The sequence below is a fragment of the Dermacentor albipictus genome, chromosome 2 (assembly GCF_038994185.2).
Source record: "Dermacentor albipictus isolate Rhodes 1998 colony chromosome 2, USDA_Dalb.pri_finalv2, whole genome shotgun sequence".
NCBI lineage: Eukaryota > Metazoa > Arthropoda > Arachnida > Ixodida > Ixodidae > Dermacentor > Dermacentor albipictus.
In genome coordinates this window covers 24,910,524-25,033,127 of record NC_091822.1, presented here as the reverse complement: position 1 = coordinate 25,033,127, position 122,604 = coordinate 24,910,524, and the positions used below count along the sequence as shown (strand labels likewise).

The window sequence follows — 122,604 nt, the reverse complement described above, 5'->3', positions numbered from 1 at the left end:
GACAAGCGCCTGACATATCCACGCTCAGAAGGGTTGTCAAATTTGAAGGTGCGGTCAGTGGTGTAGTCACCAGTCCTGGAAGGAGAAGACACACGATGAGTGGACCAAGCACCTGCATTACGAAGACGAAAGGATTAGTGGCCTGCGCAGTTGCAAAGCTGCCAAGCCCACCTGAGGTGGGGAGGAGGCTCACAGACCAAGTTGAGGTCTGATGCTGGGGCCGGCGCACGCCGACGATCAGCACGAGTGGACGCAGTCGATGTGGGACAAGACGCAGAATGACGCGACGGTTCAAATGGCGAGAGCCGTTGTGACTAAGCACTCAAGGTGACCTTGTGAGCTAGGATGGCTGCCCGCAAGCCCTCGCAGAAGTCAGGGCAGAGGGATGGCAACTGGAGCCTGGAAAGCAGCTGGTGCCTGGAACCTTGTTGAGAAGGAAGTGGCTGTCCAACTGGATGAACCAGATGTCCTGCATGTCGATGTAGAATTCCCGGACACCCTACAATCATGGGACCTCTGCCAGACCACATGACGCCACATCACTCGCCTTGGTTTGCCTTGGTAGAGTTGATGCATCGGCGCTGGCATGGCTGGGTTCAGATGTGCGGGTCCCCAATTCGTGGTTTGATATCAATCAGGTGGGTAGTGTGGTTGGAAAGATTTAAGTGGTAATTAAGGATGGAAGTGGCCAAGGGAGTTTTAGAGCATGATAGGTAAGACTCAATGTGAGTGAAAAAAAAGACAAATGAAGAAAAGATGTTCTCTAGTTGATTTTGCAGAACACTATTAGGTTACGCCTAATCAGTTCTGCAGAAGCATGCAAGTTTATTAAAGGAAAAAAATTTCAGACACTCGTCAAAGGAGACCCATATTCATTCCACGGAAACGACTACTAGATTACATACCGGACATGCCAACTAAATGTCACCAATAAAAAAATATAACTAAGGGATTTACGCAAACAGTACTACTCTTGGTAGGCTTTTGTTGCTGTTAGTCAGGAGGTTATTTGATCATTGTGTACAAGCAAAAAATATTTTTTAATTGCCTAAGAATAATTACCTCACTTATTGGATAATGCAAATCCTAGGTTGCTTTAAATCCAGTGATCTCATTTTCAGCATCCTCCATAACTTTTTCATGGACAATTGTTGATTAGTTAGGTAGAAGTATTCGTGCACAATGAACAAGAAATACCGGCTGTGACAACCATGAACACCCATCAACATGCAGTGAACACCGTTAGCGTAAAGCCCTTAGTTATTTTTTAAATTCTTGGTTACATTCAGTTGGCATAGCAGAGTACCACAGAATAAATGCGAAGTTATTTAGTACGTCATTTTGTTTGCCAGTATTTCACACAACTTGACAAGAAAACTTATATTTACGAAAAGAATATAGGAGGAAAAAGTGTCCAGTGCCTTTCTGACCAGTGTTGCCGACCAATATTTTGCAAAAGCTGCATTATTAGGGCTGCCTCATTAAGCCTATGTAATATTACGACCAACATATTCTGAATGCCAAACGATGATTTCTGAAATTTTTTGGGCTCGTATCCGCACAAGTCGTGTCGTGAATATTATTGCCGCGAACGCAATTTTTGTTACTCACGTATTCTCTGGCTCCATTCAGTTGCTGCAGTAGACTAAAACCAAAACTTTACATCCTCGGTGTATCATACTTGGCCACCACAGAACGACGAGCTGATATCAGCGCATCCTTCTTTCCCCCTAACCACTTCTGCGCATGCGGCACCCTCTCACACGAAGATATATAAACAACCACAATAAAGATACAGCCAGTTTTTCGATGCCCAACCACTGTGTGTGTCGACTTGCTCCGAGGCGCACGATACATGGTGTCAGAAGTGCCCACAGCCGCGCGGCAGGAAGCAAGCCATGGACGCCTTAAAACTGCCCTGCCCACTACAGTTGACCGGTAACGTCAGAAGGAACTGGGAACTCTTCAAGCAAAGACTGGACCTATTCCTGACGGCTACCTCGACAGACCATCCCAAGACAGAAGCGGTCAAGGCGGCCATCCTCCTGAGCGCCGCGGGTGACGAAGCGCTTGAGGTCTATAACAACTTCACATTCGCCGAAGGTGAGCTCAAGGATGACTACGAGACACTAGAGCGGAAGTTTGACGCATACTTTATTGAGCAAGGAAACGAGGTTTACGAACGCCATTTGTTCCGTATGCGAGTCCAAGATGAAGGAGAGCGATTCGAGCGGTTTGTACGTGACCTGAGGACACAAGCCAAACTTTGTAATTTCGGGACCCTTGAAGAGTCTATGATTTGGGACCAGATTGTATTCGGGACTAATGACAAGACTGTCCGAGAGAAAATGTTGCCTGACAAAACCTTGACACTACAGAAAGCCGAGAACATATGCAAAGCAGCTGAAGCGGCGGCACAACAAAATGCTGCATGGGTCAACGAGCGCGTGCAAGTAGACTTCACTCGCCGATATGAACGCGGCAAAGAACAAAAAGGCCGGTGCAAGCAGTGTGGTCGAGCGCACGCGCCACGGCAATGTCCAGCCTACGGAAAAACTTGCTCGTCGCATGTAAAAAGCAGAATCACTTTTCATCGTGCTGCAAGAACCCGCAAGTTCACGGCATTCAGGAAGATCGTGAAGACAGCTTTGATGTCCTTGACGTCAGCATCTGTGGCGTAAGCACAAAACCAGGGAAAGACTGGACAGTGCGTGGCAAGGTCTCTGGTCACGAGATAGAATTGAAAGTCGATACTGGTTCCCAAGCCAACTTGATTCCGCTTAGCATCTTTCAGCGCATCTCGAAAGTGAACACGTTGAGCAAGAGCGCAGCAGTGCTGACTGCCTACAACGGCTCCGAGATCAAGCATCTCGGTATCGCAACTAAAGCACTAGAGATGAACGGTACCACGAGAGATACTGCCTTCTTTATCGTCAAGAAAGGACGCCAAGCGATCATTGGCTTGAGCACATGCATCGAGTTCGGCATTGTCCCAGCAAACATCGACTCAGTCAGGAGAAGTGGAAAAGCAGGGCCAGAAACAGAATTTGCGCATCTTTTTCGTGGAATGGGCTGCGTACAAAGAACGTACAAAATGGTTCTACGACCAGACGCGGTTCCAGTCGTACAACCTGCTCGGCAAGTACCTTTGGCACTGAAGCAACCATTGCGTGACGAGCTGGCACGCATGGAGAAGGCGTCCATCATCGTCAAAGTAGAAGAACCCACCGAATGGGTAAGTCCTCTGGTTGTGGTAAAAAAAAAGAACGGCGCTCTCCGAGTATGCATGGACCCTAGAGAAGTAAACAAAAATATATTACGTGAGCACTACCCGATGCCTACCCGCGAAGATATAGAAAGTGAGCTTTCAGGTGCTCGATTTTTTTCGCGACTGGATGCCAACTCTGGTTTTCATCAGATACCCCTCGATGAAGCTACATCACGCGTCTGCACGTTCGCGACTCCCTTCGGGCGCTATCGGTTAAGGCTACCATTCGGCATTTCGTCTGCCAGTGAGGTCTTTCAAAAGGCACTGACTGAGATCTTTGAAAGTATCCCAGGAGTACGCGTTTACGTCGACGACGTCCTCATTTGGGGTGCCGACAAAACCCAGCATGACCAACGTTTGCGTGCCACGCTAGAAAAGGCAGAAAAAGCAGGGCTCACGTTTAATCCTGAAAAATGTGCGTTTGGTATGAAGGAGATAACATTTCTAGGTGACATAATCAATGAAGGCGGCGTGCGCCCAAGCCCCGAGTTGATTGAAGGCATCCGAGCCATGCCCGCGCCGGAAGACAAAAATGCCGTGAGAAGAATGATGGGTGTCGTCAACTATTTCCGAAAGTATGTACCCAGCTTAAGCGATAAAACGGCGTTGCTGCGAAGCCTCGTCAAGGACGATACGGTTTTTGAGTGGACTACCGCCCACCGGCGCGTGTGGCAAAGACGTCTGCGAGGCCTTAACATCGCCGCCGCTCCTGGCATTTTTTGATGAAACTAAAGAAACAAAGATCTCGGCAGACGCATCTGCCATCGGAATTGGCGCGTCGCTATTGCAAAAACACCAGAATGAATGGCGCCCAGTGATGTACGCCTCGCGAACGCTGATAGCGAAACGCGATACTCGCAAATCGAGAAAGAAACGCTTGGCATAGTGTTCGCCTGCGAAAAATTTCACCAGTTTACTTATGGCCGCAAGATCCTCATAGAGACGGACCACCGACCGTTGTTGGCCATCGCAAAAAAATACATCGGAGAAATGCCACCCCGGCTACAGCGTTTCTTTGTTCGCCTTCTAAAATACAATTATGACTTGCAGTTCGTTCCTGGAAAGGACCTGCTCCTGGCTGACATGCTTTCCCGTGCGCCCTCGCTTTCACCAAACCCGGAAGCAATGCAGGACATCGAGATCCATGCAGTTCGTGTAGTCTCGTGCATGGTAACCCCATCGACAAAACGTCGCCTTCAGGACGAGACACTATCGGATCCCTATCTGAGTGCTGTAATGCATCAACTGTCGCGTGGAACAACGGTTCAAGGGGAATTACGTCTGTTTACGGCTGAGCTATCTGTCATTGACGGGATACTACTGAAAGGATGCAAAATTGTCATACCGAAGTCCATGAGGAGCGAAATGCTAACAAAGGTGCACGCAGGTCATCTGGGTATGAATAAGTGCAAGGCAAGAGCGCGCGCTCTTATTTTTTGGCCTGGACTAGACAGCAGCATTGAATTGCAATGATTCGTTCGTGCAATGCATGCCAAAAATATGCATACAAGCAGCAGTCCGAGCCCCTTATTTTGCGCCCGACACCTAGTATGCCGTGGTACAGAGTAGGCATCGACACATTCCATTTCGCCCGGGAAGAGCATCTAGTGGTGTTCGATGCGCACTCCAATTTTCCTGAAGTGGAAAAGTTATCTACAATGACGGCCCATGAGGTGGTACAAAAAACGTCCGCGATATTCGCGCGCTACGGTATCCCTGTGCAAGTACTTACAGATAATGGGCCTCAATTTGCATCCAAAGAGTTTGCAGACTTCGCAAGGCGATATGATTTTGAGCACATTACATCAAGCCCGCGATTTCCGAGATCAAATGGACTTGCTGAAAAGGGAGTACAGATAGTTAAGCGCATTATGAAAAAGACCACTGAATCTTGCAACGATTTTTGGTTAGGACTCTTGTCTTATCGTGTGTCTGTACTAGAGGATGGCCATTCACCTGCCCAACTCTTACAGGGACGGCGCCTGCGCACCAACGTTCCGGAATACAGCACTGAGCTGGGATGCCCAATAGTCAAGCATCAACAGCGGGTCACGGGCAAAGCGCTGAACCCTTTGCAGCAAGGAGACACGGTACGCATACTGGATGACAACTGGTCACGTAAGGCAAGAGTGCTTCAAGAAGCGGCTCCCCGGTCCCACATCGTGGAGACAGAGGATGGAAGGCTTCTAAGGCGGAACGGACAACACCTCCTGCAAACGCGGGAAAAATACCGCATGGTAGACGAAGATGACAACAGCAACGCTTAAAATAGTAGCTTAGAAAACGAAAGACAGGAGCCTCCAGAACAAGGCAAAAGTGCACCCGGGTTAACTGGTCATCCACAAGCCAACATACAGGTCTTCCCCAAAGTGGAGACATCGGAAGCAGAGCCCCACAGGTCAACCCGTCAGCGCAACAAGCCTCAACGGCTGCAATATGAAGCGAATTTCCGTCAAGTCTCCTAGTTTTTTTTTTTTCTTGCCTTGTGGTCATAGTCTTTTTTTTTTCGTTAACTTGGCCACCACGGAACGACGAGCTCATAGCAGCGCATCCTTCTTTCCCCCTAACCACTTCTGCGCATGCGGCACCCTCTCACACGAAGATATAAAAACAACCACAATAAAGATACAGCAGTTTTTCGATGCCCAACCACTGTGTGTGTCGACTTGCTCAGAGGCGCACGATACACTCGGTTTGCATTTTGCGGCCACAAAAGCCTGATTTTGTATGGCATGGTCGTGCAGAATACAGAGAACCTGGATTCAAAACTTGAGTGATGATTACAGTTGCCACTAGATATTTCTGGTCAGGAACTTCAACGAAAGATAGCAGATCGTTTGACAGCATGCTGCACTACCATCACAGTAACGGGACGTAGTGCATGTGCAAAATATACTTTAATGTTGCACGCACGGTATTCACCATTAAATGCTGCCGATTTACCAATGGGGCACGCAAGTGAGCCCAAAAATGTGTAACATGGACCGTACGACTTATTCATTCAGCTGGGAGCGCAGCTTTCTTTCCCAACTGCCTCATAAAAAGAGCGCCAGTTCAAACCACCTTTAGCTCGCCCGCATATTACACAAACGTGCAAGACATATAAAACATTTGCAACGCATTGTATAGCACAAAGAATTTTTTTTTCCCGGTGGCCATGTTTCAATGAGCCACCAAACACACCTCGTGGAGGAAGGAAAAATATAGGAAGGAGCATTACGCCACACAGCCAGCCTTGGCAAGCGAATGCTCCGTGAAGCCACAGCGGTGGCCCAACATGTGTGCTCTTGTGTCGAGATCACAGAGCAAGAATCGAGATTTGCTGAGATGTTTGGTTCCCAGTAGCTATGCCAGTAGTTTTTATTTGGTGCACGCTTGTTCGGTTGTCTTGCCGTGGCTCTGCCTGCAGAGTGGTAACACTAAAACCAACCGCACCCTTTGATGTGCAATCGCGTGTGAGGCCGACACGTTTGGCTTCAATCGCATTACGGTATGCTCCCTCTTTTCCCTTCCTCCATGACACACCCACACTCCAAGAACGCCGACGCTCAAACGGATTGCCGTAACTTGGCTTCTAGGGCTAAATGCTAGCCAACACATGGCTGTGTGGTTGTCACTGAACACGAACATCCCGCCAAATTTAGCTACTTTATTCGAAGTTGGTATTTTGTCGGAAGTGGGCGCAGCTCCATGGTTTGGCGCAAGATGCTGCAGCTGGCATTGCACTTCCATCCCTGGGTAATGCTGGGACAGCTTTCCGTTGTATCAGTTGTAGCAAGCGACCCCTGACTCTGGCCATTATTAAGTATGTTTCTCATCAAAACTTGCAAGAGAAACTGAAATCATTACAATCTTTCTATTCGTCTTTCGCACCATCGTTCAGTGATGTATGTTTGGCATTGACAAGCTATACAGCAAGATATTCTATAAATATTCAATATATTAAAAAGGACTTGAGCATGCATCCCTTTGTTGGGCTGCACATTATTGTCATCATTGGCTTTCAGGAGCAGATATCAAGAGGAAAGTGTATATCTGCCAAGCAAGCACAGTACAAGTGAGCAATGATGCACACGGGTCAAAAAGTGGTCTCAAGAAAAGCAATCAAACACAAAGCTTGACTTTTTTGTGTGTTGTAAGAATTGTTCTAAACCATTCTTAGCAGTTATTCATGCAGGAGGCTGGCAACACTGCATGCATGCCAGTCAGCCCAGCACAGAAGTTGAAGGCCAGACAACATGACACACAGCAACTGTGTCATTGAGATATGGCTGCAAAAAATCCATGTTCCCGTAATATTTAAAATAATATTCTTTACCCCTAAAATCTTGATCCATTCTGCACTTTCTGGCATTCAGCATTGGTAAAGCATGGTCCTCCGCTATTACGTTTCTGAGAACACAAGGGGTCTGTCACACCTTGCATCCTCTATCCTGTTACATTCTCGACAGACACAGCTAGCGGTGGCACAGTAACTGTATTGACGCACGCATCAGTGACATGCAGTATCATGCGACTGCAACTGGATATTCCAGGAATGGAGATAGCCACCTGTTTCAGCTTACAAAGATGCACTGTACTTGACAAGCGTTGTGAAGTGGTCACATTAAAGAGTGATAATTATTTCTTGCACTCTCAAAGGACCCGAGTAATTCATACCATATCAGTCTCTGTATACAGCTATCCATTACAGAAAAAAAAGATAATTTTGTATTGATACTTCTTTAACATTGCATGACCACGAGCAGCAAACAGCAAACCAAAAACAATGAACCAAAAGCAACAACAGGTCAATTTATTGCATCACCTAAGCCACACTCTTCAGCCTCACACCCACATGATGCTACACTGCACAAGCATTTGGACAAATTTAATGACCTGTGCAATTCTGGCTTTCAAAAATTTCCAGAAAGGTGCCGCCACACTCAAAATGATAACGCAAGGTAAGAAAAAAAAAAACATTACGTGTGGCTACTGCCTGCTTCATCCATACTCCAGCTGTAGTAGTTGAGAGGCAAAAGAAATGTCAAACTAACTGGTGAGCATGTGACAACAACTTGATGCTTGAACCACTTGACAGCACAGTTGACTAAGCAAGAGTGGGTGAAGAGCAAACAAGGGCCACTCTCCAGAACATCACAAGGGCGTTGCCTCTGTGGTCTGCATAAAGACATCCTTGTGACACATGACCATGGGGCAGGCGCTTACAAAGTTAACTGGCACAGGCTGTTAAGCCCCTGGTGTAAAACATTAGGGGCAACACACAAGCTACTGGTCTTTTACTCAGTTATGAAGCAGTGACTGGCCTAGATCGAATGGACCCTCCCAGTGAGCCTAAATAAAAACTGCAATGACAGGCAGCAAGAATGTCGTAAGGTGGAAATAAGCAATGAAATGGGAGACACAATTGTGCAACCTTTTGACACATGGAGATAAACATCCAAAACAAGTTGGCAACTACCTCAGTTGTCTGTAGCTCCAATGGAAGGGACTTTCCAGCTCTGGCAGTTGATGGCATATTTCGCAAAGCACCACACGACGACATGCAGCACAACATCCGAGCCATTTAACTATGTGGCCATCACATGTGACAGTTACAGCAGCACATCCGAGTAGGAGGCGACGGAGCATGTGCACACACACGGTGTTTACAACCTTCACAAAACTGATAGAGCCACGCCTATGCATAACTCCTAGCTGTTCATCAAAACGCCATTAAAGCGTGACGCGCGTACATGGATACATCTGTGGTGCTAAAGAATGTGCAGCAAAAGAATGTGTAGCTTGCATTAGTTACCTTCTAGCAGACTGCAGTTTACAAGCGACCTCTCAAGTTTAGCAGCACGAAAAGCATTAAAGCCCTTTAGGCCTTCATGCACCCAAACAACACGAAAGAACAGAGGTAAACAAGGCCTCTTTCTCAAATTCCTCAAAGCAGCACATTTCAAGTGGAGTCTTAACAGTGGAGGCAGTGTGACAAGAAAAACAAAATAAATGAAAATATATGAGGCATCAGAAAACACTACTGCAATCGCAACAAAATTGCATTTATTTACAAGCATTGAAATAGTACCTGCACCCTTTGTCCAAACATGCTCCCACCAACGCCCACACTGCAAGGACCTGGCTGAGTGGCATTAATAAACAATATAATGCTATTCAAAATTTAAATCCTCATCTCCGTCCAAATTTTACACGACTGCACTTGCACAGCAGTTGATCTACCCGGTTAAAAAAATAATAATTATAAACATGTCTGATTGTGTGTAGTAAACATATTTTTCAACAATAAAACAGCTATGATGCACTGTACAGTGAGTGATTAGCCCAACATTTCCAGCAAACAAAAGCAAACTAATCGAAAGCCACTCTTATGCACATGTTCTGTAAGGCACCGAGGCCTCTCGTCACCCAGCTGAGTAAATTTGCAGGCTTTGAGAACAGTCACCATTCTTCTACAAGTCCATGCGAGGAACAGAACCTCACGCCACACTCCTTGACTAGAAGTCACCAGCACTTGTCCACGACTTCCAGCTCAGTCTTCTCAGCACACCACTTCATGCAGCCCAGTGAAAGCACTTTCCACAAACCGAACTTTTTTGCAGTTGGCTCCACACTTCGATTAATAACGGAAGAAAACACTGCTTGAAAATCACGAGATGAAAGTCCATTTTTCCAGAGCAAAAGGATGTGGAAAAAAGTGGTAAATGGAGCCACTGGAGGCTGCCATTCTCTGGATGAAGGCAGCAGGCATCATCTTGACGACCTGCTCACCACTGGAGGAAGGAAGGCCTTCAGATACGGAAGCTCTCGCATTTGCCGTCGATATGGCGCAGGCGCAGGTAAACGTCAGTGCCGATGCCCTGGAGCGTCTCGAAGGACAGCGTACCACCAAGGTACTCGGCATAAGCACGAGACGTGGGAAGCCCGAAGCCAAACCTGGGTGCGGGAAAAAGGGTAAATATTTTGAAGTACTGGTGTGCCAGTAAAAAGAACAAATGTTAAGAGAGGACATGGAACACAGCAAGAAATGCATCTCGGGACAACAAAGCAGCCGGAACAGATTTTTTCTGGACTACCAAAAAATCCCACATATTGTAAAAGTCTGTTCTAGATTTCGCCACATTTCTTTCTCGTATTTTATTTGGGTACTGAAATTTCAGAATGTTTAGAGCACTTTGGTTTTATATGAACTAAATGCCCCCAAACAGTACTTATTTTTAGTCACGTTATACACTGACAAAACTTTCTTTTCTGTATTGCTGCCCCAAAATAGCCCCTAGTATCATACCCGGACTAGTATTATATGTGAGATATTATGGTAACATCTGAAAGCATGAATTGTGGCAGCTCATCAAGCACAAAAAGGGAATAACGCCAGCCCCAGCAAAAATACCAACAGAATTTTCTAGTGGCTTAACAGAAAAGTCATATAGGTTCTATTAGAAATGTATTGGAACTCTATGGGGTTAATTTAGATTCTATTGGTATCAATAGGGTCCAATAGGCAAAATCTATTTGTCGCCTATTGAATGAGTAGAGTTTGTCTTGGTACCGATAAGGTCCGATAGGAGACTAGATATCTATTTGTTGCCTATTGGACTGATAGGTTTGTATTGACACCTAAAGGCCTAATGACATCTATTTGACCAATAAGTTCGTATTGGTAAGCGGGAGCTACTTGACTACATGTTTCCTGTTGGACTGATAGCGACTGGACGCATAAATGATGAAGCTGGAACTACATCCAACAGTGCGAATTTCCCAAATCAGTTCATTGTACAACTAGGAGAAGCATACAATAAAGCTGTGGTGGCACACAGTTACAAATCCATCGGCAATCTCCATTTTCTTCCTGCCCTTTTCGACCTGGGTAATAACTGCAGCCATACCCTGTCGCATAATAAATTTCAGCTTTTTTGCCGGAGGCAGCATCTTAGCAGGCTGACAAAGCAGGCAGTCTGATTGCCGTGCACAAACAGCAGAGGCACCAGCCACACACAGCAACGACGCTGCACGCACACAACCATGTGAGGTGGTACACAGAGTAGTATCGTCATCAGGGTTGTACGAGCCTTCTTATGTGGAGGTCGATCTGGCTAGTCAGTGGGTATTAGTCAGCATGCCAAGCAGGCATTAGCACATGCAGTGATGGCACACAGGATTATAAGATATGCCCACTGTGAGGTCGGCTCTGGTTTGTGTCTTTCTTCTTTTATGCGAAGCATATTACTAAAGCTCAACCCAGCTCCTCAGGCGCGGCGGTGTCGCCTTCAATACCACGTGACACCGTGACGTCACGACAGAGGAGAAACGGGGCTCCAACTCACGCCGTCGCTCGTGGCGTCGCCTTCAAGGCTGACCACGTGACACCGTGACGTCACGACAGAGGAGAAACGGGGCTCCAACTCGCGCCGTCGCTCGCGGCGTCGCGGCGGTATATAAGCAGCTGCGCTTGCCTCTGCTAGACACTCACGAGGTGAGATGCCTCCTGGAGACAGAGCTGCTCGTTGGAATGAGAAGCGAAGGTTGCGGCGTGCTACAGAGACTGTTTCTAGGTGGCTTTGCTACGGCACAGCGACTACGCGCCCCGCATCGGACGCGGTGAGCGTCGAGCAACGCAGCGTTCGGCGCGACAACGAAATGTGCGCCTGAGCAAGCGCCGCACGCCTGAGCCGACGCCGACGACACCAGCTTTTCTGCGACACGAGCTCCTTAACGCTGTCGCGTTAAAATAAAGGCTAGTATGCTTCGCATCCTGGGCTTAACCTTAGCTAAGCCACAGCCATTTTTTGCAATTAGATATGCTAATATTGCATTTTTGGTCCGGACACTAAGAGTCACCTGTTGCGATGGGCAAACCACTGTTGTCACTATCATCATCATCACTGTCACCTGTTGCAAGGTGCTGTGGTGGTAGTTTACGTAATTAAGGAATGCGCTTCATCAGTTTGTGCCCGCCTGCTGTTAACAGCGCAAAATGCAGACAAGAGACAAGACAAGAAGACACTACAAGCGCTGACTTTCAACAATGTTTCCAGCAACAACAGCAGGATGGAAAACCAAGAAGCCGAAGCTGCTATTCTAGCGAAACCAGTTTGTGGACACAGTGTTATGTGAGTAGATAGATTACCTGCGGACTGTCCTTTCAGAAAATTTCATAAATGAGGGATTGTTGGAAAAAAAAAAGTTAAGTTGTTGCGAGACGCGAAATGCATTAAACCGGGAATCCAAAAATATTTTGTTGCAGCAAGCATTTCATTGCCTTGGTTGGGATATCATTATCGTGGGTTTTGACTGTATATGCTAATAGTTTTGTACATGGTGAAGCAGTCTGAATTGACCGTTTTTGTGAGCAAGGAGTGGAAAAGGCCTTAGATAGCGTACTATATGCTACCTGTTTATCCCATTTTAAGCGTGCCCAGGAAGCTCCACCTACTAGATGTGATCATGGCGTGCAGTTCAAATTTGATTTTGTATGCTCACGTAGACACCATTACAGTAAACCCTCGTTAACTCGAAGTTGTAAAATCCGGGAAAAATTTCGAGATAAGCAGAGTTTCGAGTTAAGCAAAATGCCGAAAATTTCAGTGACCGGGTCACTGAAAGAGCCAGTAACAACCAGCACTGCTAACAAACGCTCCACAGCACGAGGGGAGCTTTTGCAATAGACACAGAATTCCCAGGAAAAACTGAATTTTATTGTTTTGGAAAGAACTGGGTGATGCTTGCCTGCTTGGCGTTGGCATTCGGCGCGAGAAAAGCGTCCTCAAGCTGCTGAACGCACCGAATGAGCCGTTGTTCGCCGCCGCTGCATTCAACTTTGTTGCGGAGCAAACGTAGTAAGTTCCTTGTTTCTGCAGTTGTCGGCACTTCTCTAGGTGGTTCTTCGTCAGCGTGATCACCGTTGTTCACTGCCATTTCAACAATGTCGGCGTCGGACAACATTCCGGTAACGGGCACGTCCGACTCGTGGAGCGCGTACTCTTCAAAAGAGATTTCGCCGTCTTCGGCATCGCTGGCGCAGCCGGTAGCTTTGCGGACTTCGTCGCAAAGTTCATCGCAATCACCGAAATCGTCAGTGTCTGGCTCGAGCGATTTCTCGACGCGCGAAAATCCTGCGTGCGCGAAACAGTTGGCAATCGTCAATGGACGTACTTGTCGCCAGGCTTCGGCGATCAGGTGGACTGCACCCAGCAAATCTATTTCGTACTTCTTACCGCTGTCGTAAGAGCACAAAATGCGGTGCAAGAGACTCTTCCTGTAAAACTTGCAAGCAACCTCAATGACTCCTTGGTCCATCGGCTGGAGCACGGACGTCATATTAGCAGGCAGGAACTCCAGCGTGACCGCCTCCAAGTTGTTGATTTTTCCGTGGCCGGGGCAGTTGTCCACGACGAACAACACTTTCCGGCCGTCCCTTGCCATCTTGCGGTCAAGAGCACGTACATACTCTTCAAAGAGCGCTGCAGTCATCCAGGCCGTTTTATTGGCGCAGTAAGTCGCATCTCTAGGGAGCCGTGCATTTCGGAAGCACCTTGGATTGAGCGACTTACCGATAACAAGCAGCGGCAGTTTTTCATCGCCGGTGGAGTTGGCTCCGAAAAGTATCGTCACTCGGTCTTTGCGCTGCTTAGCGCCTGAGCAAGCTTCTCCCTTCGGCGTGTATGTGCGGCTAGGCAGCATCTTATAGAACAGTGCTGCTTCGTCGAGGTTGAAAATGTCCTTGTCCGCATAAGCCTTTTGCAGCTTAGCGAGGCGGTGGTTGCGCCAGGTGTCTGCAGCCCCTTCATCAACAGTGCCGCTTTCGCCGTGGATAGGCTTCGAGGCTACGTTATTTCTTTTTTTAAATCGTTCAAACCAGCCATTGCTGCAACTGAAGTCTGTGTGGCCCATCTGCAACGCCAGAGCGTCTGCCTTCTCCATCATCATTTGGGTTGTCACGGGAAGGTTGGCTGCCCTGACATTCCGGAGCCACAGCATGAGTGCTGCTTCGACGTCCGGGAATTTCGAGGCCCGAATCCGCTTCCGCTTGCTGGAAAAACTTTGCTCGAAGCCATCGAAGATCTTCTGCCGATTTTTTAAAACTGTCGATAGCGTCGACAAAGGGATGCCGAATTCTTTGGCGATGCTCGTTTTGGATCTTCCCGCTTTCTCCACTTCCTTGATTAACGCGACTTTTTTCTCCAGCGTCAGAGACTTGCACTGCTTGGGGCGGGACATCGTCGTCGTCCGTTGACCACACACCACACACACAACAACACAAAAAATCGCAGTCAACGCGTCGTGCGCACAGCGCGACGAAACAAAGAACAGAATCGCACACGCACAATTACATCCGCACGTGCGAAAGGCAGTGGCGCGACTACTCGATAAAACCCATGAGCCCCCGCGCGAAAGCAGCGCACACCACGTGACTGGTTCCAAGGTTACTTGACGTGGTTGACGGAAAACGGCTGCATCCGCGGGAATTTTGTATTCGCCCTTAGAACGCGACCGCGTTCGGCACTTAAGTAGGAACCAAGCGCTCGCTCGGAGCCTGTATGACCTTTTGGTAACGGCCTTTGCCTTCAGCCGTCCCGGTCGAAATTTCGAAATATCCGTGTTACGCCCGAAAAATGCTTCGAGATAAACGGGTGCAAATACATAACACCTATGGGTGGGGAAGGCGCGGCGTGGAAAACTTTCGACTTAACCGATATTTCGAGATATGCGAGTTCGTGTTAACGAGGGTTTACTGTATTTCCAGTTTTGGCAACTACAATGCGCGAAACGCGGTTGTCCTCAGCTAGCCGTAGTGTGCTCAGTGAGTGAGCTCATTATGGCACACCGTGGTGGCTGCAATAGCTACGCTATGTAGCAGACCACAGCGAACTGCAATTGTAGAGCATATGCATAGCATTTGCTTTGTGCACGACAGGACTTGAGTGCATGCCCATGTGCTCCAGCCTGGCCATGCTACATGCTGTGGACTGGCTGCGTCCAGCAGCAGCTTGACTGGCAGACAGACAGCAGGCACATGCAACTTCTGCATCTTGAAGCGCGGTCAATAGCTTACTGCAAAGCGATGTCTGCCAAGGTGCCTAGCCAGGAGTAATAGCATGCTGGCAGCTGTACGTGTGTGCATGGTTCAAGGCTAGTTGAGTGATCAAAACTAATCCAAATTGCCGAGACCCAATTGCTACAACACTGATGGGCTGGATGGCCAAAGTTTAACACATTTATGGCCACGTTTATTCCCATTGATAGCACATTATCGATGGTTACAAATTCAAATTTTGCCGCTCCGAGAGCTTCTGGACAGCTAGCACCATCTAATGGGTTAAAGAGAAACTATTTCATAGCTTTCGTTGTTGTGTTTCTCTTTTCTACCACGTGGGAATCTTTAAAGCACCATCATAGTCTGGGTGATGAGTACTTGTAGTTTTGAAGATGGCATCGACGTTGCGTGCCACTGCTCCACAGAAATGGTGAATTTTGATAGATTCCAATGCATCTGGGCTCAAACTTCTGGATGATGGTAGCAGCACAGACTTGGAAGACTATTTCGATTCGTCAGACTTTAGTACCGATGGCGAAGCTGCGTCAAACCGTGCCGGAACGTCAAGAGGCATGTGTCGGTGATTTTAGCTTTCTTCTCAGACCATTTCATCGCTGCCACGCATTGATCCGAGTATATCCAGCATGTTCTAAAGGTCACAGTTCTTATCTGCAGGGTGTCAACATCGTTCGAACAGGATCGAACAATGGAATTAATGGCCGGCGGCTGCATAGAAAGTGGAGTTTTGTGCACGAAGACGGTCGGCAGTGGACCTTGGCATCGTGCTCTGGAATGCCGTGCAGCGGTTCATGAGGGCGTGGTGGTTTACTAGGGCTAATGTTTTCCTATGTATCTAAATAAATTTTGTGCATACAGAGCTTATATACTTGCAGGATTATTGCATATGGCCCCTATGTTCAAAATGTATATTTTGAATTATTTGTGTTCATTTTGTGCAAAGCAACATTGATGTTTCATGGATATTTTTTGTTTTTGTTGCAATTCTTTTTGTTTAATAACATCTTTCATACTACTTTTAATGTATATGTTGTTTGAAGTTAATAGCATTTGAAAGATCATTCCTTCCTCTACAATTTCATACCATACACTTTAACATCAAGCATTTTCTATGGCATGAAAGAATTTACTTCCTGGACCACCCAACAACTACCAATTTTCGTGTGGTCACGAAAATGAATTTCAATGCCTGTGGTCACGGCTGAGAATAAGCAGACGATAGCCGAGCTCTTCTGGAGGTACGTACTTGTAACGAAATTCAAAAGCAGGATTTCGCTTACTGATCCAAGCACCCCTTTTTATTGATGTCAGTTACTGGTCATATAGCAGTAGGAAAAGAGTGAGGAGCACGCTTTTGTTGAAAAGAGAGTTTTTGATAAAAAGGTGACTTCGTGCTTCGCTTGCAATCTCCATGCACTGTGCACGACTGCAAAACTTGGCCGAGATGTTCACAGCTTCGTATGCTATTTGTGGACTATGTTTTTTTGCCAAGCCTGAGAAGAGGTTCAGGAACCCTTTAGCATAGATTTGCATAATGTGCAAGATCCACATAATTTTTCTTGAATTGTGCCTCGAATAAGCTAGCTGAAGGTTATCGTCGACGTCGTCTGCTGTCGTCATCATTGTATCTTGCTTTCATATTTAATAAACACAATCAACTCCCTTTAATTTGACTTCGGTTAGTTCGAGGTACTGCTTAATTCAAATGCACTGGAAAGTCCCGGTGAGAAACCTTACATTGGGTATATGGAATAAAAAAATTGTTCTGTTCTAAGGTGAAAGCATGCTGCTTCTGTTAATTCAACCCTATCAACCCGCACCAGTGCCCCTTTGCATGCAGCAGTTACTAAAAGCTTGAAACCCAAAAAATTCTGCAGACGGTGCTAGTGCTTCCTTAGGCGTGAAGCAGTTTTACACTACTTTTACTCTAGCTTTCTTTTCAGTCAATGTCGAGGCAGTGTTTAAATATGTCGATGCTCTTTGGTACATGCCGATTAAGTTGCGCTTCGTGAGGAAGAAAAGCAAGTGGACACTACAGATAACTTCAAGCAATAAAACAAATTTTGCTATTTTGCTGCTCAAGTCAACCTTTCAGATAATTCAAGCAAATCTTGCATTTCCACAAGGGCTGAATTAACAGGAGTCAAGTGTACTATGTCGTACTTAAGTGGAAAGTTGGGCGAGTTCGTATGCATTCATAATAGTAACAGCGCGAACAAAACGTCTATGGAGTGAAAGGACACAGGACAGCGCTCGTCCTGTGTCCTTTCACTCAGTCGTCATTTTGTTCACGCTGTAACCATTATGAATGTGCAATGTCTTTAAGCACAAAGGCCATGAGCAAGTTTTTCACGTACCCGTGCATGGGTCCTCCAGCTGGCCCATCAGTGGGGCTGTTCATCATGGTGCCCAGCAGGCCACCGTCATACTGTGCCTCATAGGAGCCAGCCGTCGAGAAGTGGTACTGCATTATCTGGCCCAGGTGCTCGTGAGAAATGCCACCTCCACGGTCCGATATCCTGCGAGCACAGTCCGGCAATTTCAAACTTGGCGAAAAGCAATTTTATACAAAGGCTCACTTTTGGTAGGCCTAGATTGACCGAAGCAAGCATGACACACAAGAAAAATGACTCGTGCATTTTAAGATCCTCCCACAGGAAGTAATTAAACAAAGGTAAACAAGAGACCTATCAGGCGGGAGCCAACGTTTCAAAAAAGAAACTTCTTTTCTTCGGGGCTCCTTGTCCCAAAGTCCCCTTGTTGAAACACTACTTCCAGGAATTTCCATGTTTAGCCACCGTCGCTTAAAGTCTCCACCTCCTCCCTGTCAATCCTTAATTTCATTAGGACTTCCACACAAGTGGCACAATGCTTCACAGGTGTCCTCACCTCTCACCATCCCGGTGAGAGCTGTAATTTGTGCTGTCACGTCTTTGCATCCTTTGACAACAGTAGACATCTACAACTGATTTAACTTTTTCTGACAGCCTTTTTTCTACAGGCGCATAGGCAGCGATGAGAGCCACCTCTGAGCCAAAGAGAGAGGAGAGGCGGGGAGATAAACCAGAGATACACCTCGTTTACTAGCCTGCTATAGGAGAAGGATATTAAGGGTTATGGAAAGAGAATGAAAAGGACAGAAAAAAATACTAACCAAGTTAAAGCATTTTCTTAATCCTTCAAGGAAGAATCATAAGTCATAAAAGCTCAAACAAGTTACTGCTGCAACTACTACTATAAGTCTTACAGAACGATTTCAATAATAACATGACAACATAACAGAAAGCATGCTTTACTGCACGCACATAATTTTTCCATTGTACTTTCTATTTATTTAAACACCAAATTACTCGCAAGATTTTGAACTCAAATGTAGCATGTGGAATAAAAAAACACGACTTTGACGAAGATTATCCGGCAAGTCTCCAGCACATTCCAGCAGTCAGAGCTGTCACCTTTTAAGTACCTAGAGCATCACATAGCACACAGTATCACACTGTGTATTTCCTGCTGTTACATATACGATGCAGTGAGGGCCACTTGCCAGCAAAGCTCAGTTATCTGGTGGATGCACTAGCCATATTATAAGCAATGAAATCCAAAGGCAAATGTCATGTTATGTTTGACGTGTGTTTCCAGGTATGAAGCACAGTGTTTTCTCTTGTACAGTAGAATTCTGTTAATTTAAACTCCGCAGGGACCAAAAATTTGTTCGAATAAAATGCAGTTCTAACCAAGGAGGGCCCCTTTAAACATACCGCCCAATCAATGGCACGGTACAGCAAGCAAAACCAGTTCATCACTGGGCTTGTATTGAAAAAGTTGTCTTTCATCCACCAGCACGCAACCACATGTGCCTGCAGCCTAGGTTTCTGAGGACGGTGGCTTGAGGAGTGGCGCGCCCGCATGCCCGACCCAATGTTGGAAGCCTTGTGATCGAACGGACTACGTGCTATGAAGGAAGGGGAGGGCACGAGGTGCAGTAACGTCATCAAGCACGCTACGGGGCTCCAACTCTCTGTACATAAAAAAGGAGGGTGCACACTCCTCTTCTTGTTCCGGTTCAATATCGGCTCCCTGTGTGACTTTCCTCTGCATTTTTAGTTTGGCACGTGCCTTTAAAGGTGGCTAGCAACGCATGAAACCCTCACCTTTGGCTCGAGTTTGTCAAAAAGGCATTCCATGGAAGGCAGAAATTTTGTTCGAAACACCCATTCTGTGGTTTTTGGATATCAAATTCGTGGGACCTTTTCTCTATTGAAATACACAGGACTTTGTCGGGACCAATAAAGCAGTTGAAATTATCCGTCAATTTGAATTAGGAGATTTCGAATTGTCAACATTTTGCTGTAAATACTCGCACATGCGCACACAAGCTCACATTACGTTCATGCAAATAAGCCAGTAAAAAATAAACTAGCAGCTTTGCTACGCACCTGATGATGAAGTCAATGTCATTGTTTGCAATGGTGACAGTCACTGGAGGGAGGCTTGATTCCGGGCTGTCCATGTGGTTTTCCACTGTAGCTCTGACCAGGTCAGAGAAGAAACAAAAAGGCTCTTTTCACAGTCATATTAAAATAAGCAATGCTTGAATGGAAAACTTTGTTTTTCTGGTGACCACACACCACTGCCAGCAAGTTCTGTAAGAAAGTAAGCAGCTTGCTACAGGAGTTCCTATTCTAGGGCAAGAAAGTGGGACCTGGCTCTTCCTTGAAAACAAAGTCACGACTAGAAATGAAGCACTGGCTATTGACCAAGCTTCATGCCAGTTGTGCAGTCCTGAGACTCGGCCGTCGACTATATTTCTGGTAACAATTATGCCAATCTTATTTTATTGCAATGGCCTTTAAATGACCTTCTTCCAGAATGTTTAGGACGTACTACAGAAACATCTACGGTATAACTTCACTCTGTCTCGCTATGTAGTCTACTAGGACACAAAAGCAGCTGCGACCAAACACCTCAAGTACGCTGGTGAAGGGCTTCACAAAGATTCGGCCACGTGCTGGAGTGATTGATGCTCTGCATCTCGAGAACAGAGGGGACAGCACTGAACACCCACGACAGGTTTTCCTCAACGTGCCCTTACTTTACCGGCAGAAGAAAAGTCCTAGGACTCGTGCTGCAGCCACTGTCAAAGTGCAGTGCACCTGCATCAAGGCACCGAAGAATCTCCACTTGGCCTCAAAACTCACCGCACAGCGTTCTTGAGCAGCTCAGGAATTATGTAATCCAAGGGCATCTGAATGTAGGGGAAGGAGCAGTTGAGGTGCCCGTTGTACTTGAAAGGAGGTGCTTTGCCGTACTTGTGCACCGACACTTGCCTAAAGGAAGCGAGAACACAAAACTGTCAGCTGCTGGCAGCAGCACTTCCAGCATGTCATTTTACCACCACCATTTATCAATTCCTCGAGCGCCCCTTTCAAAGTATTACACAAGGGAGTGTGGCACTGAGAAAGCATACATCGAAACATGGCTGCATGAACATGTAAAACAACTAAAATATTTCACATGACAGAAGAATATTAGAATGCATAAACTTGAGTATACTAGTTTCTAAAATCAACTGTCAATAATTGCTTGACCTACAAAGGTTACGTTGGCAATTTTATCTAGTTACTGCCTGCTCCCAAACAAATTTCTTAATGCTACATAACAAACCTACACCCACTAAGGCCTAAGCTCATGAGCAAAAAGAAAAAAGAGAAGACAACGTCAGACTTGTTCGATGTTTAAGAATTGTAACCTAATTTTCAACTAAGTGTCGAGTGCCTTACAAACCATTCCTCTCCCCAAAAGAGGAATGCAGTCACAGCACCAGTCCATGTCCTTTCCACGTTCCTTTCCTGAGTCTGTTCTCATTGCGCTGCACAAACTTGCACAATTTTCAAAGATCTACCAACTAGCACAGAGCGGATTCTTCTCCCAAAACACTTTGCATACCTAACAATGGCTCGTTCATGAAATTAACAAAGCTCTGATGGTTTGACAATGCATCCAATACTACTCGCACACTTTTAATTTTGCCCAGACTCATCTCATCGCTCCCAACATGCCCTCCAATTTCAGCATATTAGATTTTCAATTCTCATGCAAGTGTTAAAAATTTCTGATGCAGAGCTTTTATTGCTGACACTTTTGGCATTTGCACTGCACAAGTGCCACTGACGTTAATGTTTTCCATCAGTTCTAGTCACAAAACCAACTTCACTGTAAAATGTAAAGAAAAACAAGAGCACCACTTTGTAGCATACTTGTTTGCAAGGTTCACCCAAACCTGGCACTGACATTTTAAAAATTTAAGCAACTATCTTGATGGACAAGTTAAGAACTGAGTACAAAAATGCTTGCCTCCGAAAAAGCCAAAAGGCAGAGTTTCGCTTACAGGAATACATTTAGCACAAGCTTTACATAGGGCTGCGTCATCATTTAAAAACAAAAAAGCACATTAGGTATAAATTTTGCATCGAAGTCTTACACCAACACACAAGTGACTCCTTGCTAGCATCAGCAGAGGATAAAAGATCACTGTAACGAGAGATTTTTTTATTCACAGTCAATAAATAATTGTGATGAGACTCAAAACAAGTGGGAAAGCCAAACATGATAAACCATACAGTTACCAATGATGAAAAATACAAGAAATTTCCAAGTATTAGTTTACATATTGTGATAAGTGGCCACAGAATGTCTACTGTATGAATAATCTTGGTATTTATGGAAGTTTGTAAAATAAGCCTATGAATTTCAAACTGCTTTAACTGAACACTACTTTGACATTACCGGCACAGAATGCATGTTTCAGTTGATATTACACCATGATGCTTGTTCGATTAGCAGTACATTTTATGGAAGTGTGATTTGCTTACTAGACAGCCAGTTTCCAGCAACACTGTGTGGAGATAGCTCTACCTGCTCTGAAGATTTAAAAATTAGCTAATAGTACGTATAAATGCCAGCAAACAAAATCCTATATCTATGGTTTAACATCAAGTACCCGAAAAATTTGCGTTTCCTAACACCATGAAGCACTATAATATCATAGCCCCAACATGCCTTAATATAACTGTGGCAAATACCATCATCCAGCTGAGCTGTATTTTCAGAGGTAAGTATTTTTCATGACTGTATGACGATAATGATATGTGGTGTTTTATGAGGCAAGGGCCAGTCACGGCGGAAGAGTGCCAAGCAATGGTGTTATGTACTCGACGATGCATACAATGGCAAAGAGTAATGTGGCTGACTGTAATCATGTAAAGCGGCTGTATAGGGGCCTAAAACCAGTAGCAAGACATAAACATAATTAAAATAACGGCAACCGCTTGTGAGGCATGCTATAAACCAATAAGATATACTATGAAGGAGTGTAATACTAAGAATGTAAAAATGCCGCCAGCAGTGCTACCTAATCGAGGTCCTTAAGTGCAAGGGCCTGGAGGCACATGCGATTCAATGCACTACTATTGCAGCAGGAGCCTCTGACAAGAGGCCGTGCTACAAAACTTGCGGGCCTATAATTTGTAATGCGCTAACATCCTGCAGAAAGTTAAAAAGTGATTTCCTGTGAAAACACAGGTCAGCACCAAGGAACGTTCCTACATGAAAAGGAATATACTGTCGGTACAGTAGACGGAAATGTTATTTCCTTTCAGATTCCACTTCCCGACACTCCAGCAAGACATGATCGAGAAGAAAGGGGGTTAACCGAGGGGCCCGATTTTTATTAATCATATCATGGGAAGCCAACAAACAAGGACACCAAAGAAAACATACAGGAAATTACTTGCACTTATTAATTGAATCAAAGAAATGATAAATTAATGGCAATGAAAGTGGATGAAAAAACAACTTGCCGCAGGTGGGAAGTGATCTCACGTCTTCACACTACGAGTGCGATGCCCTAACCAATCGAGCTCCTGCGGCGGCGTTTCCCCATCCACTTTATTGGGCATTTATGTTTTTACTACTGGAACTAACTTTGGGAGTGTTAACCAGTGCTACCACTCACAAACCTTGGCGGCGGATGTGGAACATCAGCGGAACACCCGCAGATCAGGGGAAATGGTGCCGTGGTAGCTCAATTGGTTAGAGCATCGCATGCTGTAATGCAAAGACATGGGATTGTTCCCCACTTGCGGCAAGTTGCTATTTAATCCACTTTCATTGCCATTCATTTATAATTTCTGTAATTCAATTAGCAAGTAAGGACAAGTAATTTCCCCTATGTTGTCTTTGTTGGCTTTGTTTGCTGGTATCTTTGCTTGTTGAATGGCGTCACTGGGACCATCAGGTTTTGCTTGAGAATTTGAACTCCCATTTCCTCAGTAAGTTTTCTTACACACAGAGAAAGTGGTTCTCCAGCTGAAGGTTGATTATCAAACAGTGTTGCAGATGTCACTTCATTTATGGCTAGGTAAGAGGGATGGTCGCAGTTTATGTTAACTTTAAGAAAGTAAACTGGAGTACGACTTCTCAAGATGAAGTGACCACTCGTTAGCTTCAACGTAAGGACTCTCTACAGGACTTGTCCTCAAAGAACCGGTCGCCTAGATGATGGATAGGGTCCAACATCTTTAAGGTGCTTAGAGTGGAAGACTAGAGCCCTGCACGGGCCCAGGCCAACCAGAAAGTGCAGGCCCGGGCTTGAAAGTGTGGGCCCAGGCTGGACTCGGGCCCGCTCATTAAAAGGCCTAAGTCGGGCCTTCGAGCACATGCAAACATTATGCATTGCATGGTCTAAGGTATTAGAGAGCTTTAGTTTAGGGGACGCAAGCGGCTTGCGTATGCAAGAACTAGGGGCGATGGTACTGCGCATGTGCAGACCGCTACGTCTACTTGCGTCCTTGGGTTGTTTGGCCGGCCGAAAACATCGCTGCCCCTAAGTGGTCACGTTACCCACGTGACTCTCGTGGTGTAGGAGAACTTACAAGTAGCTAGCGGGTAGATCATCTAACAAATCTTTTGCCAAGTGTCGACAGACATAGTTTTTATATATACATGTATTAGAGAGGTTTAGCGTGTCCGGTATTCGGATAAACGCAGTTGAGGCAGAGCCATAAACGGGCGCATCCTGCATGGTGCATCCACCTGGTGGCGCAAAGCTCAAACGGACAAAAGCAGCTAATATTGCTCTAATCAAGTCTACTCTACTTCGCTGCTGGTGTAAATTTTCGGCACTGGCGTAATTGTGTTGCTGCCAAAAATTTACGTCAGCAGCGAAGTAGAATAGACTTGGTTACAGCAATATTAGCTGCTTTTGTCCGTTCGAGCTTTGCGCCCTTAGGTGGCTGCACCATGCAGGCCGCTCCCGTTCATGGCTCCGCCCCAACGCCCCAGCCTGTGTTTATCTGAATACCAGACACTCCAAACCTTTCTATCAACTGCTTTTAATAAGAATAGTTTCACGTGCTTTACTTCATATGCTTGATTTCATGTTTTAAAAGATGATAACGCAGAAAAGATCAGACGTTGATGGCACTGCGAGTGCATGCGACCTCACTGCGGCTTGCGTTTGGGGCCGCTAACCTATAACATGTTTCTACTTGCGTATGCAAACGCAAATGCACCCAAGCGCTAGGGAACCCAACGCCTTGCGTCCCCTAAATTAACACTGTTTATTTTGTGCCAAGCTGAAGTGACATGTGCAAAGAGCTTGTAATTTTTTTGCTTTCCCCCCAAAACGAACATTGCTTCCCTGTGAGGAAAAATAACTTATACAAAAAAAAACAATCTTCATACAATTTCCATGTTACTGCTTTTGCGATTACACTGTTACCACTCTCGATACTATTACATTATTATAGAGCTACTGTGAAGGATATCTATTTCTAGTGGTTCATTTTATGCTGTATGCTCATGAATGCGCCTGTGTATATATATATATATATATATATATATATATATATATATATATATATATATATATATATATATATACGCATACTAAATGACCTCATAGGTCAAAATTGTACGATCAAGGTAAATACATGCGCACCAGCAGAAAAATAACAGCACAAGCAATGGGCCAAGATCACGGATGTTTCCACGGGAGGAACAAAGATTTTGGTCTTTTAATGTTTATACACTGCAACTGATCAGACCCCCTGGAGGTGAGGTTGACACATACGGTACAATCTGTAAGTAAAGAAAGATTTTTGATGCTGCGCCTATAGAGGTATAGACCGCATTATACAGGGTGTTTCACTTAACTTGGGCCAAACCTTAAAAATACACAAGTGCTTCGTAGCCCAACAGAACCAAGGTAATTTTGTTTGCCGTCACTTGTACATACGTTTATTTTTTTTTGCCTAATTTGATATTTAGTCTTAATTATTAATCAACTTCTCAATTATTATAATTAGATGAAAAATGTCAATGAGAAAATTGTACAGCACCATAGGGAACTCCCAATACAGCTTTCTGTTGCTCAATACATGCAACAAAAAGATGTTTATTCAAACACGAAAGAAGTCCGGGAATACATGCAAAGTGCCTCGAGTGACCAGTCGTGCGGCAATTTTTCGTGTATTCGCGAGCTTGCTTCTTGATCGGAAAAACACATATGTAGCACATATTGAGCAACAGAAAGTTGTATCGGGAGTTTTTCATGTTGCTCTACAACTTTCTCATTGACACTTTTCATGTAATTATAATAATAGAGAAGTTAATTAATTAAGACAAGTTATTTAATTAGGTAGATTGCAAAAAATAACCTGAGTATCTACAAGCGATGGCAAACAACATTACCTTGGTTCTATCGAGCTATGAAGCACCTGTATATTTTTAAAGTTTGGCCCAGTTAACTGTAGCACCCTGTATATGCTATCCTTCTGGTCGAAGGGCTGATTTTAAGGTGTGTGTAAGCTTTAAATCTCTTTCAAAGCGTCACATAATTTTTTGCTTGGGCAGTGTGGGAATTAAAGGGACATTCCTTGTCACAGACATCGTAAGTCTGGAACTGCCTTGCTCGAGGCGCACACCTGAACCGTCCCAAGGCGCAAGCGCGTCATTCGTACCATCCAGAAAATGAAGGCCTTGCCTCCTTGCAGCGACCACGAGGCGGGCGAAGGAAGAAGTGCCTAAGAGATGGCCTCCATTACTAGGCGACAGCCGGTTAGACAGAGCATGCACAGAGTGCGGCCCACCCATAAAGGCCGATCTACACGATGGACCAAGTCTGCGGGCCGATCGGTCATGTGATGCAGAGATACTCCTAGACCACGTCGGTCGCCTTCTCCCCCGCCAAGTCGGGGCTCCTTCTTTACAGTAAAGAGAAGGGAGGCAGACCCAAACACTGGAAGCCAGTCTCCAAAAGCAGCATCAGGCTTGCACTTGTGATGGGGGGTTGATACCCAGGTTCGACGTTATTCGGGTCCTGGGCAAGTTTGTCGAATTCAAAGGCAGGAACGGAACTGCTCTCCGCAAGACCATCGCAAAGATGGACAACACTTTCTGCCTCGTACACAGAATCGCAAATCGGCATCGAGGCATGAAAGAAAACAATCTTCTCAGGCTGTTCAATGCCTTCGTACTCTGCCACCTCACATACACGATTTCTATGCACAACTGGCTCAGAGCGGAGCGAGACAAGCTCAACATTCTCATTTTCGAAGTAGTCAAGAGGGCTCTCGGGCTGCCCACAGGACCCATACCGAGGATTTCTTGAAGCTGGGGGTACATAACACCGCCAAGGAGATTGCCGAAGCCCAAGAACGCGCGCAACTCAGTACCCATCAGGACAATCTTCTCAGGCTGTTCAATGCCTTCGTACTCTGCCACCTCACATACACGATTTCTATGCACAACTGGCTCAGAGCGGAGTGAGACAAGCTCAACATTCTCATTTGCAAAGTAGTCAAGAGGGCTCTCGGGCTGCCCATCAGGACCCATACCGAGGATCTCTTGAAGCTGGGGGTACATAACACCGCCAAGGAGATTGCCCAAGCCCAAGAACGCGTGCAACTCAGTTGCCTGACCACCACAGCGGCAGGTAAACGCATCCTCGAAGAGCTGGGTTACCACGGTGCGGAATTCCCGATGGTCAGTACGCCGATCCCTAGGTGCATTCGAGACAAGTTCGTAGCGGCCCCTGTGCCCCGAAACGTTCATCCCGTCCACAACTAGGGCAGACGCAAGGCCAGAGCAGCAGCATTTCAAGAAGTCAGCTGGCCAAAACATGGTCATTATATATTAGGGGCTCTTCAAAGCATGTCAATGAGGGACAGCTTGTTATGTATTTGTGTTTTACTTGTACATAGCGTATTGTTTGTACACTACCTCGAGGCTATAAAGCCTCGAGCTAGTGTTACTAGATCCATGGCCAATGTGTTGTCCCGTGTTACGTTTCGCCTCTGACGTGCGGTATAGCCGGCGCGGATGCAACGGACACCGAGCTTCGTTCAAAGTGGCGAACATTTTGGCCCGTTCAGCACTGCCGCAACGCCTCCTGCCAAGCGCGTCCAGGCATGTTTCAATGCCACGTGTCTTCGTGTGTGTGTGTGCATGTTGGTGCCCACGCTTGTCAAAGTGCGGCAGCCGGGGAGAGGAGCTCCCCAACGGTGAAGCGAGGAAGTCTCACCGGCGCCGGCCCAGCGGATAAGTCACTTCTTGTCATAACGTGTCCCTGCACCGCCGTCACGTACGCCTCATCCGAGCCGTTCCTTCTTGCCCTCGACTCCGAGAGTATAAAAGCAGCTGCCCCCGGACACCGAGAGAGAGGCTTCGATTTCTTCCGTCAAGTAACGTGGTCTCCAGTTTCTCCACTTCGGTCGACCTGACCGGCCGCTCTTTTGCGATGCTAGAATAAACAAGTTGTTCTGTTAGTAGTCGACTCATCCTTTACCAGGACCTTCGGATGTTTCCAGCTGTGCCCCAGGCCGCCAGGCCAATGCTACCCTTGGGGCTTGCGACCCAGATGCAACAACTGGTTGCCAGCAGTGAGATCGCGACAACGGAGGCTAGCAGCGAAGATATGCAGTCAACTGGATGCTGAGCAGTCCAACAGCACAACGACCATCCAGGAGCAGTGCAACGAGCCCTGTGTGATGACTGGTTGCCTGCAGCGGAATGACTACGCTGAATTCTTGGCTGCGAGGTTTGGTGAGTGCGGGTGTTAGTGTCAGAAACAGAGCTGGTAATTGTCGTTGTCGTTGCTGCCGGGTTAGTTTGCAGCAAGACAATAGAGGGCAGTAGAGAACGCAGCATTCAGAGCAGCCATGGATTGGAAGTCGTTGTGCAAACTGAAATTGCTGGAGCTTGCAAAAGAGTTGGGTCTGGATGTCTCAGACAAACTCAGAAAACCAGAACTGCTAAGGGCTATTCTTGAGTTAGAAGCTGAGGATGACGAGCTGTCGGAATGCCTTGAGACCATTGAGGAGAGGGAGACGGCAAAAAGACAGGAGCGCGAACGTAAAGAGCAAAAAGAGAAAGACGAGCACAACTGTCAACACGCTTTGGAAATGAAGCGTCTCGAGGTAGAGATGGAACGCGCTCGTAATGGAAGTCAGGCACACGGTGCAGGAGAACGAGTATCGTTCAAAATGACTCACCTGATGCAGCCGTTTAAGCTTGGAGAGGACACTGGTTTGTTCCTGGTTAACTTTGAGCGAACGTGCGAGAAGCAGGGGTTCTCTTGGGAAACGTGGCCACAGCGCTTGCTCACTTTGTTACCCGGCGAGGCGGCCGATGTAGTCGCTCACTTGAAAAGAGAGGAGGCAGAGGATTTCGACCAAGTGAAATCGAGTCTGCTAAAAAATTACAGGCTGTCAGCAGAGGTGTTCTGTTGGAAGTTTCGGGAAAATGAGAAAGGCAGAAGTGAGTCATATACAGAGTTTGCCTACAGGCTTATGTCAAACATGCAGGAGTGGCTCAAAGAAGACAAAGCGTTTAGAGACCACAAGAAAGTTCTGCAGTGTTTCGGGCTGGAACAGTTTTATAATCGGTTACCAGAGAAAGTGCGGTACTGGGTCTTGGATAGGCCAGACGTTAGTACGGTGGCTAAAGCCGCTGAGCTAGCCGAGGAGTCTGTGATGCGTCGGGCTCGCGGAGCTAAGGATGGTCAAAAGGGTGAATTTCGCTCCAAGTTTGGGTGGCCGAAGTTCACGCCCATGAGAGCAAGGGGGGACACACGTAGTGCGGATGCGAGTGAAAGCAGTCCGACCGAACGTAAGGAGACGGTGGCAGCCGAAGCCGAACGCAGAAAGCTGTTCGAGACGAGGCAAGCGCACGTGTGTTATACGTGCCAGAAGCCGGGTCACTTTTCGGCGCAGTGTCCAGAAAGAAAAACAAAAGTCGTGTTTTTGTCATTATGCAGCACTGACGAGAACATGAAGCTTCTCGAGCCTTACATGTGAGACCTCCTCGTGAACGGGAAAGAGTGCCAAGTGCTTCGTGATTCCGCAGCTACAATGAAGTAGTTCACCCCTCTTACGTAGAACCCGATATGTTCACGGGCGAGTGCGCATGGATCAAGCAAGCCGTGGAAGCTCATAGCATGTGTCTGCCCGTAGCAAAAGTGCTTATTGAAGGACCTTTTGGAGCACTTGAGACGGAGGCCGCAGTGTCATCTATGCTGCCCCATCAGTACCCGTACCTATTTTCGAACAGGTCCGATCACCCCCTGCGCGAGAAGAGGCTTTTGTTTGGTGAGGCTAGCATTCAGGCCTTAACCAGATCGAGAGTTCGGGAGCTCGCTGCAAAGGTGGTAGTTGCGGGACCGACGTTGTCGAACAATGAGAAAGGGTTGGAGGCGCAGCAAGCTGATATTCAGAGCACGTTCGAACTGAATAAAATTGAGCCTGTAGCGTTGAAGGCACCAGATACTGGAGAGGAAATGCCCGACACAGGAAAGTCAGAAGAGCTATCTGCAGATTTGCTCATCGTGCCAATGTCAGATGGACTTAATAGGTTGCTAAAAGTCAGCCGGTCGGCTTTGATAGCCGAGCAAAAACAAGGATGGCAGCCTACAAAACATGCGCTGCAATGTCAAGGAAGGTATTGCCAAGAAAAATGCTCGTTTTGTGGAAAGAAGTGGGGTCCTGTACTGGAAGTATCTAGCCCGCAGGGGAGTGGAAATCGATCAGCTGATCGTGCCTCAGTGCTACCATCAGGATCTGTTGCGCTTGTCGCATGGAGGTTCGTGGTCCGCACACCTAGGAGTTAAGAAGACTAAGGACCATCTCTTGCAAGAGTACTATTGGCCAGGGTGCTTTCGTGACGCAGAACACTTTGTGAGGACATGTGAGACCTGTCAGTGGGTGGGCAAACCAGGGGACAAATCGAGGGCGCCGTTGAAATTGGTGCCTATCATTACAGAGCCTTTTAGACGGCTCGTTATTGATACAGTGGGACCTCTGCCGGTAACAACCACGGGGTACAGACACATTTTGACTGTGATCTGCCCTGCGACAAAGTTCCCTGAAGCAGTGCCGCTTAAAGAACTCAGCCCAGTTCAGATGGTCAATGCACTACTGTCCATATTTGCGCAAATTGGTTTTCCTGCGAAAATCCAGTCAGATCAGGGTACAGTGTTTACTAGCGCTTTGACGACAGCCTTTCTCAAAAGGTGTGGGGTAAAGCTGTTACACAGCTCAGTGTACCACCCACAGTCGAATTCCGTTGAGAAGCTCCACTCCATCATGAAGCGCGTGTTGAGAGCATTGTGTTTTGAACAACAAACTGACTGGGAGCTGTGTCTGCCTGGGGTGATGTTTGCATTAAGGACCGCGCCGCATGGGGCTACGGGGTTTTCGCCAGCTGAGCTGGTGTACGGTCGCTCACTGCGGTCTCCGCTTCGCATGCTTCGAGACTCGTGGGAAGGCAGGGGCGACGACCCAGTTGTGGTGGAGTACGTGCTTAGGCTCCTCGAACGCTTAGGAAGGGCACAGGAGTTGTCAGGTGAAGCAATGGCAAAGGCCCAGGAGAGGGCCAAGGTTTATTATGATCGGACAGCCAGGGCCCGTCGTTTTGAGGTGGGCGATGAGGTAATGATATTGCACACATTGCTAAAAAACAAACTCGATGTGCAGGGGGAGGGCCCAGCACGGGTTGTTAAAAAACTGTCGAACGTTAACTACGTGGTGAGTCTGCCAGGAAAACGGAAAGCACAGCAAGTTTACCACTGTAATCTGCTCAAACCCTATAGACAATGGGAAGCAGTGGTGTGTATGACGGTAAACGTTCCCGAAGAGCTTCCGGGACTAGGCTCAGTGACGAACAGGGAAGACACCGATCAAGTCATTAGTGACTTAATCAGTAAAGCACCACTGTCGCCTGAGCAAAAAACCGAACTACACCAGCTCTTACAAGAGTTTCAAGGTCAGTTCTCTGAGAGGCCTGGTAGGATTTCTGTCCTTACTCGTGAAATAGAACTTACCTCCCCAGAGCCAGTACGATGCAAGGCGTACCGGGTGTCACCCCGCCAGCACGATATTATGGAGGCTGAGGTAAAGAAAATGCTACAGCTCGGTGTTATTGAGGCGGGTGAGAGTGATTATACCTCCCCTTTGATTTTAGTTGAGGTACCGGGCAAGGAACCTCGTCCTTGCGTCGACTACCGCAGGCTTAATTCCATCACTAAGGATCAAATTTATCCGATCCCTAACATCGAGGAGCGCCTTGTTAGATATGGAGCTGTTTCCTGCGCCTACTTCGAGTTCCCCCGGACCACATCGAATCGCAGCACATTCCAGAGGAGCGCACGAGCCAACAAGTTCACGTGCCAACAAGTTCGTGCACCGCCGAGGGCTATTCAATGCTTGAGTTTTCCAGAAAATGAAGGGATAGCCCGGCATTGTTGCAAGGAAAGTGGGTCCCGAAACAAGACGGCTGCGATGTACCGGGAAGGCCTGGCAGCATCGCCCCCACCTGGCTTTTGTGACGCCGACTTGCTAGTCAGCAAGGCAAGGGGGATCAGGCGATCAAGCAAGGGGGCCCAAGCGGCGACTCTCTCCGCCTGGTGTGGCACCGCGGCACGGGCGCCGCGGTGCTTGGCCGAAGATGGCGTCATTTGAGCGGACTCTCCCATTGGACGAACATGACGCGACTTCCAGTCCTCGAAGGGTTTAAAAGAAGCACTCCAGAGATACCAGAGGATTCTGGAGCATTCCTTGATTCACCTCTCTCGACCTTCTAGCCGCGGGCCACAGCGTCCGAGTTGCTGCCGGCCCGTAATGACTGTACGACTGTTACTTGATTCTCACCTCTCTGTATATAATGTAAAATAAACCTCCTCCAAGTTTGTTTTCATCCCGAAGTCCGTCCTCCAACCCCTACAGCCTTGAGAAAGTTAGTAGCGCTCAGTTTATTTCCACCCTAGATCTTGTCAGGGGTTATTGGCAGGTTCCACTTACAGAAGAGGCTAGTAGGTATGCGGCGTTCATTTCACCAATGGGAACATTCCGTCCTAGAGTTTTGAGTTTTGGTTTGAAGAACGCGCCATACTGCTTTTCAAGCCTCATGGACAAAGTGTTGCGGGGACAGGAAGAATTCACTTTACCGTATTTAGACGACGTAGCGATATTCTCCGGATCCTGGTCTGAGCATATGGCACACTTGCGGGCAGTGCTAACCCGCCTGCACGAAGCGGGCTTGACAGTCAAGGCTCCCAAGTGGCAGTTAGCACAGGCTGAGGTTGTCTACCTCGGTCACGTGATTGGACGGGGTTGCCGCCACCCCTCTGAAATAAAGGTGGCCGCTGTGCGAGACTTCCCGCAACCGCGCACGAAGACCGATATTCGGTCGTTCTTAGGTGTCGCCGGCTACTATCAGAGGTACATCCCCAGGTACTCTGATATCGCGGCTCCCCTGATGGATGCTCTAAGGAAAACAGAGCCCCAAACAGTCGTCTGGGACGAGACAAGGGAAAGAGTTTTTAGCGCCCTAAAGAGTGCCCTAACAAGCCAGCCTGTGCTACGATCGCCAGACTACACAAAAGGGTTCGTTGTTCAGTGCGATGCTAGTGAGCGAGGCATGGGCGTTGTACTGTGCCAACGGGAAAATGGAGAAGTGGAACACCCTGTCCTGTATGCTAGTCGTAAACTAACCAGTCGTGAGCAGGCGTACAGCGCCACCGGGAAAGAGTGTGCTTGTCTCATGTGAGCCGTTCAGAAATTGTCTTGCTACTTAGCCAGCTGGAGGTTTATCATTGAGACGGATCACTGCCCTCTCCAATGGCTGCAGACCATCTCTTCCAAAAAATGCCCGCCTCCTGCGCTGGAGCCTCGCTTTGCAACAATATTCCTTTGAGGTGCGTTACAAAAAGGGTAGTCTCAACGGTAACACCGATGGCTTAAGTCGAGGCCCCTAGCGTAGAAATCAGCCTCAAAGTTGTTTGTTACTGATGTTTTTCTTCCTGAGGCAGGATTTTTAACATATTGCTTTTCTTTAGTGTTTCAAAGTCATGACGTGCTTTCTAGTGCAATTTTCCAATTTGTGGACGCGTTCTGAGTGCTGCTAAACTACTGTAAGGAACTAGGCAGTAGTATAAAAGGGGAAAGAGCCTGGCATGACTTAGTGAGGGTTGTGTCGTGCTTGCTGACTGGGCGGTTGAGTTTCAGCATATTTCTAACGCTTGCTGGGAACGAGAACAAAAAAAAAAGGCAACTCTCCCGAAGTCACTTTTCAGTGTCCTGTGTGAACCCGAACGTGAGAACGAGGCCTTCTTAGTGCGCTGCGCTCAAGAAACGCCGAGGGACGACTGACTTCGGTTATGAGCATCATTGAGCGACATCCCTCCGGACAGCGGATGCAGTCCCCTGACCATCGGGATCTCTTTCTCCCGGCGGGGCGGACTGTTACGTTTCGCCTCCGACATGCGGTATAGCCGGCGCGGATGCAACGGACGCCGGGGCTTCGTTCAAAGCGGCGGACATTTTGGCCAGTTCAGCGCTGTCGCAACGCCTCCTGCCAAGCGCGTCCAAGCATGTTTCAATGCCACGTGTCTTCGTGTGTGCGTGTGTTTGTGTGTGCATGTTGGCGCCCATGCTTGTGAAAGCGCGGCAGCCGGGGAGAGGAGCTCCCCAACGGTGAAGCGAGGCGGATACGTCCCTTCTTGTCACAACGTGTCCCTGCGCCGCCGTCACGTGCGCCTCATCCGAGCCGTTCCTTCTTGCCCTCGACTCCGAGAGTATAAAAGCAGCTGCCCCCGGACACCAAGAGAGAGGCTTCGATTTCTTCCGTCGAGTAACGTGGTCTCCCGTTTCTCCACTTCGGTCGACCTGACCGGCCGCTCTTTTGCGATGCTAGAATAAACAAGTTGTTCTGTTAGCAGTCGACTCATCCTTTGCAAGGACTTTCGGATGCTTCCAGCTGTGCCCCAGGCCGCCAGGCCAATGCTACCCTTGGGGCTTGCAACGCATTTGCAACACCCGAGATCAAATATTTGAGAAGGTTAATAAATGGCGAATACACCAAAGCAAAAGCCTTGATTCACGAACGCTAGCACCTGCGACCAACATTAAACAAAAAACAAACATTGGGGAAATTATTGCTTGATTTAATGAAATGGACGCTGAGCCAATCATGCAGTCTTCGCAATGATAGCCTGATGAGTACAACTGCTTTTCAGAGATTGCATACTCTTACACATTTTTTGTTTCGGTGTGCCTGCTACCCTCAATGGTTTATTTCAAGCATTAGTCATATTTGGTGATAAAATTGTTGCTCTCATTATAAGGCCCTGCAGCGATTGCCAGCGCCAGCACACAAGTCTTAACTGGGCAGCGGGCCGCTACAAATCCAGTTAGAGGCTAGCCCATGGGCCACATGCAGTATTGTGTAGCCCTGATTTAGGATTACACTATCTCTGCTGAAATTCCACTTCTCAATGAATGCCTTTTACAACTGAAATAATAATCAAAAGGCATTTATAGGTTTTTCTTGTTTTGCTTTGCATGATTATTGCTTGCCCATTGCATCATAACCTTTTATTAAAAAGAAAATAACCCACATTACTATATGATGACTAACATTTTAAGTAAGAAATTCATGTACAAATAGTCGACACTCATTACAACGAATGCTGATAATCCAACAAAAACTGTCCGTTTTATCCGAAGTCTGTAATATTCGAAACACCTCACATAACTTTTGTTGCGATGTATAAGTCTTATTGCAAAGGTATTTAACTTTGTTGCGAAGAGTTAGTGACGAACGTTTAAAGTTAAAAAACAAGAAGTTGCAGTTTCGCCCGAAATGCGAAGCATCGATTGCGATAGCAAATTAAGCAACATAAGCGCAGCAGCAGCAGTGAGCAAATCTGCCTCTTTCATGGCACGACAGCGCATGCGCCTTGCCCTATCGGATTAGTAGCAAAACGTTTTGGAAGGGTTGCGCGCGTGGCCGCATGCCGAAAAGTCTCCCCGAAAAAAAAAAAAAGCGCTCGGACATGCGCTGATGCAAACGCATGTGCCGGTACCGCTTTAAAACGGTGGAAACGTTACTGGTTGCTCGATGTCAGTGCTGTGCTAAAAATGTGCGAAGCGTAAGGCTGCAACTCCACTTTAAAAGAGAAAGCATCCAGGGCATCGTCCGAGTTGTCCGGACTGTGCTGTGAGCCAAGTAGTTGTGCGTGCCTGTCATTGCTGGCTAGCAAATTTAACTAACGAAAAACCCATGTGTTACACTTGGGTGACACTTAAGTACATCATGTTGCTGACGAAGTCTTCTTGCAGCGTTGGCCCTCACTTGCTGGTGGTGGCAGCGCTTGCCTGACTGCATGTACTTGTAAGGCCTGGCAACACTGGGTTGATACGAGACCGACAAGACGCTCACTCCAACGATTGACCGACTATTGTGTGTCACTGAAACGATTTTTATCATACCAGGTCGACAACGTTGCAACCAATGAGCGTGAGTTGTACTGCGACGGGCTTTCTTGTCGACAGCACTGGCAAAATCAGCGTGCCGACCATTGCTCGACCAAACCCGTGTGATCAGCCGTCGAACAGACAACACGATAGCGACAGCATCTTAGCTTGTATATAAATTAATCGTCCTCAAAATGACTCAAACATGCCTACCAAATTGAAATGCACAATCTTCAACCCTCTCAAGCCGTGCCCATGAAGTTTGAGCCAATGTCGATCCTGTTCAGCGAAGGTTAACCTGGTGCTATCGAGTTCGTGTACCCGCTGCCAGTGGACGTGAACTGAAATGTAAGCAGTTAGGTCGAACGAAACTGCTTTTATAGTTCAGTACTGGCCTTAGCGATTTGAAATCAACTACACTTCACTTCGAATGGCGCGTACACAATAAGTGGTAAGCGGCAACACAGTGCTGTGCCAACATCTGTACGACACCATACCTGTAGGCTGTCGGTCGCATTCGCTACATAGGTGGGCGGGTCGGTACGTGTTGCTTTGCCGACACATTTCTCAATCTCAGAGAAGCACTGTTTCCCTCAGCGTCGAGCGGCAAGCAAGAGACTGAGTATTTGGTACACAGCAGCATAAACAACCGCTTCACTCAGTTATACCAACACCGTGTGAGCAATGGCATCCGCAAATTCTCATGAGAGAACAACATGGCCTATAAGTGAGCACTTATGCGAGCATGGTTTTCTATAATAATCCTCTATGTCACGCTAAAACTGTAAGTATGATAGAGTTAAAGAAAAGCGAGAATCAGAAATAAATTAAGAGCCTGTAATATGGTATCTGGAACATACCAGCCATGTTTAAGTGGTTTGGCCGCTGATATTGAGTCGTCTCAGGGTGTAACAACACGACACATATGCGCAGATATGCATGTTTTGCAACGTTTAGACACTATTTGATATCAGCGATGCACCTTTCCCATAATATTTGACGATAAGAATGATCTGCGGCTGTAGATGTCGACCTAAACAAGTGCACCGCTTTGATAAATCTGACGCAGAAGGCTGCGCTCGAAGACTTCTTAAATATGTGAAATGTCAAAATAATGTGTAAAAGGAATACAAAAAGCGATGCCCAAGTGCAGAAATCAGTGACAAATTCCAAGGCAGCCGTGCCGCCAAACGAAACTCAGTGTGCCTTTATCGGCCGCACTGTTTGTAGAACAGCGTACTCAGGCCTGCTCCCTGTTGCGTACTCCAGGGTAGCGTATCATACTGCTGCCGAGAAGTAGCGAAGCCTGCCTATCGAAGCTCGACCAATGTTACTTATTGGGTAGCGTGGCATTGTCGGCGGGCTGCAGGCATCCAGTAAACCATGACGACCAAGCAAGGGCGAGACGATTTCTAGTGCGAAACTTGCACAATTTATTCAAAGGTTGATGAAAGAAAATGAGAAGAGCATAAAGTGTTTTAAAAGTACATTTCGGAGCCCCTTAAATAGGCTCTCTACAATCGTGGCCGGCGATGCCCGCGCCCGCGCTGGCACGCACCTTATCCACATCACAGATCACTTTCAAGATACGACACCCACGCTGGTGCACACTTTGTCCACATCGCAGATCGCTTTCAAGAAACGGCGCCCGCGGTGGCGCGCACTTTGTCCACATCGCAGATCCCTTTCAAGATACCGCGCCCACGCGGTTATTAACAGCAGCCACTGAAGTAGAACCCACCTCTTTTCCTTGCGTCCCCCCATGCCTCACGCGCAAGAGACGGCGCACTTTCGCCCCACTTTCCTCCCTCCCTCATGCACAAGATATTGAGCCGCGATTGTGGGCTGACCTTCGCAAGTCAGTTGCCAGCTCATGTCAACATGGCAAAAGTCTGTTTTATGTGCCCAATTTTAACAAAAATTGCCGTGAATTTCGTCCCTTGTAGCCGATAGTCTGTTGTAGCGTGGTCCGTTAAAAGTGAACTTCGTTGCACTAATAAAATAGATAGAACAAACTAAAGCTGAAATATGGTCTGTTATACCCAAAAGTCTGTTGTACGCAGATCCATTGTAATGAACGTAGACTCTATTTAGGTGTGCTGGTGTCGGGTGAATGTTCTTGGAATGCACATATAGACCATGTGGTTGCTAAGGCTGATGTAGCATTGAATTACCATTCGAAGAAATTTGATATCAGCAACTTCGAACCTTAGAAACATTACGTACCTTATGTGTATTAGACCTATCTTGGAATCTGCTTGTACTCTTTGGGATCTATTTCACTACGCCTAATCAATAAACTGAAGAAAGTTCAAGAAAGAGCAGCCAGGTTCATCTTAGGTAGGTATGGAAGGAGGTACAGTTGCACTGAGATAAGGAAGGAGCTGAATTAGGAACCAGTTCCCTTTCGTTGAAAAAATACAGTTCAAGTTATGTCAAATATTCAATAATAAAATTGTAATTGATAGCAAGAGTTACTTAAAATCACCAAATTATATATCTGCACATACTGATCATGTGTGCGAAATTAGGGAATACCAGGCCAGGATGAACCTGTATGCAAACTCTTTTTTTTTTTTCATAAGCTATAGCTCAGTGGAATCAACTGTCAATTGAGCAAGTGTGCAGTGTAAATGAGGGCTAATTTTTTTCAAGCTTGTAACACCCCTCCTGTAACAGCTGGCAAAGTGGGGAAATTTCTGAATAAATAATGAAGAACCAACCTTTGTATGCATTAAATACTAAGACAGAAAACTTATCCGCAGTACTAATGCTGATACTAATGCAGAATCCTTTCCTCGATAACTTGCCGTTACTTACAATTGACCTTTTCTCTGACACTGTAATGTCAAACACGATTGTTTAGTTGCATGATATATGGATTAAGAACAGACCACTGTAAGCAATAACAGTGTCTCCCTAAAGAACCTGAGGCTGAATTCACAAAGCTTTTCCTTCATAAGCACTGCTTGCAATAGGCTGGCTGATTTCGCTAACCTACATCCAACATCATGAATGGCTGTATGTCTGTTGTCTGCTCTTGTGAACAGCTCTAACATAACCTTTCTTTATGAAAATCACATTTCTTTATGAACAGGGGCCCTTTTAGCATTCTGCAATATCACTCACGAAACTGACAGTAAATATAAAGGCGCTGTCAAAATACTGGTGCAGCAGTTCACAGATGAAAAGGGACGGAGTCAAATACTGGCCTGCATATCATACATAATTGTGCTAAACAATCAGTTCTCAAGCAAACATTTGGCAGTATACCACAAGAAAAAACAGCTTTCCTGAATTTCAAAATCAAAACATCAAGCTAACAAACAAAAGGAAGTCACACACAGGCATTACTATCTCAAGAAAATCAAACTGCCCATTCGTAGTGATGTACGAATTAGCCACACAAGCAATGCTCATGAACTAGTATTGCTGAATAACATGTAGCACCACTGCTCTGTTGCCTGAACAAGTCTTTGCACGGTAAAGCGTGAAGACCATCAGGGTACAAGCACATCAAGGTACAAGCGATTGACTGCTTGGACAGCCCAGTTACCAATATGGCATACAGATCAGGAACATTTTGTTGTTTTCTACCACATCTATACTTGTTCAGCAATGGTACTATTATCAAGTCATACTTATATGCATGTTTCAAGTAATGTTGACTGGAACACAATAAATTTTGTGCTCGTATAATCATGTGAGAGACACAGCTTTCTCAAAGTGTTTAGACAATTATGCAGAACAAAGTAAGCGAATATGGTCAAAGAATATGCTGTGCCATCTGCCACAATGCACTGAAGAAATATACTGTGCCGATCAAATCTATCGGTAATGCAGATAGTGATAAACACAGATTACCATTGTCAAGCTGCAACTGCAACAATTAATGAAAGTTTTATATGGAGATATACTGCAAGGCAACAACCAATAAGTACACTCAATGTTAATGTGGTGCTGTGAGGACATTGACAATGATGACTCTAATTAGTGTGATGAAGATGCTGAATTTTCAGGTTAGACTACCTGTTACTTTTGCAGTTCCACAATCATTTGTAAGTTGTCTGTAAATATATATTCAATTATCTCTCTACCAGTGACATTACGGTTGAGTATATCCTCTAAAAGTTAAGTTAGACAAGTTTCGCTCCGATGTATTCTTCTATCTTTAGGCTATCTAAAGTAGTAGGAAAGTAGTACTTTCATGAAGGCATTTACAGCTAAAGTGGAAAACAAACATGATTTTATTGCTTTGTGTACCAGAAATTTATCTGTGTAATAACCTCATCTAATACTTAATATCAGCACACACATTTTATAGAAAGCATTCCAGTTTCTATAGAAAAGGTAAATGCAAGAAAAAAAGAAGCAATAAACGCTCCTGAGCCATGTCACCTTTTAAAGAAACACAGCTTGGCTAACCTATTACATTATAATTGGTTGCTGAGAGGCTACACTACAATAGTGTCATTTTAGGAGCCAATTCGAATTCAATGTGGTTAAGAGCAGTCATCTAGATATCTGAAAATGAAAGGAACACATGGCAGGAGAGCCATACCGGACAAAGTCAGCCCACTTCTCAATGACATCTTTAGGCCTCATCGCAGTGTTGATGATGCCCACGTGATGCGGCTGTGTGGGAGAGAAACCAAGATTCACATGCATCCACAGCACTGCTACTGCTTTCTCTAGGCACCCCCCCAAGGGACACTGTACACTGCAACCCCTACCACTGGAAGTGCACCATGCTGCAGCCTACTACAACAGCCTGGTAGCTCCCTCTCATGGGAGCATCTGCTCAAAGAGAAGGAACACTAACTGGACTCGGTTTGTTGTAGTTGAAAGAGTGCAAACCACAGGACACAACATGAACGAAACATGACAGCACTGACTCGCAACTCATTTTCATTTTGGAAAGTATTACCACAGATATTTAAACCAGTGCAGCAATAAAATATTTAACAGCAGAAGCAGGGTAAAAGAGAGCAGGCCCAGTTAAACCACTGCAGCAATAAAATATTTAACAGCAGTAGCAGGGTAAAAGAGGGCAGGCCCAGTCATTTGAAACCTTTATAGTTTACAAAGGTATTCTACTTCTCCATCAGAAGTAGCTCTTTTGGTGAAATGTGATCCTACATGCCCTTAAACTCCTTGAAATCATTTTGCTGCATTCGTTTAGGTATACAGTAGACTTTGGTAAAAGAATATCACTTAAACAAAACTACCACTTATACGGAACAGCCTTACATTTGGTTGGTTTTATATTAAAGGGGCCCTGAAACACTTTTTATCGAAGTCGAGAAATTAATTTGAATTTACACTAGACTATTAAAGAAATACTTTGCAGCAAGAAGTACTTCAATGTTTTCAGCAGAAGTGAAATTTTTGACAATCAAAGTTCACCCGTGATCCCTTTCGCAGTGCTCCCACTCCTTCAATGCCTTGCACTGCAAAGGCTACAAGAGGCGGGGCATGTTCACAATGCTCTGCCTACTAAGCGTCACCGTGGCGCACAGTTCAAAATTGATTTTGGATGTTCACATAGACCCCACTACATATGATTTTGGTGCCAATGACGTGCCAAATGTAGTTGTCCTCAGCGAGCCGCAGTGTGCGCAGCGAGCGGGCTCGTCGCGGCACCCACTGTGGATGCGGTATCTACACTACACAGCAGACCACAGCTATGTGCAACTAATGCAAGTGTAGTGCATATGCACACCATTTTCTTTGTGCAAGATAAAGCTGGAGTGTGCACTCGCATTCACGTGTTTCTGTCTGGCCATGCTATAGGTGTTGCGGATCAGCTTTGTCCTGCACAAGCTTGACCGACAGATAGTAGCCACATCCAACTTTCCTATTTTGAAGCGCTGTCAAGAGCTCAATATGAAGCAATGTCTGACAAGGTGTCTAGCCAGGAGCGAGCACGCACTGGCAAGTGTATTAGTTGTCTGACCTTAGGTTTTGCATAGCTCGAGGCTAGTTGAGCATTCAAAACTAACTGAAGTTAGCGAGACCCAATGGCTACGACACCAATAAGCAGGGTGGCTACAGTTAATTTCTATGCGGCAGAGGATGAGCAGATGATAGTCTGCTTCTTCCGCAAATACATAATTCTTATCGAAATGCAACAGCAATCTTTTCTTACTTTACTTCATCAATAAATATACACACTAACAGTAGGAAGAAGTGGACTGATCCGAACATCCTCTTAGTTGATGCCAGCTATAAATGCAGCAGTAAATGGGAACTTTGAACATGATCACATATGAAAGTCACCGGCAGCTTCGAAGTGGGTGATGAGAAGGCCTTGTTTGAAAAGAGCATGTTTGAGAGATGCGTAACTTCGCGCTCTGCTTGCAAGCTCCATGCACGACTGCAAAATTTGGCCAATATGTTCGCGGCAGCGTATGCTATCTGCAGACTGCATTTTTCACCAAGTGTGAGAGATGGTTCAGGACCGCTTTAAGGCAACGAAAAAAGAGAGTTTGTTAAATGGAACCACAATTTTTCCAACGCAGGGTAAACAAAACGGAAAATATTACCAAAAACAAAACTCAGGAGCCAATCTCAGCAGCATTGTGATATGCATGAGCATTTGTACCTTAACTTTTAGGATTTTCTTGCCAGTTCTGCTTATTTTTGCCAGGTGTCCTTTGCTGGCTTTTGTTGGTGCCATGGTCAGTGCAGATGACTGGGATTTATTTGTGTTGGCAATGCTGGTGACCAGTGAGCTTGCCTGGCATTTAAAATGACAGCACAGAAATGCCCGCACAATGCACTCAGAAGGTCACAGTTGCTTCTATAAATCAGCTATTTTTCTTTACTAAATTACACTTTTTTTGTAATTGGGGTCTTTCCTATTCCTAGTGGGCGACTGCTTGCAAGTAGAAAGTTTGTGAGAAAAGCCCTTGTACAGTCACCGACCGTTTATTCGGACCTCACGGGGACTGCAGAAATCTCCGAATGAACAGGCGTCCGAAAAAGCAGATTAAGAAAAAAAAAATCCTTTATTTCCACGCACTTATGTGGGCACGGCAGTAGGCTTGCATAAATCGTGAATGCCCTGTTTCATGCTGTTTCGTTTACGTGCAATCAGATAACTATAGTACGGTCACTATAGGCGGCTGAAAGCACAGTCACTGCTTATACACGCTCCGCATGCGACGGCAGCATAGCACATGGTGCGTCATCTTCCGACTCAGAGTCATCGTCCGGCGGCACAACAGAAACCTGACGAATGATCTCGCCATCGTCGAGTTCTGCGCATGTCAGTACAGCAGTGTCAGCACCTGTGAAACTGTCAAATGAGACGGTGTCCGGAATCGCAATGCAACCACTGCGCAGGTCTCGGCAGAACATTTTCGGCGTCAGTAGGGAGCACATTGGAAGGCAACAAATCCTAGGCCTCCCGGCACGTGCTTGCCAGCATTTCCCAGCACAGTCTGCGCGGGCACTGTCGGCGCCATTAGACACTTGATGCGATGTTTCCATATGCTGCGTTGGATCGCCACAACCTCTACACAGCACACAAAGCAAACACCACCCTGACGACACCAGTCGCACAAACGAAAAACGTGGCCTACTCACAGCACCGTGCATGAAGAAAGAAACATATCAGCTGCTGGATTGTCTTGACATGGTTTACTAAGCTAAGACTGGAACTGCTGTAGCCACTCTATCGAACCAGGCAGAAACGATGATGATGAGCGGGGATTTGCAGTAGCACCACTTCATGTGGCAGCTAGGAGGCTCCGTTTAAACAAAAATGGCGTTTAGCAAGTCGAACCATGCACCGGTCAGAGTCGGTGCATGGTGCTTTCTAGCGAGTTGGCCCAAGGAGTGTCTGAAAAATCAGATGAGAGGTTGGAAGGTGTCCGAACTTTCGGCAGTTGTTATACACTGTGGTCTATGGGGAGAATGGCGGTGCCGTGAAGCAGACCGAATAATCGAGCATGTCCGAATTTTCGGAGTCTGAAAAATCAGTCGGCGACTGTAATTACATATGCTACATCTATTATCTACTACTGGGGGCAATAAAGCACCTGCCCTTTATAAAAGAGCACGTTGTGTACTCTTGAACTCAATTTCTGGGTAAATGGAACTTTTGATAAATTAAACATATTTCCCTGGTCCCTGAGGTTCTCTTAGAGCACACTGTACATATTAAAGGGACAGACAACCGCTCAGAACATGAATCGAGATAACCCCTATGATGGAAAGTTTGGCTATCGCATTGGTTAATATGAGCCATGTCTTTACCATTAAACGTGGATTAATATATCTAATTTTTCAATAAATGTGGCAAAAAAGAAAAGACTTGGCACCACACGCCGCAAAAGCATGAAGATGCATAAGTGGCCCGTCACGTGATCTTTTCTTTAGTGTATGTGCTTCCTGGCCTTTTTATTAGTATAAAAATGCAGTACACTTTCTTCAGTTATAGGTTTTGTGTACCTTACAAAGTGCAGGTAGGCTGTAGTAAAAAACTAGTATGGCAACATAGAAGAAGCCAATGGAAGCTACGAAGAAGAAGTGAATGCATGCGCTCGAGACGAGCGTGCATGGAAGCTCTCGGCTCTCGAAACGGAACAAGGCTGAGCTGGCACTGCCAGGCTGGCCATGGTGTGTACTAGTTCAACCTGAGGCACAACACGGACCAAGCCAGTACTACCAGATAAGGCGGGATGAGTCTGGCGTGTCCTGCGGTTAACCAGCGTTCCAGGCCAGAGCTAAGGTGCGGACCAGACACAACAGGTTGGTGCTGTTCCTGCGGTGAATGAGCGTTCGAGCCCGGCAGTCGCAGGTGACCCTGGTCGAGAGCGCGAGGTTTTGATGAGTCACCGTGAATGGGTACGGCACAACCCACCTGCTGGGGTCGTGGCCGCATTGCTGTCAGCGTGGGCCTGCTGTATGGTCGCGCGAGCAGCTCAGGGTCTGCTCGTGCGCTAGCAGCCTGTGCGATTTTGTCATAGAAACTGCGTTGCAAGTCTGCAAGTGCCAACGCCTCCCACCTAGTCACCAAGTACTGAGAATGACCATTTTACGACGACTCATCATATCAGTAAGGACGCGCGTTTTAACAACTCACATGAGCCGTGGACTGCGTGGATCACTATAGAAATAGTTCAGTGTCTTGCTAGCTCATCATAAGTGTAATTGTTGCCGTCTGCTGCTGATATATGTTTGTCCCTTCTACGACTTTGCTACCTGTATCCAAGTTCATCAACCCACGACCCATCACATAGGACTTTGTTTGTAGTGAGTAGAAAAATGGCACTGCCTTAGCCTTTATTTTCACTGAGTTGGCTTGGTTCGTCTATTGAAACAACGAAGATGGGGGCCAACCAGCCATGACACAGGTGTGTAGTACTTGGGAAAAATGCAGTACAAATATAAGAAAGGTCTGTACAACAATGCAAACTTATTGCACCAGCTTTTTATTTTAAAAAGTGGTTGAAAAGGTTGAAATGTAGGTGGTTCATCCCAGCTGCACTCACTCCTGTGAAAGCAAAATGATGGGTGGCTTTCACAATTTGTGAGGCGGGCTATCGGCATCGCTCTCACTTCCGAGTGTTTTTGGAGGAGGGACGCTTCTTTTTTTATAGGTAAAAAATTCTGTTTCTGAATATCTACGTGCTTTTAAGAGCAACTGCTGCAGGTGCAAACACTATCGAGGGTGTTTTGCATTGCATCATAAAAAACTGCCTTATGTACACACATAATGATTGCACTTTTATGTAAAAAAAAATTGATGCACATTCAAGGGTGCAATCATAATGCGGGTAAATTTCCTGTGAAAATAATCTTTTTCTCATCCCATGTTTGCTGCGGGATGACAACAGGTCAACAAGCAGGCGGCTGCCGCTGTAACAGTGCGGGACACCAAAACAAATATGGCGGCGAGTGGAGTAAGCCGAACGTGATTTTTGCTCTTCTCGTGAGTACGTTACGCATATTGAAACAGTTTCTTCCGTATCAGTAATGAATAATATTGCTAATATCTGCAAATTTGCGACAATAACGTAGTCGTGTCCAATTTGAGGGGACAGAAAGAGAGATGGGTGCGTGTAGCTGCCAGTGACATCGAAACACATGGCAGGCATGCTGCGGAAACTGCGGCATTTGTCTTCACTACTATCCTAATACGGCACGTTTCCGCTAAGGGTGGGCGGACATCTTAGCTGTGTTACAAGCGTCAGCGTATGAATAGGGTACACTTCTTACGTATCAGTGTAAACGTGGTCACTATAATTACAGCTCGCAATTTGTTGCGTGCCCACGAGTGCAGACGAGAAGAATCGAAAGGCGCCTTTTCTGTTGTTGGCCAAAACCACTACGAACCCTACAATTAACAAAGCCAAGGCAAGTTTGGTTGTAGCTTTTTTTTTTTCGTGGAAGTGTGGAAAGTGATTAAAGGAATGGAATGGGGCATCTGCTTAAGAATGTTCGGTGCGTGCAGACCGCTTGGTATGTCTTTGTTGTGTGTAAGCGAGTGACAGTGCGCGAAGCCAGTGTCGTAGATGAAGGAAGCGGTGTGGCGAAGACAACTTAACATTGAGAGCGAATGGGTGAGCGCAAGAAGCTGACGACGAAGAAGCGACGCGCATGATATCTGACATGCCGTCAAAACAAAATAATAAGAAGAAAGGAACCATTAAGGGCCATACACGATGGGTGACGTAGAAGAAAATGAAGAAAGAAGAGATGAGAGAGAGACCCTAGAATGACGTGGTAATGTTCGGACGCTACCTGATGCTATTACAGGCCATGAAACAATCATGAGCAGATGGAGTGTTCAAAAGAAAAAAAACTGAAATCTCATCAAGTGAAACAAGATCATGATTTCCAAAGGTGTGTCTAAACACTGAAATGCATAAAGTACTTTATTTAAAATAAATTCTTTTTTCTCACCTAGGTCAACTAAAAGATGTTATCCACAGGAGGCATTCACAGATCATAGTTCACCAAGTGACGACCGTGCTGTGCTAAGGAATGTCAAAACCACACTGAAACCATCCCTCAACACGTTCTGATGATATTTTGGCAGCGCAGTCAAGGCTGCAAACCTCTGCAAGGTGTTCGAAACTAAGTGCTAAAACATAGATACAATTATAACCTTCCTGGTACTGCACATTTCTTGCTGTACAGCAATTTTATGCACAGGATATTATTTGATCACATAATCATAACCAATCTCGTTCCTTATTACATCTTTTTCATTCAGTGCACGCAGGGGCAACTGATGACAAAAAAAAGAAGAAAGAAAATGAAGAAACTACCTTTACTTGCTAGCTGCAGCATTTTACCACACTGCCAACCAATGCTAAGTGCATTTGTTTCATGAACATCATTGCAATATGCAACGACAAGTGCAGCATGCACTGCGTAATGCTTTACTCATTTGACCAATGCTATGAGATAAGGGATAAGGGATAAGAAAAGAGCAGATTGGGCGAGGGAACAAACGCGAGTTAATGACATCTTAGTTGAAATCAAGAAAAAGAAATGGGCATGGGCAGGACATGTAATGAGGAGGGAAGATAACCGATGGTCATTAAGGGTTACGGACTGGATCCCAAGGGAAGGGAAGGGTAGCAGGGGGTGGCAGAAAATTAGGTGGGCCGATGAGATTAAGAAGTTTGCAGGGATGACATGGCCACAATTAGTAACTGACCGGGGTAGTTGGAGAAGTATGGGAGAGGCCTTTGCCCTGCAGTGGGCATAACTAGGCTGACGATGATGATGATGAGACAAAGTGATAAAACTGTGAAGCTCATCGTTTCGAAACTTTAAACAGAAAAAACAAATAGAAAAATGCACCTGAATCACTGGTTGATGTACGATATATTTACATCACGCTAACATAAATGACAGCTAATAAATTTGTGAAAAAATAAATATACACAGTAACAGTAGAGACAAGCACACTCAAACACCGCTCTTGATTGATGTCGGCTATCAGCCATTAGCAGCCCCGTATGGGAATCTGCTATAGTAAGAAATAAAGCATCCAAAAAAGAGTGAGGAGCCGGCTTCTGTTGAAAAGAGAGCATTTGAGAGAGAGCTAGCTCTGTGCTGTGCTTGTGAGCTCCATGTGCTGTGCACAGCTGCAAAACTTGGCCAAGAAGCTCACAGCAGTGCATGCTATCCGTGGACTAGGTCATTTCCCTAAGCCCGAGCGGTGGTTCAGGATCCCTTCAATTCTTATTTATAATTAGTGCTAAATTTCAATACATAAAAACAAATGCTTCCCCTGTGCTGTCCTAGACTTCCTTGCATGGATAAGAAAGCAGAAAGAATGAAGTGCTGTGACAGGTGCTCTCAACTACATGCACGTGATGTGTGACCAGTAATATGTGTGCAGAACAATCACAATACGCATACTGCTAATATAAAAGCATGACCAGCACGATGGTAAAGACCAACACACCTGGTTAAACACCAGCGCACCTAGTGAGTGACGTGATGTGAATTCCTCCTACAGATATTTGACTATCTCAATTCAGAAGTGGCATCACATGTAATCGGAAATAAAATTATCAAGCCCGTCATCTTAACAGTACTTCCTGTGATCACCAAAGTAAAATCTGTGCAACCAGCAGTCATGTCAATCTTACTTTTTCAATTACCTGCAGTGAAAGTCGTTAAAATTATTATGATTGTTGCATAAAAAAACTTAGAAATCACCTATATGCATGTGGACTGAATAATTAAATGCGGGGCCAGAGTTAAAACGTTCGCCAAACTCTGATGTCTGCATCTATTACGATGAGCAACAGAAAAGACAATATTATCTAAAGCTGCAAAACAGAAAAACAAAAGAAAACAATTTGCAAAACTGTTCCCATTTCTTCAGGAGAATTCAAATAGTGAAATACATAAGGCAAAACAGCCACTGCAGACTGATGCTGAAAGAACCACAGACATTGATGTGAAGCTCATAACTACAGCAGCAACAACACTCTTTGATTTAACATGAAGGTTCAAGAGTAGGTAGCGAAAAATTACTGTTGCCAAATTCACAAGAAAAAGCAAATGCCACAACTTCTAGATGCACAATAATCAAAACAATGATCTTTGCTGCAGTATCTCCAGTGAGATCCGACAGTTGAACCTCGATAATTAGAAGTTGAAGGAGACAAAGTTTGTTCCAATTAAAACTTCAAATTAAAGGAAGGACTTGTTTTTGAGGTATTCGTGCACCATAGCACAATGCATGAACGGTGCGAGTCGTGAAATAATGCGGCGCGCAAGTACACAGCGAGCGAGGACCACGAAACTGCCCATGCCAGCCATTGCTCGCTTCCCCCGATAATGGCAGAAAACGAAACTTCAAGGAGCGAGCTAAGCTGGCGCCAGGCCGGTGGGGCTGGTGTGGAGGTGGGCGCATGCAGAGACTGTCGAATATGAAGGAGTTAGAAGGGAGTTGGGAGGAAGGGCGGGAGGGAAGTGGATTTGCTTTCCCACCAGCACGCTGGATGTTGCCAATTACCTCTGCCACTTAAACTGCCACCGAAGCAGCGGACTTGGCAAGGCCAGAACAGGGCCTCCACAGCAGCGAGCCGCAGTAGCTTGCCGCAGTAGCGAGGCACGAAAAATCGACCCAGGATAAATCCCTCTCCCGGCACGCATTTTGACACTAGTGTGGCTGGGGTATTATGGCATGATGCAGAAACGGTGACCTTGCCATTCGAGAGAGGGCAAAATTTCTGCCACTTTTTCTTACCCCCACATGCACCGTTGAGGGGCCCCTCCTAAGCCTTTCCTCTATGGCAGGGTCACAGCAATGCTTGTCGGAGGTGCCATCACGTCATTTGGTGCACTGCTGAGATTATTGTCGGAGTGCAGTATGTTCGAATTAACTGTCGCAAATGCTTGCGCGTTCATATTACCAGCCGTTTACGCCCATTGAAACACACATAACTTTGATGGGACTATGGTGTCAGTTTGAATAAACCAGAAAACCAGAAGTTTGAATTAAGCATGTTCGAATTAACGAGATTCGACTATATCCCAAAAGCTAGAAATAGTGCAAGGAAAACATGTTGAAATGTTCATATACAATAAACAAAAAGACTGCTTATATAGATCTTTAATGATCTTTAATGATATTGTCGGTCAGCAGCTTTCAAGCATCTGTGATACAAATGTTTCCGGCTCGGAATACTAAAGGTGACAAGAAAATAGTACTTATCACTGAAAAATGACCAACAAAAACTTAGTTTTTTTCAGTAGAGCTATTGACTGGTGCTTCATCACAGTGTAAGAGATTACAGAAAGCTAACAGTCCATTCAACTTTGTTTGTTCTCTATAGTTCATGCTATGTTAATCACTTTGAATGCACATTCTATTTACCTTTAAGGGCTTTGTTTCTGTAGCTACCTTGTGGTAGACTGAAAGATTATATGTATTAGCTCCCATCAGATTCTAATCCAAAGATTGTTTTCTAGCATGTTCGCCACGATCATTTGACTTGCCTGTGCATAAAAAATTATGGCGGAATTCGTCTCACGATGACTGTAAACAGAAATGCAATTAGCACTCCAGCTATGCAGCAACACACCATATTTTTGAATTCGCATTTATTCAATAGCTGCAGTGCAGTATGGCCTACCGGGCTCAATCTTGTTAACCTTCCTGCATTTTACTTATGACCTCTCTCTCTTTCTCCATTGCTTCAGCTATAGGTGATATACTCCAGTAACGTCCCACAATGCTATGGCACTTGCTTGCTAAGGTTGCCCATGAGCATGGCAGATGACGATGACTGTAAGACACTGATGCAGTGACGAGATAGAATGACGAAGAACAAATTGCGTAGATGGAGCAATGACGGTGGTTTGACGAGATGACCATTTCTAAATAATGACCATGGTATAAGGTCGACAGCGTGACGTTGGCAATATGAGGACAATGGCATAACGACGAGTGTAGGATGATGATGGTGGTGTGACGACGACGGTATGACCACAGACGGATTACGAAACTGGAAAGACAGCGATGGCATGACCCCGACAACATGACGACAATGTTATGACAATGAATACATGACGATGCAATGACAACGATGACATGACAATGGTATGAGGACAACTGAATGAGGAAAAGTGTTTGATGACAAAGGCATGACAATGACTGTATCACAAAGCCTGTATGACGATGGTGTAATGACGACACATTGACAACGATGGCATGACAAAGGTATGAAGACAATTGAATGACAAAAAGTGCATAATCACAAAGCTGGATAGACGACGATGGAACAACCACAAGAGCATCACGACGCAGGTGCAACAACGAGTGCGTGACGAGTGTTTGATGACGACGGCATGACAAGACTCGGGTGACACAGCTGGCGTGATGACGATGCGACGACCACGACGGCATCAAGATCAAGCCTATATACCTACCGTACATTCCGGTGTACCGTAAAACAAATCAAGCGCACATACCTTCCATATCTTCCAATATACAGTGAAACCTCGTTAAACCGTACCACCTTAAACAGTAGTTTCGTTTTAAAAGTAGTAAAGTCAAATTCCCAACTCAGCAGCCATTGAACATAATGTATTTTGTATCTGCACAAACCGTCCCAGCTTATTGCGCACGTATCGGTTAACACGTAGTGTTTCCACGTTTTGTTGCGCAAACATGGCAGTGCTTCGTTTCCATCGGGCGGCCCGGCAGAACAACAAGCCTCAGAGATCTGAACAATGGCTTCCAAACGCCCTGTGCGTTTGCGCGTAAAGCCACATCAACATCAACATCATTTCGGAGCCATCCCAGAGAGCGTTGTGGCATCATGTAAGCGAGGACTCGCGTCATGCCAACGCTCAGATAAAGAAGAGGCCGGGTGCTCAGCATAGAAGAAAAATTAGACATCATTCATGTTGTCGAACGTGACACAAAGAAGTTGGCACTGGCACGGGACATGGTTCTACTGTTGACTACGGTGTGTGGCATTTGGAATGTGTTGCTTGGCAGCGCTGCCGCAACCGCGAATAAATGCCGGCTGCGAGGTTCGACTTTTCGCTGTCGTTGCCTTTGTTTTGCCGAAGTATCACCTAGCGCTAGTGATAAGGATGACACGGAAAGCGACAGCACGGGCGATTCAGGCCCGACAGTGGCAGAAGTTGCGCACTACGTCAGCCTCACGAATGCAATTGTCGCGACGAGAACAGTACCCCGCAATAAAAAGGTGCTCCACGACTTCTGCAACGCTACCGTGCCCGTGCATGGAGAGTATGCAACACTAACGAGGAATCTGCAATGAGAGTGTTTGCCGAGAAGAAGGTGCTGGTTGAAAAGCTGGCTCGCAACTTCAGTAGGTTCGAGGCCACCGTCGCTGCTAGGCCACCATGGCATCAAACGAAAATAACACTTTTGTCACGCAAAGTAAATAAATACTGCATGTTTTTTTTCCTTTCATCACACTCTCTCTTCCGTTTTTCACAGGTAAGTGGGCGATCTCATGCTATTTCGGTTAAGCAGCACTGCCATTTAGTACATACTTTTTCCAAGCTCTGGTCAACTACAGTTTAACAAGGTTTCACTGTGTAAGTCGCACTGCCCTCAATCTGCCCTCAATACGGCAGATTAAAAAAAATACGTATATAAGCCGCACCAGTGTATAAGACATGCCTGTTCATTCGGTAAGTGATTTAAAAAAAAGATTGTGACGTTTCACATCCTGAGCGTGGGTCACGCGCAAGCAATGATGCGAACACTACAGGCGCATTTCTGCTGTCCTGGTCGCCGCTATGTACCGCATAAAGTCCAAGGGTGATGACATCGTCCCCGCGCATCGTATATGCTGCATGTGTGCTGCAAATTGCGCAGAAGGGTGGAAAGCAGGCAGGCTGCACTGCGGGAGGGGGGGGGGGGGTGCAGCGGCTTTTGCTCTGGTAGCAACTGGATAGTTTGCACAGTGGCGCGCTGCATATGTACCTTAACTTGAAAGCGATCTGCAGATGCGACCAACTTTACGATCAAGTTGGTGGACTCCGGCCTGCCACCGCTTGCGTTGCTGCTTCACCCTTCTCGCATTGCACTCGTCAACTTGATCACGAGAAGAATCCGGTACCTCCATAGCATGCACACAACCTATAGCAACTGCCAAAGGAGGCCAACCTATCGCGTCTCGTGTGGCCATGTCATCCAAATGGGCAAAATTTTTTCCAAGAAATGAAAATGCCTTATATAAGTTGCACCGGTGTATAAAGCTGTACCGATAAAAATTTCACCAATAAAACTAGTCTTATACTGCGGAAAATACGGTAGTTGCCTAAGTTGGCGAAATACTTTGGCTACAGTGTCAACGTAAAATGCTACATCGATTGATAAATAAGCTCAAAACAGCTGAAGTAGGCAAAGAAAGCTAATCACATTAAAAATAATAATTTTAAAGAATTACAGCAGAACTGATATTTCGATAACTGTCAACAAAAATGCTATTAGCATTCAAGCTATGTAACAACACACAATATTTCCGAATTCACGTCTGTTAACATCTGCAGTGGTCACTTTGAGAGTTTTAGTAAAATGTAGCCTACTGTGCTCAGCCTGGTTAACCTCCCTTTTGATTTATGACCTCTCCCTCTCCATTGCATCAGCTATATACGACATACTCCAGTATCATCCCCCGCTGCTGCGGCAGTTGCTTGCCAAGGTCGCCCATGAGCATGGTGGGATGACACCAACTATAGGATGCTGACACAGAGACAACAATATTATGACGAAGAAGGAATGACGTTGACGAAGTGAAAAAGGTGGTATGACGCCGACAGCACGATGATAATGAGATGATAATCCTTAAATGATGACCATGGTATAAAGACAGCATGATGACTAAATGAGGACAATGCGATAATGACCAGTATATGGTGACAATGGCGTAATGACAGACAGATGACGAAGCTGGAAAGACAACAATGACATGAGCCTGACGGCATTACAACGACAGTATGACAGTGAATGCATGATGATGCCTGTATGATAATGATGCAGTGACAACAATGGCATGGCAATGTTATCAGGCTAATTGAATGACAAAAAGCTTGTGACGACAAAGATGTGACTACTGTACCACGAAGCCTGTATGGCGACGATGGCGTGATGACGACGCAATGACAATGATGGCCTGACAACGGTATGAGGACTGTTGAATGACAAAAAAGTGTATAACGACAAAAGCATCACGAGAGTGTGATGACAAAGCTGGATTGATGACAATGGAACGACCACAACAGCATCATGACGGTGGTGTGAGAACGAATGCATGATGCGGGCATGACCAGGGGCCGGGTCACAAAGCTGGCATGGCGAAGATACAACTACCACGATGATATCACAACCACGAGCACACACCTAGTTGCCCAAGCTAGTGTACTACTTCGGCCATTGGGTCAGCTTAGAAGGAGCGGCAACGGCGGCATAATGAGAGTCAGATTACAAAGCCGGAATGAGAGGGATGGAACGACCCCGATGGCATCACAACCATGAGCACATACCTAGTGGCTCAAGCTAGTGGACAACTTTTTATTTTTTGTTTATTTATTTTTTCAATACTGCCAGCCGCCATTTGGTAGCCAAGGCAGGAGTGGTATAGGCCCTTTGGTGGGTTTCAACACGTAGCAAAGCAAGCATGATTGCAAACACTAATACAAAAGCGCACACTGCATTTATAAAAAGAGAAAAATAATCCCTTTGGTAGGTATCACGATGCAGCAAGGCAAACATAATAGCAAACACTGACACAAAAACAACCCCTGCATTTATAAAAGACCAAAGCACAAAAGTGAACATAGGCATACTAAGTTTATAGCAAAGACATGACAGCAGATACGAAAGACTTCATTTGTCATGCAGACTACATCACGAAGGTGCCCATTCTATTCAGATATTGTTTTAGGGAAAAAAGAAAACTGGTAAGCTTTCGTTTGGCACCGTGGAACTACGATTGCCGAGTTATGTTTGTTGCGTGTTGGGCGTGCTGTGTTGTATTCCATGTAGGCCTCAAAGTTACATTTTGTTTCATTATTTATGATACTATGCAGCATTTTCAGGTAGTCATTGTGTCAGGGTAAGAGGCTAGATATATAAGACAGACAGGCTCAAAATGTCTCAAGTAGGAAAGGACTGTTAATCACATTAAAAGGAAATGTTCTGAATAAACACGGTAGTACCCAATCTGTTGCATGTGCTCTCTGTGCGTGTGTACTTTGTGCCGCTGATTTCCTGAAGAGCATGCTTTCAACTGGAGTTTCAAACACACAAGTGCCTAAGTGATGTCTCAACAGCAGCTGCTTGTTGCTAGATGACACAGCAATGCAAGTTTATCAGGAATCACACATGCCATAAGCTTTCAAAACAACCAACCTTACTAAATGCAATGTTTAATAAGTTCACTGCACAAGTATAAGTTACGACTTCTCCGCATGTTATCCTTAGAGAAGATAATGCCACAAATAATTTCCCAATTTCTTCATGACAACATCAGAATATGTGTTCCTATGGAGATTTCTGCCTGCCAACATTCATTACACTTACAAAAAAAATACTTTTTTTTGTCAGTACTATATCATGTTATTCAGTGCACGTTTGTATTTGTTTTGGTCATTTTATTTTCTAATTCAGTAAATAATAACGTGCCAAGTAACAGTGTGTCACACTACATAGATATGTGCAAATGCCATAATTTATAAGAATGCACGGAATGTTTAGCATCTGCACCTCATCTATAAAGTGTTACACAATAAATAATGACTCACAAAGACATCCACACGCAAAAAAGCACCATCAAGCAAACTCACCCTGTCCTTGCGCAGGGCTATGTGGTGTTCAGCCAACATCCGCATCCCGAGGCGCGATGTCAGGGTACGGTCAAGGAAAGTCTTCACCAGTTCATCTTGCTGCAGAGAAATGAAAACACTCTCAGGCACTGAAGCATGCTGAACACATGCTTTGGCATGCATTCACCATTCATGATACAGAATGTCAGAGCAACAATCCATGAATACAGACAGACAGACAGACAGACAGACAGACAGACAGACAGACAGACAGACAGACAGACAACGAACTTTATTTGATCCTGAGGAGCTTCAGCGGAGGCCCCTATCGGGGACTCGCGGAAGCCGCTGGCCGCGTCCAAGTCGGGGCAGGAACGCCGTGATGTTCCGCCCTTTCTCGGGCCCTCTGGATTGCCTCTAGTTGTGTCTGGAGCGATGGGCTCCGGAGTGCTTCTTCCCAGTCGGCTTCGCTGGAGAGAGGGCCGTTAGGTAACGCGGGGCATTGCCATAGCATGTGCGCTAAGGAACAATAGATCTCATTGCAGTCCGGACAGCTTGAATCGACGTCTCTGTAGATACGGCTGAGAAAGCCCAGCGAAGGGAATGAGCCCGTCTGGAGCATTCTAAGTAAAACTGTCTGAGACCTGTCCAACTTCGGGTGAGGAAGAGGATAGGCCCTTCTGCTAAGCCGATAGTGAGATGTTATCTCGTGAAAAGTAAGGAGCGGATCGTTCTGCTGGATTTCATCCTGTCCCCATAAGGCCTCCATGCCGCCGCGGCGTGTTAGATCTCGCGCACGGTCATGGGCAAGCTCGTTGAGGTTAGGTATGTTCTGATGAACGTCCGCACCCATATGGGCGGGAAACCAAGAGATGAAGTGAGTGCCAGGGTTTGTTCTCTTTTCCAGAATGGAGGCAGCCTCGTGGGCTAGGTTACCCGATTCGAAAGCTTGAATACATCCATGAATACATCCATGAATACATGTTTTTTTTTTTTATTGAGAATCTCTGAATCTGATTACTGTTTAAGTGTTACCTCACACATCTTGTGCTTTACGTATTGTACTTAATGTTTACATTGTGCAGTTGCAGTGACAGTGAAAAGAAAACAAGTCAGTACACTGGCACAAATGAATGCATAGCACGCATATGCATTTTGTCAGCTAGAGATGCATGGAGCAAGGGCCCTTGTCATGTTTTGTACCTTTAGCTTGTGGGGGTTCCACTTTGCAGGCGGCTAGGGCTGAAGGCGAGCTCCGGATCTAGCCCCACGCAGTCGCTCCGTGGTACTCCCAACCCGTAGCGCGGGAATCGCGGCTACGCCGGGTTCGGACGAATAAGGCAAACAGCGGTGTCAACGGTAACAACGTTTATTGCTACTGGCAATAAAGAACACTGGCAGAGGGGTGTCCTCTCTGTAATAGTAATAAATAGGCTGGCCTCGTTGCCCGGGATAGTCAGGCAACGTGGTCACTCACGGGTTGCAGCAGGTACTCCAGTCCGGCAGGTTAGGGGTCCGGCCTCAGAGAGAGAGAGTCTCCCCCGGTCGCGCTGTTTTGTACCTTTTTACCTGGGCGAGGGGAATGTCCTCCTCGCCCGTAAGCTACCCGCCCGCGAGTGGGGGTGGAAGGGCGCGCGCGCGTCGCGAGAGCGATGGAGAATCGGGAGAGGGCACAGTGCGCCTCTCCCCGGTCTATGCCGGCGCTCGACGCGACGGCGCGGGGGAAGATGGGCGCGTGTGCTCCCCACATCCTCCTCCCCTTAAGAAGCCCCCCGTACGTTGATGCTGGCACCTAGGTACGCCCGAGGGGTTCGGGCGCCCGTTTGCTGGAGTTCCTGCCAAGGTTGGCGATCAAGGCAGCGTGGCACACGCCGGCTTTGAGCGTCGGGCTTGCGTTGCTGTAGGCCTCAGGTGGCAGATACTTGATGCCGACTCGAAGGTGTCCAGTCAGCGGCACTGCTCGGGCTTGCGAGGCGGATCGTAGTCGGGGCTCGAAGGCGGCTCTCCGTGCCGCGCCCCAGGTGTCGGCTGCACCAGCCGGGCGGTCGCTTGCTGGGCGCCAGGTAGTGGTTCGTGCGGCTGCAAGGCCAGCGTAGCGCTGCCGGTGCGTCAGTTGTACCCGCGAGTACTGCAGGCAGTTCGCACGGCCGTGTCTTGTTTCCTGCTTCAGAAAATTGGATTAGTCCACTGCACAGTACGAAATTGTGATAAGCAGCATGATTGGCCGGATCCGGGAACACCGTCAACGCCCGTTACGAAGGGAATGGTCGTCCGCATCATCGACTCACAGCACACCGCACTGGCCCTCGCAAGTCTTTAGTCAATGCACACACCGCATGCAAACACGTTGAATCGTTCACGCCACATTCCCGTCGTAGTCTGCGTGGTTGCTTGAAGACTGGAACGACGGCTCGACGTCAATACTCTGCGCTCTGCTGTCGCTAGACGTTCGCTTCCCGGCAGGAACTAACACGGTGCCAGCACGGCCCGGACTTACTATTGGTCCTCGCAGTCATCGGGCTACGCAAATATAGCCGCCGGATCACTTCCGCCTGCTACGCAAGTTGTAGCGCGGCTGCGGGCTCGCCGTTCGGTTCTGGCTGCTCTCACTCACCGACCGCGGTTGAGGGAGGGTCTGATCTTCATCCCACTGCTCATCACGCGGCACGTAGCGTTTCAGGTCGCATACGTGTACCGGCCCGCCGATCGGCTTCCCTTTCATGCTCTCGAGCCGGTAAACAAGCGAGGAAACCTTCTCTCGTACTTGATACGGCCCGGTCCACTTCGGCGCCAGCGAGGCAGCGAACTGTTTGCTAGAATCGCTGAGAACGTGCTGGCGCCGAAGCACCAGATCGCCCACTTCGTAGCGGACGTTCCGATGCGAGCGGTCGTACTGCGCCTTCTGTTGCGCCCTAGCAGTGCGAAGATTACGGCGTGCTTTGCGTAAAGCCTCCGTCATCTTGTCACGTAGGTGCGTCGCGTATTCAGCTCGTGCTGCCGGCGCGACCGACATTCCGCTGCGATCCGCGAGAACTCTATCCATCGGATTCGGCAGCTCTCTCCCCAGGTTGAGAGAAGAAGGCGCATACCCAGTCGAGCGGTTCACTGTCGATCGCAATGCAAACCCGATCTCTGGAAGGTAGGTATCCCAGTCCTTATGTCTTTCAGAGAACGCGACAAGCATGTGCTTAATGTTGCGATTGACCCGTTCAGTGGGGTTCGACTGAGCATGATAAGTTGTCGTTTTCTTGTGCTTAATGCCAAGTGCAGCGCACGAGTCGACGAAAACCTTCGCAGTGAAGTAGGACGCATTGTCCGTTATCAACTGCTCCGGATAGCCAAATCTGGTGAAAACCTCGATCAACTTATCCATGATCACTCGTGCCGTCAGTTTTCGCAAGGGAAAAAGTTCGACCCATTTACTGAAGTGATCTGTGACTACAAGCAAGAATTTGTTCCTGCTCGGTGTGGTGGGATACGGTCCCATGACGTCACACGCCGCGATTTGCCAGGGAGTCTGGCTGTCGATAGGCTGCATGAGGCCGGGCGGTTGTCCACCTCGGGGCTTCACGCTTTGGCACACATGACATGAGCGGGCGTAGCGCATCACGTCCCGTTTCATGCCTGGCCAGGTAGCGAGGCGACACAACTTAATGTAAGTCTTGGGGCCGCTCGCGTGCCCAGCGATACATGAGTCGTGAAAGTAGCGTAGCAGTGCTCCTCGCAGCACGCGCGGTATCACCACCTTAAACGCCTCACTTGTGTCGTCCTCGGTGGGGATATACCTCAGCAGGAGGCCGTCGGAATTCAGCAGATAAGAATCCAGCGCACTCACAGCATTACCAACTGATCCCGAGCGCTTAGCACCGACAGCAATACCAGCTGCCTCCATGTGCGCGGCGGCCGCGCCACCCTGCTCCCGGAGCTCGTCGAGCACTTTTCGACAAAACGGGTCCTTCTGCTGAGCGTCGAACAGCTCCTCTCTGCTAAAGACGACTCCTGCGGAACCGACAACATCTACGTGGTTCACGCTCTCGCCCAGGATCGACGGTTGTTCCGCGTCCCTTACTTGGGCCTCTCCATCGCCTCGTACTGGCGCTCGCGAAAGTGCGTCAGCTGCGGCATTGCTTTTTCCTTTGCGGTAGCGCACGGTGAAGTCGTACCGCTGCAGCAGCAGTGCCCAACGCGCCAGGCGGCCACTCGGCTCGCTCAGGCGCCTCAACCAAGTGAGAGCCATGTGGTCAGTCTCAATCTTGAATGCCACTCCATCGACGTAATAGTCGAACTTTCGCAGAGCGAAAACTATCGCGAGGCACTCCTTCTCTGTCACCGAGTAGTTCCTTTCGGCCGGCGTCAACGAACGACTCGCGAACGCAACCGGTCGGAGAGTGCCTCCGTGCTCCTGAAGCAAAATTGCACCTAAGCCTAGGTCGCTTGCGTCTGTTTGAATCACAAACTCCCTATTCAAATCGGGCAGCTGCAATTCGGCCGTGTCAGCGAGCACCTTCGTGAGGCCCCGCAGTGCCGCCTCCTGCTCTTGTCCCCAAGTCCACCGTTCGTCTTTCCTCAAGAGCTTCGTCAAAGGCGCTTGCACTGCCGCGCAGTCTGGAATGAATTGGCGATAAAAGTTCACCAATCCCAGAAAGCGCCTTAGTTCGCCCATATCTTTCGGCGACGGGTACTTCAGTATAGCCTCGAGCTTATCCTTACTCGGCAGGATGCGGCCGTTGTCCAGCGTGAATCCCAACAGCGCTATTCTGCTCGCAGCTATCTGAGCTTTGTTCGGGTTCAGCGTGATACCCGCGGACCTCAGCTTGTCTAGGACGTCTCTCAAGTGGCGCAAGTGCTCCTCGAATGTTTTCGAATAAACCACTATGTCGTCCAGATATGCGAGGGCATGTTGCCACTTCGCGTCTCCTAGCACTCGGTCCATCAACCTTTGATAAGTAGCGGGAGCTCCGACCAAACCAAAAGACATTCTCTTAAATTGAAAGAGCCCCCGGTGACAAGTGAAAGCCGTTTTCTCTTTGTCACGCTCGTCCATTTCGACCTGAAAGTATCCACGACTAGCATCGAGCGTCGTAAAGTACTTCGCCCCGCCTAGGTTAGACACTAAAGAGGAAATGGAGGGTAGAGGGTACGCATCCTTCTTCGTAACCTCATTCAGCCTGCGGTAGTCTACACAAAGGCGATAGGTATCGTCTTTCTTCGGGACTAGAACTACCGGGAAGCCCCATGGGCTGTTCGACCTTTCCACCACGCCTGTGTCGATGAGTTCGTCTAAGGCGCTATCCAGTGCTTTCCGCTTAGTCAAGCTGATCGGCCGAGGATTACATTTCCATGGCGCAGCGTCACCCGTGTATATCCTGTGCCTGACTAGCGTAGTGCGGCCCGGACGGTCAGTGAAAATCGCGTCGTATTCGTACAACAGCGACGACAGTCGTGCCCGTTCTCTCTCCGGCATATTGACATCTGACAAAAGCGGGTGCGTTACTCCTCGCAGAACAGTGGCGCACTGTTGTGCCACCGTGTCTCTCTCCTCGCCTGCGCCGATTACGGTCCGCTCGCTTGGCTGTGGCCGGGTGTGGCCCACTCGCGCTGCGCCCGGAGACTGTCGTGTCTCCGCTGCCACGGGCGCTTTTGCGAAAAGCTTTAAAGCACCCGTTCCGTTCTCTCGGTAACCTCCGTTGCCGATGTCTATTACGATGCCCGACTTGACGAGAAAGTCTCGACCCAAAATAACAGGCACTGATAAACCCGGGAGGTGTACGAGGCGTTGTCGCCTGACGCGTTTCTCCCAACGGATCACTAACCTAGCTGCACCGCTGGATTGTGCTGTGCCGGAAGCAAGTCGGAAGGTGGTGCCATTATCTCTCAAGCGGATGTTGTTCTCGCGGAGATGATGCAACACCTCGTCACCAAATAACGAAGCGCTTGCTCCGGTATCCAGTAATGCAGCGAATTTCTTTCGGGCTATCGTTAGCTCGATGAACGGCGCCTGCGAGCCCGCAACACCTCCTACGCGACAAGCCGAAGGCGCAAGTAATTCGATACTGCCGGCTATGTTTGACATTGCCGCACGGGACCCAAGGTGGATCACCGGCGGCCTCGCCCGTTTCCCGAGCCGCGCGCTCGGCCTCGGCCCGGCGTGCGGCCGCAGTCTCGGGCGATGTGCCCTGGTCGGCCGCATTGGTAGCAGCGGCCGCTGAAGCCTCGGTGGCCTGGGCGGCCGTCGCTCCACTCCGGCCCGCCGTAGCCTCCTTGAACTGCGGTCGGCGTGTGCCGCTCCTCCAGTCTCGCATCGGCCTCTAGTTCCTGTCGCGGCGCGCTGAGTGCGGCATTAGTCGGTGCCGTTCTCAGCGCGTAGGCGTACGGGTCCAAAGCGCGGTCCGATAACTCCCAACTACGCTGGACCTGCTGCTCCGCGAACGATGCCGACGCGTCGACTCTAGACGAGTGGCAAGTGATCGCGCCGCCGTTCCACGCGCAGCGAGGCTCGAGTGACAGCGCCGCGGGTGGAGGCGGGCGGTATGCTCGCGCCGCGAGGATGTCCCCCTGGATGCGCTTCGCCTCGGCGGCGAGTTCGTCTAGGTCTGTAAACCTACATCCTCTGAAGTAGGCCGCGAAAGTGGGGTGTGCCTGCCGTGTGACACGCTCAACTTTCTCTGCATCGGTGGCGTGAGGGTTCGCGAGACGATAAAGTTCGTCCATCGCTCGAACATATTCCAGCAGGGACTCGTCCGGATGCTGAGTACGAAGCTCCAGCTCTCTCCTCAAACGCCACTCGTAATTGGCCGGAAGAAATTCTTCGCGGAAGTTCGCGCGGAACTCTTCTACTGTGCGGCATCGGTGTCCGGTCAGTCGGAACCATCGAGCCGCCTGGTCGGTCAGTGAAACCGGGATCACGCGCGCGAAAAGTTCGGCGTCTGAAAGCCCGGTTGCCTGCTGGTAATACAGTAGACGGTCGAGGTACTCACTCGCACTCGTGCGATCGTGGTACCCACTGTAGGTAGGCATGTCTACCTTAATCAGTGGTCGCTCGCTCTGCGACGAGGCCTGCATTGTGCCTTGCAGGGCGCCGGCTAAGCTCTGCATGATTTGCAACGCATTTTGCAGCATTGCCTCGCTAGACGGCAAACTCTCGCCCAAAGGGCCGGATGCCTCCGCCGTCGGGGTTGAGTTATCTAGTGGCACGTGTGCCTCTGTGTTCGCGTCGCGATGCGGCGAGGGGCCCGACGGGGTACGCCTCGTATTGGGATTACCCTCTGCCCACGTGGCATTCGCGCTAGCCTGAGTGTTCCGCGTGAAACACTCAAAACCAAAGCTGCTGGTATGTTCAGCAGCTGCCGCCCCGTTAGCAATAGGCTGCTGACTTTGCGTCGCTACATTCGACAACATGAACAAATCTGAGAGGTCAGACAAGCCAGCCGCCATTGTTCGCTGAAACGTGGGTAGTCCTAGCGCGAACACACACCAGAAGACGCGCCGTGTTGCCGAATTCGCCCCACGTTGGTAGCGCCAAATGTGGGGGTTCCACTTTGCGTGCGGCTAGGGCTGAAGGCGAGCTCCGGATCTAGCCCCACGCAGTCGCTCCGTGGTACTCCCAACCCGTAGCGCGGGAATCGCGGCTACGCCGGGTTCGGACGAATAAGGCAAACAGCGGTGTCAACGGTAACAACGTTTATTGCTACTGGCAATAAAGAACACTGGCAGAGGGGTGTCCTCTCTGTAATAGTAATAAATAGGCTGGCCTCGTTGCCCGGGATAGTCAGGCAACGTGGTCACTCACGGGTTGCAGCAGGTACTCCAGTCCGGCAGGTTAGGGGTCCGGCCTCAGAGAGAGAGAGTCTCCCCCGGTCGCGCTGTTTTGTACCTTTTTACCTGGGCGAGGGGAATGTCCTCCTCGCCCGTAAGCTACCCGCCCGCGAGTGGGGGTGGAAGGGCGCGCGCGCGTCGCGAGAGCGATGGAGAATCGGGAGAGGGCACAGTGCGCCTCTCCCCGGTCTATGCCGGCGCTCGACGCGACGGCGCGGGGGAAGATGGGCGCGTGTGCTCCCCACAAGCTCTCGCTTCACTTTCTTTGCTATTACAAGAAAGAATAAACTACTTCCGTAAATAAACCTAAAAAATACAACTTATGAAAATGCCAGCAAAAACGAAAGGCATAATATGCTTAAAGGGACACTAAAGGCAAATATTAGATCAAGCTAAAGTGATAGATTAGTGCTCCAGAACCTCTAAGGCTTCAATATTATCATGAACATAGGTTTAGTAATACAAAAACTGAGATTACTCTCTGATGTTAAATGCAGGATAGACTTAGAGACTGCCCTGAGACATTCAAGTACTTGCTCATTGATGAACGCACTTCACATTTAAATTCTGTCACTAGTAATCAACCACTCGTTATAAAACAGAATTCAATTGCATTACAATACAAAAGAAAATACTACTTGTCCAGTTCTATTTTAAGTTTAGAACAAAGAACTAAATGGCATTACCCCTGAAAACGATGCGGGCGATCGAAAGGTTTCGTTTTCTTTCGACTCAGCACTACCTGCACTTCCGCATTTCCGTAGTTTCATCCCTGCGTATACTGCTGCACCAGTTCACGAAACTTGCACAAACGGCAAGTAGCAGAGAATTCCCCTTCCATGTGATGTTGCGGAATGCCCAAGAAGTCCACCCCACTTGACTAAGAGCAGTTGCAGTGGCGAATCCGCCACTTTTTCAGTCATGGCTCGGTTTCTCCATGGCCTCGCATTTGCATTTTGTGCAAAAAACTGCACCATCATCTGTCGGGCACCATTTGACTCGCCAATGGTAGCAAAAGGCTGTGATGGTACATGCAACACCACCACTCCCTGGTTGAGTGACAGGAGATTTGAATTGCGTTAAAGGTATTCAGACCCTTCAGATTCAATTTTCTTGTAAACCAAGTCTTTTCTTGGCACGAAAGAAGCATTGCAAGGTTTCTAGAATGGTATTTAAACAGTCCATGTCAACTTAGTATTTGCCTTTAGTGTCGCTTTAACGACACCCAGAGGTTACAAGCATCTATGGCCTAGCAATGGCATAGTCTGATGAGCTAAAATCATCTATTGAACAGGTTGCCTCAGAATTTTTCTCACAGTCCTCGCACTGCTAACCTCACTTATGCTACTGTCATCATGAGCAAGAAAATACCAAAAAATGTGGCAAGGAGTTTGTTCCCTTGAAAGTGGGTGAGTGTGAGTGGGTCAAATTGCTCTTCTGGGTATTTGAGCATTGTTATGCCTGGCATACATTCGGGACTAAGGGTACTTCACTGGTGAGTGTGCAGCTATGGATTGCCATCCCCGCTTTATCGTCTTTTCCAAGCCAAAGAGCTGCTGATGAAACCAGCGTCACCTGAAGCTAATTGACAGTGATTGTGTGCCACATCTTTGTCAGTTCAATGACCCAGGGCTGACGAACGAGACAAGTTCTGGGACCCGACACTGCAATGGGTGATTGGCCATGTGCGTCTCTAAATGCCAATGCCAGTCTTTGTGTGCTTCGCGCGAAGCACCAGCACCCACCTGTACAACAACAGGGCCTGGCATAGACTATTTACGGGCAGACACCTCGCTTTATAGGGCCCCTCACCAGGCCCCGTAGCAAATTTTGGTTATATGCTGGAAGTTGTTACGTGTCCTCTAGGGAGTGATCTGCCACAAAACTCCGCTCATTAATAGCCAAGATAGAAATATTTCAATGCTGCGAACCCATGATTTCAGAAAGTGAGCTCCCCTGCCAAGCAAGACACTTTCTGCACTTGCCCCGTCTAGCCTCCGCAAGCGACATTCCTTCCCTGTGTTTTCCCATACCGGACCTCGAGGATCGTGTGATGCATATGTCAAGGGCCCCGCCTTCATTTTCGTGTATGTCCTCACTTTTTTGTGGCGCAGCGCTGACAGTGTCACGTGCGAGCTGTTGCAGTTGTGTCATTTCACGCAGCGCACGATTTTATGCACTGTGCACGAGGACACCTGACTAGTAGAAATAAGTCAGTGCTAAACGAATACTGAAGCAGACACAAGCGGATCATAGAGCATGATCCCACGCTAGAACACAGTAAAAAATGACATAGTTTCTATGTCTGCTCGAGCGAATGCACAACGCGGGAACAAGTAGACGAAACGGAAGTACATCTCTCTTGCTGTGGTGCAAAGTAAAACAAAAACATGCAGACACTCGGTTTGTGTGTTTTATTACTTTTCTAAACTTTAATTCTTCTATTCAAGCAACAGATTACAGAAATAAGAGACGTCGCCGTGAATGATTCTTGAGGTCACATGTCACTATGAGCAATGTCACAGCAAACACGTGCACGTAGACACACTAGCACGTGTACGTCATCCTGCTGCTTGGAGCGCGGTGGCCGCGAGGAGAAGGGAAAACGGCGTTTGGTTAAAAATTTCAGGTCTTTCCGAGGCGCGTAGCGATGCAATCCTTTGCAGACGCAATTGTTATCGCGCATTGTATGCTTTGTGTTTGTCAGCTCAAAATGGCCAGACTTGGTGAGGGGCCCTTTAAGGTAACCACAACTACCGCATTCTTTAGAAGTAGTGGCGACAGTCAAGACGAAAATCACAACAAGCTGGCCATTACCGAGCGCCTACAAGTTGCTGCAAAGAGGCAACACTGACAACTTCCCTGGAACAGCCTCAACCCAGGATTCAGATGCAATTGTCTCTTCATTGAATCAAGGGCAGGTTGAAGGCTAGACGCCAGAGGTGGAGTCCAGCAGAGTGGTGCAACAAACACCACAAGTGTGATTTTGCGGGCGATGCGACAATCCAATTGGCTGAGAAAAGGACATTGAATTCTCTCGTTGAGCCAAAGAGGGGAAATCATCTGCTTAAATAGCGGAGCTTGAGTGTTGTGTAAGGGTGCTCAGACATGTAAAGACTTTGACATGTAGTGTGCTCCGAGAATCATACAGTTGTCCTTGTAAACCTTCATCAAGTAAATTTGTACATAAAACTTGATTTTATCATCACTCAGACATCGTTCTGGACCTCTCTTTCGACCAGCATCTGGCCATGAAGGTTCCAGTAATGGAACCTTCTTGGCCACTCAGACCCCTGTTTTCACAACAGCATCTACCTCCACAATCATTCATAGCTTAAAGGTCTCCTAAGCCACTCCGAGCTTTAAAATTATTTACATAGTGGCAGTTATGTACTAGGTTAGAATGAAAATAGAGCCGAAATAATGTCTTGATGTGGTGCAGTGAAAGAAAAGTTACAGGTGTTTGATAAACAAGCACGCCACCACCGCAGTTTTATTCTCGCCTACTGGCACTTTTTCCTCCTCGCCACTTGCTCTCACCTACTTATATACAGTGCAAAGCAAGCTATGAGTTGGGTTGTCACACACCAGTACCAAATATTGGCACCCAAGCTGTTGTATGTGATCTTAGGGGTGAACAGTGGCTTCTCTGCTGTCCGCCCTTAATTGCTCACTGTGTCCCTCCAAACAAATTGAAGCTTCACAAAAGGATTAGTGGAACGCAATGGGGGTCGTGTCAAGGCACGCAAGGCCTGGCCAACCAACTCGTACTTCTTTCAGCTACTCAAAGTCAGAAGTGGTGCGCTGCTCAGTTGCCACATCCCAAATAAAACGGTCATGAAATGCGCCGCCGTGTGCACTCTTCGGCAGTGCCTTGTTGAGTGATATATACACCTAGGGGCATTATATACACTGAACAGGCGGCCGATCTCCTTTCTAGGAGACGTAAAACACAAGCTGTCTCGAAGGCGACAAGTTCTTGGCCGAGAGAAGGCACGCAGTTTGAGGTTCCACGCCTTCAGATTATGGGCAGCATGCCCTACGTGCTTTGGCCAAGAAGTAGCTAAAAGTGAAACAAAAAGGTGTCCCCGACTCCTTCTACCCTTGGTGGCACAGCCCTGACAAAAAGTTGCAGCGTTCATAAAGGGTCACACGAACACTGGTGAAATTCATTCTATATAAGTGATTCGCATCCATTCGACAGAGAATGGTTGGCTATTAGAGGAGCAAAGAAAGGGCACTATAACCTTTATTTTTTTTCTTCATTTCGTGCCAGAATTTCCCGCATGCAAAGTAACGGATATCAAAACATGTTCCCACCACAGAGACGCACTCGCAACAAAGGCCGAGTGTTATGCTCCTTTAGCATGCAATGCAATACAAGTTTGTGCATACCTACACTGACCAAATCTCATGACGTTATGAAGAGCTAATGCCGAAAATTCAAGCCAACCTCTAATTTTTGGATATGTTATAGCTTACCAAGATCATTCCCGCTCACGGTAGACTAGCATTACTAGTATTCTAGAACCGTAACTGCCCCAATTTTTCTTAACGATCATATCTAGGATGGCACACGGTTATAAATGACATATCAGACACATATCCCATAATAAATAAATAAATAAATAAATGAATTTTTGCATGACAATTAGTTTGTCTTTCTTTAGAATATCTGCATTTTTCTTCTTTTTTTTTTCTTTTTTTTTCCATCTTCAGTAAATCTGAAGTTGAGTTTCGTGGCAGATGCAATACCTTTCGGGGGGAAAAAGTCAGTAGCTTTTTTGAGTGAACCAGATCCTGTGTCCCATGGATTTCAATTAGGTTGCCACCCAAAACAGCTACAATTCAACTACCCATTATTTAGTGTTTAATTAGGGGTAATTATTTATTAATTAGTGCTTAATATATTCAAACTCTCACTGATCGTTCCAAGTGCAAAGTCTTCGACACTCGATTCTGTATGGGAGCCTTCGTGTTGAAAATATTCGTTTTAGATTCGAAAACTATTGAATACTTCTACTTGAAACAACTTTTGCCAGCGACCATAGAGTTCCGGCGACAACGACTCAATGTCCCATGTCGACGACACTCATCATCAGATCACCACTGGGAGCACTGCACTTGGTGCATGCTCTCCCAGACAGCAAAGACCGCAATCCATGCGTCAGTGAACCTAACCAGTAAAGTGACGGCTCTGGAGCGCAGCTTCAGAGCTCACCACAAGCGCCAAGCAAAATCACGGCACAGCGCCAAAACGGAGTGGCCGTCTCGCAATTAAATGACTACAGTATATGACGGGTACTGACCGACAGTGTATGTCTCAAAAAGAAAGAATGAAAGAAAGAAAGTAACAAAGAAATAAAGGGGTGAGCCTAGAGAATGCTAGCAGGCTATCGTATCACAAACAAGTTACTTATATACAAATAAAAAACTAGAAGAAAAAAGGAGATCCATAAGTTAGGATGTGAGGAATGTAGTAACGGCAGGGACAAAAAGTGTTGGCTTAAAGTACGCGCCCAACCAGGGGGACATAAAATGATTACAATAGCAAATTATTGAACAGCTATACGAAGTAGGGGTAGTGGTTTTATTGGTCGTGTAAACTTGCAAACACTGTCTTACTAAATAAAAAAGCATGGTGTCACGCGTGCACAGGCGAGCAAACACATGAACACATCTCACTCAATGAACTCGAACAGTCGCCATGAAACACAGGCATGAGGAAGAGCGGCAGCAGCAGCAAGCACATTGCCCTTTATGCTACATCTCGTTTCAATGCAAAATACGCCGCGAGAGCACAGCGCACATGAAGATATCGACCCTCGGCACTCCTAGGATTTGTACTCACCACAGATTGCTTTCAACATAAGGCAGACGCGGCCACGCTCAGCCGTGCCATATGCAGCCGCAACTGGAGTAGACCCCTTCCCCCCACTTTCCCCCGGCTCCGACTGTCTTGCCCATCAGTGCACCTCCTGCCGGCCTTTGTCCCTTGTACGCGAGTGATCAAGGCACTATTCTCGATTCGCATGCTTTCACTCGCACCTACAGCACACGGTGCACGGTTCCAGTCTTATCGCACCTGGACTTCATACAAAACCTCATGGCAACGATGGCACGATGTCCATGTGATTGCTATCGCAATAAGAATTAAACGAGAACAGGGGCGCTGTCCCGCAGCATCGGCACCCATCAACTGTAATGGCCACAACTAGTTAAGTCACTGAAATAAATAAAAGCTTGTGGACCTGCGATCAGTGCTCCGGAGGCACACTGTTCAGCTCATGGGGAAAAAACGAAAGAAACAAAAGGAAAAAAAAAACTAGCTAAATATGGCTGAAAAATATCACACCATTTTCATTTCCCTGCTAACACCAAATGACAAAGAACAGGTGGGGATATTAGCGCACTTGAGTTCTTGAAAAGCGGCTTCATACTGATCGTTTCAATCGAAGGAACTGGAACTAGCAAGGAGCTTCTGGAGGGGCGAGGCAATGCTGGCGAAGTTCCGGATAAAACATAGAAAGTATGAGGCGAGTCCAAGGAAGCTGCGCAGTTCTTTTGCGCGAATCGGGTGTGGAAAGTTGAGCACTGCAGAAATTTTGTCCGGATCGGGCTCAATTCCGTCTTCGCTAACAAGATGACCCAGGAAATTAATGGTTGTGCTTGCGAAATGGCACTTCCTCGTGTTTAGTTAAGAGTCCAGCATCAGAAAGGCATGTGAGCACTTCATCTAACTGTTGTAGGTGGTCAGTGAAAGTCGAGGAAAACACGACGATCTCGTCGAAGTAACATAGACAAGCTTTCCACTTGAGGCCGCGAAGAACAGTGTCGATCATTCTTTCAAATGTGGCGGGAGCATTGCATAGGCCGAGAGCATTACATTAAACTCGTATAAAGACCTTCTGGAGTAGAAAATGCGGTTTTCTATTGTCCGCTTTGTGCATTGAAATTTGCCAATATCCGAAGCGAAGATCAAGGCTGGAAAAGTATCGCGTACCTTGCAAAGAATCAAGGGCGTCATCGATACGAGGCATCGAATATACATCCCTACGGCTGAACTTGTATAGTGCGCAGTAGTTAACACAAAATCGTACCGATCGATCCTTCTTGTCCACCAAAACGACGTGTGATGACCAAGAACTGGCAGAGGGACGTATGATGTTTCTTTTCAGCATATCAGCAACATTCTCCTCGATTTTGCGTTCGGCCAAAGAGACTCAGTAGGGATGATGGCGTACAATAGTCTGGCCATCGGTGTCGATACGGTGGGAGGCAACGGAGGTGTGTCCGAATGAGGAAGTATCCATATCAAAGAAGGCCTGATGCTTCGTGAGCAATTTTAGCAACACTTCACTCTGAGCAGCAGTAAGGTCATGAGTTATCACGGAAGCAAGGGCAGATGAAACAGATCTGCCCTGTTGAGGAAGAACTTGCAAGGTGGCAAGAGGAAGCAGGGAGACTAGTTGGGTGTCCACATAACGGGTCACTGCAGAGCTTTGAGGTAGGAGGATTGTCTCAGTGGTCGTGTTTAAAGCGATGATTAATGCGGACCTTTCTCTGAAACGCACCAGGCAGGAAGCGAAGACAATCCCACAGGCAAGACAGTGGCCATAAGGAGTGATGAACACGTTGCCATTGGTGATGTCTGTAGAAGAGAGTTATGATTTGCTCGTGACCGGGAGGCAGTACAGAATTGGCAACAGCGAGAAAACGCAGTCGTGGCTCTTTGTCACTCCCGCTGCAATGAACTGACTCGGTCATATGGACTACATGTTGACGGCAAGAGATTGAAGCGGATGCTGACGAGAGGAAGTCCCAACCTAAAATTAGTTCAGGAGTGCACGGGAATAAAATTGTGAACTCAATGTGATGACGGATACCATCAATGAAGACGCATGCTGTACACTGGGCTGACGGCCGAATTATTTCTCCATTAGCCCCAATCAAGGACGATCCAACATAAGGCGTCTTCCCTTTCCGCAGACGAGAGCACAGGTTCGCATGCATAACAGATATAGTAGCGCCTGTGTCAGAGCTAACAAATGCACACCCTCCACAGACACCAACATGTTCAACAGACATTCAGGAGGACTTGGAGCACTTTGCGGTGATGCAGTTTTCCCTCCAAAAACTGCACTGGTTAGTTTCCCGATTGCTGGACATGGAGTTGGGAGACAGGCTGAAGTGGTGAAACAGAACGTTGGAGCGGCGATGGGCAGTGGCGTCACGAGGCACACGTGTTGTGGGTAATGTTGGAGAAGGCGGCCGGAAATGGAGATCGGTGAGCAGGAGGATTATCGTTACAAGTGCGGTAGACACGAGGAGGTGCCTCATCGCATTCAAAGGCAGCGTAACCACAACGTTCATCTTGCTGGCAGCATCAGCAAAACCGGGAGATATGTCCTCGAAAGCCGCAGTAATAGCAGATAGGCCTCGACGAACGTCAGGCAGAAGAGTAAGGCAGGTCTGAGCTCGGGCGACTAAAGGGGCCAGGTGATCGTGAACAGGCGCAGGCAGTGTGATTGGAGACGGTGCAGCTGGCATTGCAGCAACCTGGGCGTAAGAAGCCGGTTGTGGGACAGCTGGGCGTTCTGAAGGGAGGCCAATTCCTCCTAATAATGCCATGCAGGTCATTAGAAGCAGGCTGGACTCATGTCCAGCCTGCTGCAAGGGGGTGAGCCACGCACTTGCAATTCCTCACAAATTATGGCTCGAATGATAGAGCGAAGCTCAATACTGTTTGCCAGGGGGTTGCCGGAAAAGTCCAGTTGCAAGCGGATTGATTGCAGGGCGTCGAGGTGCTGACAGACGGAGACGACGTCCAACACCGTCAAAGGGTTTTGAGCGGCGAGTGCATTGAAGGCAGTAGATCCTATACCCCTTAAGAAGGTGTTGCATGGAGTCAGTTTCTGGCATGGCACTGTCGACGCAGCAGCAAAGCATGAGGATTTCCTCAATGTACGAGGTATATGACTCGCCATAATGCTGGACGCGCACAGACAGCCTCTTTTTTTTTTTCGGAACTTCCGAATGAACCGTGGATGCGCTAAATATCTGCCGTAGCTGCTCCTTGAAAGACGACAAATCACGGAAGTCTCTCTCGTGATTCAGTTCCATATGTTTGCAACTTGAGAGATGTAAAATGATACGTTTTTAAACCTCGATGTCTCGCTCCAGTTGTACTCACTGACACGTGTCCATCGTAGTTGTTGAGCCAGTCTTCAACGTCTTCACCAGGCAAGCCAGAGAAGATTTCAGGATCATGATACCGGTTGTTGGCAGGGCTGGGAGTGGGGGGTGGCTGGCACTTGAACTGAGCTGGTGGACGCTACGGGCGGGTCTTGCGACATGGCCGCCTCTTGGCGTAAGCGGCGTCCTGAACATAGCTCCAGGAGAGATCTTGAAGAGGACTGCGGTCAAAGGGACCTTAAAGCCCCTCCACCAATTGAAATACCACGGTCGCGACAACACTTTATTCCAAGAAGGAAAAATGGTGCCGATGCAAGAAACGAACACGAGCCGATGATTTATGATGACTTTATACAGATGAAGATGAAGTCCGCATTAATGCTTACACTAATATATATGTCACATTACTTTTGCATTACAAGCCATATGCCAGGGCTATGCAAGGAAGCAGGTGATTCAGGCCCCATGCCGGCAATTTCCCCTGTGGTGCGGTTGCACCAACTAGAGGGCAATACCTCGGGCTGGGGAATCCTCTTTCCAAGTGTCGATGTCCTTTAGGCCGATCACCATCCCGCGCTTGTACCTATTTTACCGGCAGGCACGTTCTAGTGGCAGCTGTGATGTCCCACAGCCACGACCAATGCCCTGCTAATGGGTGGAAAATGGGCACCCAGAAACTACGCCGCAAAATATCTGCAGGGCCTCCTTCCAAACTCGGAAGCTGGGAACAGGGTGTACTGCGCTCAAAATATAAAACTGAAGTTGAATTAAAACAATATAAAAGTTGTTTAATATTATTTATTTTCAGTTTTCACGCGAGAGAAGTACGTTTTCCTATATGGTAAACAGAAGGTTAGGTTTACGTTTATACCTTGCGTAATTCGGCAGTACCAGAGTAAAAAAAAAAAATTTATATGTTGCGCACGCTGCACAACCGAGAAACAGCGGAGGGTAATCAGTCAGTCGGCCATCTGTTCTGCACAAGGCCTGGGAAGACCTGTGCAATAAGACCGCGTAATAGGGCGCTTCAGAAATAGGGGTACTATACTCAAAGTTAAGGAAAGCTGTCAGCCAGGTGTTCAAAAGAACACAAAAGACGAAAAGTGGAGTCTCGGATTTTGGGTTCACAAAGCTGCTTGGACAGGCTATTTCCAAAATTCCCTAATAAGACAATGTGGTTAATGTACACGCAATACATGTATCAGGTGAAATAAGCGTACATTCTAGTTAAATTATGTTGCGGGGTGGGTACCTTCGATGCGCAAAAAAATCGAATGATCGGACCTATACCTAAAAGCCCTTTCTTTCGATTCCAGGATGACCATTAGACAGACGGGATCACGGCACGACTTCTCTCTAGCATCGTATTTGTCAGAATGCAAACAGCAGTTGGTGCAAGTCGAGCGCACCACGGCAGGATGCCAGCTCGACCACAGCTACTTTGGCAGGCCAAAAGCCCTATAGGCCGACCAATTCTATTGTGGCTACGATAGACATGGTCAGCGTATACGGTCAAACCCAAATGGGAACCGAACAAAGAATGGAGAGGGAAGGGGAGTGCGCCGACTGACCTTGATGTGCTTGCGGCACTCCTTGAAGCCGGCCGCAAGTTGCGTCACGACGTCCTTGTGGTCATCCAAGACCTGCTGCACGGTCTCCGAGTAGCGGCTCTCCGAATCGAAGTCTGTCACCTGCAGGCACGCACGATCACTGGTTGCTGCATTCCCTTGAGTGCCGCGAAAATTTCTCAGGCATCGCTCAGGTCACAAGTATTGGCATGTGGCTTGTTTTACTGTTACTCTATGCTACAAGTTCCTGCCACCTGTCCCCAAGGTATTGCCAAAATCTACTATAGTCAGATACGTTCTTGTATACTTCTTTGAGTAGCTTCTTTTTTCTTTAGGTTATTTACACTATGGTGGACACATGTTACAATTACAGTACAGTCGAACCCTACTATATCGAACCCGTTTACATAGAATTATTCTACATATCGAACAATTTTTGGTCACGGTATAGTTACAATGAGTATATATAGCAAAAGTTATGCTTACATCGAACAAATATAGCAACGACTCCCGATATATCGAATGTCGAGCAGCGGAAAAGTGCCCCCAGAAGTTCGCTTTCCCTCGCAGTAGCAGGGAAACCCGCCGGCGTGACTTCATCCAACCGCTCTCCCTACCGTGACTGCGCAGCCTCGGGCTGCTCGGGCGAGCCTCTCGTGCTCTCGTCGTACAAGATGACAAAAGTGCCAGATGTCTCGCTGCTTTTCAGATTCATTGTGTTTGTGCTTTGTGGGCCTTCTCCCGCAGTGTTGCCATGATAAAGTGGCAGAATTCGCCTTTCGTCGTGAAGGTCAAAATCATAAATCGGCTCGAATGCAGTGAGAAGTCGGATGTCCCGGCAGCGTGCAAGATTCCGAGGAGCACTCTCGGCACGATTAGGGCTAAAGCGGCCAGATTCGCGACCCAATGCCCATGGCACCCAACGCGTACGCACAGCCATGTACGAGTGCTTCTTCAAACGTGCCGGTTTCCATGTGCTCGGTGATGACTATAAATTCTGATGAATGCGACAAAGCCGTTGCCGGTGTTGCCGAAGTTTGGAGCGAGCTGTCAGAATTTCCGGGACGAATCAACGGTGGACGAGTTTGTGAGTGCAGATGATGCTGTCGCGGCTATGGGAGAGACCGAAAACGAAGAATACATTGCCAACATTGTACCAAGCACAAATGAAAGTGGGCACAATGAGGAAAGCAATGACAGTCATTTGCCCACATTCTCCAAAGTGATTGGTGCATTCGCACTAGTCCGGAGCTTCTGCGCGAATACGGAAGGTTGTGGCCTCAGCTATTCTGACTCCTTAGACAATGTGGGGAAGTGCGTGCGTCGCAGGCAGCGCAATTGCCCAAGCAGAAGAAAATGCAGGACTAATGTCACAATCCACCCGGGCTCGTGAACAAGGGAGGTCCGGATGTGAAACGTCCAGATGCGACGTCCACCATCCGGACGTCATGGAGGTCCGGATGCAAGACGTCCACCATCCGACCCAGCAGGAGCTCACAGGGGGCACAGCCAGTGACATCGTGAGGTGTGGTTCGGTACTGGAATAGTATCCGGGCAATCTGTGTCCGGAAATCCCCAGTCTAGCTCTTCTAGAGCTTGTCTTTAACGGTTTGCACCACCCGCTCGGCTGCATCATTTGAAGCAGGGTGGTACGGTCGAACCATCATCCGACGGATTCCGTTTTTCGTAAGCCAGGCCAGGTACTCTGTGCTGGCGAAAGCAGGACCATTGTCGGACACGATGACATCAGGCAACCCCTGGGCAGCGAAGACCTGGCGTAGCGCCGCAATGGTCGCGCCTGCTGATGGAGTGGTGACAGGTAGAACCTCCACCCACTTTGAAAAGACGTCCACCACCACCAGGAAGTACTGGCCCTTAAGGGGTCCCCCAAAATCCACTTGTAGGCGGGACCAGGGTCTCTGTGGGAACGGCCAGGGGGTGATTTCCACACGATGCGAGGCTCGCTGATTCTCCTGGCAGATTTGGCAGCTCTGCACCACATCCAGGTTGGCTTCCTGGTACTTTGAAAGACGAACGCCCAATGCATGAATCCAGTTTCGGCCCAGCAGCGTCAGCGACGACCCCTTCGTTAAGTAAAGGGGAAGGGTCGCCTCCCTGTTGCAAAAGCGAACGCTGACCTTTGCCTGACCCTGGACCTGGGAGAGTTGGCCGGAGTAGCTGCACAGCATCACGCCCGAAGCCTCGACGAACACGCCAGGGAAAGTACGCTTGAAGAGCTTCCCGGCCATTACAGACACGCTGGCCCGTGTCCAGTTCCATGGAAATGGGGTGCCCGCAGACTTCGACGGTCAGCATGTATGGCAGCACAGACGACGGTACAAAGCCTGTGTTCCACATGTCGAAAATCGGTGGGTCCTCGGCCACGACGTGGAGCCTGGCCGAGGAAGAACTTGAGCTTGCTGCCGCATGCCTCCACCGCGTACCCTTGCGACAGCTACCCTGGCTGCGGGCTTGTGTTGTACCTGGGCTTGAATCGGGCTGCTGCTGCTGTTTGCTGTTCGTCCTCCCCCTTCGGCATACATGTGCCAGGTGCCCAGTTTTCCCACACGTAAAGCATTGTGCTTGAGAGAACTGGCACTGTGAAGGGGAGTGGGCACCACCACAGCGACCGCAGGTAGTAGCTTTTGTCGCGAACTTGTTGAACGCCGCTTCCGCCGACGATGAGCCAGTCGCACAAGCAATCTCGCCGGCGCCCTTGGCGGCAGTTTCCATTGCCAGCGCTGCCTTCACGGCGTCGCCCAGCGAGGGGTCGGGAAGCTCCAGGAGTTGTGTCTGCATGGCAGGGTTGTTGATTCCGCAGACGAAACGGTCCCAGAGCAGCGAATCCAGTTGGTCCCCGAAAACGCAGGCACTCGCTAACCCTCGTAGTGCAGCAACAAATTGCCCGAGGGTCTCTCCTTCCCGGCGGCTCCGGTTGTTGAAGCGGAAACGCTCCATTAGTGTGGACGGTGCTGGGTTGAAATGCGAGCGCAGTATGGCGAGCAGCTCACCCAGCGACTTAACGTGCGGCGTGGCTGGCTTGAGAAGGTCGAGCAGGAGGCTGAAGACGTGGGTCCCGCAGCTGGCCAGGAAAATGTCCCACCGTTTGGCCTCGGGTGTGTCGTTTGCCCGGAAGAACACGTGGACTTGCTCCTTGTAAATTTGCCAGGCGGACCCATCTCCCTCGAACGGCTCGAGCCTTCCATACAGTGGCATGGCGACAGCAACGGGGGGTGCTTCGTCCCACGTCGCCGCTCGCGGCGGCGTGGGACGATCCGTGGGTACTCGTCGCCAGCCTCGTCGCCAGTGTCACGAGTATCCCGGGCTCGTGAGCAAGGGAGGGCTCGAGGCACCCTCCAATAGACGGACGCGCCGCAGCGTGGTGGTGCTGCTGATGATGATGGTGACCGGCGAGCAGCCGCGCTCGTCGGCGTTTATTGTGGTGCGGTGACCACTGTTGCCTGCCGAGCTTTAGCAGGCCACCGAGCCTGGCGGCGAACGAACATTATGCCTGGGGGGCGTCACAAGCCTGCTACAACTAATTTGTGCGAAATAAGCTAGTTTCATCAATAAAGTGATTTTATAAATGGTATGTGCTTTTATGACATTTAATTATTTAGCAGGCTTATATGTATCAAATTATGCTCTGTATCGAACTTATAGGTGTTTTTTTTGCGAGTTACGATATAGCCGGGTTCGACTGTAGTGAGAAATTGTTCTAGTGTATTCTCTTTCTGTTACTTTCTTTTTATAGAAACAAATAACTAACATTCCAACTATTACAAGCAACATTTGTTCCATACAAAGTTGGAAAAGTTATTGATGACACGCCCTGGGCAGCCAATCGGATAGGTCACCCTACTAATATCATTGGGGCAAATGACAACAAATGGGTAGGGGCAGCTTAAAATTCAGCCGAGCGATGTGGTGTGATTGGCAGCGATGTACATTTTTAAAACCTTATAATAAATTGAACACTTTACATAGAGCACTTATATGCGTCAATTTTTGATCAGGAGGGCCTACTCTAATGACTCGATACATTTGTACAAAAACGTCAAAATCATTTCAGGCTCCTTTTAAAGCACAAGGATAGCGGTGATCACAGTCGGTGATCGGCGAAAATCTGATCTGCCGGTCAAATGCGTCGGTTTTTTTATGCATGACTCATCGCTGATACCCGTGTGTCTTCCACGAAGCACCACACAATTTGTGTCGCACATACAAACAGATCATGCAAGGTTCGGTGACAGCGGAGAATGGATAGAACCATCGATAACATTCGACACATGCAGGTGCATCCTGCTCCGAGCGGTAATGTTTAAAATTTGTTAGCCGGTGAAAAGTGGTTACTGGAGAAAGATGTACAAACACACATGTCAACATCGAAATGAAGAGACGACCCTCTCGCATGGCCCAATACATGACCGCTTCAAGGGACTGTCTCATGCAAGAGCATGCATAGCATTTCGCGCATTCGTGTGAACTTCTTGCAAATTGAACATTTATGTGGTATGCCTTGCAGCAAGTCATTCCGAAAAAGAAATTGACAAAATAAAGAAAACTGCGGACAATGTGCAGTGCAGCTGCAGGTACTTACCGGAGGGATCTCGGTGAGCAGGTAAAATGTCTGGGTGTACAGTTCGTGCTAGAACAGAGAATGACAGGGCACAATCTTTGTCAGGGCAGTTCTTTCTCGACTAAGTAACAGAGTGTACTGTCAAGTGTCTCAGACACTGTGCTGCTGAAGCACGCGTAGTTGCAATTCTTTACACTGTGAACACCAAACGACAGTGGAACATTTTCTGGCTCATATATATCCTATACGAGGCTTATGGCTGCCTCATGGACAAAAGAGAGTTCTCCCATCACATAACACATTACCGGCCGGTTCGTGTTTAAAGAATGGCTGTGCAGAGAGTGCGGCTGCAGAGTTTGAAGACAAAAAACAAATTTAGCGCTAACAAAAAAAAATTTGTACACAGAGATGAAAGACATCACTTGCTACAAGGTAGGGGTGTTCAAATAAATATTTTGACACCGAATCGAATTCGAAGAGGAAAGTGCCAGAAGCTAATCAGATCAAATCGAATATTGAATAGTTTTAGAATAATGAGCAGCTGTTATCCCATTTACCGTATTTACTTGCATAATGATCGCACTCGCATAATGATCGCACCCCTGAATTTTTTCGTCAAAATTCGCTCTTTTTTATTTCCTGCGTAATGATTGCACCCCCAACTTGCCGCAGCGATATGTCGTGTGCCAAGTCTAGCTAATAATGATCGCACTGTCGAATACTACGCGAATGTCTCTTCAAGACAAACCAAGCCGTCTGCACGCACCAACCATTCTCAAGCAGATGCCCCATTTCATTCTTTTCATCACATTCCGCACTTCAATGACAAAGAAAAAAAAAAGAAGTCTACAACCAAACTCGCCTTTATTATGTGTAGGCTTTATAATGGCTGTGGTCAACAACAACAACAAAAAAGGCGCCTTTCGATTCTTCTTTTCTGCACTCATGGGCACGCAACAAATCGCGAACGGCAACAACAGAAGCCACGTTTACACTGATATGTTAAAAGTGTACCCTATTCATATGCCGACGCTTGTAACACGGCTAAGATATTTGCCCACCCTTAGCAGAAACGTGCCGTATTAGGATAGTAGCGAAGACAAATGCTGCAGTTTCTGCCGCATGCCCGCCATGTGTTCCTATGTCACTGGCAGCTAAGCGCGCCCATTTGTTTCCGTCCCCTCAAAGTGGACATGGCTACGTTATTGCCGCAAACTTGCCGATAGTAACGATATTATTCATTACTGATATGGAAGAAACTGTTTCAATGCATGTAATGTACTCAAGAGAAAAATAAAAATCGCGTTTGGCGTGTTCGGCTTGCTCCGTCGGCTGTCTTTGTTTTGGTGTCTCGCACTACATACAGGGGCAGCCGCCTATTTTTGACCTGTTGTCATCCCGCAGCAAATGCGAGACGAAAAAAAAAAAATGCAGTTTTTTTTTTTTTCCGGGTAATTTAACCCGCATGATGATCGCACCCCTGAATTTGTGTCAATTTTTTTTTACAGAAAAGTGCGATCATTACGCGAGTAAATATGGTAATATAAAACGATCTTCTCATCCTAGTATTCTTAAAGTCAGCCAGTTTCAGTGATTGCATAGTGTGTTATGAAGCGTTCTTTATTAAAAGCGCAACTACAGCTTTAGAAGCAAACTAGTAGAAAAAAAATTTGATTATGGGGTTTTACGTGTCAAAAACACGATTTTATTATGAGGCACGCCCTAGTGTGGGACTCGGAATTAATTTTGCCACCTGGGGGTTCTTTAACGTGCCCACATTGCAAGGGCAACGGGTGTTTTTGCATTTCGCCCCCACTGAAATGCGGCCACCGCTGTCGGGTTTTGATTCCACGACCTTGTGCATACATATCAGCGCAACGCCACAGCTGCTATGCCACCATGGCAGGTGAGCAAGCAAGTAGTTTCTTCGCATGCACAAGACTCTTCAGAGTGCGAATGATCTCTGTTTAGCCTGCAAAGTATACGTATACCTAAGCGAAATAGCGTGCTCAACTCAGAAAGTTTTCATGTTTTATGTCTATGCTATTCCCACAGGAGTGAAAATTTACGTTGCTTTTGCTCCAATTTTATTTTCTTGGGTGCAGTTGATGTTTTAGATATTCAAAAAGTATTAGAAAAATATTTGCACTTACAAATAGTGACTATTCCATTCAAAGACCCATTCGAATAGGAGACTATTCAATTTGTTATTCGTGTGGGACGATGGAAATTATGGAAATTATGTTCCTAACATTCGCACACCCTTGCTACAAGGTGGCGCAAGAAAACACGTAAGTGAACCTTCAGCATTCTATCTAAACAAAACAAACTATACATTGCTTGATAATATCGGTCATTAGTGTTGGAAGCTAATGGTATGCATTTATTTTAGTGAGCAGCTCCCGTTCCAGCGATGAGCGTCGGCGACCTTCGGTGTAACCGAGCGGACGAGCACAGTGAAGGATGAAAGACGGCGATAGCGAAGAAATTGCGAGGAATGTGGAGGAGGAGGGTATGATTAAAGCATGAGAAGAAATGCGTAGTGCCGCTCAAGACAGGCTCTGCAGCAACGACTGCTACGAGATGGCACCAGAGTAGCGCACTGTGGTCTGTTCACCGATGACGCCAACATTAAGACATATGGCGAACGCATCTTCGCTGCGGCTGCTGTGAACAGCCCCCACGCGTCACCCACACGCTGCCTCTTGTGACCTACCAATTAGCGAGGCAGTAGCGCCACACTTGGCTCCATTTTCAATGTGCTGCACGAGACAGACTGTCCGTGCCAGCCATGATACTCACCGCGTTCTCTTCCTCATATAAACTGTGTACCTATATAATCATAATACAAAATATTGACATGCATACTTCTTTTACATATAGAGCCGCACTCAAATTTCACATTAGGGAGTATTGTATTCGTCAGTGAATTTTCTTCACCAGTCTTTCTTGTCAGTCATATCTCTTTTATGTTTTGTTTATACCTCGTATGATTTCATGGCGAGTTCACAGCTCCACAGATAAAGAACGGATAGCATGTGCGAAATTCTTTATCGCAAAGCTTGTGTTCTGCTTCATACAAGCGCAGTAAAGCATCAAACAAAACACACGACCAACTGTAGCCACATTCATTGCACTGGTGGTGCAAAGAACGCTAAGAGGGCGGAAACAAAATTAATGAAAAATCCGAAGGGTGGAGCACATTCGCAGCACTGAGATGCGTGTTCCGTCACGTCCCCAGATGTATATCGGTGCGCCATGACGACTGCGGCAGAGCGAGTGTACTGATGTGTGTCAGAACGAGACGCCATCGGGCTCGGCATTCGCGGCACTGCGTGTTTCCAACAGAAGCTGCAGTTGCTCTAGGAATACCACACAGCAATTGGGAACGCAACGTGCGCGCGGAGGCCTCTCCCAAAGCTGCAGTTGCAGCCCGCATTCAATAGCTCGCTTTGAGATGTGCATTCCCTTAAATTCACGACCGCAATACAAGCTAGATGCAATGAGAACAACCAACACTTTTAAAGACTGTGAAATCTTTAATTTCTTTATTCAACGAATTACTAGCGCCGATGGAAATCGTTAAATGTGTAATAATTGCGGATTGACTATAGATATAATAACTAGAACTAGCACAGGTTGCAACTGTAGATTTCCTTTATTTTTCTACAAAAAAACAACTTGAGCAGGTCCGTGCGGTAGAAAAGTACAATTGTACAATTTACAATAACCCTTAGACTAAATTTTCCTTGTGGACTGCTCGCAATTTCTTCTATCTTGTTTTCGCTGCATGTTACGCTAGCGTTATGTATTATGCTGCATGATTCAGATTGGACTGTAAACTGTCTCCAGTGCTGTGTGTGCGACAGGCATCACAAAAGCACCTTAAGCCTCGTACTCCCTGGTAGAGAAATTTTTTTGGATTGTATACTGATGTGAAGAAATAGTGTAATTTGGAACATCAAGAAATGCATAATTCGCCTAAATAAATTAAAAGAGTCGAACATGAAATGGCCCTCCCGAATGCTGTGACGAAAGCAAACAGCATTCCAGCAAAGATTTTCTCAAAAATGCCTCGCACGCGAAATCGGATCACGAATTGCATAACGCTCTATTATTCTTTCCACTGCAATGTCCTTAAAGAGACTATTTCCATTTCGAACATATACTATGGTGCATGCACGCATGCACAAATCTATACCAAGAGGGCGCATGCAAGGCGTGACATACTGACCACGGCCAGGATGGTGGGGTTGCAGCCCACGATGAAGGGCAGGTTCCGAAACCCCGCGATGCGGTGCGCAATCCTCACTGGGAGCTCCTTGTGCAGGTACTGGGCACTGCGCTGCACAGTGAGGGGACGGTGACCAACTATTACATCGGGTGCGCAAGCAAAGCTGGCCCCGAACGCACAGTACAATGGCGGCTACTCGGCCAAGAGGGGAGAAGTGCGCAGCACAGCCCGGTTTGTTCACAACAGAGAAAGCATTTATAAACACGTTTTTCGAGATCATATAGAAAATATGTGACGAGCATATATGGCCCCGACTACACATCACAAAAGCTTGAGCAGATCTATGCCAACTCTTAGCAGGTGCTGGTGTACATGTGTACACGTGTGTCCCTTCAGTGAGTCCTCGCTCAGTGCCACATTTCGATTCAACATGAACACATAACTAGCCACTAGCTTAGTCCTTCCAAATGCAGGCGTACATCAACAACAGCATCAGCTACTGAGACCGAGACCCTGAAGGGCTGCAAGGATTTCCTAACGCAATCCATGGCCCGAATAATGCAACATTCTACTCCGCCACTGGGATGACAAAAGTCGAGTTTCGCGGCCACGCCGTGGGATGGCGTGGCCACGTGTGGCTGTGCAGTTAGGGTTCTTCGATGTTTTCCTTACCCGCCAACGGGGAAGGAGGACATCAAGGAACCCTAACTATGATGCCACCTCTATGAAGGACAAGCTTAAACCTATTTAAGAAATTCTTTTTAAGCAAGATATAAGAACTTCATCATTTCAATTTTGCTCGCCGATGTGCAACAGAAATTCAACAGGGGCAGCGGCCGCCTCAAGTGTACTTTTGTTTTCGGTGGCCGCGAGTGGCGGTGCTGGCGGCACTTTTAACGTATTCCAATGGAGTGAGGCAGTGACACAATGATGCACCTAAGTTCACCTCGGTATTGAAAGCGACGAAACAGGCTGCAGCAAATGACGAGAGCCACGACGCAGACTATTTGCTTCCTTGCTGCAGTTCCGCATTGACGAAGTTCCGGAGCATTGCCAAAACTTGCACGAGGAAGTTAGATCGGCTTTGCCCATGCCCGCCTATCTGCAAACTTCAAAACTGCAGCATACTTTTGTGTGTCTGTGCGCGTGTGTGTGCACGCGCCACTCCCCCACTCTCAATGGGGGCGATGAATTGGCCGCCCCCTCCCCCTCCTCCTTCCCAAGTGAGGGTGTGGGGTAGTGAGCTGTGCATACATAAAAAAAATGCTGCTAAGGAAAGCAGTTGCTGCCCTGGCGAAGACAAGCCCACTTGTGGAAACACTGGCTTAAAGCAGCATTCCTTGTTCGACTATTACTGTCCAGTGTATTACAGGCTTTCCAGTTCACTTTAATACAAGCACTAGCTGAAATAATTTGAGCGCCATGCTATTTATTCCAAATGCCAAAGCATTTAATCTCAGGGCCAGAAGAAATTGTGTGCCAGTGAGTTTAATCCAAGTGCCAACATGTTTATTTCGAGCGCCAGAAGCTTTATTTGAAGTGCCAGACAATTAATCCGGGCAATAAAAGCGTCAACACAGTTGAACTGCCAACGTACAGTTACTGGGAGACCACACAGCACAATATTTATGTTGTCAATGCTAATTTTGATAAATCAATGATGGGTATTTTGCTTGAGGCTGATGGATGGGGCCGATGGCTTGAGGCCGACGACTAAAGCTGGTCTTTCAAGCAACGTGTGAATGGAAGGACAAGTCTTTTGTATATTTTCTGTATATTTAATGCAAATTTTTAAAAGATAAGAGGACGGTCAAGGTTCGCCATTAAGAGCGGAACGCAATAGCATTCAAAGATCCCTGACTGCCTCTCACGCTTCCAGGCAACTGGAGCACATGTAACTGTAATGTTTACCAGGAAACGCTGGCTGCGAACGCTATGCACGAAGGCGGGCTTTCTAGCAAAAACACGGCCTCTTGTGCAGGCCGCAATCGCCACTCCGTGGCCCCCAAGTTACTGGGCCGAACGGCGCTCTTCCATTAAGGCGCTGCATGTGGAAAAATTTGGCGAGGGTGCTTTGAGAGAACTGGATTGGAGTGGAGATGGGCTTCACGGCAGATTCAATGTAATCTCGCTACGGGCGCTGAGACCAATTGTGCGTGTACGCTCTTATAATGGTGCTTTATTTCAACTACAAATATATATTCGCACCTTTTTGCTACGTATACATATCTGAGACATGGGTTATACAACATGACATCTTCAATTCTGCTGTCGCTGTCAACTGCGTCGTCTGCTAGCATCGTCATTGCGCGGACGCTGGCATATGCCCAGTTTTTGTCGCAGAAAGTCTGTGCAGATAAATTTGCTTATGGTTTTACTTGCTTTGATGCGCCCGCGACTCTTGTCAGCTGGTACCAATTGTAGTTTTAGCCACGTGAACAGATATTTTTAACATCATTTTCTAAAAGTAACACATAATCTTTGCCACAGAAGTCCCCTATCTGCAACATGAAGCTACCCAAGAAAATTTTATTGATATCGTGTCATTTTACGTGCGCTTCTTGTTGGCGGTATATTGATCAGGGACAATGATCACAGAAAACATTATTAAAGTGAAATAAACCAGGTTTATTGACTGCGTGGTGTGAAGAGATGCAGATTACCAAAGTATTTCTTGGTAAATCTAAGGGTGCATAGACATATATCCACGACATGTACGTAAGAGAAAGATTATCATATTCTAAATGCACTGATTGAGAAAGTGATAACTCGTGACTGGAATAAGCATGTTTCTTTCAAAAGCTGCGCCAGCCCCGGGTGAACCAGTCGACTTTCCATGAAAAGGAATCAAGGCAATTATTGGACGTTAATATGAACAACAGTGTTAGGGAAAAGATATTGCCTCTGTACTCAGACTGAATCGGGGAAACCGGGAAGTCTTTGCCAATGTAATCTCCGTGGCTTGTCTGGCAATCTCCTTCAATGTGCCAGCAGGCAAAATGAAGTAGAAACATATAGTTTAATCGAATGGTATTTTGCTGTTCAGATTGTATTCGACTTTGGAATTCAGCATTAAAAATGACCGAAAAGCCATTTCTGTTCTAAATGCAATACATAAAAGCACTTTTAAAGTCTCGAAGGTGAGGGGCCGATGCAAGCAAGGACTCTTATTCCGAATGATTGTACTGCTGGACAATCATGGCTGTTGCACTGAGGCGCACCAGTTCCTGACGTAATTAACACACAGGTGCTATTCGGTTCTGCTGAACAAGTTCCTAGCTGTCATTTAATATAAGCGCCCCATTTTGGGGCAGCCTGCAAATCTGCTAGCTTGATTCAGGCAAGGAAAACATTTTTTTGATAGTTATGTCTGCCACCCATTAAAACTGGGCGCCCAATGTGGAACCACACTTATCTTCTTGAAGGAACACAGCAGATCTACAAATATCTCTACATATATGAGAGGCATGCTGTTCCTTTAATTGCTTCATTATTATCCTTATGATAGTGCACTGGATAACTGAAAGCAGCCGATTATAATGCAGAACCTGCTCAGTTGAGCGGACGTACAGATGGGAATGGCATTACATTTAGGTATGAAATATAAGATAAGCATAACATGTTTTCCTCAGAAATCAAACTCAAGAATAATTTATCTCGTTTACATTCCTAGAAAAAGTCGATGGACAGAGCTACCTTCTTTATTTTTTATTTTTCAAGTTAAACAAATTCAGGCGTTTTACGTCTGGCGATATGGTTATGAAGCACCTTGTTCAGTTCTCACTACCTGGGGTTCTTTAGTACACTTTAATAGAAGTACCTGAGTGCTTTTCCATTTTGTTCTTATCTAATTCCGCGACCTGGTTGGGACCCATGAGCTCGAGTTTAGCACCGCAATGCCATATCCATTATGTAGCCACTAATTAGGCTACCACGCCATATTTTTTTCTTTTTTGGTTGTTGTTAAGCATGGACTGGACAAAAAATTTCACACGGCTGACGGGCCGAACATTAGCATATATAACAGCTACCTAAAAGTGTTTTCAGTGCCTGAGGTCCGACAGCAATAAAAGAACCCGCATATAAATTACTCCGAATTCTGTTATGTGAGGAAGGTGAGGACATGAAATGTTGCACTGCAATTTTTTGTTTGTATAATACTTTCTGTACATCTGAGCGCAGGGCACCAGATGGGACATATATGGTTTAATTATTTGAAGCAGCAAGTAGGAAGTTTACATGTGTTTTTTTGTCTGCGTTTCACAAGACCTGCTGAAGGAAAACTATATGTGCAAAAATACACACAGGAGAGATACATACTGCTTGAAGAACAAGAAAAACATTTGTTCTCCAAAGGGAACCATACAATAACATAGCATAATGAAAGCCGACACTGCGGCCGCAATGCGTGCACAATCACAGAGCTGCATTAAAAAAATATACAATAAAATAAAAAAGAGAAAGAAAGGCGCCTATTCCTAAGGCATAAATACATGTCATACAGAAATATAAACACCATTTAAGCAGTCTGAATGCATAGACCTGCGTGTGTAGTACAAATGGCCCTTCCGAGAAGTATTGCCAATAGTTTCCAACGGGGCAACCTTGACGCGTTCCTATTCACTTCTATCGCAAAGTTGCCACAGTATTTTTCGTCAACACCTCGCCTCACTGCAAAGCATGGGCCACCCCAGCCGTCCCTCCTACTCAGCCATATTCTAGTACACATTACAAGACACCCATCATGCCGGCGTACACAAATGGCGGATGCCGCGGCCAGTTTGTGAGTGTGAAGGGGTTTCTTTGAGTTTTCATGTAATAGAATTATGCCTTCTCGTATAGTCGAATTACAATTCGAGATCTATCATGACTGTAGGTAGTGTGTAAGCCATAGTTTGCCATTTCTCCATGTATTTTAGCTTGAGAAATTCAGTTAGTAAATTCCTTGCAGCACATGGAGGACCTTGGTATGGGTGGCTCGAAAATCTTTTTGCCGGAACATTTGACGCAAGACGCCGGATGCCAAATTTTCTGTGACACAGGCTCTTTAACGCTATCATATTAACCATTTGAGAGTCCATTTTCTTCGCCATATGCAACTGCCCAGGGTCAATTTTTTTTATTGCAGATTCCAAAATTCTTCTTGGCGACCTATTTCGTAAAAAATTCACAATTTTTCTAGGGTGACCGTAAAGTGACATGACATGACAAGAACTCTATTTGAGTCCTGACGGACTGAGATCTTGGGGAGCCAAAACCGAAGGCTCCCGAAGATCAAGTCAGTGGCTCCGCCCACGATGGGACCAGAAGATCAAGTCCTGCCGCAATGTCGTGGGCCGTCTGGACAGCCTGGAGTTGAATGTGCAGATTGCTGCTCTTGAGAGACTCCTGCCATTGTTCTTTCATGATGGGTGGAGAGGCGTTAAGGGCTGGGCACAGCCAGAGCATGTGGTCAAAAGAGCGTGAGTCATGACCACATTTGGGGCCCGACTGTGAGTGTTCAGGATCTATCTTGTTAAGGGATCGAGGGGCATGATACGAACGGGTTTGCAGGAGTCTGATTTTGGTAGCCTGAGGTTTGTTCAATTTGGGGTGAAGGGGTGGAAATGTCCTCCTTCCTAGACGATAATGGGAAACAATTTCGTGGAAAGGACATAATGGATCTTTGTGGATGTTGACCTCATTCCAAGCCTGGCTACCCGCGACAGCGTGGTGCGTGAAATTGCGCGCTTTCCGGTGGGCCTGCTCGTTAGGATTACATCCAAGCGGGTTAATTGAGCTATCTAGATGGGCTGGGACTCACAAGATTTGGTATCTTCCTTTGCTGCTCTCCCTAGTTCTTTGAAGTGCTTTAATCGCAATATTGTTTGCCTGTTCAGATATGATGGTGGACGAGAAGGATCTAACCGCCGTGCGCGAGTCCGAGAAGACGATAGCGGGAACTTTTCAGCTGTGAAAAGCCAGAGCGATCGCCGCTTCCTCCGCCACATGGGCAAACTTCGTATAAACAGAGGCTGCATTGACCAGCTTGCCCCCCGTGTCTACAACCGAGACAGCGAACTTATCCCCACTGTCATATCTGGCAGCATCGACAAAGAGGGCATCTAGTTTCTGCTGATTGATCTTTTTAAGGATAGATTTTGCCCTCGCGAATTTTCTACCCTCGTTATGCACTGGGTGGATGTTCCGCAGGACGGGGTTAACCATGATGCGACTTCTGGGTTCCCGGTCCAGCTAATTTTAATCGCTGGTTCATGTCTGGGTTAAATTCCCGCTTCTTCTAAAATCCTAATCCCTGGCTTAGTGGATGAAAGTCTCATTATCTGAGCCGCTGTGTGAGCTTCTATTAGCTCATCGATGGTGTTATGGAGTCCTAGCTCCAGCAGCTTCTCAGTGCTTGTGAACTGTGGAAGGCCGAGCACGCGCTCGAGGCCGGTTCCGATTAGGGAGTCTAGCTTGGCCTTTTGCTATTCACCCCAATTAAGGTACGGCGCAATGTAAATGACATAACTCAGGAAGAATGCCTGATAAGCTCTGAGCCGTAAAGTGAGAAAAAAATATTTTGCGTTGGTATATATGTACTCTTCATTCATGAATAACAATAAAAAAAAAGAAATAAACTTGTAAGAATTAAAAATTTGGTGCATTTTGATACACATAGTTCAAGGTCTTGAAAATGCACACACGAGAATATTTCGCAAGACTCAAGTGTTCCTGCGCTTACACTAATAACTAATATGTACATCCATAGCATAATCGAACTGCGTAGGTGCGCGCACTCTAAGGAAACTGTGTGGTTGTGTGCCCTGTGACACATGTGACAAACTTCCACTAATCTTCATCTTATCGCCAACCAAAGACGATTAGTTTTCCAAGTGTAAAAAAAAAAAAAACTGCTGCGGAAGCGCATGCACAGCGGCATCCTTCCTATGCGCACCCCTGTGAGCACTAAACGACAGAGAAAGAGACGGTCGCTCTTTGAGCGATTAGTAACGAGATAGCCATCAGTTTTGCAAGCGCAAGAAGCCGAAGCCACGTGCGAAATGAAACCCAAACCGCCGCCCGCCCGCGCACGCGCCACTGGGCCAGCGGTAGTATATAGACGCTTTGGAGCAAACTAGCTCTAAAATAAACCAGGCAACGAAAACTGAGAGAGGGAGGCGCGTGAAAAAGATTCCCACATAGTGGCAGCACATAGTGGCAGCACATAGTGGCAGCACAGAAAAGAAAAAGTTAAGCAATTGGCGCGCTTTTTAAACGTACAGAGAGTGCCATAAATATACGTCATCGACCATTTTTGGACTTGTTTGTGGCGCTGTATATTTACGTCATTGACCCTCAAAGGGTTACAAGAAACTTTTTATTTCGTGACTTTATTCTTTTTGAAGCGTAAGCGAATTTTCCCAGTAAGATGCCCTCAAAGCTCTCCGGCCCAACAGATGACTTTACATGCCTCCGCGAGAAAGTCCTGTTAGGATTCAAACTTTATTGTGCGGCCATGAATGGAACGGATGCCACCTGCCTCAGACACAACGTGCCTAATCGTCATGCTCTTTCAAAGGGTTACAACAAGAAACTTTTTATTTCGTGACTTTAATTTATTCTTTTTGAAGCGTAAGCGAATTTTCCCTGTAAGATGCCCTCAAAGCTTTCCGGCCCAACAGATGACTTTACATGCCTCCGCGAGAAAGTCCTGTTACGATTCAAACTTTATTGTGCGGCCATGAATGGAACGGATGCCACCTGCCTCAGACACAACATGCCTAATCGTCATGCTCTTCCACATGAAAAACGTTGACCGTTGGGTGCTTGCGACGAGATTATGCGCCAGTGCAAATCCTACTCTCCTTTGTCCTATGTGCACCAACTCTACACGAGGGAGTGATTTTCTCTACGAATTTCTCTCTGAATGTGGGCTGACCAGTGTGTTGACAAGGCCCTCTACCAGGTAGCAAGCGAAAAAGAGGTTGCCCAGATGGTGTAGGGTATAAGAAGGCCAGCGAGAGACTCCACATGCTCATCTTCTCTTCCCTTGCGTGCAGAAGCACACATGCCAAATGTTTTTTTACTTTCTGTTTTGGAATGCACTGCTGTCTCGTAACAATGTATTAAACTTCTGTTATTTGTTTTTACATCATCTCATCTTCCCTGCTAGACCCTCTCCGATGGGCGATCTGGTTTGAGATCCAAACAGACGCTGTTGAAGGTTGTGTCAAGAATGGCGAGCCGCTAAGCAAGATTGCCACCTTGCCACCCGATTACGACAAGGGGTGCAAGACGCGCACCTCTCCCTCTCCGTCGCTGCAGCTGGGAGGCGTTCAAAGAAGCGGCCGTTGTGCTGAAAACCTGCTTCCTTCCTCCAGCCCCATCGACATTGTGACGGGACGAGTTCGGTGTGTGGACAATGATTCCAGAGTTCCCCAACGCGGAGCTGATTTGACACGGCTGGACAAGCTGCCGCGGGAACGACCTATTTTTGTGCTTCTCACGGTTCGGAGTGGCACGGAACAACGAGCGACCCTCGATCGGCAACGATAGTTCCCGGAACGGCACCCGCCAACGCCGTCGTCGGGCATCAGAGCGCGGTTGCCTTTGTGTACGTAAACTGTTCTGCAGAGCAGCGGCGCGTTGGTGATGAGTAAACGAACAGTCGCCGCGTCGTAGGACCGGCGGATCGAGTGTATAAAAACTGTGGTTGTGCGAATGCTGAGGACACTTCTCTTGAGCAGTCATGTTAGACTGAGTCACTTCTCTCATGCAGTCCTGTTGGACTAATACTCTTTTTCTCAAGCAGTCATGTTAGACTGATTTAGTTTCTGTAAATAAACCCTTTTCCTCGTTCTCGATGAGAAACAGTTCTTCACTTCATCAACGATCTCAGCGTAAATAAGTTGGACGACGGCATGGGCCAGCTACCTTCGAATTCATGCCGTACTCCAATCTTGGCAAAGGACCACGGACGATGGGATTGAGCCCCCAATCCTGACAACTGGCTGACAGCGGTGAGATGGACTTTGCGACATGGTGCTGTATCTGCGGTGAGTGCTTGGTTTTTGCTTTGACTCTCTAGGCTTCATTTTGTGGTTGTTCTGTTTAGAACAGTAGGGAAGCTAGATTGTTGTGTGTTAGCTAGGTTGTGTTTTCCTAGCTAGATTTAGAGAGCAGAATCAAGGCAGTAAAGCAGCAGTCATGGAGTTAAGGACACTGCTGAGAGACGAGTTGTTGATTGTTGGCGAGGAACTGGGCCTAGATGTACGCAAGGAAATGCTCAAATCGGAATTATTGGAGCTAATTTCCGAAAAGGCCAGTGAGGAAGAAATTGAAATGGGGTTTGAACATCTGAAAAAGAGAGAAGAACGAGAGAGAAAAGAACAAGAGAGAGAGGAACGCGATAAAGATAGCGAGTTAAGAAAAATGCAACTGCAACTTGAAAGCAAACGTTTGGAGATGTCTCAAGGAAGTGAAGGCGCTCTGGGACGATCAAGTGAGGCAGAATCGTACCGCATGGACAGGCTATTAAAGCCATTTGAGGTCGGGACCGACATAGGCTTGTTCCTAAGCAATTTTGAAAGGACTTGCGAGAAGATGAACTTCGGCCCGAGTACATGGCCACAGCGGTTGCTGTCTATGTTGCCGTGTGAGGCGGCAGAAGTAATCGCCAGATTGAGTGTGCAGGATGCATATGATTATGCAAAAGTTTAGGCTAGTCTCCTGAAGAAATACCGCCTTTCAGCCGAAGCTTTTCGGCAAAGGTTTAGGAGCACAGGCAAGAAAGATAGCGAGGGCTATCCGGAGTTTGCATATAGCTTAAAGGCCAACCTAGTCGAGTGGCTTAAAAGCGCGGAAGCGTACGACAGCAGAGACATGATCATTGAATGCATGTGTCTAGAGCAGTTTTACAAAACCATCCCCCAAGCTGTGAAACTGTGGGTGCAAGACAGAGGTAATGTAAACACTGTGGAAAGGGCGGCTGAATTAGCCGAAGAGTACGCAACCCGTAGAAAGTTGAACGCCGAGGAGGGAAACTGGGACGGTCGAAATGGACCGCGGAAACCATTTCCGTTCACAAAGGGTGCGCAAACTAGACGATCCGAGCCTGTAGACATGGCAGAAAAGCCCGCAGAAAAGAGCGAGGAGAAACTTAACGGAGAAACCGCACAAAAAGAACAGAAAAGAAAATTCGAATCTGTTAGACCAATTCGCTGTTACAAATGCCACAAACTGGGACATATAGCTGTAAACTGCGAGAAGTCTAGCGTAGTTTTTTCCTACGTGGAGGAAAAAGATGAGAATATGGAACTTTTAAGTCCGTATCTCCACAACCTGCAAGTTAATGGAAAACCATGCCGAGTGCTAAGAGACAGTGCCGCCACGCTGGACATTGTCCATCCGTCTTACGTGATGGTAGATGACTTCACCGGAGAAGTAGCATGGATAAAACAGGTTGTAGAAGAACACAGCGTGTGTCTGCCCATGGCCAAAGTCAAAATCAGTGGACCATTCGGGGAGCTAGAGACTGAGGCTGCAGTTTCCAAATTTTTGTCACTGCAGTATCCCTACATCTTTTCGAATCGTTCGAATCAGTTACTGCATGACAGAGGGCTCAAACTGGGAGAGGGCATAGTACAGGCATTGACCCGAGGCCAAGCTCGTAAGATCGCGGCGCTTTTGGCTGAAAATGCTCAAGCTCCTCCAGCGGAAGCAGAAAAGGGCACAACTTCAATACCCGAATCCGAGCTAGGCCCGAGGGACGAAAGAACAGTTGAGGAGGGCCTGCCAGCTGACCAGCTCAATGAGAGCGTAGCACTAGAGTGTCAGAGTTCTAGCCTGCAGGAAGAGCAAGCAGACGCGCTCACAAGCGAGACAGGGTCGTTATTATCACCGGCCTCAAAGAACTTCGATCAACTCTTACGCGTGGATAGAGAGTCACTGGCAGCTGAGCAAAAGAATGATGAGAGCTTAGCTAAATTACGTGACACAGCTAAAGAAGGCATTGCTAGGCGCAACGTAACGATACATGAGAGAGGAGGATTGTTGTATCGGCATTACAGAGATCGAAAGGGTAAGATTTTAGATCAGTTAGTCATACCTACTAAGTATAGGGAGGACCTTTTGAGTCTTTGTCATGGAAATGGGTGGTCCGGCCACCTAGGCATAAACAAATCAAAGGAAAGATTGCTTATGGAATACTACTGGCCTGGCTGTTTCAAAGATGTAGAAAACTTTGTAAGATCATGCGACGCCTGCCAGCGTTCTGGTAAACCAGGAGAGACTTGGAAAGCTCCACTGAAGGTAGTGCCCTTAATAACAGAGCCTTTCAGACGGCTTGTAATAGACACGGTAGGGCCTCTTCCAAAAACAAAATCAGGCTACAGGTACTTGTTTACCATGCTGTGTCCGGCTACCAAGTTTCCAGAAGCAATCCCTTTGAAAGAGCTCAGCTCCACTGAAGTAGTAGACGCGCTTTTGACAGTGTTTGCACGAGTTGGGTTTCCAGCCGAAATTCAGGCAGATCAAGGGTCAGTATTCACGAGCGCACTGACTTCCACATTCTTGCAAAAGTGCGGGGTAAAGTTAATACACAGTTCTGTCTATCACCCTCAGTCAAACAGTGTAGAGAGGTGGCATTCGGTGCTTAAGCGAGTTTTGCGTGCGCTATGTTACGAGCACAAGGAGGACTGGGAGAACTGTCTGCCGGCAACTTTGTTTGCTTTGCGAACGGTTCCACATGAGGCGACAGGGTTCTCACCAGCAGAACTAGTGTATGGGAGGACACTCCGTTCTCCACTGAGAATGTTAAGAGAGATGTGGGAAGAGGGGAGATTCCGACAGTGGTTGAATACGTGCTAAATTTACTGGAACGCCTAAGCGCAACCCAAGAACTAGTCGGAAAGAACATGGCAATAGCTCAAAAGAACGCCAAAGTCTATTACGACAAGAATGCGAGGCTTCGTACATTTGAAGCCGGCTTAACGATGAAAGCGGAAAAGTGTAGGTTCGGTTGTTCACAGGTTACTTATCTGGGCCATGTTGTCGGTCAGGACATGAGACGGCCGGCTGAGCTGAAAATAGCTACGATTGGAGAATTTTCTCAGCCGCGCCCGAAAACGGACCTTCGTTCATTTTTGGGACTTGTGGGGTGCTATCAATGGCACATTCCGAATTACTCGCAATTAGCAAGTCCACTAACAGACGCCCTCCGAAAGGGAGCACCGAGTAACGTACACTGGGATAAGGACAAAGAGAACGCTTTCCAAAGTTTGAAAACGCTACTGGTTTCTCGCTCTGTGCTTCGCGCGCCAGACTACACAAAGGAATTCATAGTTCAATGCGACGCAAGCGACAGAGGTATGGGCGTGGTACTTAGTCAAGTCGGCGACGATAACGAGGAGCATCCTATCCTCTATGCCAGCCGTAAACTAAATGTAAGGGAGGAAGCCTACAGCGCTTCAGAGAAGGAATGCGCTTGTTTGGTTTGGGCCGCCCAGAAGTTGTCGTGTTACTTGTACGGAGCGAAGTTCATCTTCGAGACCGACCACTGTCCTCTGACGTGGCTCAATCAAATGTCACACAAAAACGGCCGCTTGCTCCGATGGAGCCTCACTCTCCAAGAGTACAACTTCTCCGTTAGATATAAGAAGGGAAAGTTGCATAGCAATGCGGATGGTTTGAGCAGGCTAATTTGAATTCTGCGTTTGGGGGTCCCGCCTAAATTTTAGGGTTACTAGTGTTAATTTTATTAAGCGAAGAAGATCCCCTCTCATTTGGCAGGATTCCCTCCATGATTGCTGAATGTGTCAGCAGGAATTTGCTTCAGAAATTGGCATAGCGAAATGCAGCATTTTTTGTTTGCTTCTGCACTTATGTTGTTGTTGTTTCTTTTTTGAAGCCTAGCGAGTCTAAAGTGATAGCCAATGCACGCCATCTCGGCGCAGAGCCGTGTTGCGGGGTTCATTTTGCAGTTGCCTGTCCTTGTTGGATGTTTTGGGGCGATGACATCAATGCACAAGTGGTCGCTGCGAGCCAAGACATCAATCCCCCCCTGACCAGCAGCCGTTCTCTTCCTGCCTAGCGGTTGTCAGCGCTAGACAGTCGAGATTTTTCGGGCCATGGAGGCGCTGTCAAGAATGGCGAGCCGCTAAGCAAGATTGCCACCTTGCCACCCGATTACGACAAGGGGTGCAAGACGCGCACCTCTCCCTCTCCGTCGCTGCAGCTGGGAGGCGTTCAAAGAAGCGGCCGTTGTGCTGAAAACCCGCTTCCTTCCTCCAGCCCCATCGACATTGTGACGGGACGAGTTCGGTGTGTGGACAATGATTCCAGAGTTCCCCAACGCGGAGCTGATTTGACACGGCTGGACAAGCTGCCGCGGGAACGACCTATTTTTGTGCTTCTCACGGTTCGGAGTGGCACGGAACAACGAGCGACCCTCGATCGGCAACGATAGTTCCCGGAACGGCACCCGCCAACGCCGTCGTCGGGCATCAGAGCGCGGTTGCCTTTGTGTACGTAAACTGTTCTGCAGAGCAGCGGCGCATTGGTGATGAGTAAACGAACAGTCGCCGCGTCGTAGGACCGGCGGATCGAGTGTATAAAAACTGTGGTTGTGCGAATGCTGAGGACACTTCTCTCATGCAGTCCTGTTGGACTAATACTCTTTTTCTCAAGCAGTCATGTTAGACTGATTTAGTTTCTGTAAATAAACCCTTTTCCTCGTTCTCGATGAGAAACAGTTCTTCACTTCATCAACGATCTCAGCGTAAATAAGTTGGACGACGGCATGGGCCAGCTACCTTCGAATTCATGCCGTACTCCAATCTTGGCAAAGGACCACGGACGATGGGATTGAGCCCCCAATCCTGACAGTTGCCGAAGCCCTGTCCCCATAACAGGTACCAGCTCTAAACAGTCCCGAAAGCCATCTGCGAGCGATCAGCCGCGTATTATTAGCCAGGATTTTGGGACAGCTATAAATAATTACCTTAAAGGAAACAGCGCTGTTTCCTTCAAGATCAGAAATGTAGTAACCAGCACAACTAAACAAGTTACTGAAGAGTAATTAAGCTGACCATGCAGCACTTTATTCTTCAATAAAACACAAACTAGATGAGCTTTCAGCCTTCACTCAGTCTCTACTCCTGTAAATTAAGCACTTTTTTAAAATCCTAGTGTTTTATACCAAAAAGATAAGCCATTGTGTGGCATTAATTTCTATGCAATATACTGCAGTCATTCATAAATGCTAGCAGCAACCACAAAACTTTGTGCAGTCATCTTCCGGTAACAGCATTTAATGTTTAAGCCATTTTGACTTGCAATCTTGTTTTTGAGTGCAGCCTTTAGGCGCCCGTTCCTGCGTTGAGCGTCAGCGTGCCTCGTCCTCCCTTGGTCTAACCAAGCAAACCAGTACAGCGAAGGACGAAAGAATGAACGTGGAGCGCAGCAGGGAATGAAATATGGCGACAGCGAAGACAGCGCGAGAGGGAAAGCGCAGCAAGCCACCTTGACGGGCCACAAGATGGTGTTGACATCTACGATAGTTCTAGAGGAAGCTCTTTGTTGTCTGAAGCCACAACGGCTGCTTTTTTCCAGACTAAGACGTTCAATATGTTCCTTCATAAATATAGAGACTTCGATTAGGAGGCGTATGCAGCCACTTTGGTCCTGTATAAAAATGTAAGCAAACCGAGTTTGTGTGTGGCTGAATGGTTTAAAAAGTAACGCAACAACAAAGGGGACAGGAGAGAGAACAGAGTGCTCGCATTTCTTAATTAAAAAAAAAAAAAGAAGAAGCACAACTGGGCGTACATGATTATGGGGCACGTCGCAGTGGGGAACTCCGGATTAATTTTGAACACCTGGGTTTCTTTATACGTGTGCCCAACGCATGGTACACACACTTTTATTTAATTTTTTCATTTCACACCCTTCGAAGTGATTGAACCCACGGCTTCGTGCTCAGCTGTGCCATGTCTCAGCCGCTGCAGCAGGTGTTTCCTTATCTAAACCTCTCTAGTGCCTCGCAAGCATTGTAACATGCCTTTCACAAAAGCAAACAGCGGACGAGAAGAGGAGGGTACTCTGACAATGTCATCGGGGGGTCTGAACCCGTGTCAGTGTGAGACAGCGGGGTGCCCTACTGCAGAGAAGGCGCGCCAGAGGTGAGCGCTATTCTTACCAGCAGATGGCTGCCGTCGGGAGACTTGCCCGAGTACAGGATGGTTGTTGGCGTCAACCGTACGGAGGGCTGCAAGGAGGAAGAGAAAGGAGAAACGGCACATGGCAGCGCACTTGCTACACAGGATCACGCACGCTCTTTTTTTTTTGGAAAGCGCGAGAAATTCGCTGCGGCAAATGCAACGGCTACATACACTGCCAGCTTACAACACATGCACCGCCTCGAGACATAGAAACCCGGGCGGGTAATACGTTTAGGTGTATCAATAAATGAACAGAGCAAGCTCAGATGACCTTGCCGCAAACTTCGTCGTTTGTCCGAACTTGCGCATTTCATTCCTCAAGATGCACTGACCCCAAGCTCGAATGATAATGCTTAGTTATTCAAGTGTGTCCCTCAAAATTTTCACCGTTAGGGTTGCCTTCCCGTACCATTCTCACAGGCTGCAGCCTGCCGGCCAAGTATAGAGGTAAACGACCTTGACCGAGGATTTGGGTTGTAATAGCAGGGCCCAACGGTGAATGGTCAATGTATCACTATTATTAATGGTCTATGTATTTGTCCATGTATCTAGCAGGGCAGAATAGTAAAAGTAGGCTGGGATAGTCGCACCTCGTGGCATAAAGGTACAGAATATGCTGAATTTAGCGACATTAGGGTTATACATTTCTTTAAGCTTATACGGCTTGTGATAACAAACAACGGATCGTAAGGGCAGAGAATATAAACGTAGCAGGAGCGTAAAAATAATAAGTATTGTGGCATCAGCCACCACAAACAAATTACGAATGAATTCTACCTGAATACATTCATCCGACCGACCTTGCCTTTTCGGCAATGGCATGCCAGGTGGCGTCCAAGTACCTTTCCCACATCGATCAGGACATACGAAGGGTGAGGAGGCACGCGGACTTGCCACGGAAAATCGTCAATAAAGATTTCAGCTTTTCTTACCCAGATCACAGAACCGACTGTTTCAGTGTACCATGTGCCTCCTGTTGCCGTCATACAGTTCACACATAAGGCAGGAATATACAGGAACAACACTGAAACCAAAAACATGTTAAGCAAGCCCTACATTGCGAAGGATGAGAAACGAAATACAGAAAATTCGTTACAAAATAGCAGCAACTGTGTTTGTCCTAATTAACAGAAAGTTCTGTGCACGGACGTATTGGAAGATCTGGGAGAATTAATGTACACAGCTAGAGCAAGCCAGGAATACAACACGCATTTAAATCATTATCTTACCCTATAAGTAAGTGACAGCACATTAACATTCAAATTTGTTGATGCCACTGTCCACAGTGCCCTAGAATATGCAGCATGCACAGCCACCAAGTACGTGCACCTAAATACATGGGCCCAAGTCACACTGCATGCCTTGTGGCAAATGCCCGGAAGCATGAGATATTCCAGCTGCTCAGTGACGCTGTCGTTTCCATTTGCACAGACGTGGCATGTCTTGATGACGACGCTGAGCGTTCTCGCATGCGAACGCTCTGTTGTCGAATACGAGACGGAGAACTTTTAACTTACGGAAAAATGACAGACATCCGTTCGCTTCGAGCGCATCAAGAAGACTAATTTATTTTTTACTAGAAGGTACAAAAAAGGGGAGAGAGTAGAGAGAAAGGGAAAGTCACATTACACTATGCCAAACAGGCTTTCTTGCACGCTGCACGTACAAGCAACCCGCTCCAAACCTGAAAAGCACTACCGCACCACTGTTCACTGTTCGTAGAACGTGCCCGCCAGTAATTTGCAAGCAGTTTTAGGGGTGTTAAGTGTCCGGCGCTTCTGCCACAGCAACCTCAGCAGTGCTGTTTACATGGGGGATTCCTCCTCGCCACATCGTCGGAGGCCCCCAGCACGGGGGTGCTTTGGCTCCAGAATGGAGGATATACAACAACCTCCCCCGGATGAGCAAACTATTATTGAGCTCATTGCTCCACAATCTCTAAGGGATACAGCAGCTGTATCGGTCGCTTCACCTCTGTTCCCCCACTTAATACCAATTTGCAGGACCCCACCCTGCCGTCTCTACCCGTAAATGTTTCCTTAATTCTGGTGGTCTTACACATGTGGCATTTCAAGCGGTCTTCCCTCAGGAGCACCAAGTCGTCTTTCTTCAGATCACTCGATGCCGTTGGTCGGCACATATGTACCGATCTGAGCTCCAATAAGTACTCTTTCTGCCACCATCTCTGGAAACCATCGGCCATGGTAGTCCGGTACTTCCAGCGTCGTGAGAGATGCATGCCACCACCAGGAATTTTGTCCGGCAGCAGGTGTGGAAGAAGAGTCGTCAACTTTCTTCCCACAAGGAAGTGCGCCGGTGACAGTGGTTCTACCTCTTGAGCATCATCATATATGAAAGTCAAAGGGTGTGAGTTGATCACGGCCTCCACCTCAAAGATCGGTGGTCAGTTCTTCGAAACTCAAGGTGCTCCGACCTTGCACCTTTCGCAATGCTACTTTCACAGATCGCACTATCCTCCACTCCCAGAATCCGCCCCACCAAGCTGCCCCGTTCAACAATAAACTTCCCTCTGATCTGGTTTCTGGCGAAGTATGACTGCAATTCCTCGACTTGCAACAGCATGAACATGGCCTTTAGATCCCTGGCTGCCTGCTTGAATGTGAGCACATTGCCCAAATACACCATCGAGCAGATTCCACGGCGCCCCACAAAGCGTTTAAAGGCCAAGAGGAAGGCTGAAGCCGACAGGTCACTGACAAGCTCAAGGTGGACGGCACGTCACAGCACAGGTGAAAATATCGATGTAGCATTTGTTGCTGTCGTGTGACTGTTGACAAATCAAGGGCCCTGCAAAATCGATGCCAACGATGTCGAATAGGCTTCCTTTTGTCACTCTGTCAGCTGGAAGTGGTGCTACTGGTTCCGTAGCTGGAGGGTAACTTGGTGACAGACAAGGCACTGCTTGATAACTTCCTTTATGGCCTGACGTCCTCTGATAATCCAATACGATTCTCGCAGCTGTGCTAGAGTATCGCGTACGCCCGTGTGCAGCATTCTCAAGTGTTCCTTTCGTATGAGCAGTGACGTGAGGAGGTGATTGCCAGGAAGAACGATGGGATGCTTAGTCTCTTCATTGTTATCACTGAATTGCAAGCGTCCACCAATTCGCATGAGGCCCTCTTTGTCGAAGTACGGGTTGAAAGGCAAAACAGGAGAGCTCTTATGCAGCGGTCTTCGATTCTTCAGGTTTGAAATGTTGTTGCTGAACGTATCTCCTTGAGCTTTAGCCAACCAGTATCTTTCAGCGCCGATTACTTCTTCAACTCGAAATGGGCCAATCGTCTTTTCTTCTTTGTCGTGGCAGTTGTCGACAAAGCGGCAGACCCATGCAGTTTACTCGCATGACTCTGCTGAATGAACTAATTCTCAACATTGAGAATTACCATGGATGACGATGTTACTGTAGGCATCACCGTTACCTTTCACTCTTCCATTTGGCACTCCCCAACCTTCGAGCTCGGCTCACTTATCGTTGGCCAATGAGTGTCATCCTCCTGAAGCCAACGGGGTCCTCTCCACCACAATTCGCTTTCTCGCAGGGCTGATGGGAGTATGCCGCGGGTGATTAGGTCAGCGGGGTTGTCTGAACCTGCGCAGTGTTTCCAATCTTCTGGATCTGTCAGCGCTTGTAACTCTGAGACTCGATTTGCTACAAAGGGCTTCTATCTGGCAGCGTTTCCCTTGATTCAGTACCTAGCTACTGTAGAGTCAGTCCAGAGGATGGTAGCAACCGTCTTCAGATCCAAGGCCTTGGTAACGTAGTGGCACAGTCGTACGCCAACAAGGGCACCCATCAGGTCCAATCGGGGCAGCAAGAGGCATTTCAAAGGGGCCACTCTTGATTATTTGGCCATGACCAAGCTTACATTTATTAGTCCGAACGGAGACTTGGTCACGATATATGCGACAGCACCATAGGCCTTCGGGCTTGCGTCACAGAAAATATCCACCACTTTCTCCGTATCATCGTTTCTAAAGCCTGCCGCCATCAGTCTTGGAATCGACACTTCTTCAATGCATGGAAGCTCCTTACACCAGCAGTCCCACTCAGGCTGCAATGCTTCAAGCAAGGGATTGTCCAACCCAATTACCAACTCCCACAACTTCTGGAACATCACCTTTACGCAAAATGTTGTGGGAGCATTCAATCCAAAGGGTCTAAAATTCTTGCCGAGACCTGCAGCACAAATCCCTTGTTGTTGGCTCTTGCGGAGAGGAAGTCAATGAATGAAGTTAGGTTGTATTCAACGTGGTCAGTCTGAGCATTCCAACCAACTCCCAATACCCTCGTAGATGCAGCATGTCCAGCATCAGCATTCGTTCTTTCCACATTGCCATTCTTTAAAAAGTTGATGAGATCGCAGTCGTTCGACATCCACTTGTGTAGCCACATCCCTGTTTGAGACAATATAACTTTTGATTCCTGGCACAAGACTACCCTTGTCAAGGCTGTCAACCCCAGTCACAAGGTCGTCCACGTAAAGATGCTTGCGCAGGATACCCGCAGTCTCAGCATACTGTTCCGGCAGACCTTCAAGATGATGTTGCAACGTTGCAGCCAAAAGAAATGGACTCATCGTGACACCGAACAGCACGCGAGTCATCCAATAGGTCACCACAGCTGGAAGTTCTTCCCCTTTTTTGGCGTCATAGCGTACCAGAGGAACTGCACAGCATTCTGATTTCCCTCTGATAGGGATATCAGGAGAAAGGCCGTTTCAATATCCACAATGACGGCAATGTTGTAAGTGCAGAAATTAATTAGCAGATCAATAAGCCCTGGGTTTAGGCTTGGGCCACTTTCCAAAACATTGTTCAGTGAGAGGCGATTTTCGGCACTTGATGATGCATGGAATACTACCCTCAGTTTTGTCGTCTGGCTTTCGTGACGAACAACTGCTTGATGTGGCGTATAGTTCACCGGACCTACCGACATGCCGTAATCCTTGCCGGCTGGCTCTGCATAGCCCTTTCTTTGTAGTCTCTTATGCAGGTGTCATATTCCCTAATCAATGAATCTCCTTTCAAGAGGCGCGTTGTCTGTGCTTTAAGCTTGCTGCACACTCGCAGTTGTCGCCAAGCTCGTAAACCATCAAATTTCAAGGGAACGACACCTTATAGTGTCCATAGTCAAAGTTGATGGTTTCTTTATAGTACTGAAGGACCGCATCCTGGTGATGAACTCGCTCATGTTCCTAGATACCGACGTGCTCAAGCTCCCAGAAAGACATTAGCTGTGCTGATATTTCCTTGTCAATTTGTTCACTCACTCCTATCCACATCATGCCAGCAGCCGAGGAGCAGACTCCCGTTGACTTCCTTGTGCCGACCTGGCTCTGGACTGTCCATTTGAATAGTCTCTACTGTCATCGATTTGGAGCTGGGATGCTTAGTGGATCCCGTGACAATTTCCCAGTAACGATCAGCGCTTATCAAAAGGTCAATATTTTCACTTTCGCCGCCCTGCGAGGCATCTGCGACTTGGAAGTGAAATCCTGAAAGTTGAAGTAGAACAGAATTTTATGGAGTAGCCATGATATCTGCACAGATGCAAGGAACTTCCAGCGTTTCCACTCGCACCCCTTTTCCGTCGTACTGGCTTCTGAGCCACAGCTCCACACAACAAATTTTTGTGCGTGTTATGGCTGACTGGTCACCAAAGGCAAATATATTAAGCTCCTCTTCCCCAAGCACTTTTATTGGAAATTTTCGGATAGGCTGCGATAAATGAAGGTTCGCTGACTGCCACCATCGAGGAGAAGCCTGCCATCAATTTGGATCTGAGACGCTTAGTGGATCCTGTGACAATTTCCCAATAATGATCAGTGCCTATCAAAAGGTCAATATTTTCACTTTCGCCGCCTTGTGTGGACCTTCTGTCCAAGCTCGTGCTGTGTGCTGTATGTAGGAGAAACTGCTGTTCTCCAGTGCACATCAAGTTATCTCCCGTGCCTAATGAAGACTTCGACACTGTGGCTTGCTCAATCACCGGTGACAAAGATGTATCCCCTTCATCAGTGTTGCGGTGTCTTCTAAAGTCAGGGTCACATATTGTCGTTAAGTGTCTGCAGTTGCAATGCGCTCACCTGAGCCACTTAGCTTTACGGCATTCTCTTGCCGCGTGCCCCCTTGTTGTGTACCATAAACACTGATTGTCACGCTTCAGCACCTCTCTTTTATCCACCACAGACATCTTTGCATTACAGTTGCCGGCCGTTCGAATTATAAAATAGACATCCTGTGCTGTCCTTGATCGTGGTGTGCAGTGCCGCTGCAGTAGGCATGTCCACCGCTTTAATGTTGCTGTTGCGCCTTTCCTTTACCAACTCGGCACTGTTGTCTCTTGGTGCTTCGGCCCGCTGTATGATCTCCCGCGTCGCAACCTCTTTTCTCAAAAAATACAGGAGCACATCCAGCTCACTTCCCTCATTCGTAGCCTCGTTTTTTCATTAGCATTCCAGACAAAGGTCGGCAGACACAGCTTTCTTTATTACGGTCAGTAACAAAGTTCCATAAGTGCTGACACTCACGCCTAAAGAAGTGAGGCTGCATACACCTGTCTCTACTTCATCGACGAGGCTGCGCAGTTGACTGAGATTCCGTGGGTCATGCACTGGCTTGATGTTAAGTAGCCGGGACATGTGGTCTTCTATAATTACTTCTTTGCTGCCGAACCTCGCCTTTAATAGCGAGAGAGCAACTTTGTAGGTGCCTTCCGACAAGTCAAGTCCTGCTACCACAACCGCCGCATTCCTGTCAAGTAGCTGTTGAGGTACTTGAATTTGTCTACGTTTGAGAGGTTCTGGTTAGCGTTGATAGTCGACTCAAACCGACTCCAGAACCCTTGCCACCCTCGAAGCTCTCCGTTGAATTTGATGATTTTGAGCTTTGGCAGCTTTACGGTGGGGCTTATTTGTGAATTGTTTGTGCTAGATTCTCTTTGAACTGAGGAGTTTAGTGTGCGATCAGATAAAGCATTTGTGCAGCTAAAGTCGTGTAGCATGCATTGTACCTTTGTTTTCGCCATGCTGATCTTTTCTCTGTACATTTCGGAGCATGCAACTTCCTCTTCAAAAGCTCCATCTTCAACACCTTTTTCTATCTCCTGATCTAGCTTTTTCAGTGGGTCCTCTTTATAAGAATGAAGATTTATCTTTTCTTCCAGCTCACCGATTGATGCACTGCTGTCCATGGTGGACAGTTCGTTGAGCAGCTTGGATGTAGATGTTCGTACCACGGCCCTTCACTTGATTCTGTTGATAACCATCTTTTGACGTCCCTATTCCTGGGTTTCGGCACCAAAATGTTGTGGAATAAGAGACGGAGAACTTTACCTTTTGGAAAAAGGGCAGACACCCGTTTGCTTCGAGCACATCAAGAAGACTCAATTTATTTTTTACTAGAAAGTACGGGAAAAGGGAAAGAGTAGAGAGAAAGGGAAAGTCGCAATACACTGTACCAAACAGGCTTTCTTGCACCCCACACGTGCAAGCAACCCCCTCCAAACCTAAAATGCACGACCGCACCGAGGGTCGCTGTTCGTAGAACGCGCCTGCCAGTAATTTGCATGCAGTTTGAGGGGTGTCAAATGCCCGGCACCGTTTTAGGTGTTGGGAGTCCTCCTCGCCACATCGTCAGCGGCCCCCAGCGCAGGGATGCTTTGGCTCCAGAATGGAGGACATACAACACACTCCCCATTACTAGCGCTGTGCACTATCTTCGATATCGACCGATGAAAATGGTTGTACTCAAAGAATCGTGGCTAGTTTGCAAAGAATGCTGAATGCATTAAAAAACAACTTCAGTGTTATCGAAACACGTGAGCGTTCGTTTCACTAAGCGTACTAATCCGGTCAGTGCAAAGAAAGGGCTTAATCAATTGCTCAGTCATTATTATACCGTCGATTTTCCCATGCTGCGGCTTTTGACGACACTGCGACAGAACCAAGAAAAGTGTCTTCTAAAGACACCCCGCCCACCTGCTTGCCGAGGAGAGAACAGAGAGAGAGCGAAAAGAAAAAAGTAAAGGAAGAAAAAAAAATAGGGGAATAAAGAACATCACACACGTAGAGTACCAGCATTGGAGACTTGAGTCTAGTCCCATTATTGACAAAAATTGCAGTACTGCTTTCTGAGCCTCATATATCGTTGAGTGCAGCTTGCACAAGATTACATTGTTGAAACTTGCTCAGCAGACCCCGTGACAAGGATTAGCAGGCACTGCAGCATAAAGGATCACTATCAACATGATTCATAAGTTCATACATGCGCTGTTTTGCCCGCTCTACCAAGTTGGTTCGTTTCTCTTGCGAGTAAATCAACATTTAGGATGATTCCGGTGCTCTGTAGATAAGGCGCTGCCCACGTGTAAGATACCCCAGACGTCGAAGTAAGACACACATATTTCCCACTTCAATTTGTGCACACGCTGGGAAAGCGTACGAGACACCGCTGAACACTTGAACTGCTTACGGCAGGTGTCGCTGACCAGTGCAGGCGGCGAGTGTGCACGGGCCCTTTCTTTTGGGCGAGAGTGGTGCGCTCTCTCCTGGGCAATGTCGCTTCTTGCACACGCTTGGTTTCACGTTCCACCGTCGACAAACTGGTCCTTCGAACCACGACAAGTGCGTTGATCTCGTGGCGGTCACAGATGCATATGCTGGTGTTGGAATGCAAACGGAGAAAGGCTTCCCTCTCTGCCCTCCCCCCACTGTTCTCCACTCGTGCATTCACCAAGCACTTCCAGATCATAAAGAGAGAAGTGGTGACATCCTTCGCCAACAAGATCCAGGCAGTTCACTGCTTGGGGACTGACTACACCCATGTAGCAGATGCCCTCACCAGAAGCAAAAAAACAGGAAAGGGTTCAAAAAATTATTCTGGAGTGGTGGGCCCCGCAGCAGAAGTAAAGCCAGCGCTGGTGTTTACTTCATCTCTAAAATTTAAAAAATATATATATAAAAAAAAACTCAGTGCCCTTCCGCTCTGTGAAGTTGTGTATGTGGGCCCCTTAATGGCAAAATACACCTCCGCTGCGGGTCGGCCATTCTTCCATGGAGTGAAATAGGCTTTGTTTTATGTTTGGAGTATTTATTCTTATTGATGCGTTGACACTTACGTGCAATGCATAAAAAAAGACCGAGAAGTATCGTTCTTTGCTGCAAACGACGTCTAAGCATGGTACCGCGCTTAGACGTCGCTTTGCTGATAGCAAAGGCCAACTTGCCTTGCACACACATCAAACCTACACAAATTTATACAGGGCACAGCCAACTCTTCACTAAAGATTACTGCCCTTCCACTACTGTGAAGAAGGGTGCAAGTGAAGCTCGGGATCTGTGGCTCTTGGTTGTCATAGCGCCTTGGCTTCGCGCTCCCTCACGGCGAGGTCGGCACATCGACGAGCCTTTTCTCGAGCGATCGAGTTCCCGGCGGTGCTCATCAAACGCCACCTGCTCTTCGGCCAAACGCACGACCCGCTCCCGCTGCCCTTGCTTCAACGCAACCTGCTCTTTGGCAGAACCAACCAAACGTGGCTTCCCCATCTGACTGCCAGGCCTGAACTAGCGGGACACTTAACGACGGGTGCGAGGGAAGCGAACGCGCGATCACACCCTTTCCCTCCTCCGGAGGAAGGGGACGCCTGTGATTGGCTTGCGCCTTGCGCTATGTCTACTTCTTCATGCATATAAAACGCAGCTTTAAAAGGCGCGTACAATGAATGAACAGTGGCTGAATCGGTTAGCGTGGTGTTCTCGCAAACCAGGCGTCGATGGTTCAAATCCGCAGCCCAGCAAGTAATTTTTACTTTCCCACAGCTTCCGAATTTTTTTTGTACAGTAACACCGACGTCGACATGAGTGAGTCGATACAAGCTTTGCTCAAAAACAAGAAAACCAGCATGGGCTTACATTACTAGGCAGAGAGATTAAGCTAGAAGCAATTAAAGCTTGTCACACGCATTGCACATAGCAATTGTTTTACCGTTAAAATTTTACTTGCCAGCCAATGGCCGCAGCTTTTTTTGGAGGGCTAATGAAGGCTGACTGACACTCCTGCCCTTTGTATTTTATACTTGCAGACAATTTTCTGTGGCTATAAAGGGAAAGCTACGAAGGCAAAGCATGCACAAGTGAGAAGAAAACATAAACACCTTAATAGGAACATTTAAATAAGACAAAACACATCACTGAATGCAAAAGTTCACTCATTTTGCAGCTTTTCCCTTCCGCGTCTGGGCAAATGTGAGACCGTCGTACGTGGAAGTACGTCGATTCACCGTCTCTTCCGAGCAACCAAAAAGCACTCTCAAATGCTGGCGGACTACTTGGCGTGGTAACACATGTGCTGAAAAGCTCCGCCCCCATAGCTTTCCCATCGTAGCCACAGAAAGTTGCCCTTGAGTACAGACGTATTCTGCACGTCGATTGGTCTGTATGGCAAAATAAACTTTTTGCTTGCACTACAGTGCACCCAGAGTCACAGCAACGCATTCCCAAGTGTGAGGAGCACACTAGACCTTTCCTACAGTGCACATTCAAACAGCGCCTTGTTTCTCCCACGTGACCGCACGTGAGGAGAAATGCACATAGGCAAAAGCAGCGGCTCAGGGCACGAACTTGTTGGAGTGCATCGCAAAGCATGCAAGTGTAGTCTGCCTACCGTGTGGACTATATACTATGCACACGCCACGCACTTCGTTGCTGGCTGAGAAAACCGCACCATGTTGGGACTTTTTAAGCCGTAAGTGACAGACATATGGTGAGCAATTTCTTCATTTGTCGGACTCGATGACGCTATATCATGTACTCCGCCTTCCTATCTACAGCAAGCTTCAATGGTGCTGGCTATAAATGCCTGGTTATTTATTTATTTATTTAATTATTAATTAGTGAACGGCCCAGCGCAACACAAAGGCTCTCAGGGAAGCCGTATTGGGGTGCTTCGGATTAATACACATATGCATCAGATAGATGGTGCACTAAAGTGCACAATAAGTGAGCATTATTTTGAATTTCACCCAGTCCAACACGGCCGCCGTGGCCGGGAACAAAGCGGCGCCTGCGACTTCGTGCTCCCGATGATGATGTTTTTGAAACTGATTGTAACCTATAGTCCGCTTGATGTAATCAGGTACTTATCGCCCTCTAGCATTTTGTCTATCTGATCTCGATGTTTCCTTTTGTCATTAAAGCCTATAGAGTCGCCGACTGATATTTTGGACTCAAAAAATTTGGACATGCTCAATTATACGGTCTGCTTCGCGGCACCGCCATTCTCCCCATACACCATAATGTATAACAAGTGCCGAAGGTTCGGAAACCTTGCAACCTCTCGTCTGATTTTTCGCACACTCCTTGAGCCAACTCGATTGAGAGCACCATGCACCGATTCTGACCGGTGCATGGTTCAACTTGCTGAACACCATTTTTGTTGTGAATGGAGCCTCCTTACAGCCCCACGAAGTGGCGCTATTGCAAATTTCCGCTCATCATCGTTTCTGCCTGGTTCGTAGCTGCAGCAGTTCCAGTCTCAGCTTAGTTAGCCATGTAAAGACAATCCAGCAGCCGAGTCGTTTCTTTCTTCGCGCACGACGCTGCTACTACGCCACGTTTTTCATTTGTGCTACTGGTGCTGGCGTGACGGCTTGGTGATACTTCCTTTGTGTGCTGTGTCGAGGTTGCAGCGGTGCAACGCGGCATATGGAAACATCGTGTCAAGTGTCTAATGGCGATGACAGTGTCCGTGCAAGACTGCGCTGGGAAATGCCAGCAAGCAGGTGCCGGGAGGCCTAGAATTTGTCGCCTTTCGATGTGCTCCCTACTGATGCCGGAAATGTCCTGCCGGGACCTGCGCAGTGGTTGCATTGCGATTCCAGACACCATCTCATTTGACAATTTCACAGGTGCTGATACTGCTGTACTGATGTGCGCAGAACTCGACGACGGTGAGATCATTTGTCAAATTTCTGCTGCGCCGCGGGACGATGACTCCGAGTCAGAAGATGACGCACCATGTGCTACACTGCTGTCACATGCGGAGCATGTACAAGCAATGAATGTGCTTTCAGCCGCCTATAGTGACCGTACGACCCTCTCCGAGATTCAGGCTTATTTGATTGCGCGTAAACAGAACACATACAGTGGTGCAATAACGTCGACAATGGTGAGCAATGTGGGAAGAAATTAAATTTTATTTGTGACGAGCAGATTCGAACAGTACATGTGAATGCATACCCTATTTGCCACAATACATGTCTTCTTGTGGGGCAGTTTTACATTTGGCACACAGGCTGAACCATTGTGGCCTCTTCACTGCAGATTTCTGTGTTCTCTTTCACAGTGCTCATGGGGGTACCATTTATTTAGCTACTCGAGTAGTGGCTAGGTAATAGGGCACACCAATCTTGCAGCTTTATGCAGTACACATTGTGCGTTAGTCACCAGTAAGTGTCAGTTCTTCACACATAAACACAATTGATACCTGTTTGATTATACTTTAGATAATGCACAGTTATCATGAGTGAGCGAGTATAAATATCTTGGGGTTTATTTTTCATCCGACTTGCACTAAGCAGGTTGAATATGTAATATTGAAAGCTTGCAAAATGCTTAATTCTGCCAAACCTAACTGCAAGAACAGCAGCTCGCAAAATTAAGAGAGCTACTTTAGTAATGTAAGATCCATTTAGAGTACGCCTTACCCGCCGTGGTTGCTCACTGGCTATGGTGTTGGGCTGTTGAGCACGAGGTCGTGGGATCGAATCCCGGCCACGGCAGCTGCATATCGATCGGGGCGAAATGCGAAAACACCCGTGTACTCAGATTTAGGTGCACGTTAAAGAACTCCAGGTGGTCCAAATTTCCGGAGTCCTCCACTGCAGCGTGCCTCATAATCAGAAAGTGGTTTTGGCCCGTGAAACACTGTAATTTCATTTAGAGTACGCCTTTGTGGTCTAGGACCTGCAAACTAAAATCCTTTATAATATGCTTGAACTTGCACAAAACCGCGCTGCTCAATTTGTTTCTCATAATTATAACTTTACTTCTAGTGTTACTATACTTAAGGATGGGCTGGGATGGAATTTATTAAGGCAGCACACAAAAATCATGCGATTAAAAATGCTTTTCAAAATTTATTGTAGCATATTGTAGTATTTATTGCAGCGTAGTTAAAGTAGACAGGGAAACATACCTTTTGCCCTCTCACATTACATCTCACTGTTGTGGTCATCAATGTTGTGGTCAGCACTTGATAATTTTTGCTTGCTTTCAGATACTGGCCTATGCATTTTTTTTTTCATTTTCTTAAAATGTGGCTGCACATTAGCTAGCTAGGTTGTTACTGCATAACATGCAGCCCATGCCCAACTCGCTCAGATAATCTGAGTAGAGCTTACAATAGTTCACTCATTATGTGCATTCTGTGCAAGCTTATTTTTATATAGGGGACAGAAATAAAAATAGAAGATGCATGCATAATGCTGACAGTATCAAACGGTCTCAAGTCGATCATCCTCGTTTGCTGTCATGGATGAGAGAAGGAGCACGCCTGTCATGGTACTGATTAATCTTTTGTGCACTTCCATAGTATGTTGCACATTGTTTAAATGCTGAATAAGGTATGTCTAATTACTAAGGGTGTAACAGATTGGCCACCCAGCCTGGCTAGAAAGAACGTGATTATTTGCTTTCAATCAAAATGAGGTGTCTTACCAGCAATATAAATTAGTTGCTTTCAAATAAATATTATCCTTTAAAAATCTGATGACTACATACCTGCATAAGGTGAACATTAAACATACATATTGCTTTTAATGAATTGTACACTCGCTGCTTAATTTTCACTTCCTTGCGGCATCAAGTTAACCTCTTATACACAATATATTTACACACGGTAAGAACTTCACTCATGGCTGAGCACATCTTCTATTTTTATCCTTCAGTTAAGGTTTTATTTTGTTTGGAATGTTTACAACCAGCAAGCGTTTAATTTCTAAAAGGCATGTTTTATGCCGCGCTTCGTCTTTGGTGATTTATATGTAAAAAAGAAAGGAAAAAAGGCATTTAATGCACCAAAGTGTTTTAAGCACATTCTTGAAACTTGCAGGGTAAAAAAAAAGCATGAACAAGCAAATGCAACCAAATCAGAAAGCTGTACTCGAAGTCCCACACGCGCGCTTAGTGGTTAAGAGGAGTGAGTTGTCGACCTACGCAGCTGTATGCTGCGACAGTTGTGCATGTGTTGCGCGTTCTTGCAAGCTGTCACTAGCACAACTAGAAACTGCGCCATTGCGCCAAACCGAGTATAGATAGCGATACATGGGTATTCTTGGACGAATCACTTTTGTGTGACGTAGAACCAGTGCAGCGCGTGGAGCGACGTAGAGCCAGGGCAGTGCGGTCTGAAAGCGACCGTCCGAGAATACATCCCATGTTGTGACTTGATGCGACCTGATGCAATTGCAATACGTTTTTAAAAGGTGGTGCAGATTTTTGTGACCCGTTCCACCCTGCAGACTGCCAAAACCACTTTCTCACTAAGAGGCACACCGTAGTGGAGGACTCCAGAAATTTAGAGATTCTTTAATGTGCACCTAAATCTAAGTATGCGGGTGTTTTCACATTTCGCCTCGATCGATTGGTGGCAGAAAAGTAGGGAGACCACAAACGACGGAGACATACAAAAACAAAGTTGGCAGTAGGGGTTCAGAAATTTTGATGCTGAGAATTCATTGTGTTTTTTTTTTCCTTCTCTGTCCATAGAGAAATTTTGGTCGTAACTGCTGTGTAGGAAAGAGACACCATGAGATGCCGCGAAGTGCACACAAGTGGGCATGGCTGTTGCTGGTGATGCTATGTCTCTGCTGCTATGTGTATCAGTGCAGACAACAAGCAAAATACTGTATATATTTGTGCTAAAGCTGAAGGCACTTTTTATGAAGTCTGAAATTACATGAAGCTTTTATGAAGTAAAGGCAAGTGTTCTGTTAGCACAACCTTTTGCTAAACTGGCCGGCTAAATTCGGGGCCTTTAAGAAAGGAGGACCTGGTTACATTGTGCCAAGCTTGAAATACGTCGAAGCCGAGAGTATCTTGTGGCTGAGAGCCGTCAATAAACCTCGCTGAGCATCTTCGCCACATGCCATCGGCCGGCGCCAATGCCGAAAATCTGTTGAAAATCGGTTCCTTGTGGTTGGGCCTTTACCCGTGTTTCAGCGTGGTGATATTGATGGTGGCGTCGTTACCATGGTGACAAACTACGCAGAGCTGCTCCATGTTTACCCTGTTGAAGGGAAGTAAATTTCGCTTCCATGACAGATCATGACTCATGATCATTTAGCATCATGACTTCGCTTCCATGACAAAGAGGCACAGTTGGCACTTCCAGTCGAGCACCCAGAGACTGCATCTCTTTTCAATTCGTTCACAGCCTGCACAGGCAGTCCAGCAGAGCAATGCGAACAGCAGAAAGCGTGCGGCGACGCGGCGACGTGAGGAACTGGCCCCGCCATAACAACACTCTGTAGTGTAGTGGCTCGTACACGTGCCGTGGTACTCACGAGCGTATACAAGCGAGAGGGGAAGCCTTCGAATAGATACACTAGTTGTGTGCGCACTTCTGTATATACCATAGAGAGGAGCAATGTTCAAGCGCCAGAAGCGAAAGAGTAGCGAGCGGGCTACCGTTTCTGTAGTTTCCTTCTTTTTTTTTTTACAAGTGTGTCTGTTTGTGTTAGTATAAAATGTGCAGAAAACAAAAATAACACATAATCTTAATTTATCACCTTCCGACAGAGTGGTTACCTGCCGTTATAACAAATCACAGAGGAGCGAGGGGCGACATCCATGATGCAGCAATGCAAGGATATGCTTGCGTGATTAAAATGCTAAACATTTTGATATCGGTGCATTCACCTGCGTGATAAGGCATCTCTAATCGTAAGTTTATGCAACCTGCAATATAATTGAGGTGAATTTTCGTACCACCCCGGGACGTGAAGCACTAGCCCGATGGTGTAGGCACTCTTATTTATTTATTATTTATTTATCATACCCTCAGGGCCATTAAGGCATTATAGAGGGGAGTGGTTACAAGCAAAATTGGGTAAATTCAACAAACAGGAGTCACTAGTGCAGAAAATTATGTGTATAAACAAAACTATTTAACAAATGGCACCTAGATATACAATGTTAGCTAAGGCATTTGTGAGTACAGGTTGAACAATATGAAAAAAAAAGGTTCCTAGTTATACAGTGTTAGCTATGACATTCTTGAATAATTGGTGATCTGCGATAGTGGCTATCGAGGTGGGGAGGCGATTCCACTCATTGGAAGTGCGTGGTACAAATGACTGCAAAAAAGCGTTGGATCTGCAAAATGAAATGTCAACCTTATGAATGTGGTCTAGTCTGGGTGATACATACGGAGGCGGAGAAAGAAGTTTGTTGCGTAGCAGCGGGTGATGAAATAATTTATGAAAAAGGCACAAACGGAACAATTTTCGACGTGATAACAAGGACGGTAGGTTAAGGCTAGATTTCATGGCACTGATACTCACGGTTCTATTATAGTTAGAAAGAATGAAACGAGTAGAGTTATTCTGAACCATTTCCAGTGAGTGTATTAGGTTTGCTTGACCTGGATCCCAGATTGAAGCAGCGTACTCAAGTTTAGGTCGTATTAGAGTTTTATAGAGGATTAATTTTAAGGAAGAAGGTGCTTTTGAAAAGTTGCGTCGTAAGTAACCTAGCATTCTGTTAGCGTTACTTATTATATGGGTGATGTGGGTATTCCAAGTAAGATCAGAGGTGATGTGAAGGCCAAGGTACTTGTAAGTTGTTACCAATTCTAATGGAGTGTTATTAAGGGAGTACACAGGTGGTTCACTGGTAGTTCGAGATACACGCATGAATTTACACTTGTTAGCATTTAGTTCCATTAACCATGAATTGCACCATGCAGAAATGGCATCAAGGTCAGCTTGGAGCCTGGTAACATCCTCGTCGCAAGTTATTTCGGTGTAAATTACGCAGTCGTCAGCAAATAGGTGAATTTGAGATGAAACACAGGAAGGTAAGTCGTTAATATATATGAGAAATAGGAGGGGTCCAAGCACGGAGCCTTGTGGTACACCTGAATAAACAGGACTCAGATTAGATGTTACTTCGTTAGCTGAAACGAACTGTGAACGGTTAGTGAGGAAAACTTCAAGCCAGTACAGAATTTTAGGCTCAAGGTTTAGTTGTTGCAGTTTGTAGATTAATAAGCTATGGCACACTTTATCGAACGCTTTTGCGAAGTCCAAAAAAATTAGATCTGCAACTGAAGAGTGGTCAAGCAATAGGTTTAGTTTATGCGTGAATGATACTAGTTGGGTGTCACATGAGTATGTTTTGCGGAAGTCGTGTTGAAACTCAGAAAAAAAGGAGTTTTCTTCTAAGAAGTCTCCAGTACTCAACGACCCGTATAAGAACAAAATTGAATTGAATTATAAGACGGAAGAAAATTCTACTTGTCCAGTTCTATTCGGGCTTTAGAAGAAGAACTCATTGACAGTACCATTGACAATAATGCAGGAAAGGTTTCATTATCGCTCAACTTAACATCGTCCGCGCTTTCGCGCTTCAGCAGTTTCCTTATCGCGTAGTGCTGCGCTGCTTTTGCTGACTGGCTAAACTTATACAAACTGCAAATATATAGCCCAGAATGCCACGGCCACGGAATGTCGGGGGATGCAGTTCACGCCATTTTGACCGGAGAGCGGCTGCAGCGGTGAATCCAACGCTCGTTTCTAGGAACACTCGAGGAGAGATGTTGGTAGAATTTTCGGAAAGGAATAAGCTGCGAGTAATGAACACCTTCTTCAGGAAGCATAGGAGGAAAAAGTGGATGTGGAAAAGCCCTGATGGTGAAACAAGAAATGAAATTGATGTCATACTTTCTGCCAAACGCAGCATAGTGCAGGATAAAGAAGTGTTAGGTAGGGTAAACTGCAGTGATCATAGGTTAGTGAAGGCTAAGATTCACCTCAATTTGAAGAGAGAAAGAGTAAAATTGCTCAAGAAGAAACAGGCCAACCTAGACGCAGTAAGGTTAAAAGATCACCAATTCAGGCTGCTACTTGCGAACAAATATGCAGCTTTAGAACAGAGATGAAGATGACATTGAGGTAATGAATGAAACCCTAACTAAGCTGGCTTCAGAGGCAGTAATGGAAGTGGAAGGTAAGGCACCAAGGCAACCAGTAGGCAAGCTCTCGCAAGTAACAAGGGACCTAGTAAAGAAACAACAAAGAATGAAAGTGTCCAAATCAAAAGATCAGATAGAATTCGCGTAACTGTCAAAACTGATCAACAAGGAGAAAATATGGGACATTCGAAATTATGACGTGAGAAAGACTGAGGAAGCAGTAAAAAGTGGACACAGCATGAAATCAGTGAGAAGGAAACTTGGCATAGAACAAACCAAGATGTATGCACTGAGAGATAAGCAGGGTAATATCATCAGCAATCCCGAAGATACAGTAAAAGCAGTAGAATAATTCTATACTGACCTGTACAGTACTCAGAGCAACCACGATACCTCCATTCGTAGTAGTAATGAACAGGTCACAGAGGCTCATTCTATAACTAGTGATGAAGTTAGAAGGACCTTGCAAGACCTGAAACAGGCAAAAGCAGCAGAAGTAGATGAAATAAAAGTCGATTTAATCAAAGATGGAGGAGACATATTGCTTGAAATACTGGTGGCCCTTTATACAAACGGTCTATCAACTTCAAGGGTCCCAGAGAACTGGAAGAATGCCAACATTATACTAATCCACAAGAAGGGAGATGCTAAAGAATTGAAAAATTATAGGCTCCATTAGCCTATTTCCCGTATTATATAAGATATTCACCAAGATAATCTCTAATAGAATAAGGGCAACACTGGACTTAGTCAACCAAGGGCACAGGCTGGTTTCAGGAAGGGATACTTTACAATGGATCACATCCATGTCATCAATCAGATAATCGAGAAATCCCAGAGTACAATCAGCTTCTCTATATGGCTTTTATAGATTACAAAAGCATTTGATTCAGTAGAGATAAAGGCAGCCATAGAGGTATTACGTAATCAAGGAGTACAGGACGCTTATGTAAATATCTTGGAAAATATCTACAGACATTCCACAGGTACCTTAATTTTCAACAAGTAGGAAGATACCTATAAAGAAAAGAGTCAGACAAGGAGACACAATCTCTCCAATGATATTCACTGCGTGCTTGGAAGAAGTATTCAAGCTATTAAAATGGGAAGGCTTAGGAGTGAGAATCAGCGGCGAATAACTCGGCAACCTTCGATTTGCAGGCGACATTGTCCTGTTCAGCAACACTGGGGACGAGTTACAACGAACGATTGAGGCCCTTAACAGAGAGAGGGTAAGAGTGGGGTTGAAGATTAATATGCAGAAGACAAAGACAATGATTAATAGCCGGGGAAAGGGAACAAGGGTTCAGGATCGCCAGTAAGCCTCTAGAGTCTGCGAAGGAGTATGTCTACCTAGGTCAACTACTCACAGCGGACCCTGATCATGAGAAGGAAATTTACAGAAGAATAAAAATGGGTTGGAAGCGCATACAGCAAACACTGTGAGATCGGGACTGGAAGCTTACTATTATCATTAAAAAAAAAGACGTACAATTAGTGATTTTACCAGTCCTAACATATGGGGCAGACTGAAAAAGACGCTTGAGAACAAGTTAAGGACCGCACAAAGAATGATGAAACAAAGATTGCTAGGCCTAACGTTAAGAGACAGAAAGAGAGCGGTTTGGATCAGATAGCAAACGGGTATAAACGATATTCTAATTGATATCAAGAGAAAGAAATGGAGCTAGGCAGGTCATGTAATGCGCAGATTAGATAACCGTTGGACCATTAGGGTGACAGAATGGGTACCAAGAGAAGGGAAGCGCAGTCAAGGATGGCGGAAGACTAGGTGGGGCGATGAAATTAAGAAATTCACAGGCCCTAGTTAGAAATGGTTGGCACAGGACAATATTATGACATATTAACAAGTTATGATAATATTTATGATAACAAATATTACCCACATGCTTTTAATGGCTACAATGCAGTTGCTATGCAGCATCAACTCATCCGAAAAAAAAAAAAGTTTAATACGGCTCCGGGCAAACTGAAGCCTTTGGTTCGTCATTCGTGCGTACCTTATGTGACGGGTTCATCCCCTGTGACTATCATTATCCTTAAATCCCGGCCACGGCAGCCACATTTCGATGGGAGGGAAATGGGGAAACACCCATGTACTTAGATTTAGGTGCGCGTTGAAGAACCCCTGGTTGTCCGAATTTCCGGAGTCCTTCACTGCGGCATGCCTCATAATCAGGAAGACGTTTTGGCACGTAAAACCTCCGAATTTTTATCATTGTCCTTAATTGCAACATACAAGATGCTTCACATATGGCAAGCCCTGCCCATAAACAACTATACTGCAGTAGACAGTGGCGGTATATTGCAAGTGCAAAGTGTGTGCTTGTGTTGAGCCAGTGCTGCACATAATTTACAAATCTATTCCTTCACTATGGTGACAGAAAACAATTACTATGCAGGAGAGCTGACTTGCAGTGCTGCAAAGAGTGTAATAACATTATGAGAAACCAACCCACATGAATTTGCAAACTGAATAACTTAATCAGTAATTTCCCAAGACCTTCAATCCTTACCTAACAATAAAACTAAAATATTCCCTGGTAATTCCATGACTTTTCCAGGTGCTAAGAATTTCCCTAACTTCTGTAGCCTTTTCAGGTCGCTAGACATGCTGAATTCTGTGCAGTGAATGCAGCACCTCAGCACAGAGTTGGCAGCAGTTGGAAAAGTCATGCACGCAAAAGAAAAAAGAAATAATAGATGCGCTCCAAAAAAGGCACATCAACGTGAGCGAATCGGCCTTCGTTTTCTCCCTGACCCCACCTCTGCTTCCATGTCGTAAAGGGAGTAAGTGGGAAGTGGCATGGCAGGGTGGAAGTAGTGATCACGCTCAGGTTCGCAGACACGAGCATACACACGGTGCATTACTGAGAAAAGAATGCCTCCAGATACAATTCGTGCAAGTTATATACAGAGAAGCTGCACTGCCCGTTGGTGCTAGCACAACAGATGTACTCATTTCTCTCAGTCCAGGTCTGTTTACCACAGACGAATTAGATGCAGATGTGCATGCATTTGATTCTCTATCTGCATCTTAGTTGGCACTACTGTTTCCAATTGCTTTGAACAGGCAATATTTATAATGGAACATGGCACCCGACGAGAATTGAATATTTGTGCTCAGATTAAATTTAGAGTGGATCGAGGGTGCCCTAGGGTTTACGTGCAGACAAGATATAGAGTGTGTGGGCTGAAGCCTGGAGGTTTCTCCATTGTCCAGTGAGAACCAAATGTTGCAGGCTCACGAATGAGCTAATAAAAGATGGTGACCTAGAGCACTATGACAAATTATGCCGCCGTCATCATAATTCCTCGTCTTTGTCAACAAAAAGGCTACAATTTGACAAGGGGGCCATTTTGTTCATAAGCTTGCTCTTTTTTAGTTGTTGTTTTATAAGTGTTTTTTGTATCTGGTTTTTCACGCCTCTTTTGTGAATATTTATACCACTGATCTTACGAAAACAGATGCCAGTGGTTCGAGGTCGCGAGTTTGACACTGGCTGAGATGGCTGCATGCAAAAGGACCCTCGTGTACCGTGCACGTTGGGTGCACACCATGAGAACCTCAGGTGGTCGCAATTGATTCGGTAAAGTGACATCGTAATCAGGCGCTTTGAAAAAATTTGGCTGCTTAGGCTTCGTGGCAATCAAATACTGAAATTGTTGTCACTAAGGGTGGATTCTAAAGTAGCTAACAATGACAAAATCTGGCATCACGATGCGTGGAGGCGCTGCTAATTAATGGGACGATTGGGAACATCACAGAAATACAGACAGGATCACTGTGTGCTCACACTAGGGTGAGTAAGGACGAGAGGTGCTGTCTGAATTTCAGGGGAACAAATACATTCGTATGGGCGTGAAACCATGATTTCCCACCACAGCAAGCTCAATCACCCAAACTGCGCTAGAAGGGATCATACGCTTAGGCGCATGGCCGCAAGGCTTCTCTTTATCTGATCGTAGCAAAGAAACCACGACAATAGTTATCTTGCGCAGATGGACTGCAACATATTGTACGCGTACGGGAAGTACGGCACAATATGCAGATCAACAATGATACAAATTCAGAAAAATAAAAATGCACCGCAAGTATATTTTTAGGCTAGACTGCGCGCAACAATCCGGAGCCCGACTTGGCATCTGGGGCGATACACGCAGACAAACATGGCTTTATTCTCTCAGCATCATTGGTCAAGTACACACTGGGAATCCGTTCGAATTAGTGCGTTATGCTGTACGAGTTTCGCTCGTTGCTGAAGACGAGAAAAACGTCACGCTGCGCTGAAAGGCAGCGAAAAGAGTTAACGGGCCATCGCTAAACTTGCGGCGTGTCAGCGATCCGTCATCGCGGGCCTGGCACAGCCGTTTACAAGAGGGAGCGCAATGCTGGCTGGGAAGCAGCTGCACCGACTGCACGTGCACACCGCGTGCTGCATACGCGCGATCCGAAAAGAAGCCGCTTTTTTCCGCTCGCGCCGGCGAAAACGTCAGGCACAGGGCCTCAAGCGCACACGAAGCTCGCCTCCAGAACAGAAGCAGAGCACTCGCACCGGTATTGCGCAAAAGATTTAGAACCCAAAGGGCAGCGCGTTTGTTTCGGGAGCTCGACTCGCGCCACGCGGGCTCCCGCTTCGTCCTCAAAGCGCTGCGTCCGTTGAAGCGAATGACGCAATGGAGGAGCGGGTAACGTGCTATTCAAATTAAACGCCTGTTACGCAACCGGCGAGCGAGTCCCGGGGACGAAAGAGAGCGTCCCGCATCGCATAATCGCGGGAGACGCACCTTAGCGGCGGCGACGTCGATGGCCGACTGGTTGTAGAAGGACTGCACGGTGCGTGACTTATCCTTGGGCTGCGGGTTTATTTCTGTGGCACCCTTGCTGGCGTAGGCAATGGAGCGCCGCGCCAGCAGCACGGGGCCTGACCCCAATGCAGCGCCGCGCTCCAGCAGCAGTAGGCCAGTGGTCCTCGCCGTTGTTGCCATGGTCGGCTTTCCGCGCAGCGGAGCTCGCACGACGGCTGCCGGGGGTCTCCCCGCATTGGGAGTCGGCCGCTTCCCTCCCGAGGATCAGCTGGGCGCGGGCTGGGCGCTGTGACGAAGCACTCGCCGCCGCATCGGACGCGGCGACCCGCACAAACCGGTGTGCCACGGACCGCGCACTCACCGGCAAGACACAGGTCGAGGATGAAGCGACGCCGACTCACGAATCGTACGATCGTGTCGCCATGCACGTCGCCGAAAAACCGACGTTTCCCGACTCAGAAATTACACTAGCGAAAGATACGGTCCGGCGAATCGCGTCTAGTGGAAGGAGGGAGAGAACAGGAAAACTAGTCCAAAACCTACTACTTTTGCTTTCCTAGTGTCACCACAGAACACCTATACAAACTTGTGTCACGACCGAGCCGGTGCAGCTGAAATAACTTGCTATGCGCAAGGCAGATGGCGCTACCGCCCGCTGGCGCGCGGGCGGGCGCAAGAAGCCCTTATGGGGGTAGTGCTCTCTGGTTCAGTCGGTTGATCGTGTGTGTGCTGCTGTCACTGCCTTGACAAGGCGTTAAAGTGCTAAAAACAGTGCAAACTCTGGCACAGGTTCTCTTGTCATTTAGATTCGACCCGGACTAGCTGTAACACCGACAGCGTGCCGCGGCAGGAGCAAATGCAAGCGTCACGTCGGGCCCGACCTACTGCGCCGTAAAGAAGCTATGCTGTGCAGCATGTTCCTCTCATTCGTTGAGAAAAACAGTAAACTCATTCAAAAACTGTGCACTCCCTTGAATCAGCACGAAGGCCTTTTGACGGGATTCTAGACGACATTATAAAAATTAGTCTTTCCATTAGTT

General features: G+C 47.0%; 1 protein-coding gene across 1 annotated transcript; it reads right to left on the bottom strand.

Moving 5' to 3' along the window:
* Window positions 1–8,037: 8,037 nt before the first annotated feature.
* Window positions 8,038–122,148, bottom strand: LOC135897917 (branched-chain alpha-ketoacid dehydrogenase kinase-like). Its single transcript, XM_065426607.2, has 11 exons — window positions 121,544–122,148; window positions 98,500–98,568; window positions 83,322–83,432; window positions 79,109–79,156; window positions 74,512–74,631; window positions 55,952–56,050; window positions 40,698–40,771; window positions 20,525–20,653; window positions 19,763–19,855; window positions 17,684–17,845; window positions 8,038–10,207 (listed from the first exon to the last, which is right to left on the bottom strand). The coding sequence occupies exons 1-11, from the start codon at window positions 121,742–121,744 to the stop codon at window positions 10,063–10,065; spliced, it is 1,251 nt and encodes a 416-aa protein (XP_065282679.1). The 5' UTR covers window positions 121,745–122,148; the 3' UTR covers window positions 8,038–10,062.
* Between the last annotated feature and the right edge of the window lie 456 nt (window positions 122,149–122,604).

Coding starts and splice junctions, on each gene's coding strand:
- LOC135897917 (XM_065426607.2), bottom strand. CDS start 121,744: ATGGCAACAACGGCGAGGACCACTGGCCTACTGCTGCTGGAGCGCGGC. Junction 20,654..40,697: donor AAGTGGGCTGACTTTGTCCG/GTATGGCTCTCC, acceptor CGCTTCCTTTAG/GCAAGTGTCGGTGCACAAGT. Junction 17,846..19,762: donor GACATTGACTTCATCATCAG/GTGCGTAGCAAA, acceptor CTGTGCTCGCAG/GATATCGGACCGTGGAGGTG.